Here is a 118,867-nt window from a genome sequence, read left to right on the forward strand (position 1 = left end):
ATTGGTATAAATAATTAAGCTTAGCAACATTTGCAGAATGGATTTTCCACCATTTTTCTATCACAAGCCCGTGCCTCCAACCAGAAACAGTATATGAAACTTTCTGATGTGAATGACAGAATAATGTGCTGCAGACTTTGGCTTCAAGAATAAACATGTGGTTTGCATTTTTAGTGAACTCAGTGACAAAAGATGTTTCATGGAATCAACTGTGAAATCAGATTTTGCATACATTAAGGCTTTGGACCATTCCCCACATTATGCATTTCAGAGTGCATGAGAAAAATCTCAAAAGAAAGGTGCCTGTCTTTCCTGTACTTGTAGAATGACTTTCTCTCAAATGTCTTATAACCAAATGCATATTTGTGCTGCCAAAAATCTATATTACAGGATTTCTCAGGTGGGCAATTCTTTTATTTCCACAAACTGTTAACCATGTTTGGGATGTAGCGGTACCTGCCTTAAAGCTTGTCTGCTTATGAAAATACAAAAGAAAAAAAGGCCATTATTATTATATCACTGTTGTTACAGCTATATAAATCCCAATGTGGACATTGTCTTTCCTCTTTGCTTTATACTATCTTAAAAGCAATATATACATGAATCCAGAAGAATTCTTACTCTGAAATATTTGTGCCTGCTAGATGATGTGCAGCAGTTACACACATCTTCAGCAGAGTAGTGATACCACAGTAGTTTTCTGTTAGTAAATTCCCTGTGTAAACAAACCTGTGCACCTCACAACCTGAAATCACCACTTTTGGAAGTGTGAACTTGATGGATGTGGGAACTGTGTTCCAGGAGGCTTAGAGCAGAGGTGTCAAACTCATTTTCACTGGAGGCCACATCAGCCTCGTGGTTGCCTTCAAAGGGCCAAGTGTAATCTTAGGACTGTATAAATGTAACTACTCCTACATTTATAGAGTCCTAAAATTACATGCAGCCCTTTGAAGGCAACCGTGAGGCTGATGTGGCCCCCAGTGAAAATGAGTTTGACACCTCTGGCATAGAACGTAATAATTCTGTTAAAGAAGGCATTATTTTGTTACTGTCAAAGTAACAAAAATACTGTCCAGCATTTTGGTCTAATTTATTTGTGTATTAATTTACTCTGCTGCAACTTGCCTACAGTTGCCTCTTGCTCTCTAATTGTACTTTTAGATGGCATTTAAGTGAGCGAGAGTATTTTTCCCTATACTGTTGTACAGAGTCAGGGGGATGGGAACTTGGAATCCAGAAGTGTTTTGCAGCCATGAGAAGACAGAAGTCTTGGTGAGCAACTAGGGAGACGGGTGCATCAGATTATGTCTGTAAACAGGGATTTTGGCCACTGACATCATCTGTGAGATAGCCTTTTCTATAGAGTACTCATAGGGCAAATAATTTTCAGAAGAGCTGTCTGAATTGCAGCTGAGGTTTGGGGAGTAGGACCCAGATGTTTGCAGAAACAAATGAACAAACACACCCTTCAGTAAAGTCATTCTTAGAAACGCTCAGTGATGTTTGGGTTATGAGCATTTTAACTATTGGCTATAATTTTGCAGAACATATACTGAAGTAGGAGCATATGGTAACATGGTACATCATTTTGCTGTATGAATGAATAAACATTGCAGCAGATTTCAGGGCATATTTAGATTACTACTGTGGAAATTGGTCACATCACATCAGTTAAATATCAGAGGTACTGCATTAAAGGTTTGGATGGCACATCTTTATTCTGCAGCCACAGGTTTTATAGCCTGCTGGAAATGGCTCTGGTTGTATCGTGTAGATAAACTATGCTGGGGAGGCAAGGTGTATGTAAAGTGTCTGTTGTTCAGGTGGGAGAATTAAGATGGTGCTGAAGAGGCAGAAGAAAGCAATTGGTTACATTCCTGACAGGATGGGTATTTGGGAGTATCAGACATGACCAAGTGGGTATATGCTATCTTTGCAAAGCTGGGAGTGTAACACAGGTTGTTGACCAATATATAGGTTGTTCCCCAGGGTCACAGACTGTGTGTGCAGTTATCTAGAAGTTATGGAGGTGGATGAAGGAGGAATTCATACTGGACAGAATCGGGGCAGTAAGTGGAGTATGTTTGGTGTGTGTGGTGAAGCCTGGTGAGATCACATCTAGAGTCCTATGTCCAGTTCTGGGCTCTCCAACAGGAGAGAGACATGGACATACTGGATGAGTCCAGCAAAGGGCCATGAAGATGATTAGGGACTTGGAGCATCTTCTCATAGGAGGAAAGACTGAGAGAGCTGGGTTTATTCTGCATGGGGAGGCTCAGGGAGATCTTATCAATGTGTATAAATACCTGTTGAGGGGTGGGGGGTAGTGAGGGAGGTGAAGGCAGACTTTGCTTGGTGATGCCCACTGAACAATCCTGTCTATTCAATTAGCACAAACCGAAACATAAATAAATTTCATTTAGATGTGAGAAACATTTTTTTTTCCTTGGGGGTGATCAAACACTAACAAATTGCCCAGAGAGATTATGGAGATACTCAAAACCTGACTGGGTATGAGTCTGAGCAACCTGTCCTATCTGACCCTGCTTTGAGCAGAGGTATCTCCAGATATGCCTTCCAATCTCAACTACTCTTTGATCTTGTGGTGATGGATGAAATGGAGCTCAGAGTGCAACATACATGAACAATGATTCATATTTGTGCAGTTCATGTATGTGTATGTGCTCCTTGGTGACTGTGAAGTCGTAGTATGGGTTTGGTGTACAGGTAGCAGACATCAAGTCAATCAATACCAGTGCATACCTGGGAATTCTTGCGAATATCCTGCTAACCATTGTGTTGGACTAGGCAGTCAGTTGTGCTGGGACTGCCAAATATGTGACAGTTTTGCACAGGCAGCATTTTGTTTATAATGCTCAGATGAAAGAAATAAGGCAATTAGAAGATATAAAGTAGAAGTTTGGGGATTTTCAATGTGTGTTGCTTAGCAAGTAGTGCTATTTATTATCAATTATCTGGATGAGGGGATTGAGTGAGTGTACCCTCAGTAAGTTTGCAGATGACAAAAAGCTGGGTGGGAGTGTTGATCTGCTGGAGGGTAGGAAGGCCATACAGAGGGATCTGGACCAGTTGGATCAATGGCCTGAGACCAGTAGTATGAGGTCCAAAAAGGCCAAGTGCTGGGTCCTGCAACTGGGTCACAACAACCCCAGGCAGCACTACAAGCTTGGGGAAGAGTGGCTGGAGATCTGCCTGGAGGAAAAGGGTCTGGGGTGTTGATTGACAACCAATTGAATGTGAACCAGCAGTGTGCCCAGGTGGCTGAAAACGCCAACAGCATCCTGGCTTGCATCAAGAATAGTGTGGCCAGTAGAACTAGAGAGGTGATCGTCCCACTGTACTTGGCACTGCTGAGGCCACACCTGAAATACTGTGTTCAGTTTTGGGCCCCTTATCATAAGTAAAACATTGAGGTACTAGAGAGAGTGCAGAGGAGGGCAAAGAAGCTTGTGAAGGGTCTAGCTAACAAGGATTATGAGGAGTGGCTAAGGGAACTGGTGTTATTTAACCAGGAGAAAAGAAGGCTGAGGGGAGACCTTATCACTCTCTACAACTACCTGAAAGGAGGTTGTAGCATGGAGTGTGTTGGTCTCTTCTCCCAAGTAGCAAGCGACAGGACAAGAGAAAATGGCCTCAAGTTGCACCAGGGAAGGTTCAGATTGGATATTAGGAGACATATCTTCAGGGAAAGGGCTGTCAAGCTTTGGAACAGGCTGCTCAGGGAAGTGGTATAGTCACCATCCCTGGAGGTGTTTAAAAGACATGTAGATGAGGTTCTTCGGGAAAGAGGAAGGACTGCTGATGGGTGTACCAGGTGTTTTGTGTTAAAGTGTGCTTGGTGTGTGTTTTGGGGGCAACATGCTTTCAATGTGGAATATACAGCTAATATGATATAGTAAATAAAAGGGTTTGGTATGGAGGAAACTGAGTAGGTGTGCCACAGAAAATGATAAACAAGGTGTATTGGTTCATACACTGGATGTGTCCTATTTGTTTGTTGGCAGCAGTTATTATTTTAGATAAATGATACCAGCGATGGATGATGCAGCCCCAGTTGCACACTGGGTATGTCAGACATGTGATGACGTATGGCAGGTGGTGTGGGGACATGTCACACATTTATCCATTAGACCAAGGCCTAAGGTTTTGGCTTTGCATGCCACCTACCAACAGCAGCAACAAATTCAACAGGTGTCATACGTTTTGCCATACCACCCAACAGCACAGCACAGCACCTGTGCTGTAGGCAGTCACCTGTTGCACTGGGACCACATCCGCACCCATGAACTGGCAGCTAAGGGGCAGAAAGTGGGGCGCATGTCCCTACACAGCCTGGCATGGTTGCACAATGCCTGAGCGGGCATGCCAGTAACATGGTGCTGCAGCTTGAGCTGTGTGTCGGGTCGGCCCGGGCACTGCCACGGCAGGTTGGGCGAGGTGGTGAGCAAACCTCTGGCTTGGGCAGGTGAAGAAGGGCGGGAAGGGGCAGGAGGCCTCAGCGAGCGTGTGGTGCCGCTGCCCAGCCCCGGCGCACCGTGGACCGGGCGGGGCACGGGCAGCCGTTCGGTCTTGGCCCAGCCGCCCCTCCCCGGCCGCCTTCGCGCCCCCGAGGGGCGCGCGGAGCGTGCGGCTGGAGCGCGCCGCTGCTGCCGCTTCGCTCGGGAGCCGGGCGCCCCACCTCGCGCCCCCTCCCCTGGCGGGTGCCAGCGCCGCTCGGCCGTTAGCGCCGTCGCCGCGTCAGTCAGGCGGCGGGAGCGAGCGCGGGAGGAGGCGGTGGCGCCCGCGCGGTGGCTAGCGCGGCGGCCGCGGGGGGCGGGGGTATCGGTGCAGGGAACAGCCGGCCTCCTCGCCCCAGTCGCGGGGAGGAGGGACACCGAGGAGGGGGAAGGTGTGGGGGGGCGAGTGTCGCGTCGCCCACTTGCCTTTAGGACCGCATCGCCGCGCAGTCGCCGCTGGCGGGGAGGAAGGGGCGAGTCTAACCGGAGCCCTGTTCGCCCCGCGGCTTCCCTTCCTGGGCCCAGTGCCGGAGGGAGGGGGTGCCGGCGGGGCGTCGCAGACCCCTGCGGGTCGCCTCAAGCTCGGGCTCGGCGGTGCCCGGGGCCGGTGAGATGTCGGGCTGAGCGGGTGCGAGCCCCGGGGTGGGGTCCGCCGTGCCCGGGGAGGGGGGGGCGGGCAAGGGGTTGGGACCTCAGCCGTCCCGCCCCGCCGCCGCTCTGCGCCCATGGTGATTGTGCATCCCCGGGCGCGGAGTGGGGCAGCAGCGCTCCGACTGCCGGCGCCTTCCCGCCGCGCCCGCGCGGGCCGGGCAGCCGGGGCGCCCAGGTGGGTGGTGTCCGGGGCCGCTTCGCGGAGGGGAAACGGTGGCCGCTCGTTGTGCTCGGGAGGGGGCTCCGCGCCGCGGATGCCGGGTCGCCGAGCTCTTGCCTCGCCCAGCGTGTTCCGCGGCGGGTCGCGCTCGGGTGTAGCGCTCCGTGTGCGTGGCGGGAGACGTTGCCTCTTCGCCGCCCGCCTTGCACACCCGGGCTTGCACGCCGTGTGCGTGTTGACACGCGTCCGTGGGTGCAAGCAGCCGCTGAAAGGGGGAGAAAAACTGCTCCCGTGCGCCTGAATGTGAAAATCTGCGCTTGCTGGGGGCATTTTTTTCACGTGATGTTGTAATGTGTATGTCTGTTGTGCCTCACAACGAAATCTTTACAACTAGGCTTCTTCTCTTTTGTTTTCTGATCTTTAAAGAGCTAATTGCACATGGGTGACCTAATGCGTAGGATCTATCAGGGGCTCCGTTTTCAAAGTGTGCGACTGTTAATTTTTAATTAACTTCATCATTTAAGCAGGCATCCTCTTTTTTTGTTGCAGAGTGGGGTGTAATGCGTAGCAATATATGCTTCTGACCTGAAACATACTTTTCTCCAGTCTCCTCATCTGAATTCTAAATATTATTCTGGGGGAGGGGTTTAAGGACTGACACAAATATAGGAATAGTTTTTGTAGGTTTAAAAACTTGATTTCTTGATATGTTCACGTGCAGTTACAGATTCATTTTTCGTTTGAATGCACATTCTTCAGTAAAGGAACAAACTGCTTAACCTTTTTTTTTTTTTTCTTCCCTTAGAATGGGATTCTGTGATAGTGTATTTCTGTAAATTATTTGAAGTTGCACATTAACCCATATTGTGTTGATCCCATATTTTTCTTTTGGCTTTGCTTGCTGTCTTGTATGGTACTTTTTCTTCCATTGAGATTTATTTTATCTTTATTAGATGCCTTTATATGTTTATTTATGTCTCATAGGGTTGTTTCTCCTTTTTTTCTCCATAGGTGTTGGTGACTTCAGAGTCATTTAGGGGTTTAGCTCTGAGGAAGCAGACACACAAGGATTGAATCTGTTTTACATAGAAAGCTACAGCTCTTCACCGGTACTCTTTTTTCTCCTTCCCATCCTTCCTCACCCATAGGGGAGGACAATTTGGGAATTATTTTAACAGTCATTTACTCTCCCTTCCCCCCCCACCCCCGCCCCGAAATCCATCTTGGTCCCCAAGGTATCAGCTAGGCATTGCCTGTCTGTTATAGTACCAGGAGAACGTTATCAGCAGCCCTTGCTTTGGGAACCTCAGTAGTAGCCTCTCCCTTCTTTGGAGTGCAGTGCAGAGAGGCATCCAGGAGACTTCCTTGCCACCCTTTTTGGTTAGTGGAAGATCCAGGAAAAGGGGTACCTAGCAAGACACGTGACCTCATCAAGGGATTCAGGACTAAAGCAGCACTTGGCACACTGAAGGAAGCACCCATCTTTGGTATCGTTTTCTGTCTTCCACTCCTTCCTCACTAAATTTCTGGTAAGTCTCTTCAGCCCATTCATTCATACAGTGCATGTTTCCCTTCCCCCACTCCAGGCACTAGGAGAAGCATGCACAGAGACAGAGTGGGGTGGGGGAAGGGAGAAGGGAAATCTGGCTGTGTACGCATGGATCGGGGAGGAGAGGGTTGTATTGTACCATATTGCAGGGGAACATGGACAGAGGTGGAAGAACCTCTCTTCAGAAAAGCAGCTGATGTGGGAGGAAATATTTTATTTGCACGGGTGTACATGCACGCACAGGCAGAGTGAAGGAGGGTGGAAAAGCTGAGAGCCTGTTGTAAAAAAAACCAAAACACTAAGACCAAAGTAGAAGGGTAGCTGATGCTGACCAGTATCAGGCTAGTGTTGCAGAGTAGGAGGAGAAGACATTATTCACTGGAGATCAGGAGCTGGGGTGTGTGAATGAGGAATGTTATCACCTACTTGCAAGCATGAACACAGAGGAGGAAAGATGAGGCGGGGTGCATGTGTGTGGTTGTCTGCCCTTTAGAGGCAATTGTGCCTGGAAGGATTGCTGCTAGCATCTTTAATGTTACTCAGTGCAAAGGTGGGGACAAGCAGATTAAAGCCATCGCAGGGAGTAAAGTTGCCTGTCTGTAGGGGTGGGGATGTCTGTAGGGGTGGGTATCATACTGGGAATGAATGGGAACGGTTAATATATTCCCATATCCTTTGACTGTTGCAGTCTACAAATCTCACAGGGAAAAGGAGGTGAATACCATGCTGAGCTTTCAAAGAGGTGTGTTTGGGGTTCACCTGACTGCAGTGACTTGAAATTCTACGATGCATGTGTAAAGGGCGGATGATAATGCAGCAGCACTGAACAGGTTGCTCTGCAGCTGCTCAGTATATTATATAAAATGCATTTAAATAAATATTTTAGTTTTTCAGATGCTTCAATTTTTAAAAATGTTTTCTTTACTAGGATTCTCAAACAGTTATGTGACAATCTTAGGAAAACTGGTCCCTGGTAGGTAAGAGAGGAATTTTCCTTGAGGTTGTCCTTAAGCATCGCCATGAAGCAGCAGTGTAAAGAATGAGTTGATTTTATCTTGGATTTATTTTTTTAAGACAATTTGAACAAGTGGTTCAAGGTGACAGTTTTTTATCTCTGTATATATCACCATAGGTTATATTAATCATCTACTTATTTCCTTCAGGTTTTCTTTAGGTGATCATGATTCTGCTATCTTTGTGTGGAAAAAAATAATTGTGCTTTATACTTGAAACAGCTGTGAACTGTTTTCAGACCTGCTTTCTCTATGACATAGGAAGTAATATTTCTGTGATGTTTCAAATACTGCTCTTTTCTCATTAAGATGAGACAGAAACTTCCATGACAGCGTATGATGGGTCGTATGCTGGGTCATATGCCAGGTGACCCTTCATTCACTGTTTAACCAGTCTGCTGCTTAAGATTGACTTTATAATTCAGATCAGCCTTGAGGTATTTCCTAAAGGAGATAATTTACAAGCATCTGCCAACTGTTCTTAGGTCTTCAGTATACTGAGGTGTGGCCTCTGAAACAGCATTCTAGAAACTGCTGTAATGGTAGAGACGTTTGGTTTATTGGAAGTGTGTACTCCGTTTCAAGCCTTAGCTAATATATGATAAAAAGGAAAGCAAAATAGCTTTTCCAATTTGAATAACACTGTTCTGCAAACAAATATTAAGGGATACGCATTAATGATAAATGCGAAGGTGTGTTGTTATTCGTAGTGAAGTGAGTGCTTGTAGCTATATTTTTCCTAGTTTTCCATTTCCCATGGCAATCATGGCTGTCAGTATCTTTGACCTTTCTTTCTGACTTCTGTGAGAATTTTATTATGCTAAAACTAAGATTAGGTTTTATCTCTCTATTAAACTGCTGAAATCCATGGTGCTGTGTTAGCCGCACAGTACTACAGCAGGCTGAGAGTCTGAACCAAGGTCTAGGAAAGAGGTGATTCTGGGAGAGGCTGATGGTAATAATTGTTCCACTAACTTGTTTCCCATATTGCACTATGGGCATTGGGAGCGTACTGCAACATCAGGTCACAAGTCCAGCAGTTGAGATACCTAGATCACATTCATTCTTAATACTACAAAACATCTGGGATTCCATTTGTCATTCCCATAGGGAAAAAAACAACCTAGCCTTTTTACTTTATGAAGGCATTCAGTAGCTATATTCTGAATAGAAAAAATATGGAATGATCTTTTAGTGTACTATCTATATTTTTTGTTACACATTTATCAATAATAGATAAATGTATTATTATGTATCTCCTAATAATTTGTTTATTGATTTAGCTTAGGGGAAAACACATCATGATGAAAAAGAGGCTAGGCTGTTTTTCTCTTGCTTTTGGGTGTTGAAGACAGTACAAGGAGTAAACGGACAGTGGAGACAATCTCCCATCCTAGAGGCAGGTCTGGGGTTCTCTCTGTGAAGAGAAGACCCCTTCAAGGGAGAAAGAGTCATCTTCAGAGATTTACAGGTGTCTCTGGACAGCTGATATGATTGGCTAAATTCCCTGTTATGTCAGTAAACATATTCACATGTGATGTAAAGTAGAAAAGTAGCACAGTGAATACTTCTGTTAGAACAGCTGCTAGAGGTGTATTACAGATTTGAGGAATGCAGGAGGAAATACATTTGCATGTGATGAGGAGGAGAGGAAGCCTCTGTGAATGCCAGAATAAAGCCTAGCTTAAGCAATACAGGGATGCCATAGCTTGAAGTTGAGATGAGTGTTCCTGTTCCTTCTATAAATTGCTAAGAATCTGTTCACACAGCACCTTCCTGAAGCAGATGCAGCAGTGACTGCTTGGCTGGAGTGACACACAACTAGTTTGATTTTTATAATAGGGTTTTCACTTTGATGTTACCCTTTAACCTCTCCCTGTCCGTTTTATATAGTTTATGATGGTTTTTTGTTCCTTTTCATTTCATAAATATGTTAGTTTTTGAAGCTTTGTACTTCATTTACCATGGTAGCTTTGAGTGAAAACTGCTTTTCAACCAGTCATCTGGAAGACACTTCAGCATCTGCTGTTCCCCTTATATATACTATACTTACTTTGTAATAGATGCTCTCATGGATTAGGAAGTGTTCCATGCACACCCAGCATTGTCTGAGGCTGTGTCTTTCAGATTGAAATGGGTGGAGTTTTTTTTCAGGGAAAAATTCTGGAAATCGTATCCAATTTGAGAGCTCTTTTGCATCTGACTGCAAGGCAAGCTTTCCTCCTACAGGCTGTTTTCTTGCGAATGTGGGAGGGATTGTTAAGATGTTTGGGTTAATAGGGTAAATTGCAGGTTTTGTGTTCTACGAGTCTTCTTACACAACCAAAATAGAGATTAGAAGGAGATGTTGAAACTGTTAAGTAAATTCTGTGTTTAGGAGCAGAATATTAGCATGAAAATGATATTTCTCCAGGTGGAAAAAAGATATGGTATTGGGTCAGCGGTCAAGGAATCTATAATTAGGATTACTAGTTTATGTCTCTGACACAGGCTTGTAGCTTGATCTAAAGTGAGTTTCTTAATCTCTGCCTCCAGACTTGAGGTTGTTACCTGCCTGCCTCATGATGAGATGTGAGCCTTTGTATATACTTTTATAAAACTTTTAAAATTTAGAGGAAATTAGACTTAGTATTAGGGTGGAGATGAACACCCATACCCAGGGCATTTTTTTTATATGCCTGCTGTACTAATTGAGGTATTTGGATGGTTCTTCTTGATGCTGCTCTAGCTTCTTACAAAAATAGAAGAAAGAAGGAGGAAGGAAAAGGATATATTTTATTTTTCTTCTTCAACCCTTTGCTGATTTTTAATAAAAAGTGCTGAAATGGCAATCAGGGAGAGATGATGGCACAGTCTCTGCAGATTTAAGGGGGTGGAGGTGGGGCCATGTAGAAAAGAGATTCATGAAAAGTGAGAGCAGATCCCTGTTGGCAAAGAAATCAAGGGCTAGGAGCAAGCAAAAATGGGGAGAAAGGTATTGGAGGGAAAATACTTGTTTGTTTGCACCAGTGTTAGAACCACTACTGAGGAAAAAACAATAAATCTCAAAAACCCAAAACACGATGAAAATGTGTAATGGCTTCTGATTTTTTTTTTTTTATATTATGACAAAGTCTGTCTAGTATATATTTTAAAATGTAGCCAGTGTTACATAGCCGTTTTTTGATAGGAGATAAGACAGTCCATTAGGTAAAGCTGCTTTTCAAATATGAGGCAGTAGGTGGGGCTGTTTGGTCTCCCTAGTCATCTATTCAGATAGCAAAAATAAAGATAAATTGACAAGAAGCCTTCTGAACTGTGCTGCAGCAGTGCCACTTCTGAAGAATATAGCTTGTCCCAATTTATAGCTGAGGATGTTGTTCCAGGAAGTTTTCGGTAAACTACCATATAGAGAAAATCCGTTGTTGAGAGAGTGAAAAGTGGGGCAGGATCAGCCATTGCAAGCCGAAGCTTTATCTTGCCCTTTTCACTTTCAGCTGCTTTGAAGAAAAAGGGATTCTTTGAGATATCAAAAGATATTCTTTATAAAGTCCTAAACCCATTTTCCTGCTGGGAACAAACATTCCATAGCCTGCTTTACCTTGAGCATCTTGAGTACTGTGAAGGGCTGATCTGATCTGTGATTGCCTTTCTCTAGCTTCTGCTTTCTTTCAGTCTGTTAGTATGAGGAACTTCAGTCCTTGGCTTTATTGTTGCTCCTAATTTACCAAAGCAATGGAAGAAGTGTCGTTGTCATTGTGATTCTCAGTGCCAGGAATAAGCATGGCCACTTGCCTCAGTCTTTAATAGTAAGACCAGTTGTGCTCCAGGTGCACAGCCCCCTGAGCCAGAAGACAGGGAGCAAAATGAAGCCCCAGTAATCCAAAGGGAAATGGTTAGCGATGTGCTACACCACTTTGACACCTACAAGTGTATAGGGCCAGATGGGATCCATCAAGGGTGCTGATGAAGCTGTCAGAGGTGCTCATCAAGCCACTTTCAATTATTTATCAGCAGTCCTGGCTAACTGGGGAGGTCCCAGTTGACTGGAAGTTGGCAAATGTGATGCCCATCTACAAGAAGGGCTGGAAGGAGGATCTGGGGAATTACAGGCCTGTTATTCAGACCTTGGTGCCAGGGAAGGTCATGGGGCAGATCATCGTGAGTGACATCACATGGCTCAAACAGGACAACCAATAGATCGGGCCTAGTCAACGTGGGTTGATGGTCCTGCTTGACCAACCTGATCTCCTTCTATGACAAGGTGATGCACCTAGTACATGAGGGAAGGACTGTGGATGTTGTGTAGTTAGCCTTCAGTAAAGCCTTTGGCACTGTTTGCCACAGCATTCTCCTGGAGAAACTGTCAGCTCACGGCCTGGGTGGGTGTACTCTTCGATGGATAAAGAACCGGCTCGATGGCTGCGCCCAATGAGTTGTGGTGGATGGAATAAAATCCAGTCAGTGGTTGGTCATGAGTGGTGTTCCCTAGGGCTCAGTATTTGGGCCAGTTCTGTATAATCTCTTTATCAATTATCTGGATGAGGGGATTGAGTGCACCCTCAGTAAGTTTGCAGATGACAAAAAGTTGGGTGGGAGTGTTGATCTGCTGGAAGGTCGCTGAAGACTCTACAGAGGGATCTGGACCAGTTGGATCAATGGGCTGAGGCCAATTGTATGAGGTTTAAGAAGGCCAAGTGCCAGGTCCTGCACTTGGGTCACAACCACCCCAGGCAATGCTACAAGTTCAGGGAAGAGTGGCTGGAGATCTGCCTGGAGGAAAAGGACCTAGGGGTGTTGATTGACAGCCAGCTGAATATGAGCCAGCAGTGTGCCCAGGTGTCCAAAAAGGCCAACAGCATCCTGGTGTGCATCAAGAATAGTGAGGCCAGCAGGACTAAAGGGGTGATCATCCCACTGTACTTGGCGCTGCTGAGGCTGCACCTTGAGTACTGTGATCAGTTTTGAGCCCCTCATCGTAATAAAGACATTGAGGTACCAGAGAGAGTGCAGAGGAGAGTGATGAAGCTGGTGAGGGACCTGGAGTACAAGTCTGATGAGGAGCAGCTGAGGGAACTGGGGCTGTTTAGCTTGGAGAAAAGGAGTCTGAGGGGAGACCTCATTGCTGTCTACAACTACTTGAAAGGAGGTTGTAGCTGGAGGGTGTTGGTCTCTTCTCCCAAGCAACTAGTGATACGACAAGAGGAAATGGCCTCAAGTTGTGCCAGGGAAGGTTCAGATTGGATATTAGGAAATTTTTTTTTTTTCACAGAAAGGGTTGTCAGACGTTGGAACAGGCTGCCCAGGGAAGTGGTGGAGTCACCATCCCTGGAGGTGTTTAAAAGATGTGCAGATGAGGTTCTTAGGGGCATGGTTTAGTGCTTGAGTTAGGTTATGGTTGGACTTGATGATCTTGAGGGTCTCTTCTAACCAAAATGATTCTATGATTCTATGAAGTCTTCTTGCTAAGAATAAGCTGTACTAGCAGAAAAAAACCTTGAATTTTAATTATAAAATAGTCACCTTGTTCTTATAATTGTAGCAAAACAAGACCTACTGCAGAAACTAAAATTCTTTGTAATATTAAATGAAAGCAGTTGTATACCTGTGGTCTTTCTGCATTTACATTTTCTGCAGACATCAGGTCCTGTTGTTAAGACTACTAGGTATAATGTCTGTTTCTGTCCAAGAGTTCAATTGTGTTTGAAACTCATGTAATCTATGTTTTAATTCAGAATTCTTTTTCTCTACACCGTACTGCTTCTTGTTTCTCTTGAGTGTGTTCATTAATGTACCTGCTTTTAAAATATTTTAGGATATAGTCAAAAGTGGTCCAAATCCTCTGCGAAAGGAGCAGTACCTAGTCGTTATCACTTGTAACACTATTGAAATTCTTCAATTTCAATGATGTTTTCTGTTTCTAGTGCTGAATTAATTAGTGCTGTTTATGTTTAAAGGTGATTTTTTGTTGTTGTTGTTTTTTTTAATTTGGAGCAAGAAAGAGCTAGCACTGAGATTCAGACCTTGATTTTGCTTTAGGTTACATGTGTTAATGTTCGGTATTCTTAACATTTTGTCAATGCTTCTTGTTCCATTGGTTTTTCCCTTAATATGTTCTTAGATAATACTAAATATCTTTCACAGTAGATGTGAAGTATATGTAAGAGCAAATCAGTCTTGAAATACTTTTGTGGAAAATTATTTTTTAATGGATTTCTTCCTTTCTTCTGGACTGCTTTTTTAACATAAAAAATTTGGCACACTCTGTTGTCTTCCATATATGATAAAAAGGGGTACATCAAGTCTGTCAGCAGTGTTTTAGCAGTACCTAGGGCTGGGTTATTTCCAATTGTAAGGAATTCTGCTAATTGTGAAGTTGAAATTCTGACCTTCAGAGATGGCCATTTAAAATGTTTGCAGTCCTTGGCATGCCTCTTTGTACTGTCAAGAAAGGGGGATTCTAGTGTCAATACCAGCAGTTACGTCAAGTGTGTGCTTCTTGTGGATGTAACTAGGATGAGGACCAAAACCTTTTTATTTTTTTTTTTTTTAGCATTTACATTCCACTGAATATAAATGGATTTGTTTCTGTTGTTACTTCTGTTGCAGATTAGGGGTAGACATTATTTTCTCACATGGAATTTGGAAATTACACTCTATTGAAAAGGACTGACTTGCACAAAGGGAGCAGGACTTGGTAGAGTGGGGAACATGAACTGTTGTATAACAGAGTCTTATCTTCTCCGCTGTTTAGAAGTTCCATTGAAAGAAAACCTTGAAGGTTGCAAGAAAAGTCCAAGATGTGCAGTTCAGTTGCTCCCAGGCTGTGGTTCTTAACAGACCGTCGCATCAGAGAAGATTACCCTCAGCAAGAGATCCTGAGAGCTCTGAAGGCCAAGTGCTGTGAAGAGGAGCTAGATTTCCGGGCCTTGGTGATGGATGAAGTGGTGCTGACCATTGAGGATGGAAATCTTGGTGAGAATCAGCTAAGGCTGGGAATATGCTGAAAGGATATTGGGAAAATACTGTAAAATGAAGCATCTATACCCTTTATAATGAATTCCATGCACGTCATAATACCATACATAATGTAAATCATGTAGATGTACATGGTATCATGTTCTTTATCATTTATTGTGATAATCAAATATAATTGTTAACTTTGCTAATTTACATTAGAACTATTTTTGCTTCTCTCTGTAGAACAGAGAGAAAGGTTGCTTTAGTTTGTTGATTCCAGGATCAGGACTGTGAGACCTCTGAATTAAGAAAAAATAATGGAATTTCATTTTTGCACAGGTACTTGAAGTTTATGGGTCACATTTAAGAGTTTCAGGGGGACTTTTTATTCTGTTTGTGTTCTGACTCCAAGATAACAAACACATTTGAAATAAAATACAAAGAATTTTCAACGGATAGTACAGAGTTTCATGGAGCTAGATGTAATAATGTGGCATAACTAAAGCATGCTTCTTTATGGCTGTGTAGTTACATATATGCCAAAAGAGAACAGGGCTGAAAAACAAAGTGTATGCATCAGAATAATTTGAAGTATTATTACAACTTACAGTGTTTTAAACTAAACCATGAGATTTATGTTCCGTTTTCCAGTTAGCTTTTTTTCTTCTGTGGTGATTAAAAAGGGAAGAGCAAGATGTAAGGTGTGTTAGAAATGTTAAGTAAAACGACTCTGTAGATAGTAAGCTTATGTTATAGGAAGCATATTAATACTATCAACGTCAAGCTGTGTAATGCTATTATTTTTTCAACTTCTACATTTGGATTTCCTAAAGGAATGAGACTGAAGTGTTGTTTTGTAACTTTACCTTTTCCATTTATCTTCTCCATATATCAGTCAAGAAAAAAAATCCCTGGAGATCCAGGGAAGAATTATATTTCTGAAAGTTGTATTAGAAAAATTCTGTGTTGGAAGAAAATATGAAAGTACCCTCAGCCCTGAAGAAGAGACTGCTGTGTGACCTTTTGCCTTGTTTCTTATTGGGAAATCTATATAGAAGGGAAAAATTAAAACTGACTCTGGGGAAGAACTTTGGTCAGAATTTTTACCTTAATGTGGCATGAAACGATCAGGCACAAAACAAATGCATGGAAAACCAGGATTTTTGATTCTGATATTACTATACTTATTTTTGTATTGTGTCTTTTATTTTGAGGTGTCCACGATTTTTATGAGAGACTTGATATTCTGTAGACTGTCTTCAAATCAAGGCAACTTCTTGTCAGAAAGTCTGAACATCTTATTGCTCTAAGTGTGTTGTCCTTTGGACAGTGTGTTCTGTGAAGGCAGCCATCCTGGACTGTAGCTTAAGCCACTAAGGGGCATGACTGGTCCTTCAGCATTTCAGTATTGTTATTTCTTGGTGATATTTTCTGCTTTCCCGTCTTCTGCCTGTTTTTGGGCAATTAAATACAGCAAGCATGAAATGTGAGCCTTTCTGGTCTCTTCCATTTAATGTCTTCTCATGCTGCATCTATTAAAAGAAGAAAAGGTAAAGTATGCAATTTGGAAAACTAATACTGAGGAATGTGTAATATAAGAATGAGAAAAATTAAGGAATTGACTAGAAAGAGAATGCAAAAAAAGGAAATAATTTTCATAGAAAGTTCATTCAAAACTATGTAAATAACAGACCTTTTGAAAATGAGTGAGATAGAAATGCTGCAAGATTTCAAATATAAATTTTCTTATGAATAATCTTGACTAGCTAATTGTGATGATTTTTTTTTTCCTTTTTGTGGGGGGTGGGGAGGAGAGTTTTCTTATCAAACAATTCGTTACCTTGGAGAAAGATTAAAAATCTTCCTTCTTAATTTTTCCAGATTTCTTTTTTGTAGTGCTTGCTCACATGTTTTGAGGTAGAATTCTAGGGGTGGGCACAAGCAAAAGTTTTGTGTTTCATTTTCCTTGTTAAAGTCTTCAGCAGGCCTAGGAAGAGGTGTCCTGGAACAAAATCTAGGAGGTAATGCATTCTGTACCCTTTCTGTTATGTACTGTTGTGGGGGGCGTCCAGGTTGAGTAAAATCTTGTACAACATAGAGGAGTTGATGAAGTGATCTTTAATGGTTAATAACCTTTTTTTGCTTCCAGTTGTACTATTATTTGTCTTGAAAGTGTAGCAATACAGGGCTCAAACTGATGGTAATACACAGTATTGGAGGAAGTAATAGGTTTTCACATAGGCATGTGATTAGAGCTTTTTTTTTCCTTTAGAACCTAGGCAGTTTCTTACGTAAATTGTGAAAAGCATGTTAACTTTACAAAGTCAAGTTGGAAATTACAGGATGCTATTTAAACTTTAAAAATGTGGTATTTCTGTAAATGTAAATTTCTGTAAATCAGTGGTACTTCTTTGTGGACTTGCTGACCATAAGGAACATGGCTGAGGATTTCAGATGCCAAAAATTCAGTATAGGACATGAAAAAGCTTGAAATGATTTACCTCACAGAGGTAAAGCAGAGTGGAAAAGACACTTCTAAAGCTTAGAAAATTGAGCAGAACAGTGATATACATACCAAAATACAAAATTGGCCCTTCTACGAATTATGTGGTGTACACCTTGACAGTAAAGCACATTGATGTAAATATCACTGAAGCCCAGAGCCAAAGACAGACATGGAAAACAACTGCGATGCTGAGACTCTTACAAAATCTATGTATGTCAGAGAAGGGTAAGGTTTTCCATGTACCTGACATGACGAAAGGAGAGGGAGGATTGTTTCAGTCACTGGGCACAGTGGTAGAGACTCCTCAGGGCATTGCTCTCCTGCACAGCAGGGCTGGATGGGAAGCGTGGCTGGAGTCCCAGGCAAGCCAACAGTGTAGCCCCAGCAGTCGCTGCTGGTTCCTTTTCTTCAGCATCCAAAACTTGGGATGACCCAGCTTGCCAAGCACCCCTCACAGCCCCAGTGTTACTGGCCACATGATGAACCCTTATGCAGCTCAAGATGCTTGTTAGGTGTCTCAACACAGCATAAGTCCAAAAATTATTGTAAATGCAAGTTAAGAGATGTAGAATTGAAGTTTTTCTGTTAAGTTGAAAATGAAACACTTAAACTGATTTATGCTTAAACTATTTTGGAAATAGTTTAAGTTCAACAATTAGTTTTTGAAAGTAACTGTGGCTTATGCCTTATTTAATTAAGTGCCTGCTTACCTGAGTCACATATTCATGTTTCCTTTGCACACTGGCGGTAGTACTGTAGAGATCTCCAAGGCAAAAGATGAGTTAAAATAAGTGGCGAAGTTGAGCTGCATAAAACAATGAATATTTGTCTGCTGCTTTGGTAGGTGAACCTGCTGAAATGGTTACTGAATTAGACATGCACAACATTGGTGCACAGGAGTGGACAAGAATGCATGTATGTAAAAAAGTGGAGGGTGGTATTGCGGCTGTTCTGATTTAAACTAACTCAAACTATGATGTGCCTGTAGCCTACATTTCTTAACAGCTAAATTCTTGAAGCTAAACCAGTCTAGTATGACTTACTGTAGAATGGAGCAGCTGTGTTCCTCTTGTCCTTTTCCAGCGTTGCTGTTGCTGCTTGACTTATTTAAGGACTTCATGTCTCTCTTGGTTTGCTTTCATGTTGTAGTCAGGCTTCATCTAGTTCAAAATGGCTTTGCTTGTTTGAAAGATCTGACATATGCATGAGTTGAGTTGGCTAATGCAATGGAACACTAACTCCGCCCCAATAATTAACAGTTTTCTGTTGGAATAGCTTGGTGCATCAACCCATTTTGTGGTCACACAATTGCTAGCTCTAGTACACGTGGGCAGGGGGGAATCGGGTTTCTCTATTTATGGCTCCTATTTATATTGATTTAGTTATAGCTTCAAGGCATACTATAGAAGAAAGGAATTTTCTTATGGTTGGGATGCTTGAAGTTCAAAAACTGTTTGTTGGTGAAGAACATGCTAGAGAAATTTGGATCATTCCTTTGTTAAAATTATATACAAGAATATCTTAATTAAAATTCTTTGCTGCCAGAATAGCGGAAGTTGGAGATCAATGAGCCAGCAGCTTACCAATTCCTTTAAAGTTTTTGGAATCTCCATATTTTGTGACACCGTCCTGTGAAGGAAAATATTTTTAAGGCAAGTTGCTTTCATGAGCTTTCAATTATTAAAGATGCTGGAGTGAGTGGAATTGGAGTGTCCTAAAGTGTAAAGCAAAGTAAAGTGAAGCAAAGTGAAGTGAAGATTTTCTTAGCTTTTCCTTTGGGAATGTAAAAACAAGTGATCAGCCTTGGTGAGGAATGAAAAGGACATAATAGTCATCCGTTCTTAAACAGTGACACTTTGTGCATGTTCAGCTAGCTTTTCTTAAGCCAGATGAATGACTTCTGGGAACTGATCTCTTCATTTTTCTGCAGAGAAGATATTTAGAAGATAGATTCTTTTAACTTGGTAAGGGTTGCTAGTGTGCTAGGTTAGGCATCTGGGTTTCCTTTATGGGCATGACATTTGCAATATTAGTCACTATTTTGTTTAAGCCTTTAACCTTGGAAAATCTGATTTTGTTTCATATGATCTGTCTTTCTAATTTGCTCTGAGGTAGTAAGAAATAGTTGTGATCTTTGATTTTTTGTTTTCTCACAGTGGGTTCTATAGCATTTGAAATAAACATGGAAGATTCAGGGCAGTTCAAAGATTTCTGTAAAGTGTAGAAAGCTGGGGAAAAAATGGTAAGGTTGGATAACAAATTCCTGTGTTTTCAGTGTAGTGTTAAGAAAAGCACTCTCAGCTAGATCCATGAGAAGAGAGGGCTTTTACATCTACAAAATGGTTGCTATTTCAAAATATCAAAACTCCTAATATTTTTGAATAATCTTGAAGTCACCTGAAGACTGTCTTCTATCACATGATAGTGAACATAATCACCTCCTCTTTCTACTGACTGTTCCAGCAGTCCCCTGGCACTTGTTAGTGCAGCGGTGCACCTTACTGCAAGAGCTTTTCCTGCAGTGTGCAGCAATGGCTCTAGGAGTGGTGGAGCAGAGGCGAGTGTCCTTGGCAAGGTGCCTTGTTGAGCACTGCAGAGTTGGCCTGCTTCCTGCTACTAAAAGTCAGAGCAACCATTACGTTCTCTGCAGCGGTGGGAAATTGGTTTGTAACTCAATAGTGAGAGCTAGAGAAGAAACTGCATTGTGTGCAAAGGACTGGAAGGTGGCTACACATGAAGTGAATTTTGTGCTTTCCTAAGTGCTGGGCTCAGAACCACTTGAAAGTGTTTCTGGTGTTCTTTCAATGTGGAAACGGATCACTTGCCAGCTTGATTGCTGTTAAACCTCATTGAGCCATAAGCATTCCTAGTAGATAGTTACGGACCATATAGAGGGGATTGTGGAATGGCAGCTGTATTTAGAGGTGGGGTGACTATGTGACCACCCCAACATTAGATACCCCAGACAAACACATCTTGAGTAGAAAAACCAGCAATTCAAATGTTTGCCTTAATAGCACAGAAATATAGTTTAATAACAGTGCATTCTAACAGCTGCCACATGTTGTAGGAAGAATTGTTTTCTCTCAGAATTGTGATACCAAACACAACCTTCTTATGATGCCTAAGAAGGAAGAAAGGGATTTATACTGTGTCCTTGAGTGTCCTTGCATTTTTCTTCCTTATTAGCAAGGATTTCTATTCTCACATGAATGACTAAATATTATCTCAACCTGATGCTAGATGGTAGTGGTAGATATGGGCTCAGTCCAAAGCTACTTTTGCAAGGTGGAGAGCTAAGAATGTTTCTGCAGGGAAATATTTTATTGTGGTCATTTCAGAGGGCTGTGTTAAGGACTGAAGTTTTTCATTTGCACGTGTTTTAGAACAGTCAGCCAGGAAAATCAGACTTGTGGGGAACATCATGTTGAACGTACATGCATGTTATCATATCTGAAAGTGCCAGAAGGCATTGCCAGATTTTTAATTGTTATAAGAATTCTCAGGAATGGCCATCTGGGGGAAAGACAGTTTAAAAAGACAAAAGCGGGATGAAAGAGGTGTTTCCACGGTCAAGAAATGAAAAATAGCCTAACATTTCACAAGACAGTCTTTAATTGGCTGGGGATTTCTGTGTCACTTTTCCAACAATCTCTGTTCCAGTGCTGTGTCACGTAAGTGAGTTGTGCTGGCACAATTGTCTGAGCAGTTGCATTGTGAACCATGTCTGCATACTGATGTAGTTTTAAACCAAATCAACCTCTTCTTGGTGGAGGGTATTTTTTTTAATGCTGCATCAGTCCATTGATGCAGGTAACAACATGACTGTATAAGCAGTGGTGTGCTGCAGGACTTAAATCAGGAGGGCAAAGCATGTGTGTTGGGGTGTGAGAGATTAGGAGATACCACAAGTATCAATACCAGAAGTATTGATGTGAAAAGCTTACATTACGAAACTGATAACCGTGCTTGCTTTACTGGATTTGTGGTCAGAGAAGTGCTCTATTATGTGTTCTTTAAGCAATGACAGTAGCTTGAGTTTTCTCCACCTTTTCTGCAAGTCCAGTTTTTATCCATTTGTGAATGACTGGCAGCTTACTGATGCTCAGTGACTGTGAATATTAGAGAGACTGGTACTACTGAACTTTGTTTGGTGTTGAGATGGGTCTTCCAGCGTGTAGACCTGCGTTTTAACGGTTATAGACTTCTGTGAGTGTCAGTGGCTGTGGACAAGTCCCTTTATTTTCTTATTCTTATAAACTCCATCTATAAAATGTGGTGAAATACTGGTTTCAAGAATTACACTTTCCTTTTGTATCTGTCCTTTGCTGCCTGAAAAGACTGCTCAAGCTCACTGCCAGCTCAAGCCTATTGCTCTCTTCAAAGCTTTTTTGGGTGGTCCAGTTTTTATACTCTAGGTTGGGTTGAGCCCTGTGTATGCTCCCCCCATGCTGGTCCAGTTATCTCAGGAAGACATTCAGGCTCTTGCTGCTCTCCTGGATTAGTTGATACACTCAACTGAGAGTCAGCCAGTGCCCCTGTAATAGCCCCTTGTCTTAAAAGCCACTTTCTGGTTTCCTTTGTCATAGTGTAAGGTCAGCTTTCTTTGCCACCCGTATGGTCATTCGCTTCCCACATTCTTTCCAGAGCTTCACAAGTGCACCCTGAGCCTTCCTTGGCATTTGGGGCATCTGCCTGGGTGTGCGAGACTTCTTTTAGGACTTCTGTCTTAGGTGTATATACAGGTGTATTTCTTCCAGGTTCATGCCCTGACCTTAGGGATGTAATATTTTAATCTTTGATCTGGTATAGATATTTGCTTTATGTAACAAAAACCAGACTGATATGAAGAGAGACCAAACTAGGAAGACTCTGTAGCCTAATGACTGTGTCAATATTTGCAATCCATATCCAAGTAACTGTCCTTGCATGTTAAAAGTGAAAGAATATCTCCACCTGCACCCAATGCTTGCTGTGAAAATTAGCAAAATCCCTTTGTGAACCCCTTGTGAATAGTCAAGCTGCTTCTTCCAAGTTTCTTTTTATGCTCAAAATAGTACTGTGAAGGTCTTAAATTAATGAATTGATTTTCTTGCTTTCCCTACCCCCAATAAAAATTACTGACTTCAGTTTTCAATTAGCTGTTGAAGCTGCTTAGATCCCCAATTGAGAATCATCTGAGGATTTAATTTTTGGTAGAAACATTACTGAAACAGATTAGAAGAATTAAATTTCACACTCAAGGGAATCATGGCTTTTAGAGTTTTTGTTAGCTTGTTTTTGCCATATTGGGACCATTTGTTCAAACAGTATTTTACAAAGAGACAGTACCATATATGATGATGTAACATGAATGTATATGTTATTTCAATACAGAAGAGTCAGTAGTAGAAAGTTTTTGGAGATTGAGATTGCACGATTTTTTTTTTTCAGCTGTGTAACTGTTTTATTCTGTAGTCCCCAAATACTATCAATCTGAAAATTTTAGGACTTCTTGAAAACACAGGTTAAATCCTCTGTAATATTCTTGTAGTACAAATGCAATGGTTTGCCATGCAGAAACAATATATAGGGAAGTTAAGAGATTTGTCTAAGGCACCACAGTGAGTAGAAGACTTGATTTATGCCTATGACTATGTTAGCTGCTTGCTTCTGTGTACTAAGACTAGCATTTCTAACATAATTTGCTTGTTTTATGCTTCGACATCTGAGTGGGTAACCTAACTGCTGAAACTGGTGATATACTGACATGATGTTTACTTCCTGTGAAAGTCAGGATTTATTTAAAAGTACAAGTTCAGACACTCAAGATGGTAAATGGATGAGATGTCCTAATCTGTAATGCCTTCCTCCACACTTTCCAGTAAGAAAAGCATGGTCCTTACTTTCTCTCTTACATCTGAAACACAACAAAACCATGGTTTCATCTGTTGGCCAGGCAGGTGACACTGATATAAAACTGATACTTTGCTTAGTGAGCAAGGAATTCTTGGGTTTTAGTACTGATTCTGTTCTTAATCAACATAATGTATCTGAGGAAGTATGATGTGTTTTTTGACCCTGTGGATGGGTCTCATGTCACCCATCTTAACATTACAAGGGCCCAAAACTTTCCATTATAAAAGAGACTTTTATTGCTTATAATTTGTCCCCTCCCCCTTGCCCCTTAACTCTTAAATGTCTTTTTGAATGAGTTTTTGAAAATTTTCTGCAAAGTGATTCAGTGGAAGGAGGACACTTCAAGGAAAAAATAATATGTTTTTCCATTTTCCCCTAAATTTGTAAGGCTGTTTTTGGAAGAACTAGCTTGGAACAGGAACTCAATTTGGCTGAAGTGGCTTTTGTTTGTTACAGCTGTGAACGTAGACATAAATTTGTCCCAAATTATTACCCTTTCAAAAAATGGTCTGTTATGCATCTTAGGGGCTTGTTTAAGCTTCACAGCTAAAACATTTGAAACATACTCTTCCATTACGCAAAAAAAGGACTTCTGTTGTTGTGGCCTTGTCTGCTGTGGGGTGGACTATAGTTTGGTTTGAGCATACAATTTAAAATGGAGTTTTTCTTTCGTGTTGGTTATACCTCCTCTCGCTAACACGAAGAACTGAATGAAGTAAATGACTCCATTCAAATGTAGTGGGGACAAGAAGAGTGAAAGTGGTTTGGGATTGGGGGCTGTGGTGTCAGCGTGGAAAAATCTGGTGTGAAGGCAGCATGCTGTGCAAACATGTTAGAACAAGAAACGGTAACAGGAAGTGATTGCAGTGAAACTCTTGCTAGATAAGAAATTGCTTCCCTCAAGAAGGAAATGGGAGCTGGAAACCAATGGGAACATAGGTTGCATATTGAAACTTCCTTGGGAAGAGTTGCAAACTGAACAAGGAGCCTTAAATGGAAAACAAGTTCGGAGGTAAGGCAGGGGACCAAATGGTTAATGTTCAACATTGCAGGCAAAGAAGCTACTTGACAGTAGGAGAAACCTGTAGTTTGGAAATGAACTGTAAAAATAAGGAGAATAGAATGAAGGTGGGAAGTGGAAGCACAGATGTTATAACTAAGGGGATGAATCCTATGGAGGGTGAATGGGGAGTGAGAAATTGGGACAGAGCAGGCTGCATGCAGTGCTTGCTGACTTCCTGTGCCTGAAGTGGAATAAAATCTTCCAGAGCTTTTCTCTTCTGCAAGAGAAACATTCCTCTGCCAGTTGGTTACAGATATTTGCTGACAGTGGAGCCCATCACTCTAAGTGATGGTCCACAGAGGCTGCTGACAGCTGTCAGCTCAAGTGTCAAAGATCTGTATGGTAAATGAAACTGTTGTAACCCTCATGTGCTATTTGACCAGCATCATGCATGAGTTACATAGTGCCAAGTGAGGAAGTTTGCTTTTGATTATGTGCAAATATAAAGATAAAATATTACTATGAGTAGAAACAGCAAATACCCCCAAATTAGAAATTGGCAAAAGCAAATTTGCATTTTTGACTCATTTGTTGTGTATTTGTTTTCAGATACTACATTGTGAATGACTTGATCACATGCTACTTTTTCATCAGCCTCCTTAAAGTACAGAGCGTTGTGCTCTGGAAACATAACTTGTAGCGTAGTAAAGGAGAGAACAATTTGTAGGATTCCTTCTTTATGGCTACAGGAATTTGTGACAATTGAAGCAGAATATTGCTGGAAGAAATACGTTATTTTGGTGATTTAAATTGGACTGTTCAGAAATTGCCTTTAATTGCATGATTTTACATTGTCTGAGTCCCCAAACTTTGGATACTAGGATCAGCTTTGTGAAAGTGCTGAATACTTGCATCCACAAATCAGTTGGAGCAGCATCAGCAACTGAGAAATCCTGGTTTCCCAAATGAGGCATCTAGAATTCTTTCTTTAATACTTATCTTCCCCATATGGGAAATCAGTAGAATACTCACTGGTTTCTTGTGGTGTTGACAGAATGAGTTAAGATTGTGAAGCACTTTAGATGTTACTGTGATAAGCACTATAAATAAAACTCAAGAAGAAATTAATAATGGTGTGTTTCAAGCAAGGATTTCGGTACACCAATATATGGACTACACGTTGAACAATATAAAAAAATACAGTGCTGAGTAGCTGCTTGTTAAGTGAGCACTGTACCTGTGGGGAAAAACTATATTTGTTTGTCTAATTGAAGACAGTATGTGGGTAGGGTAGCCGATCAATGCTACAGAAATATCCTTAGTTGTAGCTTTTTCTAACCTTTATGTGCTTGACACTGTGGCTTCAATAGTTTTCTCTTAATGTGGCTTTTTAATGTGGTACTGTAGACATGCATTCTTTGTAAATATGCAAAGTGTGCAATCACATGGGGACTGGGCTGGATGCATCAAGACTGTTTACTAGCCAGGCTGTGGAGGATGTAAATGTAGGGAAAAACAGGAGTGATAACCAGTTACTTGGATAACACAGTACTCTGTGTAGTAGTCTGTGAATTTATTTATGTTCAAGATACATATGGATCCTGTCAGTGAGACTGAGTAATTATTTTAGCTGCCGAAATACCTGGAGAGGTTGTGCTTGTACATTTTCTCCTTCATACTTGTTTCATGAATACGTAAATTTGTGTGTCCCCATTGTTATTGCACTTCTCCACTACTTTGGAAAATGGCTTTTTCCACTCCTGGAATTCTTTTTGTTTGGTTCTTTTGACAACACTGCTTTCAGTGTTTGTTTTGTATTTTATGAGGTGCCTTGCTGTTTTTCATGGTTAAGAACATGTTCATATATATATAAAAAAGTAATATATTACTTTTGGATATCAACATGAAGTATTGGACATTCTTTTTCCTGGACAAGGAACAGACCCAGAGGGTGAGCTACAGTTTTAGTTCTGTGGCCAGGCAGGATGCTGTGCCTTGATTTTTTTTTTTCTTAATCTGAAGCAGGAAGGGAACACTAGTGAACCTGAATGAGCCTGCCACGGTAGAGGCAGTCAGTTGTTATGATCTTGAAATTATTTTTTTAGGAGTTCATGTCAACGTGGAAGTCATGGACTAGTCACACAATCAATATGATCAGACGATAGCCAATTTTATTAGCAAAATCATCCGACATATATGCTATTTGTTTCCTCATCATGCGCTAGCAAGTATCTGATTGGTTACATGTACTGTTCTCGAGCTGTCTGCATGCCAGAAAGCTTCATATAATTGGATAATAGCTACTGTTCACACGCAGCAAACTAATAGGTGATTGCATTATATGTTTCTGCAAGAGCTCTAACATTAAGTAAAATATATCTATATTATAGCTAACTTGCTGATTCTTTTCTTCAGTAGTTAGTCTTTCTTTTGTTTTACTTAAGGTTCTACAAAGTCACATGAATCACGTAGGCTGCTCAAGGAGACACGTAGGCTGCTCAACTCTTGCTCTCTTGCTGTCTTGCTCTCTTGCTGAACACATAGGCCTCAGAGGCCTGTTCAGTTCAGTTCCATAAAATGTCCATTAACTTCAAGAAAATCCCTCAAATCTCCTGCAAGTTCAGGATTTTCTGCACCAGACGTATCTTTTAGCTCACTGTTCTAGAAAGCAGAGCCATCCAAATCTGACCTCTTCATGTTGTTGAGAGATAGCTTTCATTTCTATATCATGCCTTGTCCTTCTCCATGAAGAAGGTTTTTATTAATAATAAAAGAGGCCATATGAAGTTCTCCTACTAGTTTTACTATCTGTCCCTATTTATCTGAGTCACATGATACTCCTGAATATGCTGTAGACTAAGATTTAATGTTTAGCTGTCCTTTGTCTGGGTTGCAATCCATCTCTGCTATTCTCAGTGTGACAGTTTTGTTAGTTGTGCCTTGAAAATTCTTTGAAGAGTAGCTCTTATTTTTTCCACAAAGCTAGATTCAAACTCACATCAGGACCTAAAGGGAACTACCATTTGTGCCCCTGATAACTTTCTGGAACTTTCTTTAAAGGACTATATTGTTGGATGACTGCTTCTGCCAGGAGGACAGAATGGCGGTGAGCAAGACCTGTTTTCAATTGTGTATTTATAGGTGAACAATAAATCATCAAAAGTATTTTTCCCCTTTTGTTACTTTGCTTTCCAGACAAGATTTGCCTTTGCTGTATAATGAATTTCTTCTTAAATCTCTTTTCAAGAATCAGGTTGTGGTTCCCCCTCCAGCTGTCAAACCTATGGAGGCATTTTCCACTTTCATAATGAAGAACTTAATTTTTTATTTTTTTAATGATGGTAAAAATTAGTCAGATGAAATAGTGCATAGTGAAGCATGTGTCCTACTGTTGCAGCCACACAAGAGACCAGGCATGCTGCAGGAAAATGCCACAGAGAATCAGAATAATTGAGATTGGAAGGGACCTTTAAAAGTCATCTGAACCAGCCTTCTGCTCAAAGTGGCCAATTTGAAAGCTAGAGCCAGCTCTGAAGTTAGATCGGATTGCTCGGGTCATATCCAGCTGGGTTTTGAATATCTCCAAGGATGAAGCCTCTGCAGTCTCTCAGGGCAATCTATCCACCCTAGTGGAGGGGAAACAAAACCCAAATACAGGGTCGCAGCTGTGTTAGCAAATTGTGTTTGTTGCTAGTCTCTTGACTAGCTCTGTGCACTCTAAACCTGCATGTATGTGATCTGATCCATTGTGTAGAGCACAAACCCTTCTTCCTCACTTTTACAGCCTGTACTTCTGAAGGAGCCTTTATCCATTCACCACAATACTCCAGACAGGCAAACCAACCAGCTGCTGATGAGCAGAGATTATGGGTTGGAGTCAAGGTGTAACTGTAGGTAGAAAGATGGAGAGAAGTTACTTAATATTGACTGGAAGTTTTTGAGATGCGCCTGTTCATATCGTGCTTCCTTTTGTTTTTCTGTCAATCTGGGCTAAGACTGAAATGGTTCTTTGTGCGCTCCGCCTTACATGCTTGAGACTAAAGGTGAGGCAGGATTCTGAAAGTGCATGCCCTTTGTGGAGGCTTTGAGGTCGAGAAGGTCTGTGGCTGCAGGTGAAAGAGATGCATAAACTGCATGCTTTAATTCTTGTAATTGTTTGTCATTCTCAAACAAGGCTGGCAGCTGGGCCTTTGTTGCAACTTTGCTGCAATTTTTTCTTACCCATCAGAGCGGGAACCACTGGAAAATGTGTTACCTGCATAGGACGGGAGAGCAAGAGTTGGATAAAGAGAAATCGGTCTGATAGGCTTGTTTTTACAAAGTTTGAAGCTGGGCTAGCATAATGACCATCGAGTTGTAGGAAGGAATAAAATAATCTCATCATAGACAATTCTGCATTCTCAAAACAGCAAGATCTTGACAATTGAAGCTGTTCAGATCATTGCTGTCGTTACTACGATTCAGCCCTCCTCTGTTGCAGTTAACACCTGGATTGATCAGATCCTACAGTGAGCTGGTTCAGCTTGTGACACCCGCAGAAATCAAATTCCACAAAACCCAAAATAGTTTCCTGCTGTTGTAGGAAGCTTATCTGCTCACCAGTCGGGTCTGATGAGCACTAGTACAAGTGATAGGGAGTGGGTGGTACTACGTGCTACTCTAGGATTGCTTAGAGTAAAACGTTTGCAGCAGGAAAGTGACTTAAATTGTCTTAGAGCCACAGCCTTATGTGACTATTTTGTCCAACACAGGTATTTTTCAAGAGGTGCTCATTTCTTGCCCTTTCTTGCTTGGATCTTCCAAGATGTGCAAGCATGCAGTTAAACGTTTCCCTGTAAGAATTTTTAATATTTAAAAATTGTTAGAGGCAGAATCTAGAAGTGAATGTAAATTACCATTCTGTTACTGAGAGCAGATCGAGAGTGGCATTTGGTAATGAGATTTCTATGACTGTCTTGCTGTAAAGTGGAAGAACTTGAAGAAAAATGTAATCTGCAAATATTTAAAGGCAATTCTTAGAGGAATCTCTGGAGGACTAAGGTAAATGAACTAAGCAGACTTGTCATACCTCATGCTGGTAAAAAAAAGCTTCTGGTTCCAGTCTCTGCCATTGATTTGTTTGTGATAAGATCAGTAGCCTGTCAGTGTTTTTTGTTTCTTTGCAAATTAGGCAGATGTTTATTTCAGATAAGAAAATACAAAGAGAGCTTTAGAGCTTCTAGTGCAAAGTAAATGCATATAAAGGTGTTTATCAATTTGTAGGTATTGGTAAACTCAGGACTACACTTACAGTCTAGAGATTAGTAGTAAAATAGCTGTCTCTTAAATGTTGCCTTTAAAGGTCAAAACAAGCAGACAGCGGGGGATGGCTCTTTTGCTTGACTTAGTCTGCTGTCTGGGAGTACGAACTGCCACTGCACTATTTTTTTATTTGACTGATCTGGTTGGGAGCACTATATACCTGTGTAATTCTAAGGACCATTGTTTTTTAAGAAGATAGTTGCAGATTGTGTGGAGTGGTTTAATTAGGGAACATACTAAGCAAATGTCTTAGTTAACATCTTTTTGGCACTTGGTGGAAGCTCCTGCATCCAGAGCAGGTAAGAAATAATACTGTAGTGCAATACTCAGATTTTCATCACAGCATGGGCATGGATGCAGATACTGACTGCAGTGTAGTTTTAATTCTCTAGCACTAGGAAGAGGAAACATGCCCAATGAGTGAGTTACAGAGGTATGGGAAGAACATAATTCTTCCTTCTCTAGCTTTGCTCTGTGTACAGTCTTACATTAATGTCTGTCAAAACTAATAAATTCTGGGTTATATCTTTTAGTCTAGAATTTTTTGTTTTTGTTTAGGAAAACACTGTCCTCATGGAGAGACCTGAAACTGTTGTGTAGTATGTATCTGAGTGCAAGCAGTAGTGAGATGGGTACAGGAGTATCTTCTTTTGATGGGAGAGCGTGTTCCTTCTGGTGTGTTGTTTTTTTTGTTTTGTTTTGTTTTTTTTTCCTTTTTTTTTCTTTTTCTTTTTTTTTCTTTGTTCACTTTTTTCTTCTCTTAGCCCTGCTGACTGCTGAGTCTCTGTAACTTACAGGTGTTTGGTTGGGTTAGGACCCTACTGCTTTCGTCAACTAAAGCAGGTCAAAGAGATAAAGAGTGGGGAAGAGAGGAGCTATTAATTCAGATCTCAAATAACCATTCTCTGAGTTTTGGTTCTTCACTACTTATTAAGCTTTGCATGGTCTATTGCAGTCGCATTTGTTTTCTAGACAGACAACTTTCCCTTTCTTTCTTCTCCCTACTTTTTTCTTAGACCTGATTTGTGCTGCCTTTGACTTATTAATATGATACTGGCTTTTCATTTGGGAGTGCTCATTTGTGTTTTCAGAGTATTCACAGATTGTTAAAGCATTCAGTTTCTCAGACCATTAGAATAGTGTACAAAGTATTTATCATAAATATTAATTTTGAAATAGTTTTGCTACCATTTTGAAGTTGTTTGGTTTTCAGTGTGGTTAGGGTTTTTGCTACTTGTTAGTGCTAGACATGAGAGACATCTCAATACCTCTTTGGTTGACACGATGGTCAGTTGTCAGAATATCATGTTAATTTGATATTCACATTCACAGCACATTGTCTAAATTTCTTTCTTAATTTATTATCTTATTTTAAAACCATAATGCAAAAGACAAACCATAATCTAAAGAAAATAGTACAGAGTCCTCTGTAAACAAATAAAATCCTTAAACATAGGGCTGTATTCCTAACTATTCTCACTGCTGTCTCTTATTGTTTTTGACAAGTCTTGTTGGGACTTTTCTGCATGATATGTAATGTCAGTAGATCTAGACAGGTGTCTGCTCAGTTGTCATGCTGGTTTCACACTTGGCTCAAACATTTTTTGTGGCTGTGTAACAAACCACACTTAAATACCGCTCAAAAAGAAAGAAAAAGTGGTACTGGTTTGCTATTAATTCAGAGTAATTGCCTCATCTGATTCACTTTATAGCCACATCAATGTTGCTACTAACACAAGAGAAGGAGCAATGTGAGGAGATTAAATGTGAGTACTAGAAGCAGAATAGAACCACTTTTTTTGAATACTAGTGCAGACTTGGGTCTTACGATTCTGCAACTATAGTGAAAAACACGATATAATGCTTGACAACATAAATGCAGACCATTGTTGAAAGAAATGGTCCTGCTGTCTCCTCACACATAAGTGTTCCTGTTGCTTCCCTTACAGTCTAATGATTTCATGACTGCTCAGTGAGCTGAGTTAGCTAGTTATGAAGTGCAAAAATAATCACTGTTTTTCTTTTTCTCTGTTGTGTTGTTTTTTTTTTTTTTTCCCCTCCTCTCGAGCAACAAGCTGACTTCCTATATGGTTGTATGCCTAGGTCTGATGCAAGGTGAGAAGTATGGGGGTACCGGATACGATATGACTTGTTTCTGCTGCGGCATGCAGTTGAACCAGGTTAAATATAACATTAAATTGTATTTTATTTGAACAGTTCTGTTTTCTGGAGTCTTATCCATGTTTTATGAGGTCTGCCTATATAGTAAGGTTTCTGTGTTATCTTTAGCAAAGACCAATGCCTTATGGCATGTTCTAGACATTTCTGAAGAAACTGCATTAACCACCCTCAAATTCATCAGCATTCCTTTGTACTGTTTTTGAGCAGGTGAAGTTACTGAAGATATTGGCACAGCATTTCTGTGGCCGTGGTCTACACAGTCAGACTTTGAATCAGTATGATAGCATTGAAACACTCACTACTGCTGATGTGCAAGCTTTTCCTGATTGTTGAGACTATTCTTAACAATGTGTAGCTGTTAAATTTCGGAATTGTTATCATGCATCAAAAAGGCATTCTTTGTTTTAATAAATGTATTAGTCTCAATATATTAAACAAATGATCCAAACCCTTTCTCCCAGCAATCTTTTGAGCTTAAAATTTGGAATTTACTTTGCAGTTTTTGACAGTGTTGATCATTGAGGAAAACAACACAAGAAGCTGGTAATGCAAAGAGTGCTGTGTTAGAACCCCTTTTAAATTACTCTTGAGAGCTTCCTTTCATATAGAGTTTCTTAAATCTTGCTTTTCCCATTACCTTTTTCTGTTTTGCATTTGTCATTCCCTTCTGGCTAGAAATTTTTTCCGTCCTTTTAGAGAAGAAGCTAATTGTGAAAAGATAATAAAAATATTAAATGACCTTATTTTTTTTTCTTACTAAGGTTAAACTGTCTTGTTTGTTTGTTTGTTTGTTTTCTGTTTTGGACTGAGATTCCTTAAAGAAAACTAAATTACTTTACACATGCTGCAACAAGCTTGATAGTAGCAGTAGCTGATCGATCTGTTTTTGCTAATCCAAATAATAATAATCTCTAAAATCCTGGTCTACTTCAGAAGTCATCTGAAAGGTTTTAAGACGTAGAAAATGTTAAGATGACAATGACACTGAAAGAAGTAGAGGAAAACCTTCCCTGTTATTCTTACCTACGTCTTGCCTACTCTGTGCTGCCTTCTCTTTCCTGTGGGTTCAGGTCATCATGTAGGTGTGCAAATACTTTTGCAGGTGAAGTGGAGAGGCACTGTGAGATTTGGAAGCAGCAGGTGCAATAGCAAAAGAGGACTTTTTCTTTTGGTGGCAGTGCTGACTTGTGCTGATTTTTGTTGTTTGTGTCCAAGTGTGATGGTTTGTCAGATGTTAGAACAGATTGGATTTTCACCACCCCAAAGGCAGTCTGTCTTACTCCTCACCTCTGCTTGTTTGTGCATACCCAGCCTTTGCTGTCGCAGTATGGGATCTGGTTAACTGAGGTCTTGTCTTGCGAGTGACCCAGGTAAGTAACTAAGTGAAAAAAAGCCCTGAATGGTGCTCTGCAGATGACCCAACTGACTGAGAAGATGAGACCAGTGCCAGAAATTGAGCAAATGATACTGGAACTATATGATCAGAATAGGGCAGTTGAGACAGACTCCTTTGGTTTTGGTGACAAGTTTGTTCTCTTAGCTATCTTGTGAAACCTCACCCCAAAGTTAGTTTCACTTTTTTTGGCTTATGCTGATTTAATACCTTTCTATTACTCAGAGCAGCAGTGTTGTTCTCTCTCATCATGCCTTATTTGTTTTTTCACAATGTAGTATCAATTGCAAAGCTACGGTAAGCTGAATATTTAATACTGCCCCCCACCGCATTGGCTTCCTCTTGGTCACTGACACCTGAACATAAGAGAGGTGAGGAGACTACATTGCTGGTAGTGTGGTAAAAGACAAGGTTGTCCGCATGTATTTCAGCACTGGCTTAGATCCAATCAGCTTAGACTGATCATGAAACTCAAGGATTTTTTTGTTTTCTACTTGTAAAAACAAGAAAAAGAAATTTTAGTGCAGTTGCCAAAAATACATTTAGAAGCACATAGTGAAGGCAGAATACATAAATCCTGTTTGTGAGCTTGAACTTTCTCTTAATGTCGTTATATTCATTGGGATCTTTGATGGGAAATCTATTAGACAAAAGACAATCTAATCACTGCTTATGCGGTGGCTGTTTAGCATAGGTACATGCATATACTTGTGTAAGAATTGGCAGGCCTTTTTGAAATATTCAAGTCCAAACCATCTCCCTTGCACTCAGAGTCATTCACTTGAGCTGTGAGAGGCTTTGCGTTGTTATAACTGAAATAATTTAAAACTTTGATCAACAACTACACTTAATTTTTAATTTCAGTAAATTTAAATGGATCTCATCCTGAACATTTTTTCTTTGAGTTTGTGCTATAGAAAATGTTTAAAATTCTTCTAACTTTGCCCAGGAGTAAATGTGATGAGAACTTTAAATAAACTCAGTGGGAAAAACATAAATTGACTTTTCAAGGTATTTGAAATCGCATTTTTTCCAACACTGTTTTGTTTTATTTACAGAATCTTTTGATTTCCCCCTTTATGGCATTTTTCTTTAGAGTTTTTCTACAACACTATTTAAAATGCATCTTAACAGTTATATCATTAAAATATCCATTTTTGAGAATAGGGCTAAAATACTGTATATTTCTTTGTGTACTTGTTCGAATATCTTTTAGGTAGTCTCTGGAAATGTGTTTTTTGTTAGTGATGCAAAGTTTCTTGTGTGATTGTTTATATACATATAATAATGGTAGCTAAGGCTTTAACATTATTTCAGTATAGTTTCCTTGTTTATATACCTACCATAAAATCAATTCTTAGAGCAAGATGGTGGTCTAGAATTAATTTGTGTTTATAATATAACTTTTATGTATGTTTTTATATTTGAGTCCCTTGACATTTATGCATGACTCTGAAGAAGTCTTGTGGTTTGGGATTATAAGCAAACAATGTATTGTGACTAGAAATGTAGCTCAGAAACACAGATCTAGCCATGATCAGTCTGCTTAGTATTGATTTAGCGAGGTATGCAGATAGGCATCTGGTCTGTTTCCCCTTTGTGCTGGAAGAGAACCCCTATTCCAGAATGACTATAATCACTTTGAGCATTGTCATCCTTCCCAAGTTTTTCACTGTATTCAATAGCGTGCACATTTCTAAGAATGATTCTTCCTGAGGAAGGGGAGAGGTCTTCTGAGTCCAGGAAAGGACATGAAGTAGAGCTGGTTTAACTTCGCTGCCTGCTTGCTTTCTGTTTGTAGCTGCAGCAGTGGCCTTTTGTGAAAGTTTTCACAGTGCTTGCATTAGCAATTACGAATTGAAGCTGAAGCTGCTGCTCTTTATTTCTGTGTTTCAGGACAGAATGGCATGGTACTGTTCTAGAGAGATCAGTTTTGTCTCTGCTACGTGTGATTTCATTTGAACTGCTGAGCTATGGAAGTGTGTATTGGTGAGAAAGCCTCTTTGGTTAAGTTTGTGTGGAGTAGATTGTGGTGGTATTAAACATGTAGGGTTAAATGCCAGCACTTGTTAATTTGGTTTGAAAAACTAGTAAGTAGGACAGGAAGAGAAGAGAATATGAACTTAAAACAGCCAACACAGAACTATTGTAGAAATGTGTTTCTGTGTACAGTAAAAGATAGCTTGGTAATACTAGATATTAAATGGACTTTTGCATGGCAGTGAAATTTTGGAGAAATTCTAACAACAAAGTGTTCAAACTAATGAACTGTGGCTGTCAGGTGGTAAGTAATGCAGAGGAGAAAATGTCTGTGCAACTCCATGAGGGGAAGTTTAGTTTTGTGTTAATAAATGGGTGGATTTCTAAAATTTCATTGCCTAGATACTATTCCAAGGTTAAATTCTAGTTTAAATTCAAATGGACTTAAAGTGCTAGATTTTACTACGTGTCTCCCAATTTGTGGGAATTTATGTTGCTTACAGTTGTTTCATAAGATAGATATGGTAAAATTAAATCAACGTATTGCAGCAAGGTTTTTTGAGGTATAGAATAGTATTTTGTTAATGTTAATTGAACTTATGTTAATTATTCCTAAATTCTGCTATGCTCTTGGAAGAATGTATGGTTGAAGTATGCTGAATTTTTAAAATTGTAGAGATCTAGTTGTGATTGAGTTTGGTGAGGGAACATATATCTTGTTATTGCCAGTAATCTGCTGTGAAAGTTTGGGGTATTTCCCTTCTGAGCTTTAAACTTTTTTTATATGGCACTTAGGATGAAGCACATTTGATTATCTGCAAATAACTGTAAGTAATTATTAAACACTTTAGAACTTTAACACAAATATTATGCAGCGTCTTGGGTCTGACAGATATCGGGAGGACAAATGAACCAGAGATAGTAATGTTCCGTTATGAGAACAGGAGTGAGTCTAGATTTGTAGAAAAAATCAGTGATTTTTTGTTAGAATAACTGATTAATTGGAAAAAGCAGGTAGCAGAATGCCACGTCCTTAAAATACGAAGAAAGGTTTGTGTGACGGAAGGCTAGCCTGTTTCTCCCAGCTGGGTAAGTTGAATTCATTATAGCCTGCTTGCTGAGTGACTGTTCATCAGGGTAATGTTAGCAACTCCATGGATGGATAGATGAATTAATTGGTATAACAAAGCTGGGAGAGCTGGAAGCTTTCAGGATAGCATAGAGATCTCTGAGGAAAAATCTGGGTAATATTTTGCAAGTTTTCAGTTCCTTATAGCTTCTGTTGGGAATGTGATTTGAGCTGGTGTGTGTTGAGTGCTTTTGAAAATTTGTTTCAAATTTCATTTTTTTGGAATGCTGCATGCGTGATGACCATTTGACTTGTATGCTATACCTGTTAGAAATATATTTCACATATTGGATCTGCCTGAGTACCGAAATACTTTCTTCATGTTCCATCTTACTTACATAGCTCAGAGCAGTTGGCATTTATTAGGGGTTTCACCAAGGACGGAGGCGGTCACTGAAGTTAAATTCTTCTGAGAAATGGCTGCATGTGGCAGCTGTGGCCACAGATGTGAGGTTTCCTTTTGTAGCTGTCCATGCTCTACAAGGAACAATTTAACTTTGTTCTCATGTTTGGGCATTTTTCATAGTCACCCAGTTCTCAGATAAATTCTGCGAAATGGAAGTCTGAAAGAAGATGTCTTAATGACTAGAATGTTTTGTGTTGCTGGATTCATGGCAGCACTGAATAGGGAACTTCTGCAAACCTGCTTTTTGTGCTTTATTTCTACTCTTTTCATCTGTGTGGTCAGAAATGTGATACAATAGGTCATGAAGTAGCAAGGCAGTTATCAGTTTTCTTCAGGCACAGATTGAAAGGCTTTTGTTGTTTTTCTTCATGGAAACCCATTTACGGATTTAGGTTTTTCTAATGTGTGCATGGAAGTAAATATAAACATAGTATTTCTCCCTGAGAAATTTTCTTCTTCATTACTCTTATGTCAGTGTCCTTGGGTTTCTTCCCCAGGCTATAGCTTCTGACATTTCCAGGTACTTTAGTCTTTTCATCTGTCATAGTCTATCAATTAATACTGATGATTCAGGTTGTATAAAAATAGAAGAAGCTTGATATCAATAACTTGATTTACACGTAAGCCTATCCAGATCTCCTTGTGCTTGTGTATTAAATACTTTAAACATTTAGCTTGGTATCATTCCATTTTATTCAAGAAATTAGCTATGGTTCTTAAAGTCACATGTTGTACTTGAAGACCTGAATTGGAGTTCTAAGTACTTCATGGTCTTGGTGACTCATTTTGCTTTTTTTTTTTGGCTGTTTTCCAAAATTATAATTTGGAATGAAAATACTTTTATAGATTTATTTGATATTACTGAGATTTTTTTTTTGTTAAAAATGTCTTACGTTTACTGTAATGAAAGCTATAAAAACTCTGTAATTATTTTTTATGTCCTTGCAAATCTTTGAAATTTTAGACCTATCTTCTAAAACTATGTTCCTTCTTTGAAAGCATCTGCATTGTTTCAGCTGAAAATACAATTGTTTGTAACATGCAACTAGAAAAGAGAGATTGCTTTGCACTAGGTATTAATCTGCTGATTAACTGATTTTTTGTAGAGATTAGAAGGGATTTGTCTAGAGTGCAAATTGAACAGAATGAGTTTAAAAAATGTGTAGCAATTTCAAATGCTGCTTGGGTGTGAATTATGATGTTCAGAAGCCACACAGAGTTTCTTGAAATCTTGATCCTCTTTAACTGTCCATAATGCCATCAATGCAGAAGTGTTTCTTAGAGTTTCTAAAAGACAAGAATGTAGGATAACTGTAGATGACGCACCAGCGCTTATGGATTGTAAAAGGTGTGAGCCTGCATTTTTATGAACTCTAGCTGTGGTTGTGATTGACTTGCAGAACTGTTTGTCTTGCAGGCTTCACTGCTTGTATTTGGGCACTTAGCTTGTCGCAGTTGTGCAGTGAGATTCGTTTTTTTTAGAAATCCTTTGCCAAGGCTTAGGGTCAAACATTTTGCTTTGTGTTTTGCTGTAGGGTGGCAACATGCACATAGTCAGCATAGGAGTCTTAGCTGATGGACATCAACTTGTTCAGTCAGGATTTGTTTGTATGCCTGTATTTTGAGGCATTTCATTTGGAATGTGTGCCACCTAAATGATAACTCTCTTAAGAGAGCGAGGCTTTTTAATTGAAAAATTGTGATCATGAGATAAATTTGTTATGGGGAAGAAGGCAGAAGTTACTAAAAAAAACCCCAAACCCTCGCAAGGGAAGTTGCAGAATTTTGTGGGTTTTTTTTGTTTTTTTTTTTTTTTCCCCCAAGGTATGCATATCTACCCTAAAATTGTACTAAATCACGTTGTTGAGAGGCAGCTGTTGTCCTGAGTATCTTGATATGCAAATAGACTCTACCATGTTAGATATTAATGTCTTGAGGACTTCCTTAGGGTATAGATACAGGTCTTCTCATCTCATTGGTAACAGCAGTAGAAGTTTCTGCTTCTTTCTTCTGTCTTCACTGGAGTTTAATACTGCATCCATTTTCTGTGAACTTTATGGGTTCATTTGATGGCTTCTAATCTATTTGAGTCAAATTAGACATATTTAGCAGTGACTAGATACTTGCACTTTAAACTCACCTGCTGTTCTTTGGGGATGAAAAGCAGCAGTTGGGCCAACTGATGAGAAATAATGGATTTACCCTTTCAGTTCTGTCATGTGCTGCTCTGAGCTGTCTTTGAGAGAAACTTGAGACTTTTTTGGTTTATTTGAGGGATGTGGTATAATTAATTCCCAGGTGGGACCAGGATAGTACTATTATGTCAAAGAGAGTTCATCGCCATTTAAAAGAAAAAAAAAAAGTTTCATTAAACTACCCTTTAGGTAACAACTCTGTAACATATCTCTTTTCCTTTCTCCTTCTTTCCGTTGATAAACTGATCCTTTGGAAAAGAAATTAATTGTATGCAGTAATATCTTCTGTGTTACTGCTTTCAGCACATCATAGTGAATAAATATTATTTTATCAGCCATTTGACAATAATGATCATTAACCTGACCATTGACTGCTGGCTTTCGGATGGTATGCTGAATACAAGCTTGTTCCAAAATGGCAGAATTTGGCTCTCCTTTTAACTGTAGTAAAGCTGCTTCTTTTCACAGCACTGTGTTGCTGAGAGACTGCAGCTAATTTTTATGGCACATGTCAGTGGTAGTGATTCAAATTATACATTTCATTGAGTAGCTCTTTTCTTTGTTTGTAAACTGTCTCCTATGAGGGGAGAGAATTTTTTTTTATTCTGGGGAGAACAATATCCAGACCAGAGAAAATGACTGAATCTGGAACAAAAGCTCATTTTCTTCTGTTGATAAAATTATTGTACATCCAAAGTCACTCCAGGGGGGATGGTGGCCGGGCTGAATTTACACCAGTCTGATAGTTAAGCCTAACACAAGCATTCAGGAGAATTAACAGGTGAGGCATATGCATCTCCTCAAACTGCTGTTTTTCAGACTCCATGGTATAAAACTTCCATATGTGGTGTGACTTGAAAGCAAAACAACGAAATAGATTCTGAGACATCATGAATTCTGAGACATTATGAATTAGAAAACTGTGTAGTTTAGATTCACAGCAGAGATACAGTGGCAGTTTTGGGGCTCTGTGGAAAACGCAGTCCTTTTAAAAATGATTGTTACACAGCTTGCACGTGCATCAGGACATGCATACAATTACAGTGGCAAAAAGTGGGTGTAATTGGTCATGCACCTAAATGAGAAAATACATGTGTAAGATGGGATCTGACTAATAAGTTAAAAATCTTTTGCTCGCTGAGTCTGTACTCCTTTTCTGGGTAAAGGACTTTGTAGTCCATTTCCTGATGTTCACATTCTGCTTGGGGTTTTAGCAGTGTCTTGTTTTTAATCTCGCTTGAGATGCCTATATAAAATGACATGTGTGTGTGTGTCTCAAGGCTGCTTGCTTAAACACGCAAGTCATGTCAGCTGCAATGCGGCAGTGCTTGGTGCTAATGAGGTGAGCAGCCAGAGCACCCGTCTGCTTATGTTTTCTCATCTCTGTGCAATCATGGCAATGGGGATTAGAAAAAGGGATTTGTATTGGATATGGTTCTGTTTTGGCCTTCCCAGAGAGTGGTTTTGTGTCCTCGTGAGGACTGGGCAGCATATTTCTGCTTCCATTTTGGGAGTTAGATGGTTGCTTCACTATATTTAAGGCAGCTAAACTATATTTAAGGCAAGCTCTAAAGTACATCCTGGTTGGGAATAAAAAATAAAGCAGAAGTACGGAGAGGGGGACACCCTCTCTTCTCCTCTCCCCCCCAGTTATATGGAATGTATTGTCTGGCAATATGTGTCTTCGGGTTGAGTAGATAAAAGTCTGTGTTTGAAAAGTAGCATCTTCAAAATAGAGCTAATCAGGTAATTAATTCGGGCTAGATCTGAATGCTATATAGTTGGCCTTTCATAGGCACAGGAATTCAGATGCACTGTGATTTCTCAGCTCACCTTCTTTCTCTTTTTTAACCCTTAAGGTGCTGACAGCAGTGAGCTGTGTATTTTACACTGAAGTCTCTGAACATAAGGCAAATACCATGAATATCAAATCTTATTTGTCTTTTCCCTCCCTCAGATGCCTGACTGTCATAATTGAGCCTGATGCCCTCCTGTCCATTCCTATTGTAGTCCAATTCCTGCAGCCTGTCTTTCAGTGTTTCTTTTTCAGAGATATAGTCTGTAAAACTGTAGGTCATGATTAAGTAATGCATTGGTCTTTGTGGCTGTCTTTCCTTCTCTTTCCTGCCTTAATGTCACAGGGTGCTGCCCACTTAGCTGATAAAGTTATTTCTGAGTACTTATTTAGTATAAATCAGATTGTTGAAATTATCTGTGTTAAAAATACGACTTTTTTTTTTTAAGGGTCATGTGCATTCTCTGTTACTCTGGCAATATGTTGTGTAACATGATATTACAAACAGGGGGCTCAATATGGCTGGGACTGGAAAAGGTGTGAACTGTATCATGTAGTCAAGAACCAGTGGTGTGAGAAAGTAACCTCCTGAGCTATTGATACTGCTGATGTAAATGTAGTGTGTAGCTAACACCCATAGAAAGGGTCATGTGTCAACCTATAAAAAAAGGCCTTCAGCCTAGGAAGGAGCCCAGGATTCTGTGCCCTGATACAGTCTGTTCTTTGCCTAGTCCTAGTTTTAAGTGAGTTAAGAGTGACATGTATGAAACAGCACAACTGACAAGATACATATTAGGGAGAATTGTGCTGTTTTAGTGGTCACTGTTGATGTTTAGTATCTCTGTTGTGATCGCATACAGTGCCGTATTTCTTGGCTTGTTTAACTTCTCCTGAAGACCTTGCAGTTGATTGAGATGTTTTTATCTTCCTTCTTTAGGTCTCCGGGTAAATGGGGAGCTCATTACAGCTTACCCACAGGTGGTGGTTGTGCGTGTACCAACGCCTTGGGTCCAGAGTGACAGCGATATCACAGTCCTTCGCCACCTAGAGAAGATGGGCTGTCGATTGATGAATCGTCCCCAAGCCATCCTAAACTGTGTCAACAAGTTCTGGACGTTTCAAGAACTTGCTGGTCATGGTGTGCCTCTTCCAGACACTTTTTCATATGGTAAGGCTTTTGAATCAAAAGGATAGCATAGTTGCCTACTGTAATTTATGCTTTTGCAGTGCAAAAGATATGAGTCAAATTTTGGAAATCCATAGAATTAAGTAGTATGAGGCTCATTTCACAGATAAGTGTTCAATAACCAGAAAAGGCAATTAAAGTCGCAAGACTCAGGTTCTGGTTTTGCCTTTGTTGCTTAGCTGTGATGCTTTGGGAAGAGTACTTTAACTGTACCTCAGCCTCCCAACCACCTGATTTTGTTACTACTGAAACCCTTTGAACTGCTTTCTAATTGCCTGAAACAGCACACAGGAGCCTGGGGAACAAAATGTCACAGGATACTATAAAGATCTACATTTTGGTAAAATGTGAAAATAGATTAAACTTCTATATGAATAAAAGTATCTGCAATCATATTAATTATTATGAAAGAACAAAAGAGTACAGGCCCTTGTGTTCAACTTTTAACAATTGTTTGGGGTTTGTTTCCCACCAGAATTATTCCCATCAGTTAAATATTAATGATTCTTGTGGCTGTCTCTTTAGTCCATGGTTCCTGACAGAGTACTAGATTAGAGGAACCATTTGTCTACCTTGATGATATTTCTCTTTTTAATTATGATATATTAAAGAATTAAAGATACCTCTCAGGCTTTCTTTCCTTCTTGGGAAACAGCAGGGCTTTCCTCCCCTTTGTGTGGTTGTACCAGTAGGCTTTTGTAATGGGAATTTAACAAAAAACCACAAACAAACTTGACAAAAACAAAGCTATGGGTTTCCATCAATTACTAGGAATTACTGTTTCCATCAGTTACTGTGAAAGCACATTTGAGAAGAAGCATACCCTTTCTTTATAGATGTGGTTGCTCTAGCTCTTTGAGAAAGGAATGGGTTTTTATTTCTTTTGAGAGGGAGACCGCTAATGATGGGGTAATTGCAAAGCATCTCTTGTTCATAACTCCCTGCCACTTCTTTTAATGCCTGCCTCTGGAATTTGACAGAAGCATGACCTTTTTTTTTTTTTTTTAACACAAGTATCAAGTTATCAGTGAGAGTTGGCTTTGCCAGGAAAAACAGGATATGCTGAATGACATTTTGTTCAATGACATGCACTAAAATCCATGCCAGGGTAGTGATGGCTGCTGCTGGCTTTGTGACCAGTGTCTATGCTTGACTTCTGTGCTTTACTGCACATGCTGGTAGAAGAGTCTGATCCTTTGATCTGCTAACTTTCCCTTCTGTATTTCTTGTACTGTGGTCAGCCTTCTGTGAATTGAATTGAACTCAAATAACCTTGAAGTATCAACCCTAATCATGTGAATGGTCATTTGTAGTGAGATGAGAAGGTTGAAGTACTACTTCAGGTAATAGGGAGAATGAGATGCAGGAGACTTAAATCTTGGAAAGGAGGGAGCTAGAGTGACAAGATTTGGGTTATTACTGCTCTCTGGATTATGCCTTGTTTTTGTATTCCATGTTGCTTTCCTGGTTAGTAGTTTGAACAGAACTGTTACTGGTGTTATTCCTCTGCTATTTTCCTGGTACACATTTGAAAAGGTGGGAGTTGGAAAAGTAAAAGGGATAAACTGGAACAAGATGGTAGAATTGGGGCATTCAGATTTGGAAGACTGGATTGAGCCTTTTGTGGTTGTTATCAAGAGGCCTTTGTCAACTTGTGTCTTTAATTTCAAAGGAAGTAGGAGTTAGTATCCCGCAGATTGCTAACACCTTCAAAATCTGATAGTGCTCCGTGACCAAGTTCCTCTTAACTGATAGTTTTTTCTGCATTATCTAAGCTGTAAGGAGGGATGAATATGCGGCTATTACGTCCCCAATTTGGCCACACCAGACTGGTGGCATATAACGTTCTTGGTTTTCTTTTTGCCAGGTGGTCATGAGAATTTTGCCAAAATGATTGATGAGGCGGAAGTGCTGGAGTTCCCTATGGTGGTGAAGAACACACGGGGTCACCGAGGTGGGTGTGAGGTCAGGGGTGAGCACAAGGAGTGTTCTGAGCAGCACTCTTAAGATTTTGTCTCATCAAGTGATGATAGTTAAGAGGGTCTTCTGTTAGCCGTTGGACTTATTTGCGGGACATCTAAATTCTACCACCCTTAGACTTCTGAATGTTGAGTAGGCTGAAACACTGGGAAGCAGTTTTAGTAGAACCTAGTCTTGCAATAGCAGCGGGGATAGGGGTTCAAAAGTATAGTGCATTGGTGACTTCTATGAGGAAATCTTTGAATTGGAATAACAGAAGGTCTGGCCTTAGAGGAGTAGAGAGACGCCTACATGGATTTTAGGGATGTTTCGAAATAGGCATAAGAAATGAAATCTTAGTTCATTCAGTCTTAATTTGATTTTTTCCTATGTGATTTTGTCTATAATTAGGATTCTGATTTAAATAAAATTATCACATATTGTTCGTCAAACTGGATCTCTGTTTTTCAGAAAAATATCCTGACAGTGCTGGTGGTAATACAGCAGATGAAATTGTTCTGTTATCAGTCTTTTGTTTCATACGTTGAATATGAAACAATACATCAATTTCATTTAATATTAGATAGTGATCTACTAAAGGAAACCAGGTTTCAAATTAGTTTCAGAGGTTATTTGCCCAGGAGTTTGCACTGTTTTTAATTTACTTTAAAACCAATTTAATAAATACTGGAAGTAAAGAGAGACTGAAACCAAAGTGTAAATTCAAAAACCAGCAGTTACCTTAAAGAAAAGCATAACAAAAAGATACCAATTCTTCCTTCTTATTGTCTGTCATTTTGTTCCCACTCTGTGCTGCTCTGGTGCATCTATTCTGCTGACAATGAGTGTTTCTGTAGCCATGTTGTAAATGGATTCAGGAACTGATGTTGGATGAATCTAGATGGGTTATTTTTACTTGAATTAGTTCTTTACATGGATTGTCATTTACTCACACAAACGCTTGTGTTGATGTAATGGAAGAATAAGAGCAAAAGGCTGAGGCAGAGGAAGATCAGACCTGCTTCTGTTGGCTGTGATAACCAGTTTATATGGCTTTAAAGTACTTGTGGAGCTATGAAGCCAAGTTGGAATTTGACTTTGCAGCAAGCTGAATTTGACAACTGTGTAGTGTCTGAGGCAGTGAATTTGACTTGACACTGCCTCTTGTTAAGATCTATTAAACAGCTGCAGAGTTTTCAGCTATTGACTTTCTTCTCCCTTTTTTAGCCAGAATTCATGTAAATCTCTGTTTACAAGTTTATCTTAGAGCACTTTATATTCCAGGCATTTAAATGCAAATTTATGCACAGTACATGTCCTTTCACATTAAGAGAGATGAGGCGACTTTTTCAAATTACTTGAAGAGTAGCTGTTGGCAAATTTTATTTAAAACTGGCAAACTTGGTCACAGGTACTGGCTGATGAACATAAGTCATGCTCATACTATGCTCATTTTCTGTGTAGTTTGCTGCTGCAGCAAATGCGCTGATCTTACTTTTGCCAAGATGTCATGATGCTGCATAATTCCCAAGAACTAACTAGCTCCACTCCAAGATACCGTTCTGCCTGTCCCATTTTAGGATACAGTGTGATCATTAGGTACCTGTAGGGGAGCTAAAGTTGGGAATGGGAGAAAGCACATGGAGGTTTTTGCTTTCTTGTCATGACTTTTAAGCCTACATTCTGATACTTTGTCATGAGAAATTCCATGTTCCTCAAGCAGTGTTCTGTGTTATGGAGACCTTAAATACTGATGAAGCAGAGGCCGCTCCAGTTAAGTTTTGGAGTACCTGTTGGAATTCTTCTTCACACATTTTTTTTCTCCTAGTTCTGCTACGATTGCATTTATGTTCCCTTCATTAAGATAGGCAGTTGATCAGTTGATTTTTGTACTCTGTCAATAGTGTATCATAACTGAGTGACAATTCTGTCACCAAAAAAAATTGTGCAGCCTTTTCGTGAAATGTAAATCTATTATGGCACATAAAGGAATCCTTAAGAAAAGGATAGAGGACTTGGGAAATGTAGCTAAAGATGGAAAGGGATGCCATCTTGTGAGACTAGAAATGAGATGGAAAGTGTGAGAATCTGTTTCAGGAGTGACTTTTCATCAGTATTAGTAAAATTGGAAAAGAACAAATAAGTCTTTGATGTGCTCTAGAAATGAAGGGAAATCAAGTGACAAGTTTTAGGTTTAACAAAACAAGTCCTTGAGATGTTTGCTAGCAGTAAAACTAGTGATTTCTAAACAGGTTTTCTTCAATATTGTAGTACATTCCATTCATTTTATGTGTTGTGTAATCCTCTGCTAAATTATCTTGGATACTGCCTGGTGTTTTACTCTGAATGTAGTTGTTCCACTGCTCTCATTCTGGAGTTGTGAGCTGTTGTAAGTATTGGGAAGAGCAGCCCTTGGCAACTTCCCAACAGAGAAGCTGTTGGTTCTGCAGTGGCACCCTAGTGACTTCAGAGTTTTTAGCTGCCTGGGGTTTGACATGTAATTGATCCCATGTGTCAAGCTGTAGGTCCAATCCTCTTGGATAAACAGAACTGTGTTATTAATTAAATGTCTGCTGCTCTTTAAGTATCTCTTCCTTTTTTCTCTCATTAAGGACTTGTACCAAAAGGAGTTGAAATTACAAGACCACCTCCCTTATCTAAAGCTGTTTCCTTCTTCTTTCGTTCTTTTCATTGTTTTTTTTCATTCTCATGTGACTTCTCAACTCTGTCATTACTTGCATACCTAGAAGCACTGAAACACTGATGTCCACAGAAGAATTTGTAAATGGATATAAGCTTCAGATGAGGCCTGTGAGAATGGGCAGCATACTGGTCAGAGGTTTTACTTTTATACGCTGACTCATTGAGGCAGCTTGAATTGGTAGCTTCTTCCAATCTTCCAATGTTCTTTTCTTCATACAGGTAAAGCTGTGTTCCTGGCACGAGACAAACACCATTTGGCAGACCTAAGTCATTTGATCCGTCATGATGCCCCTTACTTATTTCAAAAATACGTTAAAGAGTCCCATGGCAAGGATGTACGTGTCATCGTAGTAGGAGGCCGCGTGGTGGGGACCATGCTCCGCTGCTCAACAGATGGGAGGATGCAGAGTAACTGCTCCCTTGGTAGGAAAAGCATTGTTCATAGTTTTGATCAGATTTTTTCAATCCAGTTGAAAAATCACAAAGTCAACTGAAATAAGCTGCAGGTTTTGTTTTGTATTAGTTGTGCTTATTGTTGGGGGTTTATAGAGGAAACATGAGAGTGAAGGTTAAGTGAGATGCGTGTTGAGCAAACGCGGAAGGAGAGACAATCTGCCCAGTGTTAGGTGGATAGGGTAGGTGAAAGGGAGGGGAAAGTTCTGGGACCACAAACGGAGCCATTGATGTGATAGTGGCAGTGTTATGCTAATGTCATGTTATCGTTGATTTCATCATGTTAAGAGGAACAGAAAAAGAAGACAGAAGATGAGACTGAGGGAGGTGGAGGAGACAGCCAGTTGGCAAGAGTGTAGAAGAAAGTGTTAAGTGAGGAAACTGTTGGATTGCATTGTGAAGCTGCTGTGATGCCTTATGTCTATCAGGCTCCTCCCTGCCACCTTTTACTCCAAAGACCATGTCTGGGAGTAAGGTTACTGTGTTGTTTGTAGCGTACTCACAACTTCGTTTCTGTGTAGCTTTGAGTGGAGGACAAGGGATGTTCATAAGGTAGGAGGAAAGAGGGTTGAGGTTCCCTGGCTGAACCTGAGCAAGGGATGGGATAATATGTGTTCATGTGTAGTATTGTTTTGGTTAGTCAAAATGCCTGAGAGGTTTTAGTCACTACTTCATACTGAGGAAACAGAGCCTGCTGAATTTCTCTGCTGAATGTTTTTTGGTTTATTAATATTTGCTTTTTTTAAACTTAAGAGTTGTGACAGGGGAAGTCTGAGTTGGTTAATACTTAGATGATAGACAGTGAAATGGACCAGCTCAGGTTCAGAGACAAATGTTCCCTAATTCTTGCTTTTGAGACAGTAACCTATGGTAGCAAGCTGAGAGGGACTTGAGCAGATGATAACGTATTAACCCGTATCCCCCTCAATTATATCTGCTAGAGCTGTAGTCTTACCAGGAACACTTGGTTTAATTTTGCTGGAAGATTTCTTGTGGTAACTTACAAATATGTATGGAAAACCTTTACTTTAGAAGGAACAAGAGTGGTTTGTTAGGTCATCTTTTTAATATCCTAGGATCACAAAAATGTATGATACCTTTCCTGACTAAGAAGGCAGCACTTAACTGTTTTTTAAACAAGTCATAATCTTTTGAAATCCTGCTGTGGCTTCAGGTTCATTAGTAGTCACTGTAGAAAGGAGGTTGCTTTCTCAGTAGTCAGCAGTATGCTCGCAGGCTTGCTTTGTAGCTTCCCAACCAAGAAGCACAAACCAATTGACAAGAATGTTAGTTTCCTGTGACCAGACTACAGACAGCAGTTTTTTTTTCACTTTTTCCAGGTGGCGTAGGGATGATGTGCTCACTCAGTGAACAAGGCAAGCAGCTGGCAGTCCAGGTGTCAAACATCCTGGGGATGGACGTGTGCGGCATTGACCTACTGATGAAAGACGATGGTTCATTCTACGTCTGTGAGGCCAATGCAAATGTAGGTTTCATTGCCTTTGACAAGGCTTGTAATCTAGATGTAGCTGGTATCATAGCGGACTATGCCGCTTCTCTTCTGACCCCCGGTCGCTTGACGCGACGCATGTCCTTGCTCTCTGTGGTGTCCACGGCAAGCGAGACTAGCGAGCCAGAGCTGGGCCCTCCAGCTAGTGCCGCTGTCGACAATATGAGTGCTAGCTCCAGCTCTGTCGACAGCGACCCTGAGACCACGGAGAGAGAATTGCTCACCAAGCTCCCGGGGGCTTTATTCAACATGAACCAGCTATTAGCCAATGAGATCAAACTTCTTGTGGAGTGATGCCACATGTCAATAGATGACCAACAGAACTCTCTCCTGTAAATTTTTTTTTAAACCAACTTGCAATGCTGTTTATCAGAGAAGCTCAGAGGAATGAGGGAAGGGGGGGTGTCAATCAAGAGAGCAAGAGTAAAGGGCACATGTGCTGTGATTGCTGCCTACTTTTTTGCAGAACATAAAATTGTGTTCATTCTTCAGTGTCAGTTTTCTAATGAAGATGCTCCGTTCACAACCTAAGTGAGAATTTTATTTGGATGCTACTTGGGTCCCCAGATGTATTGCCATTCATGTGTGGTCACAGGCAAGCATTAAAGCATGATTCACACTTCAAGATTTTCAGAAAGCTGTCTGGCAGCTCTATAGAAACTTCGGTGAATTACTGCACCAGTTAAGTCTCTTCTACCTCTGTAAGGCTTGATCCTGTAAATTGCTGAGTGCCTCAAATTCTGAACGTGAGTTGAAGGTGTTTAATACCAGGTATTTCAAAGTTCCTGGACACCTGCTGTTCCTACTCTCGTAGATGAAAACTGTAGGTTCAGGATACTTTTAAAGTCATCACTTCATGACCTTGCAGGATATGGCCTTTCAAATGATGAGGCTGAGAGAAGTATCAGTTGACTTACTGTGAGCTTTCTGTACAAATCTGTAATTTATGCCATCTTGATATTAACTGGCAGCTTTCTGTCTATATTTCTTTATAAAGCTTTTGAAGGAGGATTTTAGTGCTTCTGTTTTTCTCATTTCAAATCCTGATTTTTGAAAGGTATGTAGGGCAATTGGTCATATTCTATTTGTGGAAGAAGTGGCATGGTTTTAACTATTTTTTGCATGATTGGAGGAGATAAACAGCACTGTAATGTTTGGTATACAAAATAATGTTTGAGGCAAACGTGCATCAACTTGTATTTGTTAGTGTTTTAGTCTTTTTGAGAGAGATCTGCAATGTTAATGTTCCTTTTTCTTTAATACATGCTAGTCCAACAGTCCCTTCTCTATGCCTGCATCTTTAATGGTGGCCAAAGTGAAAACACTGCAGACTATTTGTTAAGAAAACACTGAGTTAAAGCCTGTACATTGGTGGGGTGGGTTGTTTTTTTTTTTTATCTTTGCTTTTCTGGGAGGGGAACATGGTATGGTGTGGAGGAGGGAAAAGTTGGTGAAAAGTTATTAGACATTTAGAGGTACTTCAGAATAAAGCTGCAGTTCATACAGTAGTTACCAGGATTAATTTTTCCCCACTGAATATAAAAGCTGTTGGCAAGAATCTGAAGTGTATAACTGGGGAGAAGTAGTCAGTTCTTAGCTTTGGGAAACATGCAGCAGATTTAAAAAAAAAAAAGGGGGGGAGAGAAAAAAGAAAGAAAAAGAAAGGAAGAAAGAAAGAGTGAGCAAGAAAGAACGAGCTCAGCCAGAATAAAAACATAAAATATATAACTTAGGTCCACAAACAATTAACAAATCAATCCTGGACCCTTACATGCGTGTGGTGTGAGTGCACACACTTGTGTGTGTTTGTGCATTTGCTTTGCTTTATTTCTTCTTGGGTTTTGGCTGTTTAGCTCGTAATTTTTTTCCACACTGCCTGATTTCCCCTAGTCCTTCTGGTGTGCATTTTCTCATCAGCCTTTAGCTGTTTTGGAAAACAGATGACCAGAACAGATACTGAGTCCATTTTTCAGTCCCTATCTTCACCATCCTTTTCTTCCTACTTCTCCTCCTCCCATTTCATTCCTTTCCGGTTCTCTGGGTTCATAAACCCCTGGAACTATATATATATATATATATATAAGATATATATATATAAAGATAAGCCTCTTTTTTAAAAACAGAAAGTAAAACGTTTACAATTGAAAAATGATCTTGTGAAATAGGGTTTGTTTGGAGGGGGACTATGTGTGTGCAATGCTGTTGTTTTCTGGATACTTCAATGGAGCATGTCCCATGTACCCTCTGAGGCTCTGCACTGCCCACCTCTGGGGCCCTTCCTCACCTCTCTGCTGCTCTGCTGTTTTGTCGTCACTTGGACCTTAAACACAACTCATGGACACTATGCAGAGAGTCTTCAAGAGGCAATAAACAGAACAGTATTAACCTGATTTATGGAGGTTTGATCATACTTCTTTGTACAGTTTGTTGTTTTTTTTTTTTCTTTTTCTTTTTTTTTTATTTTAAAAGGAATGTAATAAAATGGCGCTCTTTTTTTTTGTAGAATTAAATATTATTATTAAAATCAAGTGAAAGGTTGGCTGTTGGTGTTAAACAGGAGAGTGGACTAGCTGGTCCAGCAATAAAAGGAGCTTCATCAGTAGAGGTATTTTCAAATCTTTCTTCCTGAGCCTTCAAGTGCACAGGTTATATCTGAAGAATATGAAGGTCTTTAACTTCCATGAAGAGTTGCAGAACCACAGAATATGAAAGAAGCATGATTTTCTAGACACTGAGCAGTACACTGTCTCTTTCAGAGGCTCTTCTCCCCTTGCTTGTTTGTCTAAGGAGAATTTGGGTGGTGGTGTTTTGTTTTCTTCTGTTTTCTTTTTCCTGGTAGGTGCCTGCACTCCTTGAGAGGCTGATAGGGTCAATCCTTTCCTTTTCAGACATGGCACACATTGAGCACATGTGGAATAACAGCAGGGAGTAAATATGTGCGAGTTTGGATAGTGACATCTCTGTATTTCTATCACAGGAAACATCTTTTAGAGGAAAGAGCCGGTAACTGAACATTCTGGACTGTTTTTTGAATCTCCATAGTATTTTGTGGCTCGCGGGAACTTTACATTTCTGTCACCCTTTCAGAATGTCCAGATTACACCTCACAGTGGTAAACATAAGGTGTTTTGAAAGACAAACAGTGGATTGAGAGATTTACAGTTTGGCTCCCTTTAGGATGAGATGCTCCTCTGTGGTCGATGCTTCCATTGCTGTTAATAGTTTTGAGATAAGTCTATGCATAGTGGTCAGGGACGGAGCCAGGATTTGAAACATCATGTACAATTGTTTGGACATTGGGTATTGTTACAGCATAAAAACCTTGCTTGAGGGTTCATTGCTTCAGATGGGCACACCTGTCTCATATTTATTCCCTACTTACCTATTGCTTCTGAAATAGTGAAATGTGTAGAATGGGCTGGGAGTATGAGGGCGGTGTCTTGTTTTTACTTACAGGAAAAAAACACCAACAAATCTAGCCTGTGGTAATCAGGCAGTGTTTCCCAGTGAAGGTGAACTTTACAGACATCAGCTTTATACATTGTATTTCCTTCAGTTCTATATGCTGAAAAAACACATGCTAAACTTTATCATCATACAGTTGCACTAACACTACCTCTGTATATGGGTTTGGAAGCCTGTGCTGGAAAAATGGTAATGTAGTGCTGGATTATAATAGTGCTAATACAGCTGATGGTGACACAACTATTTTTGTATATTTTAATGTTTGAAAGAGCCAGTTAGAAACTTTTGTTGGCAAGAATAAGTTTCTGAAACTAATCTGGTGATTTGTTTGTTTTTTTGGTAACACTGGATATCTTCTGTTCAATTTACTATGTTTATAATTGATGTCTTGCTATGTCAATGTACGGATTGTATCTTAAGCCTTGTATTTAATGCTTTGATTTGTTTTATAAAAATCTCTTATTGGAATGTTAGGAAATCTCATCTGTAACACAATGTCAATGCTTGATGCATTTATGGACTGTTAACATTTGAGCTGATGGTCACTCTTGGAGCATTTTCTCCCACTTCGTGTGCTATATTTCATGTGTGATACTTAGTGAGGAAGTAACCTCTGGAACATCTGTGTATGTCAAACGCAAAGGAGATACTTCTTCAAATGTTACACTGGATGTCAAAATCCAACAAATGAAGCCAGTGATGTTTGCTGAATCTTCTATCCCCCATATTGCCAAACTTTGTCAGTTGAATACGTAATGGACCTTAAGGGCTTAGAGAGACTTGGAAAACAAATCGCATGTATCTTTCTCATGGCTCACTCTTTTTGAGAAGGTTTATGGGCTTTATGGCTGGTGTGACACAAACGACCCACTCCTGTTCTCTCTATGGAATAGTAGGTGCTCGGACAGGTAACTTCTGTTGCTACTGCTTTTTTAATTTTTTCACTGTTCTAGGAATTGTTTTAAACTGAACACTGGCAGATTTATAACCAGATGTTTGCTGCTTTTTCATTTGTTTTATTTCTTTAAGTCTGTCTTAATGGTTGAGGGTGACTTTTGGAGCATTCTGATGGTGGATCTTGGCCTGCTATTGGAAGTCTCCAAGCCTCTCATATTTCCAATTTGAGTTGAAAAGTTTTTGGTTTGTTTATTTGTTTAAACTGATGACACAAATTAGATGCACGGATTTCGGTTGTTGTTGGTCTGTATTATGTGACTTATTCTCCCATTTTTTACAGAAATGAGTTCTAACAGTTCACACTTTGTTACTGTTCTTTGCAAAACTTTTCAGGAGCCAAAAAAGCCAAACAATCCAGAGAAAACCTTCCCTTCTCCCCTTTCTGATGGCAAGAATGAGAACTTAAGAAAAGTCCTTGAGAATATTCCTTCCTAAACTTTTCCCCCCAATAATGCAAGTGGGTAAAATGGTAAATGCAGCAGTTTGGTGACATCCAAACCCAACCTGTTGTCAGGTAAATGAACTCTTTTCTGCTCTTACTGTAACCTTCATAAGTTTGCTAACTTGTTTGTCTTCGTTACTTCCCATCAGTTCATTTTGGTGAAACTTCTTGAATGATTTCTTTAACAGTGTTATTTAGAGAAAATCCTTCTTCTTTATTTCTCCTTATACGTGTTGACCTTTAAGAGAACTGTCATTGTCCTTTGTTTTACTCAGGTGAGACAAAAGTGAGTCCCCTCATATAAGTATATGAGGGATAGTTTTGTAATATGTTAATTCCACCTCCTCTTTATCACTTCAAGGGTACTATTTTAGCTTAGATTTTAAAGTTATGATGCTTTCCGTTTGTCAAGTGAACATAAAACATAACGGCATCCACTAAAAGTTGATAGATATGAAAAAGCAGTACTAAGAACATTAAATCTATTAAAATTCAATAGAGCCTCTTACAATTCCTGTCCTCTTGCAATTCCTGTAAAGAGGACAGATGGGAGAATATGGGTGCTAAAGAAAAAGACTGCGTGGCCTGCCCAGGGAGGTGGTGGACTCACTGTCCCTGGAGGTTTTTAAACTGAGATTGGACATGGCACTTAGTGCCATGGTCTAGTAAACGGACTAGAGTTGGACCAAGGGTTGGACTCGATGATCTCTGAGGTCTTTTCCAACCCAGTCGATTCTGTGATTCTGTGATTTTTTTTGTGGAGAATGGGGTGGTACATTTTTTGTTGCCCTTATTGCTATATATATACTTGTACATTTTACCCTCCTTTGGTAACTCCCTCCCGTAATCTTAAACCGCTTAAAAGTGCTCGGAACTTAATATTTTTTTACTTTGTCTAAGGAAGAGAATCTGTATTTTACGGAGGTAAGTATTAGACAATTCGAATACCATTCAAAGTGGAAGAGTAGGAGCCTTCAGACAGGCTTCCGAGTTTCCTGATGCAGTATTTCATTTCCCATGACACCTGTAAAGAATTAGCACTTGTTTCACACTTTTTTTCTGTGTACATTAATAAATCTTCTATATCATCATAAAATAGTCAACTTTTAGTGTTTTCAGTTTATATTTTCCTGAAGCACAGCAAATTTATCAGCAATACCATAACTTGCAGCTTTAAATTAAGGTGGGAGGGTGTAGTTTTAGAGATGAATTTTGCTCTCAATTACACTGAGATAAACTTGGAATCGCTCTGTGAATGTTAGTGGAGTGATATCCAGTTTCACTGATATAATTGAGTGTATAATTTGTGTCTTTAATTTCACTTGCAACATAATTCTACAGACCTGTTACACTTATGTTTCCAATGCTTTTTCCTTTCAGACACACCCTCTTCTTGCTTCTCAGCACTGGGCAGGCCTATTGGCTTATTTGTATATATTTTCATGCATCAGCTGCTGTAGGACACAGGTGTAACACTTTCAGACATGTGGTTGGGTGTCTCTTTGGTGGGCGACATTTGTGGGTTTGTAATAATGTCTGAAAAGAAAAATTTCTTGTCCTCAAATTTGTTGAACAAATTCTTGTTGGCTTACAGTTTTGCATGTCTAACCTGATTTTATATATATTACGTGAAGATTTTCTTGAAAGAAAGACAGTACTAGTTCTTTGCAGTGTCTGCAAATGATCTTTGTGTAGGGAGAGTTGATCAAAATCTGCCATATTCTGCAGAAGTTAATGTCTTAATATTTAATGTTGCTTGAAAGGTGGTTTTACGGATGATGCTCCTTCCTCTTTATGGAATGGCTTTCAAAGCCTTGTATTGATCTTAGTTGTGCCCCGTGCTTTGCCAGTGTTTGGGGAAACATAGAACTTGAATAAGCCATGACATCTTAGACAAAGGATGATGATTATGTGTGTGCTGAACAAGAACTTCTTCTGTATGCCCTTCTGCTGCAACAGAGTAATAAAATTGGTAGGTGGCAGCAGCAACAGAAGAAACTTATGTGACTGTGACCTGAGAAACCTCCAGTACTGGGAGAATGGATTGCAAAGTATTAACTGAAGTAAGGGGGACGGAGGAGAGAGGCGGAGTCCCCGAACTATCCCTTTGAATGGTGAGTCTAATTTACAGAATTCTAACCATCAAAATACTAGCTGTAGTACAGTAGACACATGAATCTAACTGATTTGGTGTTTGGTTACCAGGTGTCCTAATTCTGATCTTTGATTCAACATTCCAGTTTCCTCACTGCCTCTGCAAGGCACAGTATATACCTTAAAAATTAAAACTTCAACAAAATTGGCACATCCAAAGAGTACTGAAAAGTAAGGCTGGAAGGAATTCAGTCTATCCATTTCTCTGCCCCGTAGGAAGATCAGTCATAGTTATGCCATTGGTAACATGTTTTGACCTGGTTTAAAAATCCAGGAATAAACAAGGGAGATTCTGCAGTCTTATTTTATGAAGGTAAAAAGCATCCTTACTCTCAACCAGTGGTCAACTTCATGGGCTGAGCGCCCATCTGTTTTTGTTTGTTTTTTTGTTTTTTTTTTTTTTTTTTCCCCCATCTGCAATCTAAAGCTGCATTTGGCGTGATTCTCTGCTGTACTTCTTGTACATACAGATCTCCCCTTGAAATGTTCTTGAGGGTTTTATCAATGCTACTTGCGGATAACCGAAATGACGTGTGTATACATATATTTAACATTTCACATCAGATGTTGTTTCCTGTGAGTCTAAAGCTTGGTACCCCTTGGAATGTGAAGAACTTCTAGTATTGTCAATATGCATTCTTTTTGCGCAAGGCGAATAGTTTGCAAATGCATATAATAAGCAACCAGTCTCATGCTGTAATGACACTTTAAGAACTCAGAATTTTCACATGGTATGTGATGGTTATTTGAGATTTAGGGACAACAGCAGGGAATCAAGTATAACAAATAAATAGGCTTGTCATTAAGTCTAAATCAAATCACTCTAATTTTGTCCAGTAGGGTGCAATGGTGTACACTTACCTGAATGAATTTAGATGAATTTTTCAGAATTCTGGTATGAAGTTTCCTATATATAAAAAGCCTTTTTGAGACTTTACCTGAGGAGAAGGACTTGGGGGTGTTGGTTGATGAGAGACTGAACATGATCTGGCAATGTGGACTTGCGGTCCAGAAACCCAGCTGTATCCTGGGCTCCATCAAAACAAGTGTGACTAGCGAGTTGAGGGAGGTGATTTTGCCCCTCTACTTTGCTCTCATGAGACCCTATCTGGAGTACTGTGTTCAGCTCTGGGGGCCCCAGCATAAGAAGGACATGGAGTTGTTGGAGTGAGTCCAGAGGAAGGCCCTGAAGACAATCAGGAGGCTAGAACAGCTCTCCTATGAAGAAAGGCTGAGAGAGTTGGGCTTGTTGAGCCTGGAGAAGAAAAGGCTCTGGGGAGACCTTATAGGAGCCTTAGAATACCTAAAGGGGACCTACAAGAAAACTGAAGAGGGACTTTTTACAAGGGCATTTAGTGATAGGACATGGGGTAATGGCTTTAAACTGAAAGAGAGTAGATTTAGATTAGATAGAAGGAAGAAATTCTTCACTATGAGAGTGGTGAGGCACTGGAGCAGGTTGCCTGGAGAAATTGTGGATACCTCATCCCTGGAAGCATTTAAGGCCAGGTTGGATTGGACTTCGAGCAACCTGGTCTAATGGAAGGTGTCCCTGCCTGTGGCAGAGGGGTTGGAACTAGGTGATCTTTAAGGTCCCTTCCAATGCAAACTGTGATTCTATGCTATGGGAACTAAGCTGAATCTTCAGTTTTTGATATTCAGGCAACTAAATAGTCTCCAGTGTGCATCAGGTACTACTTAGGATTACGAACAACTGGTGTGCTTTTTTCCAGTAGCTTTTTACTTTTCATACAGCTTTTAAAAGTATTACGTGGACTACAAAGGGAAAGGAGATCAAATGTGCAAGATGAAAATTATTTTGTTAAATATAATGATTATCGAAATCTGTGTGAGAGATTAAGCTCATGGAGAAAGTTTTTTTAAATCCAGTCAGACAAGAGACATGAGAGAGAGTGAATTCTGGTAGTAGAGGCAAAGGAGTCTGCAGCATATGCAAGCGTGTCAGCAGAGGGAGATGAGTTAGTAAACCAGTTTTGCTGATCTTGAGCATTCCCAGCTTTTTGTTGTAAGAAGGAATCTCATGATACTTTATGTACATAATATATGCTAGGCATGCTACCCTTTGGGAACTGGTTATCAAGGAGGAGAGGTGAAAGTCAGTATAGAGCTGTTGATATGGAAACTAGCTATTGCACTTGCCTAGTAGAACAGACGGTCATGTGGCTTAAAGATGTTACTGCACTGAGTTTAAATGACAGTAACACTTGGGAAGAATGGTGGTCTTCTGGCCCTGGACATGGGCTTATTTGCCCAAATACACCTGTAACTTTTTGTTTTTCAACATAGTAAGGGATAGAGGCATTGAAATGCATGTAAGCCTTTTGAATGAGGAAGAGGACCATTCCAGGTGACTTAGAGTCAACTGTTCAGGAAAGAGTTTTTGGATGTAAACTTCCAGGAATTTAGAGTACTCTCTGAGATCATCCATGTTTTCACATACAAAAGGTGTTTGTTTTTTGTGTGTTTTGGTTGTTGGTTTGGTTTGGTTTTCTGCTAGATGTGACTCTGCAACTTTGATGTGGTAGACATTTGAATAAGGCAGAGTATTTTCTATTCTTATCATAGACTTCCATGGGCAGGCAAGGGGTATTATGTACGTGAAAAGGAGGAATGGATAGGTTTCTCACACTGACCTAAAAGCAGATTATGGATTAGGTTGATAGAAAAATTAATGTTTACGTTGGAATTAGGCAAGGCATTTTCAGGGTATTTCTGCATCCCCCTTTTGTTCCATTTAGAACGAGTACAAATGTTACTAGAATGTTATACAGAGTCTGCACAGTAGTATGTCAGCGTATTAAGCTCTGCCAAGTGTGTGTGGGGGAAGGGCTCATAAAAGATTTATGCAAATTTCTTTGTGTCTGCTAAGTCTACTTTTTTATTTGGAGGCAGTTTGCTCAGTGTAACTGAATATATTAACAGTCTTAGCGTAATAGATTTTTTTTCACTTGTTTGTTTGGAAGAAAATGTGTTCAGGGAGTTACATATGTAATTCTGTTGTCTTTTTCTACAGGAAGCAGAATGGTTAAAGGAAAGCAGTCAAAACGCATAGGAACTGCACAACTAGTTATATTCAAAGTCTATCAGTTGAGTACTCATTGATGTTGCTGGGTAGAAGGCTTCTTGGTCTATCTTTTAATAACAGGAGGCAAAGAAATATCTGAGAAATTTCTTTGAAAGTGCTGCATATGTTGAATTATTATACATCTTCTCTTGGCATTTCTTTTTGCTTTCAGAACTCTTTGATATGCTCTGTACATGTATCTTATTTAAAAAGTATTAGTTGTTGAAATGTTTCATGTTCATAGGGCTGAGGTCAGTTGAACAGGGGGAATAGGTGTGGAATGCTCTCTAACCAAGAACAGTCAGCTGTGCTTATCTGAGCCTTGACCAGATGAGGACAGAGAGTTAAAGTCTAACAGATTTGCTGATCTGTGTATTTTTGTTGCAATACATGCAGTAGTAGCAGAAGTCTTTGTCAAATAGTATTCTGTGTAGCTGTCACTGGAAGGTGTAGTTGCTTTTGATCAACAGTGAAGCTTAAAATTTCCCTTGTGTAATGCTTTGCATTTTCCCAAGTATAGGTACTGTATTATGTTAACTTGTGGCTTAATGTAATATGATGTATACAGTTTTACAAATCAGGACTGAATTTTTGTCTTAGACAAATTGCAATATAATTGAGTTTTATTAGAGGCAATTGGATTTTTTTTCAGTAAAGTATTGTAATCAGAAAAAAACCTAATTTATCACATTCATACATTTTCAGAGATATATGTTAATTTTCAGAATTTATTGTGATGATCCCCCTTGTACAAGACAGAATTTTTGTTAGAGAGGGAGGCAAAATCCGTATTATATTAGCCAATAACGCAGTTGTTGCTACGTTTTTGGCCAGTCATGCATTTTTTCTATGCAGATTTCCCCGTTTATGGTGGAAGCAGTGATACTACTGAGCTTCCTTGATGCTTAGTTTATCTGTGTCGTAAAATACTTACATTTTGGGGACAAAGGAGCTGGAGAGGTGTCAACTGTACACAGTGCTACGTGAACTAAACAGGAGGGTGTCATGAAGCAGAGAGAGAAGACTAAGCAGTAGCTGCATACACAGGTATCCTTTCAACTCTGTCCTATCAATGTAGTGGGAGGCTGGGAGTTACGGTGGCTGTTTCAGTTATACCATGATGAGGAATGGGAATGTCACATTGACTGTCTGGGCAACTGTAAATATTAAATACCTGGTGTTTACAAGAAGTGTGTTTTGCCCAGGGGTGTGCATGCAGTTTCTCTTCCTTGCTACTACTGTGCAAAGCACTGCCTGCAAGTATTTATTATTCTCTGGGTTTTGTTTGTTCAGTGGTATTACGTATTAAGCCTGAAACTTGTATTTGGAAAGTTTCAGGAGGAAACTTGGTATGCTTGTGTGTATATTTTCCCATTCCTCTAACAACCACAAGGCTAACAGAAACAACACAAACGTTATGGTTACTGTCCCCAGCCATCTTTACAGCAGTGTGTGGGAGAGGTAGTGCAAATGTGATCTGATGTAGAAATGCTGAATGGAGATGTTTGTTTACTGAATGGCAAATACTGAAGTTTTATCAGTGGGAGAACAAGGCAGCATGAGGTGGCAGTTTGACATTGCTAAACTTTTTCTACAATTTTTCCTCCACGTAAAATATTTCCACAGGAATGTAATGCCTGTGAAAGATACTGGATCAACAGTTGCAGAAATTGAACTCCTCTACCTGCAGGAAAGGTAACAGGATCTAGATTTTACCTTCAGAACACAGTCTTCAGTCCGAAGAGGAGTTCGGTGCCCATGGGTCAGTCCTTGTTGCATCTCTAATGCAGCTGTCAAGGAAGCCAGATAGATGGCAGTTACAGAGATTTTTTTTATGATGTCTGCTTGAATTTCTGATATTAATATTTCTGGGGAAAAGACTAACTTCTTCAATGGTTTGTTTCTCTAGGTTTTACTACACCAGCAGGAGGTGATGTCCACACTTGATGTTAATAGTCGTAATGAACACTGTCTACTAACATGGAGAGCTGAATAAAAGAGTTGTGAATTTGAATTCATAAGAGTGTGAGGTTCTTTTTGCTTCTTCTGCACCAACTCTCCTTTCTTGAAGTGCTGGTTAATTTCAGAAATCTGTTGATCTTGCAGCTTTGATACAGCTAAGCCAGAAAAGTAAAACCTGTTGGATATTTGTCATATTAGCCTTTTTTTTTTTTTTTTCCCAGTAATTTCATTCCTAAGCATTCTAAAATGCTTTATATTGACATTAGTAATTTTCCTGAATGCCTTGGAAACCTCAATATCAGGACTCTAGTTTTCAGCTATGAGTTCACCTAAGTCGTTGAGAATACAAGTCTCTTGAGTTTTAAAAGGAAGATCATACTATACTGGTCATGCCATACTGATAGCTTTGGTGACTGCTAGAGAGACACAGAACTGCAACTGTGTTAACCTGTTAGAGATTCTTTAAACTATCACATAATGTGCGTGTGGATTTTGAGGCCACAGTGGCAAGGGCATGTTATAGGCATGGTCACGTGAATTCTCACTATGTATTTTTTCTGAACCATAGGTTCTATATAGATCTTGCATCTATCTCTTTTGGTTTATTGTTAGTGGAACAGTGTAAAGAGTTAGACATACATTGATGCTATTTCTATAATGTCCTTACTGAAAATTCGCATTATTAAAGTGAAGGAAAAAAGGGAAGCGAGATACAGAGTTGGTACATCATCAGTACACACGTCTTACTCTTTACAAGATAGAATGTTCAGTTTCCTTGTAGTATTTTCCTTCCGTCCCTGAAATCCTGGCTAAATCTTTCAGAGGTGATGATGCATTATAAAGCTTGACCAAATTAAATGTTAAAACAAAGAATTGGTGAAACTGAAGTGGAATATGGAGCCAAAGGTAAAACCTTTAGCTCACTGGTAATTGCAAGAGGGACCATAAGGAAATAAAAGGGTAGTATTTGCTGGGATTATTTTTAAGTTAGATTGCATCATTCCAGGCTGAAAGCTAGCACAATTTGGATAAAATTAGTATAATACACTTTTTGTAGATAGTGCTCTTAGATTAGAAGATAAATTAAGGAATTGGTTTCAAGGTGCTCCTTAGGTCAAGAGTTTAGCAATTGTTTTATTTTTATAAACACTTACATGACTGTCACCTACGTGATGACTGAACCACCAATGTATTGTAGCAATTAGCAAGACTAAAACAATTTAGTGCTCGTGTGTTTCTAAAGAAGTGGAGAGAAAGAGGGAGAGAAAATCAGTACTATTGTGCAAGGTTGAGCTGAGATGTCACCTCTAATGATGTAAACAATTCTGATGACTCAGATTTGAAATGGAATTCCTTGCAGTGAGGCATGTCTTGTAGGATAAGGAGTGAGGGTTGCTACTGAAGAAGTTTCTGTGTGGTATAGCTATTTTCATTCCAATTTTCTACATGCTTGTTATTATTTACGTGTTGGTGGAAACAAGGAAACTGGTACTCTGCAGCTATGCCTTTCCTCAAATAGCTGCAGTTTGTGGTTGGTTGTGTTGCAAATCTGTATGTCAAACCATACCTCTTGTAGAACTCTGACCTCTGTAAGCAGGTAAAATGCCTGCCTATGCAGACTTTTAGCCATTTTCTCTCTTGTGGTTCAGCACTAATGCTTCCATAAGTGCTTTTCTACCATTTCCCTTAATATTTAATGTTAAAAAAGTAGAGCAGCTGAGAACGTTGTAAATTCCTTCTTAAGTTCATATATGCCATCTTACTAAGCTAGTTCCAGGCCCCTATCTGTATTTCAGTTCTATTTTCTTTGCAGATGTTCAGCAATGTTCTCCCTATTCTGCTGCCTAAAATTCACAGATTTACTCCTCCCACCTTCATAGTCCAGAATTTTATTTTGGAATTTCATAGCCCAGAATACATTAGAAGTTAAACTGAAATTAAAATTAGAATAAGTTAATGAAAATAGAGATGTCTAGTTTCACTGTAATGTCTCAAGTGATTGAGAATTAGCAAATTGCAATACTGAAAAGATCAGTGGGTCCCTGGCTCTTGCACTCCCTCTTTGATCAGAGGAAGTGGTCCACTTGTAATCTGCCTTTCCATGTACCACACTTATGAGCTCCAATTTAAGAGGTATGGTCAAGAATGTGTTAGTAAACATGTTAAGTTTTACTTTACTTTGTCCTTCTTTTGTTCCTCTGAATTTGTCATTTTAAAGTGAATACCAGGTATCAATAATTAAATAGAATCGTATAATAGTTTGGGTTTGGAAGGGATCTTCAAAGTTGATCTAGTCCAACCCCCCTGCTATGAGCAGGGGCATCTTCAACTAGATCAGGTTGCTCAGAGACCCATCCAGCCTGGCATTGAATGTTTCCAGAGATGGGGCACCTACCACCTCTCTGGGCAACATGTTCCGGTATTTTACCACCCTCACTGTAAAAAAATTTCTTCCTCGTGTCTAACCTGCATCTCCCCTCTTTTAGTTTAAAACCATTAGCCCTTGTCCTGTTGTAACACATCCTTCTAAAAAGTCTGTCCCCATCTTTCTTATAGGCCTTTTTTAAGTACTGAAAGACCACAATAAGGTCTTCCTGAAGCCCTCTGTTCTCCAGGCTGAACCACCCCAACTCTCTCAGCCACCATCCAATAATTAGATATTCATAATACAGTATTTTTATATTATTGTTTGTACAGTAAAAGCAGAGTAATAATAGGTCTGTAGTTATAATACTGACCTGTGATGTGATGGTTAGGGAAACCTGGTATAAACAGTTAATTTTGCACTTCTGCTGCATTTTCCCTTACTTGGAATGGTGATTTTCTGCTGGCTATAGAAATACAGTACTTGTAAAACACTAGTTTACTTACAATAATGAGATCTTGGGGTGGAGTGTATTTGTACTGAGGCCAAACTAGGAGAGAGGTTGCAGTTTTGTTTAGTATAAGATCTGGAAAACCTCTGTAACTTGGTTGGCCTGCATTCCGAGCTGTGCATGATAGAAGCAGACAGCTGTGTTTTGACCACTGTATTTTTAGGTTTTGTAGGTCACTTTCCATATTTTTTACCTTATCACCTTTTTTGCTTCTCCAACCTGCTCTTTCCCCATCCAAACAACCTGGTTTATCACTGTACATTTATCTCCAGGGGGTCTGCAAAATCTGGATGTCACACTGGAGCTAGACATCGCATCATCTTCTCTGTGACTCATCCCATGCTGTCTGCTGTCAACGTTTTTCTAGACGTTCTACTTTGGAGGACTTCATCTGCTGAGATAGTAATGTTGAGAGGGGAGAGCATGCAATGGAATTATGAAGTTGCCTCAAAAGCCTCAGGGGTGAAATCCATGGGAGAGAGGGTGCTGTGCTGTACTTCATTTCATTCCCACCATAATTCAGCTGTTAGCGCACAGGCTAGTAAGCAAAGCACAAGCTAATAAGCTACGTCCTACACTGTTTATTGGCTTATGCACTTTATCTTAGACATTGCTATGCTTTGGTGGTTGAGATAAACAACACTTCTCCCTGCCAGCTGGTGAGATCAGTGATTACTGTGTCAGTACTGCTGTGCTCTTTCGTGCTTTGCAAATGCCTGGTTCTAAGATTCAGGCAAGTCCCTTGGTCTCCTGAACATTTGCCCTGATCTGCTGTGGATCTACTATCCCAGTTTATGAATGGAAGGTGTGTAATACTGGGCTCCAAAATTACGTGAAACACACTCAGAAGAGTTCCTGTCAGAGATGGGGTTACAACTGCTCCATAGCTTTATTCAGCTTTTTCATTAATTTTTAAAAATATTTTTTGTTACAGTGCTTCTGAAGATATCTAATGAAGGAAAACTTCTTCCTCCTAGTTCTGCTCATCTGCCCCTCTTTTTTTTTCTAGAGAGAGCATACAGCAGCTGTCAGAGCCCTTAGGATCCAAGATGAAGAGATAACAGAGGCATATGGTGATGAGCTTCCACAAGGAAAGAATGGGATTTTGCTTTCTGGCATTCCTGATATCCATCCACATTCAGTTGCTTAGCAGTGACCATGTTTGTCTCTGTAAGAAATGAAATTGAGAGAGGAGGATGTGGGGAGGGAAGGGGCAGAATCTTTTCCAGCTGTGATAGGTCACTAATGGACCAGTGGTCGCCTGTGTGGTGAGTGAGAGGTGGGGTGTAGAGCTTGTGCTTTTGGAGAAATAAAGCAGCAACCTCCACAGTTTTCTAGTATCTTCTTTCCAGCCTTGTGGCCAGTGCTGTGTTACAGGGAAGAATACCTCCTTAGGCTTTGCTGTAACATCACACCTCATGGCTTTCTGTGGTTCTGTTTGCAAGGTAACACTGAGAGAAGATCTCCTCCGCAAAATCATTCAAAGCATTCCCCACAGCCTGAATCCTTTCATGGCTTGGATTGATGATCCTTTGTCTTAGTCCAATCTTAGTAATAGCTCACATATTTTGAAAACAGCTGAATTTGTGAACAGGGAGTGGAAATGAAAAATTGCAGCCCAGTGATGAGACTTCACTCTGGAACAGGCAAACCCTGAAGTAAGAGGCCCACTAGAGGGAAGGAAAGAATATTTTCAGTATCTAAGTTTCCAGATTTTGTTAGGTGGGTGGGTGTAACTTTATTTTACAACACCTCTGGTTCTTATTTGATCAGTTGTCACTTTAAGTTGGTTTGCTTGGATGTGAGACGTTAAAGGAGTATGTCTTCGGTTAGATGCAGCTGACTGCGTGGTGGTAGTGATGACATAGTAGCAGAAGGATAAGAGGGATCCCTAAAGATGCTTTTTTTCCTCTGAAATGAACTGAACTCCCATTGCTCTACTCAGATACTGTTTTGCAGAGTGATTTGGTAGATGGGTTTTTTGCTTTAATTTCAAAGGTTCCTTTTTTTTTTGCAGCTGAGCTATGGCCTTGTGGCACTTCTAACAAGACTGATCATTTAAAAAATCTGTGTGTCTGTCACCATGCCCGAAAGGTTGGGGAGGGTGAACACTGGATTATATTTTTTCTTCTTTGTTTTAATGGCTTATGGTTGATGTCCCTTTGTGCAAGACTGTTTTCCATCATCAATGGTAAGGAGCTCCTGCTGGTTTTTATACCAGCTGGGTTAGCTGTGTTTCCTTGGAAGTTCAGTTGCTTATTGAGATGAAAGTGGCATTGAATGCATGTTATTCTAGACTGTACAAAAAGATGAGGTACTTGTGAAGGCATATGGTCAAAGTAGATGGCAAGGTGGGAGGACACAGGGAAACAGCATGTCAATAATTAGTTCTTGTAACACATCTGGATGCAGTGACAGCTACCTATTCTGCTTTAGGATCCATTGGACTGAGAGAGATAGAAAAGTAGCAGGATTGTTGGGTGACTTCTGTAGTTTGCGTGCATCCTGTGTTTCACTCTCATAGATGGTATTACTGCCAGAGTCGTATCTCATTTGCAGGTAGAAACCATGGATGTCTGTTCTTGAGCAGATAATGTATTTCCTAGCCTGCATACTGACAGGAAGGGTAGTGTTGGCCCACCTTCCCAGGCTGAGTTGCCACAGTTTTCTTTGCCATGTAGGGAGCTCTCAGTGAGCTGCATGCAGCTGAAGGTGCCACTGACAAAAGTAAGGATGCAGTCATAGGAATTTAACATTTAGGACACTTTGCAGACCCACTTTTATGGCCAAAACTCACAAGGTCACATCAGGTCTGTGCACACAGTGGCACCGAACTCTGCTGTGTGGTGGGGGGCAGGAGTACAGTAAAAGTCAGGAGAATGCATTTGTGGTGCTCTGTGGGAAATGATTCAAGATGCTTAATTTCGTCAGTGCCTCCTGACTTCAGAGTAAAAAGATGGTACTCAAAACGTCTTTGATTAGGGTATAGCTGGCGTTGAATGTGGGGGAGGGAAAGAAAACAATGTGTTGTTAAGGCAGCCAAATCTTGCAGAATTGCTCGTCATAGCCATCAACTTTTAATTAAACTTCCACCTCTTTCCCTTAGCCCAATTGACTGGTATTTAATATCACTGCATTCAGTGTCCCTTGGAACAGAGCACAGTGTGGTGCATTGTTTTGTTTGTATAGAGCTGGCAAGCTGGTCATAAGTGTGCTTGCTTTGGTTGCCTGGAGGAGTTCAGCATCTTTGAATTACATGTTTTCTTAAGTGTCCTTTAACAAATGTAGCCCTTAGGAGCTAGAGCAGCGAGTATGAGAAGCAAGCTGGTTTGAAGGGATTTGGAAGATGTTGTGAGCCCAGAGTGATGAAGGGCTTTCAGAGAGGTGAAATTCATGCTCCTAGGCAATCCCACTCCTGGAAGCTTTTTCTGCAATTCATACTTCCCCCGTTAGGTTTTGGAAGCCCTCCTAGTGTTTTGGGCATGTGCTGTCTGAACACACCTCCTTAAGGCAGCATTGCCCCGTGTTGTTGAACATCTACTAAAACCTAGCCTAAGGCTGTACTTCTCTGTTGCAGAGAAAGAATGTGGGTCATTGGTGTTTGGGACAGAGACGCACTGAACTGGTCTGTTAGAAGTGCTCTTAGAGCTTGCTGATCATACCTGTTCATTGTTTCTTTTGTCTAGAAGTGATTTTGTCACAAGCACATATTGCCGCAATGTTTGACTGACATCTTCCAAGGTGAAAGATGTGAATTCCAACATCCAGAAGTCACTTCTAGCTGTGCTGGATTTGGATCATATTTTGTCAAGTGTACTTTGGACCCATTAACTAAATGGAGATTAGGATACATTTATAACCTTGAAAAAAACAGGCTCAAGATGCCTGAGTCATGTATTAACAGATATAACTCAAGGCTGAAATCACTTTTATTTATTTATGTCAGCTTACATAGTAAATACAAGATACAAGACAACATATCCTGCCACATCTCAATTGGTCTAATTTATCCCTGGGTAAATCAGTTTCCATGGATGTGAAGGGTAAAAAAAAATATCTCCAAGACGGCCAGTTAGTTTTCTTGAGGCTGTGTTTCCCTCTGCTGGCATGTAGTTAATATTGCCGACTTTTTTTTTCCCCTCCCCCCCAACAAAGCTTCTGAAGCCACTGCTTCTTTGTAATCCCAAGAAACATTTAAACTGTCTTCAGTGACCCAATGTAGCATATTAATCAAAATAAAATTAAGAAAGAAACAGCAACAGTGCTAATGAGTGAAACAAGCTTCTGTTGTAAACAATACCTTTAAATACAGTACATAAATACAGACTTGAAATGCTGAAGGAAAACACAAAGAGACACTAGAAATGCTTACAGAGCAAAATAAAAATATTTCTTTGGAATACTAAAAAAATAATTAGAGTGAAACTATCAACAGAAGTAGAGTTGATGTAATTAACTGTGTTCTTCAAGTGTTCAGAAGTTTTATCTGGAGTTTTTAGTCTAGATTATGTAAAGACAGCATTTTAGGTTACTGGTGTTTATAGCCTAAAGCTACAATTAGGGAAATTTGAATTGGACATGGGAAGAAATTGTTCACCATGTGAGAGATACAGCACTGCAGCAGGTGTCTGAAGAGGCTGTGGAATCTCCTTGCCTGGACACTGTCCAAATTTTGACAATGGTATGCAAATTTGGACATGAGATGCATGCTAGCTCTTCTTCAGGGGAGGGGATGTGTGAGGGTGAGGAGGGAAGGTGGGGGAGGAGTTACACTGAAGAGGTGAAGTGACAATTTTCAAAGTTTCCTATTTTTATTCATCTAGGCTAATTATTAATACTTCGGTAATCCTCAAACTAATAATATTTTTGAAAATGCGTACTGCTGTCTGACATGATTAGTTAATCTAAGTTATGGAAATTTGTAAAAGGCATCTGAACATTTGTTGCACTGCATGTTAAGATTAAAACATGACATTACAGGCAGCACTGTTTTAAAATTGATTTTGCTTGTTTCCATTTGTAAAACTACTATACATTAAAAAAAAAAAAATAATTGAAATTTGGGCCTAGAGTCATTTGGAAACTGAAGTGTATAGATTTGAAAGTGAGTAATACTACTGATTTCCTGAAACTCAAATCAAGTTCGTGCATTTGTGTGTATGTTTAAATGAGTAAAAGCTAAAACCATACTTCAGATTTCCCTTACAAGTAGCAATAGTTAATAAACATGATGCCCTCTCTTATAAAATTGTTAGATTATATGGCCTGGATAGGCCACATAAAATCTTTTTTCAGGTTGCTCATAAGGAGTTTTAAAATGTGTTTTTCCATACCTTGTTTTTATTATTTAGATTTTCATGCCTATCGTAGCAGTATTTCTTAGAACTGCTTTGTATCTGCAATTCAAAAACAATTGTTTTTCTTCACATGATTGTTCTGTACTCAGAAGAGGAAATTTGTAACTACAAAAATCTGTACAAAGCTCTTTCAAAGCTTTTTGAAATACCATAGTAGTTTTAAGTACTGATTTAAGCCCTTCCATCTTCCATGCTAGAAGATGGATGCAATCCGTGTGTATGACTTGGATGAAGCTGTAGAGTCTAGATACAGCAGAGACTCTGCAAGGGTCATGCTTAATATCTGAGATGTTCAGAGGAGTGATGTGAAAGGGACCAAAGCCAATGCTTGTCACCTGGAGTTCTGATATAAACAGAACATGCTGTGTTGGGCATCTTGGTATGTGCCTTAATAGGGCTAGAGCATAAGATTTTCACGCAGTCTCTTGTGTGGCCCAGCAACTCTAAACTCAACACCAAGCGTGGTAGCCGTGGCCTCTCCTTCCAAAATTGCCTGATGGTGGAGGAAGAAAAAAAAATGGTGTTACTTCCTTTCAAGGTGCTGAGAACCTTTATCTCTATTTCTTATTCTTACAGTGCCTATACCATGGAGGTGTAGGCAAGTCAGGTGGGGAAGTCTTGTGAAAGTCTTTCTGTTGAATCTAGAACTGCATAGAGAGAAGTAATGTAAGACTTGGAGCCAAAGAGGGAATAAGAGGAGTTCTGACTGCATATGCTACAATGAGGATACTTTCTTGGTGTGAGTGATGAAGGGCTGAATTTTTCTCAAGTCCTCTTAGAATGTCACCATTAATAGGTTTGAGAGTCAGCCTCTCTTTGGTGTAACAAATCTTCAGTTTGTTGCTGCACACTTGCTAATCATCTCTATGGAGATCTGCTCTGTGGGCTGATTGCTCATGGGAGATTCCTTTTCCCGTTTCCACCGAAGGATCTGAGCCACCTATTGCTACTTGAGATAATGGCAAAAGCAGTGATAGAAGGTATTCTGCATTAAGAACAAGGAGGTTGTATCAGAAATGGTACACACTCCTTGGATGAAACAGGTCCTTTAATGAGCAACCTCTGTAAGATTTTTCTTGTCACTTGCACCCTAGGGAGAATAGACTGTAGAGACAGTCCCTTTGAGACCTTGGGGTCTTGGATTTCAGAATCATAAGGATTCTTTTCTCTTAGCCATCCAGAAAATTTCAGATAATAGGACTTGCAAGCTGATCCAGTTTTGCCAAATGAAAGCAACAGTCCTTTGGGATATCTAGCAGTTTGTGGATTTGTGGCAGTTTGCTTTGTCATACTTCAGACCATTTTAGATGTCAGTAATGTCAGAATATTAACAATAATAGTCTTCTGGTAAGAATCTGGAATTCTTCCTTGTTCTTTCTCTAACAGAAAGAACAGAAAAATGTTTACCTGCAAAGAGCACTAAAGCCTACTAATCTACCAGTCATGTAATCTTCTGAAACATGGAATATGATGAAAACCAAATTTCAGACTTCACATAGGTGTTTGGGGACTGAAAGCTGTTGTGGCTGTTGTGTGAATCTTTCACTGTATTTGGAAAAGCAACATTTTGTGTGAGAGCCTGGACTGTCTAATAGCTTTAAGCAAGCAGGGGGAATGAAACCATTTATGTTTGGAAGGTAACAGGTCTTCAGAACTGAACATCATAAATCAAATACATTCACTGACTATGCATCTCTGCAAGGAGAGCAAGCAGTTGACAGACCAGGTGAGCAAGAGACCCTGTGTTTCCCACAAATGATCTCTGCAGGCATATTTTGATCATCAGCTTAAGGTTATCTAAGACCTATCCCCCTGTTTAAAAGGTTGATTCTACTAATGTCAGCAATATTACAGCCGGAGTTTAAGATGGTGCTCGAAGTGCATCCTAAAGGTGCCTATAATACCCCAAGTATTCCATAGATAGTGATCCCTATGGTGAACCTCCTTGTGACCAAAGACAATGCACATTATTCTCCCTTGTTCTCAGGAACAGAAAATCTCAATACTGCTAGCAAATACTTCAGAGGTTTCTCTAGCTGATACAGGCCATCTTTCAAAAGTCATGGAGTTAAGGGAAAGAGCAGTGCTCAGATAATGGTATTAATTTCATCTTAACCCTGGTAGCTCTTTTTTTTTAATATTTTCTGTCCACACAATTTCCAGAAGTCAGTACTGCTACCCCAAATGATGGTTAGAACCTATTTTACAGTTGGACATTTGACAGCAATATCTGCCTGCCACTTACCAGTAAAATATGAATGCAATTTCTCAAACCAAACCTTTATTGTCTAGCCAGGAAGATTTCATCATGTAGGACTTCAGGTCTTTCAATACATGAAAAAATAATTGTCTGAACCACTCTTTTCTTCTTTAGTCCATTATATATCAATGAAGGTGACTTTTTAGTGGCTGTTATTTCAGTTTACAAAGGCAAGATATATGTCAGTCTTTCCAGACAAAGTACCCCATTCAGAGCCATGAAACATCACCCCACATTTATCTAAAAAAATGGTGCTAAGCTTTCATGCTGATCAAGACTTGGGAATATCAGTGCTTTTAAGGTGTGGGGCTGGTTGGTTTGTTTGTTTTTGTTTTTCCAATGAGCATAATCATCTTGAAATGAAGCAAGACTGTCTCATCAGTGTAAATAGATATTCTAAGCCCAAAGGCTCAAGCAAGAACAGATCACTTAGCAGGTTCCTTGATTATATCTTCTTTTGACAGCACAGAAAATTTGGATCAGAGGCTAACAAAATGGATTGCACATTCAGTTGGAATGACCTGTGCTATAAATAAAGTGAATCTTCCCCAGCATGGCTCCCAAAGCAGTTTAAAGAGCTGCTGCAAATTTTTACGAATTAGTTGTAGGGAAGGTAGTATTCAGATGAACTCCCAGCTCAGCCCACTGGCAAGATCAGGCTCTTAGCTTATCACTGTAAGTGGAACCCACAGATAAAAGGTCATTGTTGACTTCCAAGACTCATTATTTTTTTCTGGTTTTCAGCAAGTGAAAATCCCATGACCATGACCTGGTATCCTTCTCCTCAGCCTGTTATTGTAGCATTAGGGTTCTAAAGAAAGAAGTGATCGAGTGCGGACAGAAGGGGTTATTCTACTCCTATTACTTGGAAGTGGAACACATGAATGTGTTGCATACATAGCGCCCTTGATGCACATGGCTGCAGAAATCTTTCCAAGCTACTGCCTATGGGACTCTTGTGCATCTTTCAGATGCTCAAAAAGCAGTAGCTGATCATTCAGGCAATTCCTGTTAGAGTGATCATGTTCCTGTTCCCACTGGTTTTCAGGCAGAGAGCTCTGCCACACTCTGCCTTGTTCCTTCCTTTTGAATGGTTTTCCCATTGTTGGCTTCTGGACATATCTGAACTTCCCAATAATTTCTTTCCTTATTTGCCCTTTAATTTCAGTCCACTAGTTCTGGTTCTTACCCAGTTCTGTGGCCTAGTCTGGCCATTCTCAACTTGTGTTTGCAGGCTGTCCTCTAATAATTCTCTTTGTGTGCTTCAGGGTGGTGCTTTTGACACTTGTGCAGTGACAGTCTGGCGTTTGTCTGTCTTGTACTCTGCATGGTAATGTAGAGAAATAAGTGAGCATTTAGAACAGACAAGGCCAAGCACCTTGCTCAGCACAAGCATTTGCTTCCTGCTGTTGAAGCTACATCTATCCTCACTTTTGGAGCACTAAAAAGGAATTTGTTAAGTTGCTCTAAGTGGATGGTACACATACTAGGTTAGTCAGCACTAGCAGAGAGTCTTCAGCAAGCTGTTCAGCTCGAACAGGTTCTGACTGAGCCTGTACTTGTTTCCAAGCTGCAATTCCAATGTGAGTTATAAGGAAGGATCACCAGAAAATTTTGATGTTAAAATTCCCAGTCTTCATCCTTGGGAAAGCATGCACCTTGTGGCAGAAGCTCTCAAAAAATTTGGTGCAAGGAAGATACATGCCCTGGAAAACGTCACCCAGGACTGCTAACTGAAGACAGCTTGTTATAGTGCGAACTAGCTTTAATAAGATGTACTGCAGTTTTGCTTAGAGTGACCTGGATTCACAAGTCGGTTCTGTCCTGCTGTATCTTATCTAAGGAACAGATTTTGCATGGTTGGCGTGTGTGCAAACACACCCTATGATTATTACACATGCAGACTGAACCCTAAGTCTGCTCAGAAGCAGGAATTGCAGCCACAATTAATGGATCTCAGTAGGTAATCCTTTCTGAAACAATAACTGCTCAGCCCTTGTGTAAAGAGGCCATGTTTGCCTGTAGAGCACAACTATGTTAGTCATGTTCCCTCCCTCCAGAATGTGGATGTTCCTTATGGAGCAAACAGTCTAGTGGTTCCCAGTTATCCACATTTGAGAATTTGAGTGGAGACAGCTCTGGGCAGAAGTCTTGAGTGCCTGGTATTTTGCCTAGGCTGTAGACAAGGAGAAAAAGGATTATAAAAGCCCAGTGAAGACTTCTGTAATAAAATGCTCCCTACTTCTTATTATCTGATGTGGTTCCCTGACTTTAAAAACATCTTGTTAATTGGTTCAGCATGTCAAGCCATTATTTGTCTGCAGCCGATCTCATTTTGCTTTGAGGCAGAGAAGCATTTTGCCTTCAGATCTGTCTGTCTTCTAAATCTGTTGCCTGTAATATCTGAGTATGCCTCTGTAGTTAGTAAGTCCTAATAAAAATGAAAACTTAAAATTATCAGTAGTTAGTTTCATGCAAAGTCTTGAATGAAAAGCAATAAACTTAGATTCTCTCAATTAAGGAAAATGACTCAAAAAATTACTTGTCCTTAGGAATATTCAGCTTTTAGACATCGCAAGCAATGACAATGATGCCAGTTACAAATGTTATGACAGTAGTGATACTCTGTCTTTTACCTGTAGCTGGTGGTGGGTGTGTGTATAGAAATGCTCTCTGAGAAGGGTCTGTGTGTCATTTTTCCTCACCTTTTTGAGTGCCTTAGTTTGTGGAGACTAGGTGTTAAACACAAGTAGCCAGTTTTTGGGTGTTCAGCATTTTCACTCTTGCCTATGGCCATGTGCTGGTTTGACTAAAAATGAGTTAATTTTCTTCATGCAGTTAGAAACCTTTATTTTTCATAGCTGGCACGGTCATTATTTGGACTTAGTTTGACAATGAGATAACACCCCAGCACAGAGTTAATATTTTTAATGCTCTGGTCTGAGAGCCAAGGCCTCTGAGCTCTGCCCACAGGTGTGAGGCAGCTGGGAAGGGGGACATGGATGGGGCAGAGCTTGACTGACATCCAGACTGATCAGTGAGAGTATTCCATCCATTAGCATCATGCTTCATATTGAAGGAGAGTCAGGATTTTCCAGTCTCTCTCTTGGGCGCTTGCTCTGTCTGTCTCTCTCTGTCTCTCTCTTGTGTTCTTTGCTCTTTTTGTTGGAGATGGGGGAGTTTGGACTTTTGCTGTTTTGCAGAGGCCTTTGAGCCTTTTTTCTCTCTCCGAGATCAGCTGTTAGAGGCCAGGTGCTGCTTCCTGGGACTTACTGATTGGAGTGGACAGAGTTCATGAGGAATTTCCTTAGGTATCTTTTATTTCTATTTTATATATATATTTACTAGTAGTGTATTAGTATTTTGTTATTTTATTAAATTGTGTTTATCTCAATCCAAGTTTCTCCCTTGCCTTTCAATTCTCTCCCCTGTTTGGGGTGGTGGGGTGGGAAGGGGGATGAGTGCGTGGCTATTGTGGTTGTATTGCTATCTTGGATTTAAACCATGACAGGCCATTACAGTGGTGTGAGTAGAGTTGCAGAGCAAAGACCACCTAGAGATGCTGGGAACTGAACATGCAAGTCACTGGGCCACATAACCCTGCACATGCTGTGAAACCCCTGGGAAATTAGCACCAAGTTCACAGAGTTTCGTTGCAGTAGTTCTGGAACTCTTACTTTTAAAAATGAGGTGAGTCCTCTGGGGAAGTTCTTGGATTCCCAGTTTGTCAGCAACTTTTTTTCACTTTTCTCCTTTCAGGTTTGTCTGCTGGCTGTAAAGTGTTGATACTTAAAATTCGAACAATGTCAAGCAGCGTGCTGTGTCTTGTATTTCCTCACAGCTTCCTGTAAGCCAGAAATTGGGAAGATAATAATCACTTTTGGTTTGGGAGGACTTGGCTTTTGAAGTCTGTAAGCGAAGATAAGACTTCCCTAGTGGACCTGTTAACATGGGAAGCAGGTTGCAGGGGCAACGTGTGATGTCTGGTAACACACAGCACTGTGAGGATATGGCAGGGATGTTGTGTGAAGAGGACTGCTACCTTAGAGAGGGCGTTTATGAACCTTTCCTCGCATCTCTCCAGAGTTAATTGTAATATTCCTCTAGGCCACGTATGGGAAAATGCTTACCTCTGGCTGCTCTGGAAGAACAGCTCAGGCTCTAACTCCACAGTAAATTCTACTTAGTCAGAGTGATGCTCTGTTGAAAGGCAGGCTTACCTGTTAGGAATATTCTTTCACCTAATTAGACATAGCATCATCTGTGTTGTCCATCTCAGTGCAGGGCTAGGGAGAGGCAAGAAATGTGCCGTGTGGTGAAGGCAACAGTGACCATGACCTGCTTGAAACCTCAGTATTGCTGTTTGGCAGCATAGCTCTAGTCTGTAAATGTTTTTGCATGGATCTTTGGTAAAAGTGTGACAAACCAGGAACATGTGTGGACTCTGAGGGGTTGGAAATTGATTTCGCACTGTTCTGCTTGCATTCTGCTAAGGAGATCTGAAGTGGAGGCAGAGGAAATAGTAGGAAGTACAAGGGTAAAACAGATTAGAGAATGAGGATGAAGGATAAATCAGGGAAAAAGATGTGCAAAGAGCAGGGTATACAGCTTATACTGTAAGCAAAATGTCCTATTTAATTGCTGTAAGTATGTGGGCTTGGGGACCTCTGTCGTGAAAGACATGAATTTCATTTTAGTAGAACACACTTCATTATCACTTCTGTAAATGTGTGAGAGATTAAATTGACTCAAATATCTTTAAAAAAACTTCAGGCTAGGGTCTACTTCTCAAATAATGAAGTAGCAGTTCCTTAATGTCTTATTCTTTTATTGTACTTACCAGAATTGCCAAGGAGTCTTATTATTAAATAGGATTTCCTGTATTGAGCCTGAATTTGCCACCATCCCTCAGCTTTACCAACTCTACCTCTCCAGGTTCAGTATAAATACTTTTCTGCTGCCTTGGTCTTAACAACTTTCATATAGCTTCTATGTTGTGATTCTGCTTCCCTTTCTGGAAATTCATGTTCTCTTAATGAAGGTAAAATCATGTCAATTAAAGCCAAGTGTACTGTAAATAGGCATAATCTTTGTTTTCCTCTCTCTGGCCTTTCTGAGTTCATTTTAGCTGTGTTCCTACTGTACTACCCCACCTCAAACTGGAAATTCTCAAGCAGATCTGCCAGAGCAGGTCACATTGTTAAAATAAACTACAGTGTGTAATGTGGCTTTGTAGTAGCTCTAATGTCCTAGGAATCTGAATGCCACATCCATGTAAGCAAGTTTAAATGAAGGAGATCATTTAAGATGGAGAGACTTTCCAGATGTTTTACAGCAGAGACAAGGCTGTCAGGATACAGACTGGGGGACTAGTATGGAACAGTGTGCCAGTGAAGAAGGACCACCACCATTTTGTGTTTGGCTGAGAGGATCAGGTGGGAGTAGTTGATGAATGAAGAGAGGGTCGTATACCTGTTTGCAAGCCTTTTTTTTTTTTTAAATAAAGGTTTTGTCTTCCTGTAGGTTTTCCAGTAAGAACGCAAAATTTTATATCGTGAAGAATGTGTGCACTAACAGCAGGTTTGTGTTGTAATGACCCACAGTAGAATGCAGAGACCTCTAGGGGCCAGCAGGGAGAGGCTGAAATTCACTTGTCTTGAGCATGGAAAAGGGATTCTTACATTTTTGGGAAGCTAGTTTAGAAGTGGAGTTTCCAAGCTCCACTTGGGTACCAGACTGATTCCACTTAACAGTGTCAGAGAAATTCTAACAGTAAATCCTGTGTAGTGGATAATTAGATTATAAACTTTGTGTCCATGGGGCACAGAGTGGAACACATACAAATGTGTCCTGCGGGTTCAAGGTATTTTGCTTTTCTTTTTGATGGAGGAAACTCTCAGCAGGCTTCATGCCTGATCTGGCATCATCTGGAGTCCCACAGGTCAGGGAAACACCTGCCTATGTTCAATAGAATTGCATCTCTGTGCTCCCACTTCATCTGGATCACATGCATAATTGCAAGTACTCTTGGCAGTGCCCCAGGCTGATACTAATATCTATGAAGCTGTGGTTTTAGCTAAGCTTTTCTATATAGAGAAGCTAGATAATCTTTTAGCAAGGGAAACCTTGGATTTCTAGATCAAAAGAAGGGAGGAAGGAGAAACTTCTGGGCATGCCATAGAGAGGGATAGGAGGAGGGAGGGTGTGGAATATACTAAGCTGAATACTGGGCCCTCACTAGAATTACTCTGTCTTTAGAAATCACAGAATCACAGAATGGTTGAGGTTTGAACCTCTGGAGATTATCTAGTCCAACCCACCTGCTAAAGCAGGTTCACCTAGATTAGATTGCACAGGAATGTGTCCAGGTGGGTTTTGAATGTCTCCAGAGAAGGAGACTCCACAACCTCTCTGGGCAGCCTGTTCCAGTGCTCTGTCATCCTCAAAGAAGTTTTTCCTCATATTCAGATGAAGCCTCCTGTGCTTTTGTCTGTGCCTGTTGCCCGTCATCCTATCATTGGGCACCACTGAAAGGAGTCTGGTCCCATCTTCTTGACACCCACTCTTGAGATATTTATAAACATTGGTAAGATCCTCTCTCAGCCTTTTCTTCTCCAGGCTGAACAGACCCAGCTCTCTCAGTCTCTCCTCATAAGAAACATGATCTAGACCCCTAGTCATCTTCGTAGCCCAACACTGGAGTCCTTCCAGTAATTCCTTGTCCTTCTTAAACTGGGGAGCCCAGAACTGGATGCAGTACACCAGATGTGGCCTCACCAGGGCAGAGTAGAGGGGAAGGAAAACCTCCCTCGACCTGCTGGTCACACTCTTCCTAATGCACCCCAGGATACTGTTGGCCTTCTTGGACACAAGGGCACATTGCTGGCTCACAGTCAACTTGTTGACAACCAGAACTTCCAAGTCCTTTTCTGCAACACTGCTTTTCAGCAGGTCTGCTCCTAACTCATGCCTGGGGTTGTTCCTCCCCGGGTACAGGATCCTACACTTGCCCTTCTTGAATTTCATCAGGTTCTTTGCCCAGCCCTCCAGCCTGTCAAGGTTGTGCTGAATGGCAGCACAGCCTTCTGGTGTGTCAGCCCTTCCTCCCAGTTTGGTGTCATCAGCAAACTTGCTGAGGGTGCACTTGGTCTCTTCATACAGGTCACTGATGAACAGGTTGAATAGGACTGTCCCGAGGCCCTGAAGTCTCTTTTAATTGCTCTTGGATTATGGGTCACAACCTCATGAAAAAACAGTGATGGGTAGTAGTCCAAGGGCTGTACCAGGCTGGGAAGTTTCCTGGTGATGTCCTTAACCTGGGCACCAGGAAGGCAGCAGACCTCCCTAAGAGGAGAGTCCTTCTGGCATATTTGACCCTTCATACCCCCAGAAGGGAGTCACCTACAACTGTAACCCTTCTTTCTTGTGAAGGTGGTCTTAATAAGGGGGGTAGGTCTTTCATATCATGTGGGCACCTGTGGTGTAGATGATCCTTCATTGTAATTGGCCATAGACTGGCCTTGCACTTTCAGGACCTTGTACCTGTTGAGGCACCTGGGAGGGTGGGGTGGTCAAGGAGATGTTTCACCTGCTACTTCAGGTGTGGACTTGTTTCTGTTCATCCCTTTCCCTTGACCTACTGTCTTCAGTCAGGTGGGAGGAGGATAATGGACATTCTTGGTCTTGGTTGCTTGGTAGTGGCCTTTCATGTCTCAGGGAGGCCAGAGCTTGATGCCACCAGTCTATTTCCTTCTCCACCTCCCTGACGCTTCTCAGACTTTCTGCCTCTTTTAGCTCTACCACCAGGCTGAGCAGGTCACCCGCCTGCACACACCTCACACAGCTGTTCTCACTCGTACCAGTGAGAGACTCTGGCATTCCCTGCAGCCCAAGGCCTGGATGGCTGCATGTTTCTTTGGCAGCTCTGTCTGGGTTGCTGCCTGCTTCATGGCAAACGCAGGGGACTTACCTTTCCTTTGGGAGGCTACCATAGTTAGGCTCCCTCTGTGAGGGTGTTAACCGCTGACTGAACTAATCTCTGAATGTACTAAGAGCAGCAGTACCATGCACATTATGAACTGCACCTACTTAACTCACAAGTGCTTATCAGCGCCAGAGACCAGGGAGCTGTATTGAGTCCATTTTATGTGTGCAATGGCTCAGTGCACCTTTAGTGAAATCTACAGCTCACATAGAGACATAACAGCAGGGCAATTGCTTTTCCCATGGTTTTGGCAGCCTATGCAGGAAAAGTGGTCATTTAATGCTCAGAGGAGTAAGGCTGACAGAGCTGACCTGTCATACTACAGAGCTCTTCAGGAGCAGGTGTTACCTGTGAACTGCAGGCAGGCACCTCTTGCTTCTTCACCTGGGACAGCATGTTGTGTCATAAATTTGTCAGTCAAGCATTTTTCCATATAGGTTTGTCCACAAGCAAAAAGACAAACAGATGATGGCAGGGCAGCATGTGTTTTCAAATATCCAGTAAGGGGAAATAATTATTTCAACATGAGGGTATTGACATGATCGCATGTTTCACCCTTCAATGAGTGTGCCCACACAACAACTTCCAGGTGTCTGTCAGCCTTGTAGCAGGGCTCAGAGCTTTCTTGAACTCTTTCCATGGTGCTTGGGGTACTTCCCAGAAATCACCCTCCCTATATGTAAGGGCAGGAAAAAGCAGAACATGCTGGTATGGGCTGATCAAAGCATAGAAACAGAGCTTGTTTCTGAAAATTATGTTCCTTGGTTAATTAGCTGTGGGTAAAGTGTGAAAGAGGAGCTTCCTGGTTACTAACTCCAACATCTAGGTTTCCAAATGTTTGTGACTGGAAGACTGCAAAAGTGGCAGTTTACAGTTACAGTGCTGTGGAAACATGTAGGAAGACTTAAAAAAACCCCAAACCAACCAACCAAAAAAAAACCAAAACCACCACTACAAAAAAACCCCAAACAATAATGCCCAAAAAAATCCCAAACAACAAAACAAAACAAAACCAAGGAAATCATGGATGTAGGTGTAAGGGTATATTCAGCATGCAAAGCTAGAGACATCAAAAACTTCAGCTGTAATCCAGGAGCTTCTAGGCTACTGTAACACATACTGTCATGCAGAGGAAGCAGCAGCATTGGAATTAACCTGCGTGCATCAATAAAACAGCAGCAGTAGATCCTTCAAAATTTGAATCTGCAGATAATCCCTAGAAAAAGGTCACTCAGAGCAGTGGAGCATTATTGCCATTGTTTTTTCTCTCTGCAAATTGTTTTGCAGTCTCTCCTCTGAACTGCCTCATTCCTGTAACTGCTTTCCTCTGGCTAAGAGAGCTTTTCATCCAGCTGCTGAGCTAGATCTTGCTCACTCTTTTCCTCCTCTGTTATCTTGCTATCTTTGCTGAAGTGATTAGCATCTGAAAAGATTTCAGTCTGCCTCATACGTACCATGCAGGACATACTAGTTACTGACAAAAATGCACACTGTCCCCTAACTTCACCAGGATCAAACTGAAGTACTTGAAAAGTTGCAGCTGTAAGTTTAGATCAAATTGATTTTCATGTGACAATCTGATTTCCCTCAAATTAAGGTATCTGGGAAGGATCTGAGGGTATTCTGCTGTGTGTGTCTTGTAACCACAGGGCTGTATTTCCTAGGTGAGGCACGCAGCACCTTTGAGCTCTGTTAAATCTTGCGTAGATGAGCTAGCAAACCTGATAGCTGTGATTCTCCCTGCTACAGCAGGCTCACCAAGAATAGCAGCGGCAGCACAGAAGCTGTTAGACAGAATTTGGGCTGGTGAGTTTTAGACAGAGCTTTGTCTGCTGGGAACACCCACAATGGTAAGGTTCAGCAACTTTTCCTACCTTAACTACTTTTCATCTTCAGGTTGATGTTGGACAAAGGGTCTGATGGCAAAGATGTAGCAAAGGCATAGGGAATGAAACAGGCAGGGGAGGAGTCTAGCAGTTTGGTTTGAGTGATGGTGCATTGTCCTTCGATGAGGAGTCTGGAGATGGGACAGGTGCCTGGTGGGCATAGAGAGGTGGTTATAATGGGATAAGGGAACCAGAAAGACCAGTTGTGAAGTTTTTCCCATGGACAGTGGAGACAAAGGGACTAAGCGAGGAAGAGACTGGACGTTTTGGAGGGAGTGTAGCAGGGGTTTTGAAGAGCTAGTAGTAGTGTTGTGCTCTGAGAACCTTTTGGATTAAACTTGTTGAGTAGCCAGATGTAGTCAAATGTTGTCTTGTTTTGCATCATCCCTCCATCCCTTCCCACTGTTGATTCCTCTTCCAGGCATAGTAACTAGCTGTAACCTTTCAACTTATTTTTTAAATGCCCCCAGTTGCTTTTCTCTGCTGCTTTGCTTCTTGCTGTCTAATCTCCCTGTATCTTTCCTGGAACTAGAACAGTATGAAGGGATGGGGAAGGTTTTCAGAGAAGGGAGTTTTCATCTGAACATGTGCTGTGCTTCTTTTCCAGGTGATGGGAATGACAGGCTTGTTGTGGATAGTCAGAAAGTCATTGGACTGAAGATGAATGTCGGAAGTACAGAAAGTCACTTCTGTAGTAAATGAGGTTGCATCCTGTTGAATGCAGGGGCACCCTAAAATTAGAAAGGGTTACTGAGGAAGGCATGTCCCAGTGGGCTGGAGAAGAACTCTTGTCTGTAGGATGGAATAGTGTTAGATCTGGTTGACTTGCACTTTCTCCTCTCTTCTCCTAGGTCTGAAAGTCTCTTTCTTTATCCTTTTCTCCTTGTCCCGCTCTGCTTCCAGCCCCTTACTGGGTGGCTCAGACCATGTTCCCTGGTGCTGACAGCGGAATTCAGGGTCTCTCTGTACTTCAGTAATCTGGCGAGGTTGATGCTGAAGCAGACTGTGGGAGCAAGAGAGATACAGAAAGAGAGGAAAGAATGAGACAGATGTTATCTTCACAGAGAGCTCTGCTGATGCAGTGGAAGAGCTGCAGCCAGGCCACCACCTGTCCTCTGACTGACTTGTCTTTCCAATGCTCCTGTTCCTGTTTGCTCCCACTCCACTTTCTGCTGTAGATCTCACTGGGGTTTCACAACAGCAAGATCTGCCAGGGGTAGCAGCGATTCTCCAGCTGAGGGCAGCTCCTGGCTGGCTGTGTGCTGTGCCTGCTGTGGACCAGAAACTGCTGCTCCTGAGGCCAGAGGATGAGCTCTGCAACAGCAGCCTGAGTGACTTGGTGCAACAGGCAGTGACGCATCACGGTAGGGAGGAAAGACAGAAAAACTGTGTGGAGAGGTAGAAGGAGCTAAGCTCAGGAATGGGCAGCAGGTCCCTGCACTGGGAAAAGAGCTGGTGTCAGAACTGCGATGTTTCTGAGATCAGCTGGTGCTAATTGAAGTGCTATAAATTATTTACTTAAATACATTTAAACAAACAAATAAGAAGCCTTTGTTTAGACTGTTTCATCTTCCTTTGGGCTTGCAACCAGTATATATTAAGCAAATATTGTCTGCATTGCCTTGTAAACCTATTTTGGGTATACAGAAACATGTGCTATGGCTGTGCATGTTTAATCAACCCTGTCAGGTTAATGTTTTAGAGTCTTCAATTTTAACAGTTTATCTTGATGAGAATATAAAAAGTATCAGGTTTTGTTTCTCAGTTCCAGTATGGCTTCATGGAAGCTGTAATTCAATCAATGCAAAAATCCCTCAGCATTTAAAATTTGTCATTAAATCACAGAATAAATAAATATATAAAGGTATCTTGGATATTTTGGACTCATGGAAAGTAAGTTTGTCTAAACGTATTTGACAGTTACATGGATTCAATTTAAACAAAGCAAGTTTTATCTCTCAAAAACTAATTAACTGATTAATTTTTATTTTTTTTCCTTCTTGTCACTGTGTTCTTCAGTGTTTGAGAAATCACAGAGATTAGCTCCTCACAACTAGATCCTATTTGCAGATATGGAGGGCAAAAGCAATTTCCGAATTTCCGTGCTTTTGCAGGCCCCCCAAGGCTCTTTCAGTTTGAATAAGCTAGTCATTACTTTGCACCAGGTGAATAAACAGGAAAAAAAAAAAAAAAAAAAAGGAATATTCTGTGGAGACATGAACAGATCGCTCTTGTCAAAAGCTGGCTGAACACCTTTGTAAACTGTGTTCTGGGCATTCACTATGGACTTCCACTTGCTCAGTAGTCTGCTTTTAAAACATTGTGGGAAACACATACAGCTTTATTATTTTCTTATTTTAATTACTTGGATGTATTCTAAAATGATATTTGGAACTCAGCAAATGTCTGTTATGACTTTAAACTGACTTTTTAAAAGGCTTATTTTCAAGCCAAGCTGTTATTTAAGCAGCAAAATTTAAGAAAACTTGATTTAAGGGTTGTAGCTGATTTGTTTAGATCTTTCTCCTTCATTGCAACCTTCCCTGTTTATGTATTCCTGGCTTCCTAACCCTTATAACCCCGTTTTCTTATGTTTCTGCACTTCTGGCTAGGGCAAGAGGCAATTCCTGTTCTGGCTGGCCACGAACTGTGTCCTCTCTGACTAACTGGTACCATCCACTGACTTGCTGGCCATGTAGCTGCTGTACAGCAGCTGATCACTGCTGATCTTAAACAACGTGCTCTTAATCAGTGGGAGATAGGAGATCTGGTCTCTCTTAATGTAATAGGTTAAAACCTTTTTTTGGGGGGAAAATGTACAAACATTCTAGCATCTGTGATCAGATGACAAAAATTCTACCTTTAAAAAATGGATGATCTTGATTAAAGACTGAGCCATTTGGATTCTGGAGAGTTGCAGTACATGGTGGCTTGTTGGTGTTTAAAAAGGTTGAGAAAGGAGAGAGAAATCTGTGGGATGATGGTTAGGTAGCAATCTATCATGTTTTGTTTACAATGTGAGCCTTTTGTTCAGATTTCTCTGTCTTTTTGTGTGATTATACAGGCGTAGTCTATGTTTTCCTCTCAAAATAGGAGTTAACCCTATGAAGTCAATGAGGACATTTACTGCATTGTACCAGGGATGAGGTAATTTCCAATTCCTGTCATTGGTCCTGGAATGTAGAATATATCTTGTGGTTTGATCAACCAGCTGACTTCTTCAGCTTTCTAAAGGTAGGTTCTTACAAGCTCTTGACAGAATCACAGAAGGGTTTGGGTTGGAAGGGAACATCTATTCCAACCCCCTGCTGTGGGCAGGGACATCTTTCACTAGATCAGATTGCTCAAAGCCCTGTCCAGTCCAGCACCGGATACTGCCAGGGCTGGGGCATCCACAGCTTCTCTGGGCAACATGTTCCAGTATCTCACCACCCTCATTGTAAAGAATTTCTTCCTTATATCCAATCTAAAGCTACCTTCTTTTAGTTTAAAAGCATTGCCCCTTGTCCTGTCACTATAGGCCCTTGTAAAAAGTCTCTCTCCATCTTTCTTATAAGCTCCCTGTAAGTACTGAAAGGCCGCAATAAGATCTCCCCAGACACTTCTCTTCTGCAGGCTGAAAACTCCCAACTCTTGGAGCTTTTCTTCATTAGGGAGGGTGTTCCATCCCTCTGATCATTTTTGTGGCTCTTCTCTGCCCCTCTCCATGTCTTTCCTGTACTTGAGGACTCCAGAGCTGGTTGCAGGACTCCAGGTGGTGTCTTGCTGTAACAGAGTAGAGAGTAATGCAAGTGAACATAGCAGAATGGTCTTAAGGTTTGAATTTGAGCCTGTAATTTTGTATGGTGAGGTGGTGGGTTTTGTTGTTGTTGGTTTTGTTTTATTTTGTTTTTTTGTTTTGTGGGTTTTTTGGTGTGGGGGTGGTTTTTTTGTTTGTTTTTTGTTTGTTTGGTGGTTTTTCATTGTTGTTGTTTGTTTGTTTGTTTTTCTGCAGTTGAAAAATATCTGGGATTTTTTTTTTTCAAGTTCTAAACAAACAGACAAACAATACTAACAAAGATTTAAATAGATCTTTAAAAGTTCAGCTCTCGTTTTAACATCAGACCTTGTTCTTTATGACTTGCTCTATGCTGCTAAAACAAGGTGCTGCTGAACCAGTCAGGCTGGTTCTTGAGTCCTCTGCTGCTGGCATTGATGATGACAAATGGTACCATCAGCCGTGCTGTGGCGTCATTGTTACCCTCCAGTTTCCTCAAATTGTATGTAAAGACCTCAGGGAAGACTGTAGGAAGAAGAGGAGAAGAGATGGAGGGTGGCAAAGAAAACTGAGGGAATGGCTGTAGTGACATACCAGGAAAAGAGATTGTAAGGATGCATAGAATTCCTTTTCTAATGTTATATTTATTTTGATTTTAACATCTCTGACGCAAAGAATACATGGGACTGTAAAGTCTGCCAAATGACAAGATAAAGAAGCAAGTGGACTGTTTAATCATGAGGAGCTCCTTATTTTCTTTGAGAGGAATGGCTGTTCCTATTTATAAAGTCTCTATCTACTCTCTTATCAGCTGCAGTCCCCCTGCTGTCTGCCTCTGACAAAGGGGCTGGTCTGCCATTCCCTCTTCTTTCCCCTGCCATGCATTTGTTCTATGTGCTGAGCTGCCTTTGTAAACCCTGGCTCTGGATATTGCTTGTGTTCGTTTCCAGGAGTACCCATGGTTTTCCCTCTCCCCAGAGAATCCTCACATAACTGAGTCAATCCCCATCAATTTTCAGCCCCAAGATGTGGATCTGGGACTTGTTCCCCACTGGCTTAGTCCAGCTTAAATTGTTAGGTGTGATTTGGGAGGCTGCTTCTTTGGACCCAGCACCCCTGTCTGCGAAAGGTTAGTATTTCCAGAGGAAATGTGTACTTGGCCTTGAGCATTTGTATTGTCTCCTTGGCCCTGGTTATGAATCACTGTGCAGCCTTGAGCAAGTCCCTTGCCTTTCTATGCCTCAGTTTCTTAGAGGATGTTGTATGGGTCTATCTTCTCTTCAGCATTGCCAATCTTGCAAAAGCACAGATGGAAGTGCTATAGGTAATTTTACTATTAATCAGAGGTTGATTTATTTACTTATTTTTAGATGCAGATCTTCTTTCCTTTGTCCTGGGATCTGGTTTGTTTTCAGAGGCTAAGGAGAGAAGCAAGTTCAAGTCACCACCCCTAATACCATAACAGAATGGAAAGCCAACGTGTTTTGTGTCTCGAGCAGTGATGGCTTTGGAGTGTGAGCTAACAGGGGCTTCATAGCAACCGCAAATGCAGAAGCCATAAGACCAAATTTCTCTTCGTCTGAGCCCACCCTGGCACAAGCATCCATCATCTCAGCTATTGAGCTATGCTTTGGTAAAGCAAGCAAGATTTTTTTACAAACTGGGTTAGCATTATCAACTGCGAGTGTCATAAGCAAAGGTTCTTTTACATTAGTATCAATCGGTGCCCTATCCAAAGCTTCCCTTAGACGTTCAAGAAAAGCCATGTACGATTCATTGTCCTTTTGCTTTACCTGAGAGTACGGAGGGACTGCTTTACCTTCCTCCGGTGGAGTTCGGAGAACGTCTCTTGCAAGAGAGGAACTCTGCCGCAAGAGGGCAGTATCTAACTATGCCTGCGCCTGAGGGTCAGCAAATTCTCCCGCCCCTGTCAGCTTGCCTTTCGAAGCAAGGCACAACGGGTCTCCGTCATTGCGGTCTAAGTTAAGAATAGCTGCTTCCTCACAAGCATCAGTCCACCTACTGCTCTAGAGAACTTCTTGCACTGGTGTTAGTAGTAACGTAGCCAGCTGACGACAATCGTAAGGAGTTAGTATTTGCCCATCAAAAAGAGTATTAATAAAGCCTTGTGTATATTTTCCATGCAATCCATACTGCTGCACCGCTTTTCTAGCCTCTTTTATCTCGTCCCAACGCAACCCAGCCCACCCAGGATTCTGATTACCCTGTCCGTCTCGCTGGTAAATGAATGGGTATGCACTTGTTATTTCGCCTTCTATCATCGCATTTCTGATAATCCCTTGCCAATGTCTTTTAATGTTATAAGCATCCATAGAACCCGAACCCCCCCGTTGCACCCCCCTTCTCGTCACCATCAAGATAATCGCCTTTCCGAGTGCTGGATTCTTTCAGTGATAGCTGGTCTATTTTTTCACACAGTTCTTTAGTCCAGTTTTTTTCTGGCGACTCCTTCTCCTCCGATGTAGGAGTTAGAGGGGTAGAAGGCGGTAAAGGCGGACAGGAATCAGTAAAAGGACTGATATTACACTTATTTATGACTTTAGCATTCTCAGCTTTCACCAGTTCTTTTGACAAATTATCTGACTCCAGTTCCTTGAACTGCTTAGTCTCTTTAAGGTCGTGTGATGGTATAGGGGGCCATCTGCCGAGTGATTTTCCTCCCCCCGCCCCAGACTGCTGTATCATCCGGGGTGCCGACGGCACAACAGGGGTTGGGGCAGGAAGGGAATCAAAGTCACGAACTGGGTAAGCTTCACAGTTATTTTTAAGTTCTTATCAGGCTGCAATGCTGTAAAAATTCCAGTAACCGCAGCCCATTCAGCCTTAAGTTCTTTTAAGGTGGTAATTATAAGCTTCCATGTAGTTGCTAGTGATTTAGTTTCCTTATCTCCGTCGTTAATCTTATCCCATAACTTCTGCCCTATATCGTCCCAAAGTTCAATTTTTAAAGCTTTTTCAGCTTCTGTCGGGTAGCCGTTAGTTCTACACCAAACCAACAGTCTCCGGATGTTACTTTCTTCATATTTAAGTCCTCTCATAGAAAGAATATGCAGGAGGAGTTTAACTATGGCTTCTTCCTCAGAGGATATGTTTTGCCCCATAACTTCACTCTTCCCTCCTCCCGCTCCCAGCCGCTCACCTTTTACGGTGACTTCTTCAACAAAATGCGGAACGTCCGTACGCCTCCGCCCGGTTCTCAGTCCAGCTGATCTGCCTCTGGCTGGGCCGCTCCAGGCTTTTCCCCGACCTCAGAGGTACGCCATTCAGAGTATCACGTCAGGGTCACCATTTGTTGGAGCGAAATAAGGACTCAGCAAAACAAGTCGATTCAATGTGAATCACGCTAAAGCCATTTATTACAGAAACAAGTCTCCTTATATACGTAACTATATTCTAATCACGCGTCCACGCTCCAAGCATGGATTCGCTAAATGAGTATCATGGGCTGTCCATGCGCTGGAGTCTCCCTGATGATACGTCCGATGATTCACGCCACACCAGGACCCCAGTGATTGTGGAACGCCCCTCTTTCCCACAGCAGACTCTGTTTTCAGCTTCCCGAAGCGGCCTTGAGATTCCTTTGAGCCAGACTAGTTCATCAACAAAGTCTTTATCTACCAAAACCCCCTCCACATTGGGTAATAATGTCAAGCTGTGTATGCAGGGAAAATACAAAGATCACTTCAGAGCATCCACAGTATTCTCCTTAAATCATCAGCTTGTCCTCCACAGAAGTCACCAGTCCTCTGAATTCTGCCTATTTCTTCCCTCTTTTTCCTGAGGATTTCTGTAATCAGGCTGAGCCCATTTGTGGCATGTGGCTGCATGAGAGAAAGACACAATACACTGGTCACCATTAGGGAAAGTCAATACAGAGATGCCAAGACATTCCCGATACATGACTTCCACTGGTTCCTCTAGAGTGGGTGGAGGAGGAATGCTGGCCCATAACCTGTGATACCAAGTCTTTGTTCAAGCCAAGTCCCAAAGTCTTTCAGATGTGAGCAGTTTTTGTTGCTATACTGCCCTTAGTGTGTTTCTGTGTTTATCTCTCCCTCCTTTTCCTCCTTCCTCTGACTCTTCCAGAAGGAGAAGAAAAGTAGTCCAGAACCAATAGGGTCCAAGCAGCTGCTGGCCAGAGTGCAATCAAATGCAAGATCTGGGAGATCCCCTGCTTGTTTGAGGCACTGACATGTCACTCTCTGGATTCCTGGCTGGCAGAACCACAGCATGAGATTCAGACATTGCCCAGTTTTCTGGACATATAGCCAGAACAACATATGTTACAGTGTAAATCATCTCATTGCTTCCCATGGAACACAAATATGCTTAATTGCTGTAGTGTACCCCAAATGCTATTTAAACAACTAGGTGATTACTTCACCTCGCTCAGCTGCATAACTCTGTGTGATGTAACATATCCTCAGAGTGGGTACGGAGACAGAAATTTTAGGACTACATATAGTGTCCCTGAAATCTTCCTGGTATTTAGCAGGCAGGCTTCTCAATAGCTATCACACCTTCCTTCAAACTGACATCTGGATGCTGGATGGAATAGCTGGTGTCTCTGCTGTAGAGAGCGAATATTTTCACCTTCTCTATGTGCAGTAAAGCATAGAGTGACATAGAGTCACAGCAGAACTGTGGGGTGGGAAAATAATAAGGTCAGAATGGAGAGAAGAGCTTTGTTGAATGGAGACTGTCCTCCTGACTGACAACACCAGTATCCAGTAATGGAACTACCCTCTGTGGCAGGCCTGTCCCTCCATCTGCCTGGGGGCTATTGCTCTGCTCATCTGTGCTTACCATGTCCTACCCTTTACAGCTCAGCAAAGGAAGGCTACCCAAAGAAGATAGCAGAAGAAAGGGAAGCCAGAGAAGCAACCAATGAGATTGCCCAAGGAAGAAGCATCCCTGATATCTTTCCTTGAAAGGAAGAAATCTTCCCTGTCCCTTTCTTCATGCAGCCTCCAGAAAGATGGCACACCTGTGTACCTGGCATATGTGTATGCGCATTATCAAAATAGCTGGTGCAGATACAGCAGCACTGTGAATTGTGTTTAACACTGAATATCTGTTTTACATTGATACTTCTTCCATGTGTTTTAATTTTAAACTTCTGAGCCTGTATTCAGTAATTGCGGGCAGGTCTCTATCACTTGTTGCATGGTTCATCTCCAGTTGTATGCTCCGTCCAGCATTAAATGGAAAAGGCACAGTCACAAGATTCTTAGAAAGTATCCTGCCCATGTCTGGCAGTGTTCAAGGTATTCCACAAATATCAGCTTTTCCAAACTACTGCAGTGTCTCATGTGTTTCCATACAAAATGAGTTTTCTTTGGTCCTTCCACCAAAAAGAAGCTTCTTGGGAGTAATCAAAGTTGCCACTTAATTGAGTAACTAAGGGTCTTTGCCAAAACTAAGAATCTCACATAACACCTGACAAATGGGTCCACGAATGTATTACATGTAGTAGAAACTCCACTACAATTATTCTGGTGGAACCTCCTTTATCTAGGACCCTAATCTTTACCACTAGGTTCTAGTTTCGGTTTTGTTTCTTTGTTAACACTAGAGATGATTCCTAAGCCACAGCATTCAGATCTGGAAGTCTTTGTGGTTTTGTTGCAACAACCAGTTCACTAACTTGTAAAGAGTTTTCAGCTTCTACGAGACCTTAACTAGTTGATGGCTATATTTGAATTTATAAGCCAGGATGTTGTGATTCAGAGAAGTCACTATGCCTGGAGAGCTGGTGAGACTTTCTCAGTTCAGTGAGGTGGGTAGGAGAGATGAAGCAAGAACAAGAGCTTTGGTATTGGGCCAAGAAGGTTTGGTAGATAGTAGGCTCTTTCAATGGGTTATGTGGGTTTTTGAAGTGTTAGCTAAAAATAAGCTGCACTAGTGATGTCTGCCCTTTTGTGAACACTATGTAAAGGTGCAGGTTTCAGGGCTCACACGTGTTCTTTGGAGAGAGATCCATGGGTCTCCTGTAGTTTGAATACCTTCCTGTGAAGGTTTCCAAACTCCCTTGGCATAGGTCTGTAATTCTGCAAAGCTCAATTCCAGTTAATGAATGTAAAGCCTACAATCTAAAGGCTTGCACTAGATTTCTGGGCAAAAATTTCAGAAGATTTGCTGTTTGAATGCTCTTGGTATAGGAGCCAAGCACTGAGAGAGGCACAGAACAGTTTATACTATGTTGCCTTCAAGCTTTCTGACCCAGTGAGTTCTGGCTCCTTCTGCTGTGTTTGTCCAGGTGTGTTCTCAGGTCCTTGCTTGGCTTTGGTGCAGTGGAAAAGTTATGCTGTCAAGGCAGCAGAAGGTGGGTGCAGCAGTCTACCTTGGCATTATGGGGAGATTATTGAGGGATTCCATTATGTTATGGATGTTGGTCAGGTTGCAAAAACCTTATCAGCTGACAGGTTTTTATAAACACTGCACAGACTGTGAAATATTTTTAATGCAAAGGTACACTTCACTGTCAGAACACAAGGGTATCAAAACCCATTGTCTCTGAAGATGCTATACAGTAGTTATAGAGTTTGTGTATGTGTGTAAGAGGCAAGCTGGAGGTGTCGGTGATTAGGAGTATGAAGTCTGTGATTGGAAAGGAAAGAAGGCAACAACGGAAGAAGCCCTAGGCCTGTGTGAAGCTGGTGATGAGTGTCTAGAAGAGAATGAAGAACAATTCAGTTGCTTTGATGAATTATTCTGTACTACAGGCTCTCTAACAGATAGGATTTCTAAAAGAAACCAATGACTTCCTCCTCTCTACACAGTCTTCTGTCAAAGGGATGTCTGCAGAGGCAGACATCAGGGCTTCCCCAGTACTCTTCTCACACAGAAAGTTGGTACTATTGCCTTTTTGTTTTCTTCAAAGCTATAATATTAAAACGTTGAAGGCATTTCCACTGCTCCTGGTCCTCATTCTGAACCACGGAGGACATCTTCCATGATAAGAGGTGTGACCCTTACTAAGTCTCCTTCCTTTTAATTTTTGATTAAAGTTATCTGTGGAGAACAGGTATCTATACGGTTTTGCATTGTGAGTATGTACTATGTCCTTTGATCCAGTTGAACAGCGTGTTTTCAGGAAGGGTAGACGCCTTACTCCACGTGGGTCTCTTGGCTCAGCACTTCTATCACAAAGGCCTTCTCTGAGTCCATTTTGACAAAGAAATTGCGAAACTAGAAACTGTGCACAGCCTTGCTGTGCTTTCTGTATTTCAGAGACTTTGTTCGGGTCTATGACACCTGTGCAGCTGTCAGTCACTGCTTTCAACACTGATCCTTCAAATGTGTGTTCCTGTGTCCAAGAGCCAGGTTTGCTGAAGCCAAGCAAGGAACAGAGAATGCACCTGGGCAAACACAGCAGGAGGAGCACGGTGGGACAGGGTCAGAGAGATCTCCCCAGTGCTGATCGTGGTGGGTGCAGCTCCTGTCACAAGTCTGCCAGCAGCTGGACCTCTCTGGCTATGGTTTATTGATTTATGGTAGATCTGACTGGTGCTTTTTGTAGGAAAATCTCAGGTTTTAGACAAAAAATTTGTAAGTATGCCTGCCATTCTCAGTGACATGGCCTTCCTTCACAGAGACAAGAACAGGGAAAATGTGTCAATCGAAATAAAAAGTAACCAGTCTTTCTTACTTAGGAACCTAAAACTGATTTAGACCAACTTAAAGCTGATTTATGAAATCAGTTGGGATATCTGGTCTCTGACTGGTTCTCAGTGTGTTGAACAGTAAAATATTCACTTGAGACAAAGGCAATGCTAGCACTAGCAGCTCTTGTGCATAATGTTTAGCCCCCATGATGTATGCTTGTTCTAGAGTGGCCCAGTGAGAGAGATAAAATAGAGATTGGTCTTCCCAACCCTATCTGGAAGAGTATAGAGAGCCTTGGGAACAGAGAAACTTCTGGGCATCATACAATGTGGTTTTGCCAGAGGAAGAGATGCCGACTGTGTGCTTGAGTAACACCATGCTGGGACCCAAATATGGAAAACTTAGGCTGCATCAGCACTATTAACAGTGCTGGGAAATATTTCCAGGCACAGAACTGTAGTTGTCTTTATTTTTAGGATGGTCCCTGGTACATTTCAGCCTGGGCTAACTCACATTGTCTCACACAAGTCTCAGATGTAGTTTATGAGTTAATGCAATCTGTGTACCACTCAACAGGCGGTTTACATGGTGACTATGCTTTTCTGGAGGCCAGGCTTGTTAAACAGCACAGTTGTTTACCCTTCTGTACAGGTTGTCATCATTGCTAGAAAATGTCCCACATGTTAAATTGTGAATTTTAACCTGACCCTCGGGTCCAAAAACAGAACCAAAAGGCTATATGCCTGTACTCTAGATCTTTCAGGCCCAGACATAAACAATGAGGAACTGGAAGCAGTTCCTGAGGCCTCCTCCTTGCAGATGGTGCCATTGCTAATGAGTGTTGCAGGGAGCTGGTGGATTCTTCTGTTGGCCAGTATATATTTCCCATTTCCCTCACTGTATGAAGTGAAGGAAAAGGCAAAGTCATTAGCTCATTGGTGGTTGCTGGCTGGTGGTAGTGTTGCTGTAGTGGTTCCTTGTGTGCATGCAGGGATCTGCTCCTATTCTGAAGGCAAACAGGAGATCCATAGTCTGATCCAGAGCTACTGAGACTGTGTCCTGAATGACAACACCACCTACTGTGTGCTCTTGCTGCTCAGCAGCAATCCATCTCCAGCTGCAACAAAGGGATGGAAGTGACAAGTGATCAGGACCTGGCATGGGTCACTGACCAGCAAAGTTCTCACTTTTTTTTTTTTTTTTTCCCCATAGAAAGTCCATTTGATCAGATGTCTCCATGGCAGCCTTGCAGGAGGGGATGTTCTGAACTAGTGGATGGCAGCCAAAGTGGCTGCTGTTGGCTAAGGGGCAATTGGTACAGTACACCCATCCCTACTGCTGCCTGCGTATAATCTCAGGAGAGGGGAAGAGGTGGGGAGAGGCTGGCTCCTCCCCCATCCCACCTCTTCATTTAGACTGTGCTCAAAAGAAATTACCCCCCTAAAGACAGCCTCAGTGATTTCAGAGGAAGAGGGACATTGGAGACTGGGCAACAAGAGCCCCCAAGATGAGGACAGCCATCCTCCTGAGCCTTCTGTTGCACATGACAGCTGCTTTTCACCAACTGTGAGTGGCGCTGAACTTCCGTTTCGGTTTCTTTTATGAAGGCATCAGTCTAGGTAGACAGACCACATTCCATGCCATCAGCTCTCATACTCCCTGCTCTATCAGATCACCTCAAAAGGTGTCTGAGACATTTACCTTGCCTCCCATGCATTTGATTGACTCCTGCGAGTTAAAATACAAGCCAACTTTTTGGGGAGCTTCCAAGTCAGACCTTAGGCTCAGGGGTGTTTGCTTCTCCAGTTGCCATGCCAGATCAAATCCCTGGTGTCTAGACTGAAAGGTTATGAGGCCACTTCTGAAGACTGCAAGTGATTGTTTTAGGGAGTTCAGGAGACAGCTGAAGTAAGAGGTTTGAAAAATATTGTAGGGCTGTATTTAAGCTAATCAAGCAGAAACTATTTCTCAAGGTATCAGTGAAGCAATCACTTTGCTGGGTTCACTGTTGCTTTTGAATATTGACTGCAGTCATGGCACATTGCTGAAGATTTCTGCATGGAAGCTCTTTTGCATTTCTAGGCGCTTGACCTGATGCCACCTCTGATGTTTTCTTTCCTCTGCCCCAGACATTACCTGGTGGTGATCCCTGCAGACCTCCGCTACACATCCACCCAAGTTGCCTGCCTTCATATCACCTGTTACGAAGCAAAGCTTCAAGTGAATCTGGTCCTGGAGTGCTCTGCAGGACATAAGCTTTTAGTGCAAGAAACCATCCAGAAGGAGAAGACTTTCATGTGCACTAAGTTCTGGGTGAGCCACCCTAGGCAAATGCCATCACTGATTTTGCCTTCAGGAACTGTAAATCCCTTGTGTTACTCCCTAAAAAGGGATAACATGGACAGGGTCTACTATGCCTTGGAGAGAGCCTGCTAGAAAGAGGGGTGGAAGGTGCCTAGGAACATCTATCCCAACATAATATCTTTTGGTCAGCACTGAATTCCCATTCTGAATGTAATTTTGAAATTGAAGTTACTTTTGTTAAAATCTACCACACTTCTGTATACATAAAAAGAACCCAGCTGTTTCCTTCTCTTCCATCACAGACCAGATGAAGCAGCTTTAGCTCTTCTCTGAAGGACTTACACAGCTTCACAGCTAAATCTTGGGGAAAGTGTTTTGCATGATGTACTGCAGTTTCTGTAGAATCTGAAGTCAGGCAGCAACTCAGCTCTTAGGAACTACTGAAGAGCAGTTGGGTGTAAATGGATGTGCTTGTTATTTTCAAATAGCATCCTAGAGCTGATTCATTGTTGGTGGGAATTTAGCAAAGACAGCATAAGGCAGACATGCCTAAACAGTATCCCTTCTGTTATACAGTATATTCTGTCCTGAGACTGCTGGGGAGGGCTTTGACTGCTGGTGCCAGGAAGAACCTCTGTCTCTTCTAATCTGGCTTTCTTGCTTGTACATGCTGGGTAGTCCTGAAGGCCTAGCAGTTGAGGCTGTGCTACAACTAGATCTTTCTCCTTTGATTCTCTGCTACCATCTCCCACCTTTCTGGCATCTGCCCATCTTCCTGACCAAGTCTGAAGACTCAAAGGTGTCAGGAACATGCTTGTCACTAGAGACAAAATTCCTTAACCACTGGGAAAAAGGACAGATTCCATGACATGCAGGACTTCCTGCTGTCATGTAAGGCTGAGTGAGATCTGGATGTGATCTAGATGAGGTATTGGAGAGAATGGATGGCCTGAGGCAGACAGAGGAGAACTGGTTAGTTCTTCCACTTTACTATCAGTTCCGGCTCAGAGTCCCCAGAAGATTACCTGGGGGCTGCATGCTCTCCTCTCTCTGTACAGGTTGCACCTCCAGCTGACGGCACAGAAGAGATTGCCACTGTCAAACTGATCATAACAGGTGAAGGGGTCAGTATTGAGGAGAACAAAAAGGTCCTGATTCGCAAGGCCAGCAGCGGCACCTTCATCCAAACAGACAAGACCATCTATCAACCAGGGCAGACAGGTGAGAGCTGCAAAAGGGAGCAACCGTGGGCCCTAGGCTCTCTGCTGGTAACACCAAAAGGAAAGCCTTCCATTGCTTGATATTCACAGACAGCCCTAACAGAAGGCTTTTAGAAAATGTCTCTTGTTGATGTAATGTTTTCAGTGGCTGTAATGTCCAGTTGTGACTGTGAAGTTGCAGGAGCTAGTAGGTCATTGTCCATGTTATCTTACATGTGGGAATGTCCGTGGCAGATGTTATCACAAATGTGTATAGAATAGAGACAAAAGATGGGGAAACAGAACAGGAATCTGTAGGGAAAAACTGAGATCTGATAAATATACTCTCTGATTTCCTTGCCTTCAGTGAAATTTCGCATTGTGACTCTGGATGAGGAATTCATGGCACTCAACGATTCGGTAAGCCAGCCCTGAGGGGCTGCAGAAAAGGCTGCCTTTTCCATGGATGGATCTTACTTCATTTCTACCCTGCTCATCTGCCCAAGCTCCAACTTTCCCACATTCATCCCTGGGCCAGGTTTGATGCGTGTCCAGAGGAGAATAGTAACTCAAGTAAAAGCTGGTAACTCAGGAAGATGGCGTAGGTGTACATGGCTCTTGCTTGTCCTGGTCATGCAAGCACAAGCATAGGACATATTGATTCCTGATGCGATGGTGTCATGTGGGGAATTAATAGTTTGCAAGTCAGGATTTCCTGGATATGTGGTGGGGAGGGGTGCTCTTAATCTGGCCTCTACAAGTTGTAACATGGGAAATTCTGATTAGACATTAGGACAAACTTTTTCATTGCGTTGATGATCAGATATTGAAATATGCTCAGAGAAAGCATTTTCATCCTTGGAGATGTTCAAAACTCAGCTGGAGAAGGCTATGAGCAATCTTCTCTGAGATGCTTCAGCAGGCTGTTGAACTAAATGACCTCCAGAGGTTCCTTCCAAACTATGTGAGCCTATACCTCTGTAACCCTGTTAAGACTGCAGCTGAGCCGGAGCTAGGTCTGTTTGGGCAACAAGTTTTCCTGATGGAGCACTCTGTCAGGAATAGCTGGGTGACCTCCAAGTTGGTTTTTCCTTTGTCTTTCTCTAGACCTTACTGTAATGGACTCACCTGGGACTTGCCATTTTTGGTGACATTTGTTTCACTTTATATTGTTGTCTGTGCTGTAAATTTGCAAATCAATAGTTGCACATCCTTCAGAGAGGGCTCTACATCTGAAGTGTCTTGTGTGTGTTGCTGGCATGTGTTTATATTTTCTAATGTTTTTACCTTTCCCTCCCCACAGATTTCCCTGTTTGTCCAGGTGAGTTATGCTTAAATCTAGTGTTACAGTAATATTGATGGCAGCCATTTCACTAGGCTGTTCATATTCAGTTCCTGGTAGATTTTACAGACCTCTGAGTGGAATAGTAGAACCTCCAGATTTCTAAAATATAATCCTTCAGCTTCTTTTTGATGTGTTTACTTGAAGTTATGCTCCCAGTTACTTCAGTAGAAATCTGAGTTGTTCTAGACTTGTCATAGCATAGACAGATAAACTTAGACCTTTATGAAATAAGTTGGAATTGTGAAGGATGTTTCCTTGAAATCAGAATGTAGATAAATGTAGGAGACTCAGATGCTGGGAGCTGAGTCTGGGAATTATTAATATATTGCCTTCAAAATTTCTTGACTAGACTATACCAGACCTCATTGCTTAGCTATAGAACCTGGTAATCTGCAGCACTGAAATTCTGAAGCTCAATTTCTATAGGGTGTGGGTCAGTGAGATGCTGGAACAACTGTTTCTTTCTTTCTTTTTTTCTTTCTTTCTTGTGGATGTAGGACCCTAAGAACAACCAGATAGAGCAATGGCTGAATGTGCTTCCCCAAGATGGCATTGCAGATCTGTCTTTCCAGCTAAGTGATGAGCCTCTGCTAGGGACATATATCATCAATGTAACCAGTGCAAAAGCGTGTGGCAGCTTCTCCGTTGAGGACTATGGTATGAGCATGTGGAGGATAAGTCTGGGCTGCAGAGAGGACCTTGCTCTCTTTATCAAGGAAGCTGGGTGTTTATTCCATTATAACCATCCCAGGAGCAAATGGGAAGAGTAATAGCACCTATCACAGAAAGTCTGAGCTGAGGCTCAGGAGAGAGACAACTTTGGGACCATGGGTCTGTGTGTGTGGGAGGAATGTTGAGCATGGATCCAGACCTTTGACACAGCTGATTCCTGCAGATCTCTGCATTAGACAGAACAGGGTCATTTAGGATGGGCTTTTCCAGAGAGTGTGAAGTTCAGTGCCATCCCACTTCTTGTTCATCCCCTAATTAATTGTGTTGGGAGGCTAATCTCTCAGTGCAAATAGCTGTCAGAAGTACTAGGACATGGGTATGTTTGGGTTGTAGTTTGGGAAAGAGGAATCAACCAGGGACTACACACAAATCTGTTAAAGAAAAAATGGAAATCTTCCCTTTCCCCTTCTTGCTATCTTTTTTCTCCATTTCGTGGCTCTTACTTCATCACAGTCTATCTTCACATTGATTCTCTGGAAATGCTGTCCCTGGCCAGTGTTTCCTACATTCCCTGTTGCTTCCCTTCCAGTGCTGCCAAAATTTGAAGTGACCTTTGAAGCGCCAAATCAGATTTATGCACTAGATAAAACCTTCCCACTCCGGGTATGTGGCAGGTGAGGATTCTGCTTGGAGGGATGGCTCTGTGTTAATTTCTGGCCTGATGAGTACAAGATGGCTAGGTAACCATGAGGGGGAAATTACTTACACTTCAGTTACAGGAGGCCAGAATCTTCCACAACTGCACTCTGATGCAACACAAAACATTCCTATAACTATCCTGGTACTCTAATGCCCCCTTTCGAAAAACACTCTACGAGTCTCTATACACAAAACCTAGGGGAACAACCTACCCTTTGACAAGCAACCATTTGTGGGACAGAACATGGCAGATGTTTGGTATTCATCTCCCTGCAGAACAAACTCATGGGAAATGAAGGGAAGCTTTTCTAGATTATGCTCTAGCGGAAATGAGAGAGGCAAAAAGGAATTGCCCCAGGTACAGTCCAAGGACAATGCTAGGTTTAACAGCCTCACGTAAAGGTGCTTTTTTGATGAAAGGCACTTTCTTAATCACCCATGCTTCTGCTCATAAGATGATGCATGCCTTCAGCATATTCTCGGGTTATAGCAGGTGATGCTGATGTAAAGTGCAGAGCTCTGTGTTGAGTCGACACCTACAACACTTTGGTTTCCCAGAACAGATTATATCACAGAGCCCTTGATCTTCCATCACTGCGGTGCCCCAACTTGGCCTTGCTTATTGAGTCAGGGCTCCTGAGCCTGGTGTGTCGCAGTCACTCTTTTGCTATATTGTGAAAATCTCCAGGGCTACGCAAAGTAAGCGCTGTGTTCTCTTGGTGTGTGTGACTGTCTCTTCCTTTCCCTGCTCCCCCAAACAGATACACCTATGGGAAACGCATCCAAGGCATAGTTCATGTGAGCCTTTGTCAGAAGATAGCCCCGTTTCTGCCCAGTGCTTCCAAACCTGATCTCTGTCAGGAATTCAGCAATCAGGTGAGATACTTTGCAGGAGCTGAACTGTATTCAGAGATATTTGTGCTTAGCCCCAGGGTAAGGCAGGGCTGCTGGAGACTTTAACTGAAGTATAGTGGTGTTACCCTGTGGTTTTGGCTGTTTAGCCACTGGTCTACTGGTGCTGCCTCTTAGTAACTGTGCCTGATGACTATGACTGCGTGTGCATCACGTGCAAGCTCCACATCCTGGACAGCTGTGTCAAAAGGCAAGCTCCCTGAGACCAGGGGTTTTGTGCTGCTCTTTCTGCATTGTTTGGGTAACTTCTAACGTAAATGCCTTGCTCAGATCTTGTTTCTTCTCTTTGTACTATCAGACAGATGAGATGGGTTGCTTCTTCACAAATGTGACTCTGTCTTCCTTCACTCGAGACTTTCGGTACTATCAGGACAGCATAGTTGCAGAGGCCTCGCTGGTGGAGAATGGCACAGGTAACTCTGGAAACATCTCTGGTGGCTGGTAAAAGGCATGTGAAGATGCACTAATCTTACCAAGAACACTGGAGACTTTCAGGCTAGCAAGGGCTCTGAGCTTTCTGAGCCCAGAAAGCTCACAGATACAGACGGAGCCACCGGTTCCTGATGGCATGACACACTCACTGTGAGTGCCTGTGGTCTCAGGTGGTGAAGCTTAGGGACCTCTCTAAGGGCAAGAAGTGGGAAGAAGACTAGATATCCAGAGTCCTGTGCAGATCATCTCCCTGGTATGAAGTATGTGTGGCTGAACATGTGCATCAGTATTACCAGTGGGTCACTCTGCGGGAAATTGCTGATTTGTGCTTGTCTACCTTGCTCCCTCCTTTATGTTTCTGTTTCACTGCTTTCATTCAGACATATATGTCAATGCTTCCCACAAATTACTCATCTCCAAGATTGGCGGCACGGCCTTGTTTGCTGATGTGAAGTCTTACTACCACACTGGAGAGATGTACAGGGGGAAGGTAATTCCCAGTTATACAGTCCTTTGGATTGGGGAGCATGAGCAATGCCTTCACAGTAACTTACCTAGCGTCTTGTCCAGCCAGGGACTTGGGAGGACATTGAATGATTCCCAGAGACAAAACTCTTGAATGTGAGAAAAACACCCTGTACTGCCATTTGGCAAATAAGCCTTGAGTAGTAACAGCTGTGGGGATCCATATGTGGGGTGCAAAGCCAAATACTTGAAATTTCAGCAGCGGAGAGGACTTCTGCTGTGAAGGGATAGAGAGCATGGGCGTGAATGAACATGTGCAAGTGATAATAGGAGGTGACCAGTAGCAGTGTTGACCATATAGTTAGCAACTAAAAGGGTGACCTTGATGTCTTTGGAAATTCAGCTCCTGCCTTAGACAAGTAAGAGATTCTGTCCACTGATTAGACTCTTCTGTACTTCTCTTGCTCACCACTGTGTTCTCAGATTAAAGTCATCGACTACCAAGGCAAGGCATTGAAGCACAAAAAAGTCCTTCTTCTAGTAAGCTGCAGTGAGCAGCAATTTAAGCAGGAGTATATCACTGGGGACTCTGGGACAGCTTCATTTAGCCTGAACACGACTGCTTGGAACAGCACCTTGGCCTCCCTGGAGGTAAGTGAGGAAGTGTTCGTCTTGTTGGCAGGGGTACATGTGCATTTCAGAGCTGTTTATTGCCCCACAGACATCTCCCCCGCTCCTTGAAGAACAGTAATTCAAACCTGAAACACCTCAGCATGTTCTGGATCTTGCCTCCCTCTGAGAGCTTATTTTCCAGATCCAAATTGATTTTCTCACAAGCTCTTCACACAGAGACCTCTGCTATGATGTTGCTCAGACCTGATCTGAGCTTCTTACCAAGCTGCAGCTGACTTGCTTAACTACATAAAGTAACCTTTTTTTTTTTTTTTTCCTTTTCGTATGTGTGTGTGTGTGTTTGTGTGTATCTGTGTATCTCACCAGGCAATTGTCCTGCATCAAGATTTGGATATAGAGCCTGGGACAGCTGATTTGAGTTACCAGCGGGCCTCTCATTTCATACGTCCTTTCTACAGCACCAGCAGGAGTTTTGTCTCTATTGTTCGTGTGCCAGAAACGATGCCCTGTGGTAAAAAGCAGGCTGTCCAGGTGGACTTCAGAATTTACCAGGAGGACCTGGAACATGGGCCCAAGCGTGTCATTTTCTCCTACTTTGTGAGTTTCTGGGGAAGTGATAGTAGGTAATGGCTTAAGGCACAAGATCAACGTCTCCTACAGATTCAAGCCTGTTATATGATAGCTTTGGCTCAGCCCAGATCAGGTAGCTTGTCCAGCCATCATGAGGCTGGATCTTGGTTTTGATCCTGGGACTGTAGTAATAGCAACAAAGGCTGCACCTTTCTTTTGGGCTCTGCACAGCTGCAGGGCATGTATTGGCCTTACCTGTCCTTCCCCAAGTCTTCTGATCCCTTGAGCTCTCTCTGCTACCTGAGAGTGAGTAAAGCTCATATCCCTCCTCTTTCCCCCATTCAATCCCCAATTTCAGGATTACTTTGATCTGCACAGTGATCTCAAAGACTGCAACTGGCATTCTTTTCCCTTTCTGTATTCTTCACTAGGTCACAGGGAAAAGAGGGATAGTCCATGCAGGTCAGAAGACTGTTTGGGTTGGGCTGCCAAGAAGTAAGTGCACTCCCCTGTTTCACGTCTAGCAAGCATTCAATGTTTTGTGGCATCCTGTCTTATTTCGATACGTAGCATAAGCCTCTTTTCCATTTAAAGCTGGCTCACCAATTTCCGTTGCATCAGAGCAATGTGCCTTTCCAGCTTTCATGTTTCCTTTATCCTCCTGCTTGGTACTGAGAGAATAATACTCAGCATTTCCCAGCCCATAGGCTCATCCTCTGTTTTCTTCATTTTCAAAGAAGTCTCCTTTTGCTGCCCCTGCAAATGGCATGAAACTATAGCCTTACCCTCTATCAAAACTCTCCTGCTTTAATTTGCAATTGTGTCTAAAAATAATCTTTAAGTAGTTAGGATGCCATAGTATGTCATTTTGATGGGTGTTTACTCACTGTTGTCTACTTCTCCAGCTCTTTTTTTTAAAAGCCTAAATTACAGGTGCTTTGGGACAAAGGTCATCTCTTTGTTGGTGATGGGATGGGAAATGTTTGGAGGCTTTGAAAGATATCTGAGATTCGTACTCAGCGCTAAGCTTGAACTCCAAATACCTGTTTTGTCTCCTTGAGGCAATCAACAGAACCAGAAAGAGTCTTTTGCTGGTCTTGAATATCAGATCCAGAGGTGTGCTGATTGTTTTAGTGGTCACCAGAAATCTCCTTGGTCCTGAAAGACTTGAGGAAAGGAACTAAACAGGCACATGCAGGATGGCAAAAGCTGATCAGAGTCCATTTTCACTACAAATCTACTTTCTCTTCTTCCCTCTCTCCTCCATCTAGTGCTGAAAGGCTTATTTTCCATCCCTCTTACCTTCAGCTTGATCTCTGCACCAGCTCCAAGACTTGTAATTTATGTTATCTTCCCTAATGGAAAAATCATCGCTGATTCTGCCATCCTCAGTGTTTCCATGTGTTTCAGAAATAAGGTAGGATTTGTGTCTGAGGCCTGACTAAATGTGTGAGAGTGTAGGTGTCTGTTGCAATGAAGAGACTGAGGAATACATAATATGTGTAGCTCTGTGTGGCTGATGATGTGTGGGATGCCGACACATGAACATGTGAACGGTGAAGTGTGCTGTGATGCAAGTACATGTGGAGCGTTATGAGGGCTGCTACAATGTTTGAGAAAGAAAGAGAATTGCTGTGTCTATCTCCGTAGGCTTGTATAACAACTGCAAGCCAATAGGATCACAGCCCAGCACAGGTTACTATTGTGATTCCCAGGAGAGTTCAAGGCTGCTCTGCTGCTCCTGCAGACACCTAAACTTGTTAGTATGTGGTGTCAAAAAGACAGCTGAGAGTGGCTGATGAAAGAAGTGGATTTTACTGGCTGTCCAGAAAGGGCTGAGTGATGTGGTCTTTGTGACACCCATAGGAATCTGCTTTCTTGGCTGTGTCTTGTGCTCCAAAGATGAACTTCTGAGGACTGGAATTACTGCTGCTCCACAGCTGTCTATCTGTCACGGGCAGTCAGATCCAAGCAAGTGCTTCAGGAAACAGATATACCGCACAAGGAGCCTGGACATAAGGTCTAGGCTTATAATATTAATCTGAGGCTCCAAAAGGAGCAGAAAGACAGCTGTGTGAGGTGTGTGATCATGGCTGGCTGGTTCGCTGGGTAAAGAGAGCACTAAGTTCTGATACAGGAATGTCTTCAGTACTGTGAACTGTGTACAATGATGGTTCCCCCTCTGCCATCTTTCCTGTTAGAACCTCAAAGTGATGGTTTTTAAATACCTCTGGGCATCTTGGGAAATTCCCCATCTTTCCATGCAAGGCCTTGGAAGCTCTCTTCATGTAGGTCCCTTCCCTGCTCAGGAAGTGGTAGGGTGGCCAGCAACAGAAATGTCACTCACCTATTGCCTGTATTCTTCCCATCCAGGTGGAGCTGGGCTTCTCAACGCCCGAGACCCTTCCTGATTCACAGGTTGGTCTCCACATGCTGGCAGCTCCTGGGTCCACATGTGCTGTCTGGGCTGTGGATCAGAGCGCCCTTTTACTGAAGCCAAGAAAAGAGCTCAGCAGCTCCTTGGTGAGTGAGCCTGCTTTAACTTCTTCCTTTCCCTTGTCTGAAATGAAGAGATGGGGAGACAGACTTTTGCATCTGTGCAGAGCTTATATCCCAAGTGACTCAAAGCACTGCCCAGAAGGATCAGCAGTGCTCTCAGTGTGTCATGGGTAATGGTTAGGGGTAAGAAAGAGGTTGAACATCACTCAGTGCACCAGTGGCAAATGAGCTTCTGTATTATGTCTCATGTTCAGTTCAGCAGGTTGTGCTGATGCTATCAGAGGAGTGACAGTGGGCCTGGGCATTCTGGCATATAGTCATGAACAGTAGCCAGGAACAAGTCAAACAGGCCTTGGATGAATGATAGGAAGGGAATGCCAGGTTTTATTTGTGCTGATTTTTTTTTTTTAATACTTTTTCTTGCTTTCTCAGATCTATGGACTGTTCCCATCTGTTTATAACTCCAGGTATCCTCGACAAGTGTCTGAAGATGATAATTCATGCGGGTTCCCAAATTCTGATGAACCTGATGTGTTTACAGCATTCAGGGTAAAAATGTTTGTTTTGGTGGGTTGGGAGAATTCATGAATTGAGGGAAGTGTGGCCTCCTGGCTTTACTAATATCCTAGGAATGCTGTTGCAGACAGTACAGGGAACAGGTCCAGTTTAAGCCCTTGTAACTCACTTGTTTGAATAAAAGACTTGAAATTGTTGACCAAGAAGAAATTGTTGTGTGGTTCTGCACTTCAGTTGTGTGATTCAGGATGCCAAGGATGATTAGTTACTTTAACTGGATTTCACATAGCATGTTGAATCTCCATAGCATGAGCAATTGCACTGTGCAGGCTGAGAAGGCATAGTGCCTAAATGACCATGTGTTTGAAAAAAAATAAATTCGGTTAACTCAGGCCAGATGACTTAGCTCAGAAGACCTTGTTTGCTCATTGCTGAGGACCTGAATAATTCCACTTCAAAATGAAGCAAAAAAATACTTTGCCAAGCCAGAGGACAGGCAAGTCCCCATTGGGTGATGGACAAAAAGGTAGAGGATAGAGAGCTTTTGGTGCATCAAGGTTTGTGTGTTTCTTTTTCTTTTTCCTTTCAGGAAATGGGGTTGAAAATTATGACCAACACCAATATCAGGAAGCCCAGAGTGTGTCCAACCACTTCATCGACAACCATGCTGCAAGAAAGAGCATTGTTTACTTCCAGGCCCATTTTGTTGTTTGCCCAGCCCCATAAAGCATATAACAGTAAGCATTTATCAACTGTTTCCTCTTACATGGGGTACTCTTTCAGGTGATAGCAATCCTGGGTTTGAGTGGAGAGGCAGTACTTGCTGTAATTGTAAATAGAAGAGGGAGAGTGTTCCCTGTTGTGCTAGTGTGAGGCTGCCTGGGGCTCAGGGCTTCTGGCTCTGAAACATTAGTGAGCTGTCTGGATCTTAACTCTTATCTCTGAGCTGAGGGAATGGTTGCCCTTCACTTGATGCCTACAAATGCAAGTAAGGTCCACAGCACCTCTGTTGTTTGAAATGAGGCAAGAGATTTTAAAATTGGGATAGCGCCTTCTGTTCCAGTGCTGTGCTTGCCAAGTGCTGACTGGATGACCTGCTGGGCTGAAGCTCCTCTGTTCTAAACCAGGGCCCAAGGACCTTGTTATGACTGGGGCTTTGTTATTTCCAGCAGAGCATCTGACAGCATCTATGTATCAGCCCACTATGTTTTCACCTGTTTCTTCAGCTGAAGAGAAAGTACACAAGCATTTCCCCAAAACCTGGATATGGGATTTGTATTCTGTGGGGTGAGTAAACTGAGCAGCAGGCGTCTAGTCTGGGTGGCTTAGTGTAATGGGGAATGGCAGCAGATACACTGGGTTTAGATTATAAGCTGCCGAGGAAGGTGTCTAAGGATGTATGTCATGGAGTTCATACCTGTCAGGCCATTTCTCATTGGAGCTGATGTCTGCATTGAATGCATTTTCCAGTACTAGATGATTGTATAGAAGTTTTGTCCATCCATGGGAAATAGCTGGCATGGGACTACAGGAGAGCATGTGCAGTGCAGCAAACCAGCTTGGTTTACTGCCCGCATCCTGCTTGTGGTAGCCCTGTGGGACAGCATTTCCTAAACAGTGCTCACAGGATGTATCCTTGGGATGCAGGTGAAGTTGTTCTTCACAGAAGTCCTTTATAGTACTGAGAGCTGTGTCTTGTGCGAAGGGCTCAGGGAGTACACAGGGTGTGCTGAGGGTCCGTTTAGAGATTTTTCATTTCTGACTTTAGGAATTTCTTGACTGGAGTCTGCTCAGGCCAGATGCCCCCCTATCTGCCTTCTCCCATCTCCACTGCCCTTTCAGCTACTTCCAACTCTTCACTCCCTAGCAGCAGATGTCTCCTATGTGAGATTTATGTGATGGTGATTTATGGAGATTTATCTCCTATGTGATTTATCCACCACTAGCCTGATCTAAGCAACCAAACGTCTCTATGTTGCATGTGTTGCCTTCCTGCATGTGCCTGGCAAAAGTGAATGTCTCCAGTTATTTGAGTCAAATAGTATCATAAGCTTTATCCAGGGCTGTTTTTATGTTTGTTGTGGTAGCAGCCACAGAACAGTCTGCTACTCTCAGAAGCTGTGATGTGGGCACAAGCCAAGTCTCTGCCCTGTCTTCCTATTGCACTTTAAGATGTCAGTGTCTCACAGGAAGGTGAATAGCCTGTCTCTTCTGCTAAATTCTACAGATGCTGAGCCAGTCTTGTTGCTCCTCTGATGTGTCTGGTTCTCTGTCCCTAGGCCAAGAAGAATAAAAATGCTGACACCTATAAAGCATTTTTATATGTGCTAGTGGCAAGCACTGTCTGAGAGAAGCCTTGAGTGTGATTGATGACATCTTGCAGCCATGTAACCTCTTGTTAAAAATGTTCTGTTCATATAAGCATCTGAGGAAGGGGTTCCTACTTTTACAAGGACCTACAAGGGCTATAAATTCAGCAGAGGTTAGGGGTTAGACTGAGCTTAGGGGGTGGGGTACACTGGAGAGAACGGTGCAGACCAGGTCACCTGGTGCTGTGTACAGCAAGAGTCAGTTAAATGCTTCTGTTGCTGTCTACTTCTCAGTTCCAGTGGAAACAAGAATATTACCGTCACTGTGCCTAATGCCATCACAGAATGGAAAGTGGGGATGTTCTGCACAGGACGTGATGGCTTTGGACTTGCTCCAACCTCCAGTCTGCTTGTGTTCAAGCCCTTCCTTGTGGAGCTCAGCCTGCCGTCTTCTGTGGTCAAGGGTGAGACCTTCCTCTTGAAGGCCACAGTCTTCAACTACCTGCAGCGATGCATGAAGGTAGGTGAGCCCTGTAGGCTCTGCAAGAAAAGCATGGTATGGGTGGGTATGAGATGGCTCAAATCTATGGCCTGTGATGTTTATCTTGTTACCACCACTATCTCTGCTGTACCTTCAGATCCAAGTGACCCTGGAAGAGTTTGATCACTTCCAGCTGAAGCCATGCAAAGGCTGTGTCTACAGCAGCTGCTTATGTGCCAAGGAAGCTAAGACCTTTCAGTGGAGCATCACAGCTGAGCAACTGGGTGAGTAGAACAGGGAGATGGGGTGGTGGAATTGGGAAGGAATAGGACCAAGGTGGGGCTGTTTTGTATGAGCTGACGTGGAGCAAGGAGTTGTTTGCCCTGTTAACCAGGTGTTATTTTCAGGGCACATGAACATCACCGTCAGCACAGAGGCTGTGGCCACTGAAGAGCTCTGTGGTGAAGAGATACCATATGTCCCAAATCAAGGACAGAAAGACATGATGACCAAACTCCTTCTAGTCCGGGTCAGACAAGCTTTTCTGTTACCTAGACCTGAAAGTGGGGTTTGTGAAATTCCCAGATTTTGTGCAGGTTAATTTTGGGAGTTACTCCTTGCTATTAAAGATGTCTAATTAAGAATCTCAGGGCCTGCGCTGGGCCTAACGAAGAGGGCTGATGGATGTGGGAGGGGTATCCTCCACTTCATACTGCAGGAAACTTTAAATATTACACTCTTTTATGTCCTTGCTCTTGAGCTCTCACAGACATTTACAAGTTATGATATTCTGAAAATGTGTGCTGTTTTCTCATCTGAAATGAAAATAATTAACAATAATTTGCATTATTACATGGTAATGATATTATTCCTACCTGAACGAGGATTTTGTCCATGTCTAATTCCAATCCACTTGTAATCCTGTTTCTCTCCTGTGTGCTCATTATAATGCTACTTTTCTGTGTTCCAACAGCCAGAGGGAGTCTTGGTAGAAAGGGCTCGCAGCTCCATCCTGTGTCCCAAAAAAGGTAGAGAGATTGTTTTCTTCTTTCACACTACACATCCCCCACTTCCTGCCTAACCACCTCCTGGGTCTTTCCACTTGTTTAAATATTTTTCTGTCAACAAGACCAACCTACAGAAGCAAACTCTAATCATGGTGCCAGCTAGAGCTTTGCCTGTGTAAGGATATGGGGAGGTCCAGTCTTAAAAGATTGGACCTGTGTCCCTGATACTAATGTGACATCAGTGTCCCTGATACTAATGTGACAGCTTGAGGCCTTTTCCACCTGTGGTAATAAAACTGGACTACCGAACATGGTGAGGCTGGAGGACATGACTTAGGATTGCTGCTCCCATCTTGAATTTTATTGTGTATGATGGGGCCGTTAGCAGATTTTGAGAGCATGAGGTGCATTGAGAAGACATACCTGCAACTGAAATCTGAAACAAGATGGAGTAACTTATGTAAAGGAAAGCACAAAGGTGGCTTTGACCACAGAAGGCTTAGAAGAGAAGATCCTCTCAACCTTTTCAGAAGGAAGGCTGTTAGGATAATGAAGTTGCAGTGAGATTGATGGGGGGAGTTGAGGGTGGAATGGGACAGGGTTTTTGGGGTGACCTGCAACCTCTGTGACAGGAAAATGGGCTGTTAGCATAGAACAGTTTCTAATGACCTCTGGGGATTTTGAAGGCTGTTTTCATCATGATGTCTTTCTTTTTGTCCTCTCCACACATCTTTCCCTGCTGATGTCAGGGAATCCAGCACAGGAGTCTGTGTCCCTGAAGTTGCCTCTAAATGTGGTTGAAGGTTCAGTCAGAGCCACAATCTCAGTCACAGGTAAGGAACTCAGCTATGCTAATACCTTTCCAAATCCCATATCTCTAAGTTCAGCCCTAGGAAAGCCCAAATCCAGAACCCCCCAACACCCTTTCTGAGGTTTCCAAGGCTCCATTGCCTTGTTCTTCTCATGCGTGTGGCTGTGTTTCCTGGCTCCAGATAGCCTCAAACACTCAGCAAGGAAGAGGATGTTCTGTTTATGGGCTTCCCCTGCCAGAATGGGAATGCGTAGAGCCCATATAGAGGGCACAGTGGAACTTATAAACTGACTGGACGGAGGTGCCCCCACACTGCTGTGCTGGGGCTATCTTGCCTGCTGCACTGCTGGGAATGGGTCGCAGGCAGGAGGAAGCGAATCGCCAAGCCTCCTACCTAGAGGTGGTCAGGCTGCCTACTCTTTGTTTCAGGTGACCTCATGGGGACAGCACTGCAGAACATGGATCACTTGGTGCAGATGCCCCATGGCTGTGGGGAGCAGAACATGGTGCTGTTTGCCCCTGTTGTCTATTTACTGCAGTACCTGAAGAAGACGAGGCAACTGACCCCTGAGATCAAGGAGAGGGCTACAGGATTCCTGCGCAATGGCAAGTACAGCAGACCCACCCTGTTCCTCTGCCTCTCCTGTGTCCAATCTACCTAGTTGCCTAGTCCCCTTCCCCTCAGGGCACTCAGCTACTTATAATGTTAACATCAGCCCATTCCCTGCCCAGTGATCTCACTGCAAATACCATTCTGAGCACTAATGTCCTGTCCCACTTCCCAGGATACCAGATACAGCTGCAGTATCAACACCCTGATGGTTCCTACAGTGAATTTGGTACCAAGGATGAGTATGGTAATACTTGGTAAGACATGGACTCTCTCCCTGCTGTCTACCTGCTGTCTGACAGCCTGGAGGTGGGCAGCTTTCTGCTTCCAACATCGGATCCTTTCTGTCCTATTGGATGCAAATTCTTCCAGGTGTTTTGTGGGCTAGGGCATCCCAGGGGTATACAAGTGTCCCTGGGATGAACTGTTTTTAGAACCAACAAATAGCAGAACAATGGTGAGGAGAGACCCACCAGTTTCAAATTCCCACTTTTTTCTTTTCCATCAGCTTCTGCTTAGATTCTTTCAGTTCATTCTTCCTTCTCTCTCATTCACTCCATTTCTTTCTGCTTCTCTCTTCCCTCTCTCATGCCTTTTTTTCTGTTCTCTCCCCAACCAGGCTGACTGCATTTGTGGTTAAATGCTTTGTGCAAGCCAAGCCATACATTTTTCTGGACAACAGGACCATTCAAATGGCTCTCACCTGGCTGGAGCTCCACCAGCTGCCCAATGGCTGCTTCAGAAATGTGGGCCAGCTTTTCCACACAGCCATGAAGGTAGGACCCAGAGCACCTTGAAGGACAACTCAAAGCAGTTCTTGCCAAGTACTCGTAATTGTTTAGTTTTCTTTCCTGTATTGTTCTGCTTTCCTGTGTGGGAGCAAGCCAGGAATAGGTGGGACCTTTACTGAAAGGCTTCAGGTCTTTGTATATTAACTTTCCCAGCTTTTTGGTTGTTTGTGCTTTTTGTAGGGAGGTGTGGATGGGGAAGCCCCCTTGGCTGCCTACATCACTGCTGCATACTTGGAGGCAGGAGAGTCACCAGAGGTAAATACTGGGATTCTTTGCCATGCTCTTGCCTTAAGATCTGAATCCTGAATAGCTTAACGGTGTCACTGAGGCAGGCAACAGAGCATCTTCAAGAGGCTGTGGACAAAGTAATAGAGTGGGGCAGGAAGAACTTACTGCTTCTGAGGAAAAAGCCTCAATTATCCCTTGAGGATGCCATTGCTGGCAGGGGAGAATGTGAGGTTAGACTACAGGGAGCAATTGGAGTTCATAGCTGGATACTATGACCATTTCCTAGGCTTTGGCTGCTCATTTCTGCTCCTTCAACCCATCCTCCCACTCTCTTGCTACCGTTTGTACTATACATAGCTGAGAGCTAGTGGTGATTTGTTAGGAAGGACTGGTTGGTGTAGCTGTTCCCACAGTCAAGTAAATAGTCGTAATGACATTTTTAATGTGTTTTAGCTTCATTTCACTGAGAGGGCACTGCTGAAACCCGTGACCAGCTCGGAGGGAGTCTGTGAAGCACCCTGCACCAAGGGCTGGAGACACTGCTTACTGGTGCTGCACTGATACAAAGAGAGGAGGGCAGGCTTGAGACACTATGGGGTGCTTTCTGGCCAGCATATGCAAATGTGTCCTTCTGCTTGTGTGTGTTAGTGTTTGCCTGTCTAATGTGTGTTTTTGTGTGACCAACATCCACGCATCTCTTCTCTGTAGAATACAGTGGTGCGCAAAGCTCTGGACTGTATCGCTTCTTCCCTTCCTGAAGCTGCCAGCACTTACACACAGGCCCTGCTGGCCTACACCTTTGCCCTGGCTAAGGACTCTCAACGCACACAAGAACTACTTGACATACTTGATCGAAAGGCAATCAGAACAGGTATGGGAGCTTTGATGCCAGATGAATATCAGAGAAGAGGCAAGTGAGCTTTCTGAGCCCTTGGTTACATGCAACCTGGCAGGACCATTACCCTTTAGGTCCTTACCTTAGCCTTACCCTTTAGGTCCTTCACCAAAGAGAGCTTTTAGACAGCCAGTCTACAAACTCTAAGTATGTGTTGGCAATACTGTGGTGTGGGTGCTGATCTCCTTCAAACCTCTCATCCTTTTCTGGTTCTCAAAGTAGAGGCTGGGCTTTGAGAGAAGTGGGTTTTCTTAGGCAGCACTGCAAAGCACCAGAGAGTGAAACAAGCTGGCAAGCTGCCCTACTTCTTGTTAGTCGGTGACCCCCAGGAATGGCTAGTGGGTAGCTAGCCAGTATCAGGTATAGCGGACCCAGTGAATAGGGCAACAGACTTGGACTTGGATGTCTGGGAGGTACTGTGTATGCAGATTATTGGCATATTAGTTTTTGTTTATCACCCTGGCAAATGGGTCTTTAAATGTGTAACACAGAGTGCTGAGCATTGCAAAATACACAGGACTGCAGTTTACCCAGTGGCATGATGACCTGCGCAAGAGGTATTTACTCAGTGGTCTTGAGATACACCGTCCTCCTAGGCCTCAGGATTTCTTTCCTGACATCCCTCAGAGTCATCTCCTCCCTCCCTTTCCCAGGTGGGCAGATCCACTGGAGTCAGACCTCATCCAAGCCCAGACCCAGTACCAGCACTTGGTCACAGCCACTGTCTCTGGATGTGGAGTTGACAGCCTATGTCCTCTTGGCCCTGCTCTCCAAGCCTAATACCACAGGGTCTGATCTCACCACAGCCTCGGGCATTGTGTCCTGGCTCACCAGGCAGCAGAATGCCTATGGAGGATTTGCCTCAACACAGGTAACTCGTGGACAGGGACAGGGATGTTGCTTGAGAAATAACCTCTGCACAATCTATGCACAATTTATGCAAGTGAGAACTCTTTGAGGAGAAGAGCACTTGTAAATGGAGGTCCTCGGGACAGTGAGTTCAAGTGTCTTTGGGTCTCAGAGCTGCAAGTGTCATTGTTTCTTCCTTTTCAGGACACAGTAGTTGCCTTGCAGGCCTTGGCTAAGTATGCAGCACTGACGTACGACACAGAAGGGGTTGCAGAAGTGAGGGTGAGGTCCCAGAGAGGATTTGGGAGGAAGTTCCAAGTCTCCTACCAGAACCGGCTATTGGTGCAGGAGGCAGCACTAACAGAAGTCCCAGGAAAGTTCTTAGTGCAGGCCCATGGCAGCTGTTGTGTCTTTACTCGGGTAGGTTCCCACAGACCCTCCTGTGACAACCTTCTGCTCATCATCTTATTAATAACAAGTCTCCATTGTATCTCTATGCAAAGAAATGTGCATTAACTGGGCTTTAATCCCAGCCTGTTGCCAATGCAACAAACCTGTGTGCTGTAGAAGACTCAGAGACAGAACATGTCCCAATGTGATGACAGTGATGCTTCCATGGTTCTCAGGGTATTGGAGGGTGGAAATGTTGTATATTGGTCCCATTGCTGTGTGCCTGACTTGCATAGTCTCAAGGGAAAGGGTGAGGAGAAGGATCCCCAGCTGAAAGGATCATGGAATGTTTCCAATCTGAATGACCTGTATTTTGGGTACCAAGATGAGTATACTCACTGTGTATGGTTTATACAGTCACTGTCTGGGGTCCGTATCTTGAGGATTAGAGTAGTCAATGAAAAAAAAAGAGGTATGATAGATGATACTGAACTAATTATCAATGTCTTATTCTGTCTTTTCCTATCACCCTGCAGATGGTGCTGAGGTACAACATGCCTTCCCCACAGGTCTCCACATCCTTTGCCTTGCAAGTGAAAACCAAGCCTGTCAATTGCACTGAGGATGATACACACTCTGTTACTGTCTATGTCAATGTCAGGTGACTCTAAAGACACAGATTCACTTGGGAAGGAAAGCCAGGCATGGCTGGAGAGCTGAGGGGTGCTTCTTGGCTGCAGTGCAGGCACCAGGCAGTTTCAGCAGAAGTTCCAGGTGGAAGATGGAGAAGGAAAGATATGAGTGTCATCAGGGAAGGGGAAATGTTTCCAAGGGCTTTGTTTCTTGCTAGGGAGAGGGCTGCAAGTAGGCATCTCAGACTGGGGATGCTCAGAGCAGTGCAGCCATCATCTGCTCCCTGTGAGAGGGAAGAGTGCCTGCCTTGGCCCTGGTCCTGGCTGGGCTGCCTGGCTCAGGGTCCAACACACAGTGTATGGTGGTGGAGGGAAGCTGGGAGAGATTCTCTTTTTTGTCTTCTCCTCCAGGTACACTGGGAAGAGAGCCACTTCCGGCATGGTGATTGTGGAGGTGTCCCTACTGTCTGGATTCGTGCTGGCTCCAGGATCCCAGATGTCTGTAAGAAGCCTGTAATCAGCATGGTGATATGGTGTCAGTGGGACTATCCATGCCCAAGGAGAGGGTGTGGTTGCATAGGAAGGTGTTGTCTGTCTCTCTCTTGAGCAATCTTACCATCCTGTTCCCTCTGCCACACAACAAACATGAACACATACTGTTGGCTCTTTCTTTGTGCCTTGAGGTTGGTGATCTTTCTGGCCCAATTCACTCAGCATATTCTTGACAGCTAAGTAGCCTAGGTTCCTGGCCTTGGGCTTTTCACGAGCTGAGTGATCCTTCAGGGGGATGAGCCTGAAGGGCTAATAGCCCAAAATAAGTTTGGAAATGAGTAAATGAGAACCTGCCTACTCAAGCTTAAATAAACCTTGTTGGAATGTCTCACACTTGCTTTTCAAAAGATCCAACTAAATTGCTTCTTCTCCTCTCCTGTTCCTAGCTGCAGCATTGGCACCCTGTGAGAAGAACCGAGAATACACAAGGAGGTGTTGCCATCTACTTGGACAAAGTATGTGTGTACTACTAGAGAAGCTGCAGGAGAGGAGAACAGTGGCAGAGTTGTTTGGCGAGTCCAGGGCTGGGCTAGCAGAGCATGATATTAATCTTCCTGTCCTGCCTTTGACTCCACAGAGTTGTTACTGCCTATTAGTAGAATCAAATTTAGATGAGGAATAAAAAGAACAGCTCATAAGTGAACTGTCTTTTGCTTTTCTTTCCTAGTTGAGCCATGAGTCTGAGACATATGTCCTGCATCTAGAGCGGGAGATTGGGGTGACCAACCTGAAGCCAGGCCATGTCAGGGTCTATGACTACTACCATCCAGGTGAGTCTGGAACTGTGGGATGTTAGGACTGTCTGGGTGTTTGTACTTGGCTCTATGCAAGGATAACTTAGATCTCTCCTGTTGTGTTGCAGAGGAGCAGGCCCTGGCTGATTATAATGTCTTCTGCATCTGAGGTAGGTGTGAGTCCCTTCCTCTGCCCCTGTACAGAGCAAGCAACCCAGCCATCTCTCTTCTGTCCCAGAGGAGCCATGTGTAATTTTGATTCAGCACATTCCCATCATTTAGGACTTTATCTGGAATTCCCTAGGCCTCCAGGGACTTTAGTCTCTGCCCTCTGTTTTCTGGACTTTATAATGTAGTCTTTGCTGGGTTGCCCTGTAGGCAGTACATCAAGTGTTTAACATGTAGCCATGCTGTGAAGGACTAGTCATGTTCATTTTCCAGGACTTCCTACAGGGCTTTCTGAGCTGGTATAGTACATGGGACTGCTTGCCAGCTGACAGTGCTCATAGATGCTTTGCACTGTTGCGGAACAACTTCTAAGCAGAATTCATGGTGCTAGTTTCATCTTACGTTGTTTGGGTATGGAAAGTCCCATCTATTGCCGGGGAGGGACTGAAATAAAACAAGGCCACTAGATCAAAACAGAGATACCCTTTCCTTTTACATCCTTAGTGAGAGCCTGGGCTCCCTAGCTGTTAGCATCCCATAGTTAATAACTTGGGTCCTATTATTTGCTCTCTGGGTTACTCCTTCTTCCTGCTCTCATTTCTTCAAGGACTTGGTCTGCTCCCTTACTGTCCACTGTTTCAAGCCACAGGGATCCCACTAGTGCGAGATGCCCTAGGACAGCAGGGCCACTGCATTATTGCTTCTGGTTTGATGGGATGTGCGTCACCTGGAAAGTCACATCTCAGGAGGCTGGGGCAAACCTCAAGTTAGATTTGAAGACCAAACCCAGCCCAAGCCATCCTGTTGATCCTGACAGCCATTTCCTGGTGAATTCTTTGGGGTGTCTGATTAATTCTGATTGTATTAAGCCATGGATTTTCTTGATTGTAAAAAGAATTACAAGAAAATATAAATCACAAATCTGAGTCCTGTGGTGTGTGATTTGACTCTGTGACAAAGGATTACCTTGGAGGAGAGAGCAGGTAAGCAAACTGTCATAGAGAGAGTGTAGCTGAACCATGCACCTTGCATTCATTTCGTCCAACACTGGATTCCACTCCAGCAGCATCATGCAGTCGTCAGTATGGAGCGAGGACTTCTAGCTCTGTATGGAGACTAATCCCACTGAGCATCATCTGCTGCACAAAGGTGTAGCCGAGCAATAAGGCCTTGTCTGATTCTGCACTTTATATGAATGTAAAGTAAATCCACCCTGCTTTGTATCTCACAGATTAGCTGCTGTCCTCCTAGCACAGAAAGAGGGAGGAAAATAATTTTAGTTTCTGCACCACCTGTGAAGCTGGGTCTTGCACAGGACAATTCAAACATGAGTTGTCAGGCAGGGATGGTACCCCAGGGTTGAACAATCCCTGCTTAATGAGTTACTGGAGGGTGAACAGGGTCCTTGTCACATGACAAGGAGATGCAAGGGCAATTCAACAATCAAAACTTATCCAACATCTGTCATTACTTTTTAAAATAAAATCTCATGGTTTAAGGAAATCCAGCTCATGATCTGGGATCTTCAAGCTTGACAGTGCTACGTCCCTGTATAGACAGATGAGTCTCCAGAGAACCTTGCTAGAGCTGGCTGTGCAAGTGTGATGGCTGAGTGCAAAGTCAGGCTTAGGAGTGGAAGGTCTGGGAGGTGGGTGAAGGTTGAGGGTCTGGATTTAGCTATAGCCCTGAAAGTTCTCCAGACCAGATCCTGTAGCAAGGCTGGGATTTGTGGTGGTTAAAAAGGAAGGATTTTGAACGTGTTTAAATTTCACATTTGAAGTTCCAGAGTAACCCTGAAGTCTCAGCAATTCTCCTGTGCGAGGCAGAGACACAAGCATTGCAAGTTCTTTTGGTTAAGAGTGAACATTCTCCATAATGCACTGAGGACATCTGCCTGCAAGGCAGGCTGCTGAAAGCCTGCTCTGTGCTTCATGTGCAGCTTAACAGGACCAGAATGAATGCATAAATTCAGCACAGCAGTGTTGTGGTTTAACCTGGGCCAGCAATACAATCACGATAGCTGCTCACTCATTCCCTCTGCCTTCCCCTTCCGCCAACAGGGGAGAGAATTGAAAGGGAAGGGAGGTACTTGGATTGAGATAAACACAGTTTAATAAAATAACAAAATACTAATACACTACTAGTAAATATATATACATACGGTAGAAATAAAAGATAATGGAAGTAATTCCAAATGAACTCTGTCCATGCTAAGCAGCCAGTCCCAGGAAGCGGCACCCTGGTCCCAAACAGAGAAAAAAACTCCAAAACTCCCCTGACTCTGGCAAAAAAAAAAAAAAAAAAAAAAAAGCAAAGAAAAAAAATGCGTGCAAGAGAAAGTGCCAGAGAGCAAGAGTGGGAACACCCCAGAGAGAGTGAGCAAGACATCCTGAAATGTCCCAACTGTCCTTAAATCTGAAGCATGATGCTAATGGGATGGAATACTCTCATTGATCAGTCTGGATGTCAATCAAGCTCTGCCCCATTTCTGCCCCCTTCCTCGCTGCCTCACACCTATGGGCAGAGCCCTCAGAGTGTCCTCCAGACCAGAGCAGTTAAAAACATTAACTCTATGTTGGGGTGTTATCTTTTTGTTCTCAAACTAAGTCCAAATAATGAGCATGCTAGCTATGAAAAAGAAAGGTTTCTAACTACATGAAGAAAATTAACTCATTTTCAGTCAAACCTGCACAAGCAGTTAGGTGTTACCAGTGCCCTGTGCAGTGCCAGAAGTGGCTATGCTGTGGTTGGCTTCATTCCAGGTGTCACTTTCTCCCTTCTTCTGCACCTTTGTTTAAACAGGTGCTTTTTCCTTTTCTTTATTCAATTTCCTCAGCAGTCCATGAGCAATGTAAAGTCGAACTCTGCAGAACAGGATTTTTACCAGAATTCTATTTGCTCTGAAAATTTTTAAAAACAACTTTGTAGATACTACAGCCTTCTTTGGAAATGTCTCCTCTCCCCCTTGCCTTTATCTCTGGTGTTGTCTGTCCTTGTTGATATAAAAAAGCAGAACTGGAGCTAGTCAGGCCTGCACTTGGTATCAGTACTTAGCACCACTGGCTACAGCTTGGGCTTCTGCAGAAAGGGAGGGACCCCACTTACCAATGCCACCATGTTCTTACCAGCTCTTTGCAGTGCTTAGCAAAGCGCAGGCAATAGGTCTGATAAAATTCCCTGGAATAAAGGTATTTTGGGGAAAACAACTGCTGTATTTGTCATACACATATGTGTATTCCACCTAGTCCTTACTGACCACAGGAGGGGTAGCTCATGGATAAGCCCATTATTGCAGTAGGAGTTCACACACAGAAAAATTCTACTCATATACAGACATGTACACACTGTGTAAAAATTGCACGTAGTGGCATTTTTCACTAAATATCCATAGCAATTTCTCTTCTGGGTCCTTCAAAATGTTATTTCTTGGACTTAAACTGCAGTACTTGTGGTGTCTGGCTACCAGAGAGCATTTGGAGGGAGGTGACTGTCTTCCAGGAGAATTTCAAGACAGTGAAAAAATGGTTTTGTGCAAAACACATTGATTTCTCTGTGACCTGAACTTCCTCCTCTCTCTTTAGAACAGGACATGTTGCACATTGCACTAATTTTTTTGTCATTCACAAAATCAAGGGGTTGCGGTGATTCGACCTGGAGTCTTGGTGGTGCACATGCTTCCATTTAGCTTGTGATCAGTTCTGCTGCTTCAGCACTGAGGACTGCCTGCCTCCAGGGACACAATTTCAGCCTCAGCTCCTTGTGTGCCTCTCGCCTGTCTCTGACTCAAGTGATCAATGGGTCTGTGGGCTGGGGAGGGAGTTCAGTATAGGACAGCAGCCAGGTATCTTGTGCCCTACCACGAGTTCCAGTGGTTGCAGATCCCTGTTAAGAGGTGCTTGCTTCCCAAGTGTCTCCTGGCTGCA

General features: G+C 41.9%; 2 protein-coding genes and 1 long non-coding RNA gene across 29 annotated transcripts; 2 read left to right on the forward strand and 1 right to left on the reverse strand.

The window, feature by feature from the left end:
* Nucleotides 1–4,811: 4,811 nt before the first annotated feature.
* On the forward strand, nucleotides 4,812–66,710 carry LOC102098362 (beta-citrylglutamate synthase B). Of its 22 annotated transcripts, none has more exons than XR_010469480.1 (10): nucleotides 4,816–5,124; nucleotides 6,340–6,857; nucleotides 14,624–14,844; nucleotides 41,554–41,784; nucleotides 43,670–43,756; nucleotides 46,684–46,887; nucleotides 48,258–48,403; nucleotides 53,183–59,577; nucleotides 60,157–60,292; nucleotides 60,440–60,544. XR_010469480.1 is itself a non-coding variant. In XM_065048388.1 (8 exons), the coding sequence occupies exons 3-8, from the start codon at nucleotides 14,670–14,672 to the stop codon at nucleotides 64,516–64,518; spliced, it is 984 nt and encodes a 327-aa protein (XP_064904460.1). In that variant the 5' UTR covers nucleotides 4,812–5,124; nucleotides 6,340–6,857; nucleotides 14,624–14,669; the 3' UTR covers nucleotides 64,519–66,710. The 22 variants fall into 22 exon arrangements, 11 of the variants coding, with proteins under 11 accessions (XP_064904460.1, XP_064904461.1, XP_064904458.1 ...); XR_010469482.1 differs by having other exon boundaries at nucleotides 60,157–60,225; XR_010469478.1 differs by having other exon boundaries at nucleotides 53,183–55,405; nucleotides 58,480–58,552; nucleotides 59,386–60,544.
* A 13,282-nt stretch (nucleotides 66,711–79,992) lies between these two features.
* Nucleotides 79,993–88,066, reverse strand: LOC110364170 (uncharacterized). Its single transcript, XR_010469483.1, has 3 exons — nucleotides 87,773–88,066; nucleotides 83,716–84,620; nucleotides 79,993–81,858 (listed from the first exon to the last, which is right to left on the reverse strand). It is a non-coding gene; the product is annotated as an uncharacterized LOC110364170 (long non-coding RNA).
* Nucleotides 88,067–93,647: 5,581 nt separating this feature from the next.
* Nucleotides 93,648–115,870, forward strand: LOC135575286 (alpha-2-macroglobulin-like protein 1). 6 transcript variants are annotated; one of them, XM_065048407.1, is made up of 36 exons: nucleotides 93,648–93,807; nucleotides 94,371–94,554; nucleotides 95,604–95,766; nucleotides 96,112–96,164; nucleotides 97,048–97,065; nucleotides 97,587–97,746; nucleotides 98,351–98,435; nucleotides 99,222–99,336; nucleotides 99,671–99,785; nucleotides 100,185–100,294; nucleotides 100,753–100,920; nucleotides 101,269–101,499; nucleotides 101,904–101,967; nucleotides 102,744–102,889; nucleotides 103,846–103,995; nucleotides 104,404–104,520; nucleotides 105,077–105,224; nucleotides 105,657–105,774; nucleotides 107,091–107,316; nucleotides 107,435–107,561; nucleotides 107,685–107,806; nucleotides 108,251–108,305; nucleotides 109,034–109,117; nucleotides 109,525–109,701; nucleotides 109,881–109,962; nucleotides 110,325–110,481; nucleotides 110,677–110,751; nucleotides 111,433–111,595; nucleotides 112,273–112,490; nucleotides 112,673–112,888; nucleotides 113,395–113,519; nucleotides 113,902–113,992; nucleotides 114,429–114,497; nucleotides 114,710–114,812; nucleotides 114,884–114,946; nucleotides 115,552–115,870. In XM_065048407.1, the coding sequence occupies exons 1-35, from the start codon at nucleotides 93,749–93,751 to the stop codon at nucleotides 114,943–114,945; spliced, it is 4,356 nt and encodes a 1,451-aa protein (XP_064904479.1). In that variant the 5' UTR covers nucleotides 93,648–93,748; the 3' UTR covers nucleotide 114,946; nucleotides 115,552–115,870. The 6 variants fall into 6 exon arrangements, with proteins under 6 accessions (XP_064904479.1, XP_064904480.1, XP_064904482.1 ...); XM_065048408.1 differs by having other exon boundaries at nucleotides 115,588–115,870; XM_065048410.1 differs by having other exon boundaries at nucleotides 114,905–114,946.
* The last annotated feature ends 2,997 nt before the right edge of the window (nucleotides 115,871–118,867 follow it).

This window comes from Columba livia, unplaced genomic scaffold, assembly GCF_036013475.1.
Source record: "Columba livia isolate bColLiv1 breed racing homer unplaced genomic scaffold, bColLiv1.pat.W.v2 Scaffold_82, whole genome shotgun sequence".
NCBI lineage: Eukaryota > Metazoa > Chordata > Aves > Columbiformes > Columbidae > Columba > Columba livia.

Bases quoted from the DNA above. Each gene is read 5' to 3' on its own strand.
- LOC102098362 (XM_065048380.1), top strand. From the start codon at position 14,670: ATGTGCAGTTCAGTTGCTCCCAGGCTGTGGTTCTTAACAGACCGTCGC. The intron at 14,845-41,553 runs GTGAGAATCAGC...TTCCTTCTTTAG, and splicing joins CATTGAGGATGGAAATCTTG to GTCTCCGGGTAAATGGGGAG. The intron at 41,785-43,669 runs GTAAGGCTTTTG...TCTTTTTGCCAG, and splicing joins TCCAGACACTTTTTCATATG to GTGGTCATGAGAATTTTGCC.
- LOC135575286 (XM_065048407.1), top strand. From the start codon at position 93,749: ATGAGGACAGCCATCCTCCTGAGCCTTCTGTTGCACATGACAGCTGCT. The intron at 109,963-110,324 runs GTAAGACATGGA...CTCCCCAACCAG, and splicing joins GATGAGTATGGTAATACTTG to GCTGACTGCATTTGTGGTTA. The intron at 110,482-110,676 runs GTAGGACCCAGA...TGCTTTTTGTAG, and splicing joins TTTTCCACACAGCCATGAAG to GGAGGTGTGGATGGGGAAGC.